The 144,179-nt window shown below is 45.2% G+C and overlaps 1 protein-coding gene and 1 long non-coding RNA gene across 3 annotated transcripts in view; both read left to right on the top strand.

The window, feature by feature from the left end:
• Positions 1-36,114: 36,114 nt before the first annotated feature.
• SRD5A2 (steroid 5 alpha-reductase 2) lies at positions 36,115-115,832 on the top strand. Of its 2 annotated transcripts, none has more exons than XM_045008647.1 (5): positions 36,115-36,192; positions 91,422-91,585; positions 107,034-107,135; positions 111,691-111,841; positions 114,994-115,832. In XM_045008647.1, the coding sequence occupies exons 2-5, from the start codon at positions 91,528-91,530 to the stop codon at positions 115,058-115,060; spliced, it is 378 nt and encodes a 125-aa protein (XP_044864582.1). In that variant the 5' UTR covers positions 36,115-36,192; positions 91,422-91,527; the 3' UTR covers positions 115,061-115,832. The 2 variants fall into 2 exon arrangements, with proteins under 2 accessions (XP_044864582.1, XP_044864581.1); XM_045008646.1 differs by lacking the exon at positions 36,115-36,192 and adding an exon at positions 36,284-36,793.
• A 25,183-nt stretch (positions 115,833-141,015) lies between these two features.
• The window catches only part of LOC123367600, a 4,863-nt gene continuing 1,699 nt past the window's right edge, over positions 141,016-144,179 (top strand). The window contains exons 1-2 of the long non-coding RNA XR_006578548.1: positions 141,016-141,211; positions 144,055-144,179. The exon at positions 144,055-144,179 is cut by the window's right edge and continues 6 nt beyond it. This is a non-coding gene — a long non-coding RNA (uncharacterized LOC123367600). The remainder of the gene's footprint in view (positions 141,212-144,054) is intronic.

The following is a 144,179-nucleotide window of genomic DNA, read 5'->3' as shown; positions in this document are numbered from 1 at the left end:
GGAAACACAAGTTAGCATTCAGATTGGAACCCCAGATATATGTTATGGCCTGACAACTGCAGGATGACCCTCTTGTTTACATAGTGAAACCAGAAGATAGTATTACACCTGAAAGAACACAACATCATGATTTATTGAGGCCATGTGGTTTTATTTTGACTACAGAAAAAGATGAGCTTCAACATGATAACAGTTCTGAAAATAACTTATTGGGAGTGAGCTGATTTGACTCTCAAGGAGATAATCTGTTTGGATCAGAGGAAGCTGAAACAACTTTTGAATTGATTCCTGAAGAATCAGAATTTACATGGGAAGATTCTGTTTTTTCATATGCAGTTGATACATGGCAACCAGATGCCCAAAGCACAATATTAATGAACTCAGATGACACTGTACTATATAAGAAAGAGGATAAATTGCCAAATGTATCCATAGAGCTCCCTTTGTACAATCAAGATGCTATTCTTCCACATATACCTGATGAAGAATCTGATGTTTCTATCAAATTTCAAGTAAAAGAAGCATATACAGAATAAGATGTAACACAGAACTCAAACATATCACCTAAGGAAGTTGTAGCTGAGAATTTGCTTCACAGGGAACAGAGACAAAGCCATTGAAATTTCAAGACTATGTGCATAGCCACTTCTGCACCATACTTAGAATCATGGAAGATTAGGCTTGGAAGAGACCTCAACAGGTCATCTAGTCCAACACCCTGCTCAAAGCAGGACCAACCCCAACTAAAGCATCCCACCCAGGGCTTTGTCAAGCCGGGCCTTAAAAACCTCTAAGAATGGAAATTCCACCACCACCCTAGGTAACCCATTCCAGTGCTTCACCACTCTCCTAGTGAAATAGTTTTCATAATACCGAACTTAGACCTCCCCTACTGCAACTTGAGACCATTGCTTTTTGTTGTCATCTGCCACCACTGAGAACAGTCTAGCTCCATCTTCTTTGGAACTTCCCTTCAGGTAGCTGAAGGCTGTTATCAAATTCCCCCCTCACTCTTCTCTTTTGCAGACTAAATAAGGCCAGTTCCCTCAGCCTTTCCTCATAAGTCATGTGCCCCAGTCCCCTAATCATTTTTGTTGCGCTCCGCTGGACTCTCTCCAATTTGTCCACATCCTTTCTGCAGTGGGGGCCCCAAAACTGGACGCAATACTCCAGATATGGCCTCACCAGTGCTGAATAGAGGAAGATAATCACTTCCCTCGATCTGCTGGCAATGCTCCCACTAATACAGCCCAATATGCTGTTAGCCTTCTTGGCAACAAGGGCATACTGTTGACTCATATCCAGCTTCTCATCCACTGTAAGCCCCAGGTCCTTTTCTGCAGAACTGCCACTTAGCCTGTAGCGGTGCATGGGATTCTTCCTTCCTAAGTGCAGGACTCTGCACTTGTCCTTGTCAGATTTCTCATCAGATTTCTTTTTGCACAATCCTCCAATTTATCTAGGTCACTCTGGACCCTATCCCTACCCTCCAGTGTCATCCATGAACTTGCTGAGGGTGCAATCCATCCCATCATCCAGATAATTAATGAAGATGTTGAACAAAACCGGCCCCAGGACCGACCCCTGGGGCACTACACTTGATACCAGCTGCCAACTAGATATTGAGTCGTTGATCACTACTCATTGAGCCTGACGATCTAGCCAGCTTTTTATCCACCTTATAATCCATTCATCCAGCCCATACTTCTTTAACTTGCTGGCAAGAATAGTGTGGGAGACCTTACCAAAAGCTTTGCTAAAGTCAAGGCATATCATGTCCACCACTTTCCCCATATTCAAAGAGACAGTTATCTCATCATAGAAGGCAATCGGGTTGGTCAGGCATGACTTGCCTTTGGTGAATCCATGTTGACTGTTCCTGATCACCTTCCTCTCCTCCAAGTGCTTCAAAATGGATTCCTTGAGGACCTGCTCCATGATTTTTCTGGGGACAGAGGTGAGGCCGACCGGTCTGTAGTTCCCCGGGTTCTCCTTCTTCCCCTTTTTAAAGATGGGCACTATATTTGCTTTTTTCCAATAATCTGGGACCTCCCCCGATTGATTTCAAAGATAATGGCTCTGCAATCACATCAGCCAACTCCCTCAGCACCCGTGGATGGATTGTACCTGGCCTCATGGACTTGTGCGCGTCCAGATTTTCTAAATAGTCTTTAACCTGTTCTTTCACCACTGAGGGCTTCTCACCTCCTCCCCATAGTGTGCTGCCCAGTGCAGTAGTCTGGGAGCTGACCTTGTTTGTGAAGACCAAAGCAAAAAAAACATTGAGTACTTCACCCTTTTCCACATCATCTGTCACTAGGTTGCCTCCCCCTTCAGTAAGGGTCCCACACTTTCCATGACCTTCTTGTTGTTGCTAACATACCTGTAGAAACCCTTCTTGTTTCTATATCCCTTGCTAGCTGTAACTCCAATTGTGCTTTGGCCTTCCTGATTACACCTCTGCATGCTTGAGCAATATTTTTATACTCCTCCCTACTCATCTGTCCACGTTTCCACTTCTTGCAAGCTTCCTTTTTGTGTTTAAGCTCACCGAAGATTTCTCTGTTAAGTCAAGCTGGTCGCCTGCCATGTTTGCTATTCCTTCCGCACATCGGGATAGTTTGTCCTGTGCCCTCAATAAGGCTTCTTTAAAATACAGAGAGCTTTCCTGGACTCCCTGCCCCCTCATATTAGCTTCCCGCAGGATCCTGCCCATCAGTTCCCTGAGGGAGTCAGTCTGCTTTTCTGAAGCCCAGGGTCCATTTTCTGCTACTCTCCTTTCTTCCTTTTGTCAGGATCCTGAACTTGTACTTATGGCACAATATGGGCACAAATAGTGGATTCATTAGCATTACAACATTTAGAGTATTCACTGACACAGTAGGACCTAACACGATTGGTAAACATTTTAGGTCTTATTGTGTCAGTGAATACTGATAGCTGTCCACTGACTCCAGCTGTCCACTAGCCTACCCTAGCAGGTAAACAAAGGGGGAAAAAGGTCATGAACCATTGGAGCATGCTCAGTAGGTCATCCCTAGGGATGGGGGGCCAATTCAACACCCAAATATAAAGAAAAAAAGATACCAGACTCTTCAGTTAGTTCAGCCAGAGCCAGAGGGAGACAACCATACTAGAGGGGATGTGCAGCAATAAGATAACAACATGGAGAAGGATACCAACCTATGCAAAGAACTGTGCGCTTGCTGCTTGTTCAGCTCCGGACAGTCTGGTGACATTAATGACAAGTCAGTGGTGCATGATTTAAATGAATAGGATTTGTGCCCTGTGCAGCTTTTTGGTACTGAAGAAATCTGTATGTTTGATACTATTATTTTTTTTGTTTGCATAGTATTTGCTGTATTGCTATGTGAAAGTAGAATGAATTATATTGTAAAAATAAGAATGGATTAAAGAAATGTTGTATGTACCTTTAAGCAGAAATAAGAAATGTTGAAATACAGGTGCCAGGAAAAGAAACATTAGGCATAAACAAGGGTGCTAATGGCGAAACATTAACAGAAGATCGGTAATAGTTAGTAAGGAAATAAGAGATGCATGTCTAGCCCAGGTAAACTTATCAGATTTTGCTTCCTTTGTTATCTTGTTAAGTGCTCGCCCTTTTATCTGTATAAATAAGATAGTTTGTGTCTTGCATGGTGCTCACATTATCTGGGTGTTATTAGCAGAGCGCTGTGCTAATAAAACAGAGTGGTCTGACAAACTGTGAGTCCTGAGTCTAACTTTGACAATTTGGAGGTCCCACCAAGATGGCAACCATCTTCACTGGGGCTGTGTGATTCCTGACCATTTTTGTAGAATGACCGTGGCAGCCAGCACCTGGGCATTTGGCCAGAGCGGTTCTCCACCAGAACGGAAAGGCGCACGACCACAGTGAAGTCTACGCCATCGAACCTGTTGGTTCCCACTCTGTTCTGGTAGGGATCCCGGGATCTGACATCAGGAATCTGGTCACGTAATTATTTCTGTGTTTTGTCCGGACTGAGGACTGTCCTGTCTCTGTGTCTATCCGTTCTCCTGTGGAGTGTTTGAGTCTGGGTGCCATCTCCGTCTGGGGATCGGCCGACCAAGGGGTTCCTGTCCCTGCAGTCTGAGTGAGTGGAATCTGCACAATCGCAGCCACACCCACTTTGGGTAAAACCCTTGGTGTGACAGCAAGGGCGATTTAAGGCAGTAGCCTGTGGGCTCCTTTTGTGTGTTGCACTGGGCATCGCTCTGACGAACCCGAATTTCCTTCTTGTGCGATTGGTGTGTGAAGTCCTCCTGTATGGGTAACCAGATGTCTAAGTCGGGACAGTTCCCTAAATGAACACCAGCTCATTTATGTATTTTAGGATGGGTCCGGACTCTTGTAAAAAGGGTCCGGACTCCTGTAAATTTCTGGGAAAATGGTCTAGGCTAACTCAGGGGGATCCCAAAACTCAGTGGCCACTGTTAAAATCTTGGAACAAAGACCGAGTGGATGTCTTAAAGGACAAACTCGGCCAACCTAAAACTAAATTGGCTAAAGGAGAGGTTAACTGTTTCATGCAGTGGTGGGAAGAGGCAAATCGTAGGTGGACAAAATCAAAACTCGCCTCTCTCAAATATTCAAATAAGTTAAAAGCTTTATTAAAAGCCTCCTCTCCCACCACCAGACCGAGCGCTCCCCTTTACCCCGTTCTCCAAACCCCGGATCGATTCAACCCCCTTAATACTCCCATCTCATTGTAAAAAGGAAAAAAGTCCCCTTGTTCTGTTCCCCTTTGTTGTCTGCCTCAGAAACTGATTCTTTAGTGTTCCACTACCAATTCAGCAAGGGGGAGGAGGGGCTCCTCAACTAGCCCCCACCCTTCTTGGTCCCTTTCCTTGAACATTTCTTTCAAAATTGTGAAGTGACCATAATATCACTCACAAACGGTTCATTGGAAAAAGCAGGATCGGGCCCAGAAAAGCAGGCAAGCAACAGATAAAAAAAACTGAAAAACAGGTTGGAAGCCCTAAGGGCATAGTGTCAGGAGTAAAAAAAGCAGTAAGTGCAGGCATATTGGAACAATACTTAAAATGGTGAAATCTGAGGTGATAAAGGTGTCATTTTGGGAGATAAACAAGTGATTTAAGGAAAGAAAGTGAAAAGTTAACTCTACAGAGGCTGAAGAGAATTATGCAGTTAAACTTTGTGAAAATGTTAAAAAGGACCATGTTAAAGAGAGAATTCTTGGTTTCTTTGCAGCCAATCTGAAGGGAAAATGGGCCCTTTTCCAGAAAAATGCCTGTAAATAATCCAAATATATATACAGCTATGTAAAAACAAAGCAGTGTAAAGAAATGTTAAGGAAAAGAAAATGTGTATGTATCTATTTGTCTGTGAAAATATGTAAAGTTCTAAGAATCTAAACCAGCACATCTGGTTTGTAAAACTCCTGTTTTGTAGGTGTAAAATAAATTGGTTTTGTTTTTGTTTTTAATGCCACTAAAAATTCATTTGACTCGTTAATTCAAAGTTGCAAGACACAGGTAATTAGTGTTGTTTGGCTTTGGGATTTAGCATTTAACCCTTAAGGGGTAATTTGATTCTTTACAAAATTTAAAATGTTTTTAAATAAAGACCAAGTCATGGCTGCAATAGGGCAGTCAAAATCAGGAAAATAGGGAGAGATTCTAAAGTCTTTTTGTTTGTTTGTTTGGGTTTTTTTGTAACAATAGCAGATAAGAGCTGTAGTAAAAGAATAAAAAATTAACAGTGACCCTCTGAGGCAACAGCAGAGGTGAGGTGCACAAAACAAAAAGAAGCAATGTTAAAAACACTGAGCCTTAAAATGGCTCTGTGTAATCAGACTGTCACTTTGATAAGGGTACATAAAAACTCTGTAAAAACAAAAGAAACAGTTACACCTTATGTAAAAATTGATATGGCTAATGTTTAAAAAAAAAGTTGTAGTATAGAAGGAATGTGCATTTTCCCTAGGACATGTGCAGTGTACATTGTAAAAAGGGGTAAAAGAAATGCAAATGAAACGTGCTACTGGAATTAAAATCCTATTAGGGCTCCAAAAAGAGCCGCAATAGACTGTGTTTTCTTTTTCAGATCTCTGTGTGTTTTGTAAGCAGGAGTTAAAAGTGAAAAGAAATCAAAACTCTGGTGAAAGTTAATTGTGTCCCTTTTAAGACAAAAGCCTGGTCTACACTAGGCGTTTAAATCAGTTTTAGGAGCGTAAAACCGATTTAACGCCACAACCGTCCACACTAGGAGGCACCTTATATCGATTTTAATGGCTCTTTAAACCGGTTTCTGTACTCCTCCCTAACGAGAGGAGTAGCGCTAGTATCGGTATTACCATATTGGATTAGGGTTAGTGTGGCCGCTGATCGACGGTATTGGCCTCCGGGCGGTATCCCACAGTGCACCACTGACCGCTCTGGACAGCAATCTGAACTCGGATGCAGTGGCCAGGTAGACAGGAAAAGCCCCGCGAACTTTTGAATATTTCCTGTTTGCCCAGCATGGAGCTCCGATCAGCACGTGTGGCAATGCAGTTAAAAATCAAAATAAAGAAAGAGCTCCCGCATGGACGATGCGGACGTGATCGCTGTAAGGGCAGGCAAATCTGTTCTATCAGCGCTCCGTTACAGAAGACGAAATTCAAAATCATTTTTTTAAAATCTCCAGACAGACGCCATAGCAGGGGCTCAGCGCACTGCTGCGTGACAAGCGTAACGGAAAGCCAAAGAATCAAATGGACGCTCGTGGACTGGAGGACTCAAGCTATCCCACAGTTCCTGCAGTCTCCGAAAAGCATTTGCATTCTTGGCTGAGCTCCAAATGCTTCTAGGGTCAAACACCGTGTCCGCGGTGGGTCAGGGCATAGCTCGGCAATTTACGCACCCCCCCACCCACCCCCAGAAGTGAAAGGGAAAACAATTCTCTCTTGACTCTTTTACATGTCACCCTATCTTTACTGAATGCTGCAGATAGACGCGATGCTGCAGCCGTCAACACTAACATCCTCACTCCCCCCCCCGCCATGGGTGGCTGATGGTGCAATACGACTGATACCCGTCCTCGTCATCAGTCTATTGGCACATGGGGCAGTGCAAAAGGGCTGGTAACCATGCCGACTAGCATCAGTGAGGTCAATCAAGGGCGCCTGGCCCTAATTTTTCCTTGTAGATGGTGCAGTATGGCTGGTAACCATCCTCATAATAGCAACAGGGGGCTGAGCTCCATCAGCCCCCACCCTTCATGTGTAAAGAAAAGATTCAATTGCCCCTGGACTAGCAGAGGGATGCTGGGCTCCTCTTCTCACACACTCCTTACTGTCCTGTCTGGACTATCATAGCAGCTGGAAGCTGCCTTCCACTCATTTCTCACTAACAAGTCACTGTGTCTTATTCCTGCATTCTTTATTAATTCATCACACAAGTGGGGGGACAATGCTACGGTAGCCCAGGAAGGCTGGGGGAAGAACGGAATCAACAGGTGGGGTTGTTGCAGGAGCACCCCCTGTGAATAGCATACAGCTCATAATTTCTGTGGGATCTGACACAGAGCAGCTGTGCTCTCTGGCTCTATGATACAGTGGTTCTCTAGTACACTTGCCCATATTCTAGGCAGGACTGATTCTATTTTTAGATACCAAAAAGGAGGGATTGACTCAGGGAGTCATTCGCAATTTTGGCTTTTGCGCCCCTGGATCATCGGCCAGGGGCACTTATGACAGCAGCAAATGGCACAGTGCAAAAGGACTGGTAACCATGACCATCTTATTACCAATTTATGGTATGGTAGATGGTGCAGTATGGCTAGTAACCATCTCTGCTATCATGCAAAAGCAAAAGCATGCTTCTGTGTAGCGCTGCTGAATCGCCTCTGTGAGCGGCATCTATTACACATACGGTGACAGTCACAAAAGGCAAAACAGGCTCAATGATTGCCATGCTATGGCATCTGCCAGGGCAATCCAGGGAAAAAAGCCACGAAATGCTTGTCTGCCGTTGCTTTCCCAGAGGAAGGAGTGACTGACGACATTTACCCAGAACCACCCGCGACAATGATTTTTGCCCCATCAGGCACTGGGATCTCAACCTGGAAGTTCCAAGGGGCGGGGGAGGCTGCGGGAACTATGGGATAGCTACGGAATAGCTACCCACAGTGCAACGCTCCAGAAATCGACACTAGCCTCGAACCGTGGACGCACACCACCGATTTAATGTGTTTAGTGTGGCCGCGCGCACTCGATTTTATAAAATCTGTTTTACAAAACCGGTTTATGCAAATTCGGAATAGTCCCGTAGTGTAGACGTACCAAAAGTCTCTGAGCTCTGCTGATGGCTTTGAATCCAAGCCTGTGTTGATGCAAATTACCTAACTGATAAAGGAAGGTGAAAACTGCCAGCACAAAAAAAATTGCCTAAATAAAAGACATGGTATAACAAAATCTCTTTAAGAGATTTGATGCTAAATGTTATTGTTAATATTAAACATTGAAATAAATTTAATGTTAGTAAGTACCTCTGTAACAACGTATCGTGTGTATGATTTTTGGAAAAATCCTTAAAGGTAATATGGTAATAATGCTTCTCAGCTATTACCTGTAAATAAACTTAAAGCTTAACACAGCAGGAAAAAAATTACAAACTTGGTCTGCTATATAAAAAGAAGAACTTAAAGTACACCACCTCATAAATTTAATAACTAAGCAGTGAAATAATTTCCCCATAACCCTTAAAAAGTAGAACCCATTAAAACCTGGCCTTCCTATAGAACAAAAAACACAGGAAAATATGGGGGTAATTCCTCTGTTTTGCCTGCAATCAGCAAGGGTATTTGTAAAAGAAAGGAATCTTTTAAGCGATAATCAATGCCACCGTGAAAGGGGTAGAAAAATGTTATTTTTGTCTTTCAAAAAATCAGAAAAAGCTAATACCAGCTTCAGAACAACCTATTACAAAAACAAATAAAAGTAAAAAAACATACTGCAATAGCTATAAAATGTACTGAAATGCAAATATTTAAAACATAAGATGTTTTGGGTAATATCAAAAAATATTAAGGTTTTAATGCATCTGTTAAAGCAAAGAAAATATCATTGTTTGATACCTATCAATATAAATAAATGCAGTATGTCTCCAATACTGTGAGACAAAATTTGTTAAGTAAAAAAATTGTTAAAATCGCACACCAACAGGCTCTGGAAGCAAAGATATGAAAGGTTAGCCCACTCCCCAGATTGTACCTGGAATCTTTCTGGCTGTCCTGGACCTCAAGCCAGTGGGCTGGGAAGAAAGGAAAACTATTGAACACCAGAGGTTGTACCAAGTGGACTCCTCAAAAGTGGGTATGCTTATCCATGCCTGTTGCTCCAAAGCTCTGTAGTAAAGACATCTCACTAGAATCCTGTATGTGAAATAAAATTAATAATAAAACCACAGTACTGTATAATGGGCTCTGTGTATGTGTTAATTCTTGGGGAAAAGTGTTTAAAAAGTGTTAGTAACCCACCAGAAGACAAATGTAAATGTAATATAAGTACTGTGTTTATCAATAATCGCATTTACTATTTGCCACAACAACAACAACAACAAAAAAAGAAAGTCTCAGCTTACTGTAAGCCCTAATTTAGCTGAGTTCTCTATCAATCTTGGCACTGAATGGCAAACAGTTACCAATCATCTGTTAAAAGGTAAAAAGGTAACATAGTTCCTAGAAAAAAAAATGTGAAACGGGATCATTCATATTATACACGCAAATGGGAAGATGTTAAAAATTGCCACTGCAGAAAAACATAACAGCTTACCATTGGTATAACATTTTCTGAATGGTCTCCCACATCTACTGGCATACCAATGTTACTACCCCTAATTGTTTTTGGTTTTAAATTGTATGTGTTTAATTGAAATGTTTAAAATGTGCTGGTAAATAAAACAAATGTATGCAAAGCTAAAGTCACAGGCCCAAATCACCTCCCAGTATTTTCTATTATGTGGACTAAATAAGAAGTGACACTGGCGATTAATAATCTTAGTGTCAAAAAGGGGGATATGTAGGAGCAGGATTTTATAATGTCCCATAAGAATTAAAGTATAATTTAATTTCATCCTACTAGCCACCTTTTTTGAATAGCAGAAAGGAATGACCCTCTGGGACTATAAGATTCTGTTTTCCCATATGCATTACAAATTGGGCCCTCTCTAACTCTTTGTTTTAAAATTCAGGTAGTAAAAGACAGGATTCTCTATTGTGTCTATGTTAAGTAAATTAGAGAAACATTGAAGGCCTGGGTCTCAATGTAAATTGTCTTGGTTATTAATTGTAAAACTTAGCAAGGTTTAATTTGCAATGCCTTTTTGCTCGATATAAAATACTACAGTTTGTATTCTCAATCTGTTTGTGTGAATGAGAAATGTATGCATCAGGAAAAGATAAGGTGTTGTGGCAAACCCAGGCAAAATGGCTACAAAGGGAGGGGTAGGAATTAGTCCCAGGGGGGTTAGAAGGCTTCTCCCTACCCATTGAGGAGAGACAGCCATGAGAAATTAGGCTCAGCTGGAACAGGGGTTACCAGGGAACTAATTTGGTTCAGCTGGCCCCAATTGCTGGTGACCTTTTTAAACCCTCCCTGGCAGGGAAACGGGGGGAGTGAGAGAAGCAGAAAAGCTGCCAGCGAATAGGTGCAGCAAGGCTCTGCCCTCTTCCAGCAAGGAAGACTGCACTCTGTCCCCAGAAGGGGAGAAAAACAGCAAGGGACTGACTGAGAGGAGGATCAGCCAGACCCTGCTGTTATATCCTTGGGGGGAGCCGGTTTAGGAAGAAATCAGTTGAGGCCAGAGAGCTGACAGCTAACAAAACCACCATTTTATTTACAGAGACAGAGAGCTCACTCAGCCGGCTGAAGCTGGCTGAGCTAACCCATAATAATCTAACTCAGTTGCCATAGCAACAATAACCATGACAACCAAATACACAACATATTCCTCCCCCCTAATAAGAACATCCCCTAAATAAAACACACACTAGACTAGAGAAGGAGGGTAGACTGCCTCCATTCCCGGCTAAACCCTGGGGATTATTTTGCCCCATAACCTAGCTAAAGATCCAGCCGATGAGGAGGCCTTCTGTCTCTAGGTGGATTACGGCGAACTTCTGGTGTTATTGCACCCGAAAGCACTAGGGGCTCAGGGTCCGCAACACGAATGGGTGAGGAGGTGGTATCAGCTCGTGCTGGGCAAAGGGGTATCTCAGCCGCCGGCAATAATGGAGGAGAACAGTCAGGAACAGGTGACTCGTGATTCGGTGCCTCACCAGAAGAGGTGAAGTCAGACCCCTCAACTGCAGATGGGTCCTGAGGACTGGCATGACCTGGCAACAGCTGATCTACATGTCGCCGCCAGGTAAGATTCTCTGCAGTCCGGACTGTGTAGGAAACAGGTCCTGTTTAAGTGATGACTGTGGCCGGGACCCATTTAGCTCTGGAAGTATAATTCCAAGCCAAAACTGGCTGTCCCGGGCTAAAGGTTCGGTCTTTTGCTCTGGGTGCCCGTCTGATGACTTGATATTGCTGCTGATGTTGCACAATTTGTCGGGGTTCAGAAGGTTTCAGCAGATCAAAGCAAGTGCGCAGCTGTCGTCCCATCATTAGAAAGGCCGGAGATGTGTGGGTCGTAGCATGAGGTGTGTTTCTGTAGGAAAGTAAAAAGGTATCCAGACGCTTTTGAATGGAGTGTTGTCCCCTTGCTGATTTCAAAGCGTTTTTCATTGCACAAATCTTTCAGCTAATCCGTTGGTGGACGGATGATATGGTGCTGATGTGATGTGGTGTATCCCATTTGCCTTCATAAAATTTTGAAACTCCTGAGAAACGAACTGCGGTCCGTTGTCGCTCACAAGTTGTTCTGGCAGACCAAAATGACTAAAGAGTCCTCGTAGTTTTTGGATAGTACTCTCTGCAGAAGTGGACTGCATTATAGAGACTTCTGGCCATTTAGAATGGGCATCTATTGGCACCAAAAACATGCTTCCTTCAAGGGGGCCAGCAAAGTCAACGTGAATACGTTGCCACGGGTTTTCAGGCCAGTCCCATGGGTGTAGGGGTGCCCACTGGGGTGCATTCCTCACACCCTGACATGACATACAAGCTTTTGCCTTCTCTTCAATAGCGCTGTCCAATCCAGGCCACCAAAAATAGCTTCGTGCAATTTCCTTCATGCGCATTATTCCACAGTGACCGGAATGTAGCTGTTCTAACATCTGTGATCTCAGTGGTGGTGGAATAATGACACGTCTCCCCCACAACAAACAACCAGATTGGACCGATAACTCCGTCCGCTTGGACATGTAGGGAACAAGGTCGGATGAGACCGGAGAGGTTTGTCGAGATTTTCCATGCATCACCAGGTCCATAACTTGGGACAATACTGGGTCAACGCGAGTTGCCTTCTTTATCTGAGTAGCAGTGATGGGTGTATTCTCTACCTGTTCAAAGTAGAAGATTTCCTTTTGGGCACTATCTTGGTGTTTGACCGGCAAAGGCAACCTTGAGAGGCCATCTGCATTGCCGTGCAGAGTGGATTTCCGATATTTGATTTCATATGTGTGTGCTGAAAGTAACAATGCCCAACGTTGCATACGACTAGCAGCTAATGGGGGAATGCCTGTGTAGGGTCCGAAAATTGATGTCAGAGGTCGATGGTCTGTGAGAAGAGTAAACTTTCGCCCAAACAGGTACTGATGAAACTTCCGAATTCCAAAAACAATTCCTAATGCCTCACGTTCGATTTGGGCGTAGTTAGTTTCTGCTTTGCTTAGAGTGCGTGAAGCAAAAGCAATAGGTCTCTCTTCTCCTGAAGGCATAATATGTGACATGACTGCTCCCACTCCATACGGGGAGGCGTTGCAGGCCAATTGCAGTGGTAAGGATGGATCAAAGTGCGTTAGAACTTCAGAATTTAGCAATGCATCCTTAGCTTTGTTAAATGCAACATCACAGGCTTCAGTCCACTTCCAGGCCTTGTTCTGCCCAAGGAGCTCATGAAGTGGTTTTAGCAGTGTGGCTAACTGTGAGATGAACTTTCCATAATAGTTCAGGAGTCCTAGAAACGAGCGCAGCTGGCTTACATTTCGAGGTGGGGGAGCCTCCACAATAGCTTTAACTTTTGCAGGGGCTTATGAAGACCTGCAGAATCAATTATGTGTCCCAAATATTCAACAGAGGGCTTGAAGAATTCACACTTGTCTTTGCGAACTCGTAGGCCATACTCTTCCAGTCTTTGTAGGGTAGCCTCTAAATTCTTTAAGTGATCCTCTTCATTTCTTCCAGTGACCAGGATATCATCCAGATAGCACTGAACTCCTGACAAGCCACACAAGATCTGGTCCATAGCCCTCTGGAACAGGGCGGGAGCAGATGTTATTTCGAAGGGTAGGCGACAGTATCGATAAAGCCCCTTATGAGTCGCAATAGTCAACAGCTCTTGGGACTTTTCATCGACGTGCATCTGTAAATATGCTTGACTCAGATCAATCTTACTGAACTTTTGTCCCCCAGCCAGGCCTGCGAAGAGGTCATCGATGCGGGGAAGCGGGTATTGCTCTGCACACAACACTGGGTTGACAGTGACTTTAAAATCACCGCAAATCCGGAGAGAGCCATCTTTCTTCACGATTGGAACGATAGGAGTGGCCCATGAGCTATGGGTAACCGGTATTAGGACTCCGTTGGTGACCAGGCGCTCCAGGTCTGCTTCAACATTTGGCCTGATGGCATATGGCACAGTTCGGGCTTTCAGATATTTTGGTGGACTGTCAGGTTTAATGTTCAATGTCACAGTGATTCCCTTCATACTTCCCAAATCATCTCCAAAAACAGCAGCATGTTTCCTTAGTATAGGGGTTAGACTGGTTTCTTCTTTAGTCATCTGGTGCACTTCTGCCCAGTTCAGTTGAATCTTCCCAAGCCAAGACCTACCCATTAGGGCTGGGTAGTTACCTCTCACCACAAACAGTGGCAATTTAGCAGCCTGTCCATTGAGCTCCACCTTAACATCAATAGTGCCCAACATGGGCACAGCTTCTCCCGTATACGTCTTCAGAACAGTTTTTGTTGCCTTAAGCGGAAGATGCTGTAGCTTTTCTTTATACACAGTCTCTGAGACCAGCGAGACAGCTGCACCGGTGTCCAGTTCCATGCGTATAGGTTTGCCATCCAATAACGGGGTTACCCAGTATTCATGTGAGCCCATTGCCAAAGACAAAACATGCAGTAGCACTTCCTCTTGCGATGAGGTGTCACCTTGATCATCCTGGGTCTGCTCTAGGGTATGCAGGGTTCCTCTTTTTGTCGGCCAGACCACAGGCCTCTTTTTCTTTTGTTTACAGGCACACTCAATGTGTCCCTTTTTGCCACAGTGTTGACACACCAGGTCCTTACACCAGCATTCTGATGCCTGGTGACCCGGCTTACCACAGCGGTAACATTCTTGACTCTGCACAGTTTTGTGGGTCGGTTCTTGTGACACTTTTTGCACCCTAGGGGATGCACCGATGTATTGCGCCTCCCTTGTAGCCAGTTCCATGGAGACAGCAATATCAACAGCCTTCTGTAAGGTAAGCTGAGCCTCTATCAGTAGGCGCTTCCGTATAGCTTCACTGTAGAGGCCACACACTAACCTGTCACGCAGGGCATCATTTAACATTTCTTTAAATTCACAGTGTTCTGCTAGCTTTTTTTAAATGGCTACAAATTGTACAACTGTTTCATCTTCCTTTTGGTCTCTTTTGTGGAACCTATATCTTTCAGCAATTACCAGTGGTTTTGGGGAAAAATGGGACCCCAGGATTTCCACAATGTCACTGTAAGATTTAGTTGCTGGCTTAACAGGGTGTAGTAAGCTGCGTAGCAGGGAGTAGGTTTTAGCCCCTACAACACTTAAGAATATTGGCACCTTCTTCGCTTCTGTAATGTCATTTGCAATAAAAAAAAGCTCAAAACGCTCAGTATACACATGCCACTGCTCTATATTCTCATCAAAAGATTCCAGTGGTCTGGTCAGAGTAGCCATGATTTTAGTTTCACTTTCACAGTCAGTGCAAACAAGCAGCTTTTTTGTTTGTTTGTTCTTTACCTTGACTTCTACTTCCTTCTGTTACTGGAGCAGCACCGGAATCCCATCCTCGTCGCCACTTGTTATATCCTTGGGGGGAGCCGGTTTAGGAAGAAATCAGTTGAGGCCAGAGAGCTGACAGCTAACAAAACCACCATTTTATTTACAGAGACAGAGAGCTCACTCAGCCGGCTGAAGCTGGCTGAGCTAACCCATAATAATCGAACTCAGTTGCCATAGCAACAAAAACCATGACAACCAAATACACAACACCTGTGTGACTGGAAAGGATTTTACTTTGCCCAAGCCTGTCTCTCCAAGGCAAAAAGGGACTGAGTCAGCTGAGGAGAAGCAGGTACTTTGCCACAGTGTGAAGGCCATTGTTATAGCCAGAGTCAAGGAAAAAGTAGTAAAAAGACTTAAAGAACATCAAAGAATCATCAGGCACTGCTTACTAGCCAGATGGCTGTTAAACTGTCTGGCATCGCAGAGTGGATACATGCTTCGCAGTGTAAGAATGCACCACCCCCAGCAAACCAATCATCACCTCAGGACCACGCAGAGTCAATTTTGACTCCAGAAGAAAACGTAGAGGAACAGCCTGCAATACCTTACAATCTACGTTCTCCTAAGGGTTGCCAGAAGCAGACAACAACCTAAAGCAAGGCCCAAGAAGAAGCAGTAGCGAGCCTAGGCCTGCTGCCTGGTGGACGTAAAACCGTGACTGCGGTTTCCTCAGTTGAGGTTGTCAGAACCAGAAGGGCCCTGCCTCCAACATGCGCCTCTGGTGGCGCCTGTTCCTCGGCTGCTGGTGTCTTAAGGTCTGGGAAGTCCACAATGACAATTCTTTTATCCAGCAGCAAGAGTGGATAGCTCAGACCCTTATTATTTCTAAATGCTGGGTCTGCAGCCACATCTCAGCCCACTCGCAAACTGGTGTTCCTGTCCTGGCTATCCCACTCAATTCCCCAGACCTCACTGGAGGACCTTGTCCGTTTAACACAATATGGAACAGTAATAACACCTGGGAAAAGGCTATTGGCAGTTCCTTTATCCCACTTGGGGGAGTAATACACCAGGCAAAAAGGCTCCTGAGGTTACAAGCAGTAGTTAAAATAATGGCAAATAAAACTGGAGAAAGTTTAAGAGTCCTGGCCAAAGAAACAGGGGCAATCCGACAGGTGGCCCTCCAAAACCGTCAGGCATTGGACATAGTGCTAGCGGCCAAAGGAGGGACCCATGCACTAATTGGAAAACAATGTTGTGTGTTTATACCTGACGATACCAATGAGGTAATAGATCGCTCTAGCCACTTAGAACAAATCTCATATCTTCCCCATAAAGAGCCAAGTTCTTTATGAAAGTGGCTAAGTAACCTGTTCAATTTCTCTGGCATAGGAAACTGGTTGTTTCAGGGAGCCCTGACTATCCTGTTTGGAATCCTAATAATTTTTGTATATTTTCAGTTAGGGCATGGCTACATTGGAGAGTTGCAGTGCTGGTGGAAGCTTTACAGCGCTGCAACTTAGTAACTGTCCACACCTGCAAGGCACATCCAGCGCTGCAACTCCCTGGCTGCAGCGCTGGCTGTACACCTGGTCTGCTTGGGGTATAACGAGTGCAGCGCTGGTGATGCAGCGCTGCTCAAGTGTGGCCATACACCAGCGCTGTTGTTGGCTTCCAGGGTATTAGGAGATATCCCAGAATGCTTTTAACTAAATTACTCTCTTTGTTTTGTTATGATGCCTCTCTTTGTTTTGTTGTGAACTTGGGGCTCCGGGAGCTGCTTATCTAAAAAACTGATCACAGCAAACAAGAGCTGTGTTTATCTGTAACTGACTGTGAACAATCAATTGAGATAACCCACTACCTTGCTGTGAATGAGGCAGGCAGGGGGATGAGTGTTTGCTTGAGGAGAGAAACAGTGAGGGGAGCGGGAGAAAGGGAGTCCGTTGGAGCAGCTGCTTATCTGGTCTGCAGGCTATTTGCAGTTAAGAGTAAATGAGGGGTTGAGGAAATTTTCAGATTTTGCAAGGCAGGGAGCTGAAGTGTCGGCTCCAAAAATCCACTGTCTCTCTCTCTCTCTCTCCCCCGCTCCCTGTCACACTCCACCCCACCCCCCTCTTTTGAAAAGCACGTTGCTGCCACTTGAACGCTGGGAGAGCTGCCCATAATGCAACACTCCCAACAGCACTGCAAATGTGGCCACACTGCAGCGCTGGTAGCTGTGAGTGTGGCTACACACCAGCGCTTTCCCTACACAGCTGTACGAACACAGCTGTAACTCCCAGCGCTGCACATCTGCAAGTGTAGCCATACCCTCAGTCTCCTGTTGTATCCAAAATCGTGTAAGGCATGCCACCCAGGTGACTGCCCCAAAACAGAGTGCTAATATAATGATTTTAAATATCGCTGATGAACAAAGAAATAAAAAACGGTTAATATGTAAAACCCAGTAAAATGCTGGTCATGGCGAAAGCTTGACCAAAAAGAGGGATTGTGAAAGTAGAATGAATTATATTGTAAAAATAAGAATGGATTAAAGAAATGTTGTATGTACCTTTAAGCAGAAATAAAAATTGTTGAAATACAGGTGCCAGGAAAAGAAACATTAGGCATAAACAAGGGTGCTAACGGCGAAACATTAACAGAAGATCGGTAATAGTTAGTAAGGAAATAAGATATGCATGTCTAGCCCAGGTAAACTTATCAGATTCTGCTTCCTTTGTTATCTTGTTAAGTGCTCGCCCTTTTATCTGTATAAATAAGATAGTTTGTGTCTTGCATGGTGCTCACGTTATCTGGGTGTTATTAGCAGAGCGCTGTGCTAATAAAACAGAGTGGTCTGACAAACTGAGAGTCCTGAGTCTAACTTTGACAGCTGTCATGATAAGACTGTGTTTAGATTGAATAGTAATTAACCCTCAAATTGTCTTCTTATAAACTTAAAGATCTTTTTAATGTGAGAAGCTTTACTACATTGTGATGTCTTTTTATTCCAAACTGGAGCAACTCAGGGTACAGGCATCCACAACTGTTCAAATCTGCATATTTATTTTGTGTTATTTATCCATAGGTGGGTGTTCTGCTGTCAAACGAGACTGAACCCACTCACTATCCCTGCAGAAAAATTGAATTACTTGTGTAATCAAAATTTTGTCTCTTAAATGTACATTTTGTGTGAATACAAATAGACTATGGAAAAATGTGTTGAGTTTATGTGGCCTATTTTGCTTCCAGTGGGAAACTGGTTCACTGCAAAGCCACGAATCTGTTCCAGCTGCGCAAAGGTGCAATGCTGGTACCAGAGTGGGATAAAATTTCCAAAGAGAGAAACTGATCTGGTATCAGGGGCAGCAAGTTGTATTGGCCCATGGTGCCTGTGCTCCAGGAATATTCAGAGCATGGGGGCCCAGCTCCACCAATGTTTGGTGCCGGGTATCTCCCCCTGCCCTGCCTGCCGCCCCCGTGTGCCTCCCCCAGAGTGTCTCCTCGCCCTGACTGCTGCCCAGGTGATTTAAAAGAGCCTGCCCCCCCCCACACCACCACCGGCAGTGCAGAAGGGTAATGTGGATTCCTGCTCACCCTCGCTCCGCGTGGCACACCATTCCCAGAAGCGGCCGACACATCCCTGTGGTCCCTGGCGGGGGGGTGTGTCTCCACACACTGCACCCGCCCCGAGTGCCAACTCTGCCATTGGAACTGCGGCCAATGGGAGCTGCAGGGGCGGTGCCTGCAGGCAGTGGCGCACGGAGACCCCCTGCCTAGGATCCGCTGCCAGAGGGGTGTGCGGGTCACTTTCAAGAGCCGCCCAAGGTAAGTGCTGCACCCCTCACCCCCTCCTGCACCCCAGCCCTGCCCCAGCCCAGAGCCTTCACCCCACACCCAAACTGCCTCCCAGAGCCCGCCCCCGCACCTCCTCCTGCACCCCAACCCCCTCAGCCCTGAGCCCACACCCACTCTCCCTCCCAGAGCCTGCCCCCGCACCGTTTCCTGCATCCCAACCCTTGCCCCAGCCCAGAGCCCACATCCAAACTCCCTCCCAGAGCCTGCACCCCCTACCACTACCCCACCACTGTCCCTGGACACCTGCAAGGGGGGAGTCTCATGCAACAGGGAGGAGGATTTTGTGAAGGAGGATGAGGAGGAGACTGTGCAGCAGGCAAGCAGTGAATCCGTTTTCCCCGGAAGTCAGTACCTTTTCATCACTCTGGAGCCAATACCCTCCCAAGGCAGGATCCCCGACCCTGAAGCTGGAGAAGGCAGCTTTGGTGAGTGCACATTTGTAACTACAGTACAGGGTTTAAAAGCATTAGTGTTTAATGTTTGATTTGCCCTGAAGACTTGGGATGCATTCGCAGCCAGTACCGCTACTGGAAAAGTATGTTAATGTGTCTGGGGATGGAGCAGGAATCCTTCAGGGACATCTCCATGAAGCTCTCCTGGAGGTACTCTGAAAGCCTTTGCAGAAGTTTCTGGGGAGGGCTGCCTTATTTCATCCTCCATGGCAGGACACTTTACCACACCAAGCCAGTAGCAACTATTCTGGAATCATTGCAGCACAAAGCATGGCAGCGAATGGTCCTGGGTTTTGGTCGCATTCAAGCAACATTCAGTCTATATCTTTCTGTGTTAGCCTCAGGAGAGTGATATCATTCATGGTCACCTGGTTGAAATAGGGGAATTTTTGTAAGGGAACAGTAAAAGGACCCCGTTGATGCGGGGCTGTTTGCACTTGGCTAAAAGGGATCATCCCAGAGAATAGCCATGCAGTGGGATGGGGAGAGGTGTGTGCTGCACATCCACCTGAAAACCGTAGCTCCTCCTTTTAAATGTGAAACCCAACCCATTGCTTGCTATGGGAAAGGAGGGTGCTGCAGTTTGAAACCATTCCCACATGTTATGAAGATGTAAGAAGCCAACCCCACGTACCTTTTGGCTTACCATGGCTGCCTGGAAACCGAATTCTGTTGCCCAGCCGTGTCTGATGTGTCACCATACTGGCAGGCACTCAGTATAAAAGGCAAAATGCAACCTTGTACCTAAAGCACATGTGCTGCCTGCTGTGAATTGCTTGATTCACTGTGAAAGTCTCCCTTTTGTTCTCAGAAATGTATCATCTTAGATTTTACTCTCCCTTTTTATCTCCCCACAGGTGCAAATGTTTCTATGCTCCCCCTATCATCTCCGTCCCTTAGGTTATCGCAGATTAGAAGGCAAAAAAAACGCACTCACAATGACATGTTTTTTGAACTCATGCAGTCCTCCTGCTCTGATAGAGCACAGCTTAATGCATGGAGGCATTCAGTGGAAGAGGCCAGGAAAGCATTAAGTGACCATGAAGAGCAGAGGCAGGGGGGGTGATATTGAGGCTAATGGGGGAGCAAACGGACATGATCAAGTGTCTGTTGGAGCTGCAGGAAAGCCAACAAGAGCACAGACCCCCACTGCATGCATTGTACAACCGCCTGCCCTCCTCCCCAAGTTCCATATCCTCCTCACCCAGACACCCAAGAACGCGGCCGGGGGAGGCTCCAGGCACCCAGACACGCCACTCCAGAGGATGGCCTAAGCAACAGAAGGCTGTCATTCAAACAGTTTTAATTTGTAGTGTGGCTACAATAAGCAATGTGGCCTTGTCCTTCCCTCCTCTCCCACCCCACCCGGGCTACCTAGTCAGTCATCTCACTTTTTTTTTAATTAATAAAGAAAGAATGCATGGTTTCAAAACAATAGTTACTTTATTTCAACGGGGGGGGGGAGGAGGGTGGTTGGCTTACAGGGAATTAAAATCAACAAAGGGGCAGGTTTGCATCAAGGAGAAACACCCACAACTGTCACACCATAGCCTGGCCAGTCATGAAACTGGTTTTCAAAGCCTCTCTGATGTGCAGCGTGCCTAGCTGTGCTCTTCTAACAGCCCTGGTGTCTGGCTGCTCAAAATCGGCCACCAGGCAATTTGCCTCAACCTCCTACCCCGCAATAAACGTCTCCCCCTTACTCTCACAGCTATTATGGAGCACACAGCAAGCAGCAATAACAATGGGAATGTTGGTTGCGCTGAGGTCTAACCTAGTCAGCAAACAGCACCAGCGAGCTTTTAAACATCCAAAGGCACATTCTACCACCATTCTGCACTTGCTCAGCCTATAGTTGAACTGCTCCTTACTACTGTCCAGGCTGCCTGTGTACGGCTTCATAAGCCATGGGAGCAAGGGGTAGGCTGGGTCCCCAAGGATAACTATTGGCATTTCAACATCCCCAACAGTAATTTTCTGGTCCGGGAAGAAAGTCCCTTCTTGCAGCTGCTCGAACAGCCCAGAGTTCCTAAAGATGCGAGCGTCATGCACCTTTCCTGGCCATCCCACGTTGATGTTGGTGAAACGCCCATTGTGATCCACCAGTGCTTGCAGCACCACTGAGAAGTACCCCTTGCGGTTTACGGACTGGTTGGCAAGGTGGTCCATTGCCAAGATAGGGATATGCATTCCGTCTGTTGTCCCACCACAGTTAGGGAACCTCATTGCAGCAAAGCCATCCAGTCTGACCTGCACATTTCCCAGAGTCACTACCCTTGATAACAGAACCTCAGTGATTGCATTGGCTACTTTGATCACAGCAGCCCCCACGGTAGATTTGCCCACTCCAAATTGATTCCCGACTGACCAGTAGCAGTCAGGCATTGCAAGCTTCCACAGGGCTATTGCCACTTGCTTCTCATCTGTCAGGGCAGCTCTCATCTTGGTATTCCTGCACTTCAGGGCAGGGGAAAGCAACTCTCAGAGTTCCAGGAAAGTGGCCTTACGCATGCAAAAGTTTCGCAGCCACTGGGAATCATCCCATACCTGCAACACTATGTGGTCCCATCAGTCTGTGCTTGTTTTCCAGGCCCAGAATCTGTGTTCCACTGTATCAACCAGCCCTATTGCCACCATGATGTCCCAATTGCCACAGCCCATGCTTTCTGGAATGTCTGTGTCCATGTCCTCAGCAAAATCCTCCTCTTCTGGTGTCCCTTTAGCCCGGTTCTGCACATACTCCAGGAAAATGCGCGAGGCGTTTACAATGCTCACAACAGCAGCGGTGAGCTGAGTGGGCTTCATACTTGCCATGCTATGGCATCTGCATGGGTAACCCAGGAAAAAAGGCATGAAACGATTGTCTGCCGTTGCTTTCACGGAGGGAAGAAGGGGCCACTGACGACATGTACCCAGAACCACCCGTGACAATGTTTTTGTCCCATCAGGCATTGAAGCTTAACCCAGAATTCCAATGGGCAGCAGAGACTGTGGGAACTGTGGGATAGCTACCCACAGTGCACTGCTCTGTAAGTTGATGCTTGCCACGGTAGTGAGGACGCACTCCGCCGACTTAATGCGCTTAGTGGGGACATATGCAATCGACTGAATAAAAATCGATTTCTAAAAATTGACTTCTATAAAATTAACCTAATTTCATAGTGTAGACATACCCTAAGTAAATTAGTCACAGTGACTGTATAAGCTTATAAGTGCAGATAGGGCAGATATAACAACTGGGAAGTAAACTTGGTATAAAAGAAAGCAAATACTCAATTTAAAAAAACTATTCTGCTTCTTGTGGCTTTTCGAAGAGATGCATTTCTTTACCAACCTTGGTGTGAAATTCAGCTGGAAACCTTATAAAATATTTGAGCCCTCGCTGCTTGGCAAGTTCCCTTGCTCTTCTAAAGGCTGATCTCTGTTCAAGCACATTTTTTGCAAAATCTTGAGAAATCATTATCTTATTTTGTGGCATCCCTCGTTAAGTTCTTTATTTTTTCTTCCACAAGCTAGCTGCAACATTTTTTCTTTTACAGTAAATCTAAGAACTCTGGCATTTGAGCTGGTCTTAGGAGCCAGGGACCTATGTGCTCTCTCTAAATCAAATTTAAAATCAACCAGCAGGCTGAGCACTTCTGAAAGGACTTGGGGAACAAATTCTAAGGCAGGGGCAGGCAACCTATGGCATGTGTGTCGAAGGTGGCACGTGAGCTGATTTTCAGTGGCACTCGCACTGCCCGGATCCTGGCCACCAGTCCGGGGGGCTCTGCATTGTAATTTAATTTTAAATGAAGCTTCTTAAACATTTTAAAAACCTTATTTGCTTTACATACAACAACAGTTTAGTTATATATAGACTTATAGAAAGAGACCTTCTAAAAACATTAAAATGTATTACTGGCACGTCAAACCTTAAATTAGAGTGAATAAATAAAGATTCGGCACACCACTTCTGAAAGGTTGCCGATCGCTGTTCTAAGGTGTTGTCTTTCTCTGCTCCTTCAGGGACTCCTATCATTCTCAAAGCATTACAGCGAGACCTGCACTGAGGTCTGCCACTTTAGATTTAAGAGAAGATAAGTCTGTGAGGCTTCTCTGCAGCTGGGCGGAGAGTCCTTGTATGTGATCTTCCACCATTCACATTCTCCCTTCTGCTTTTTTCATCCATCCTGTCACAGCTTGCAGAGAGGAGTTAATCATGGTCATGGTCAGATGTATTGTGGCCATTTTGGTCTTGATATCTATTGTGTCTACAGCAACTTTATCCTGCAGGGTCATCATAGACACAGTGTCCTCGGCAGCAGCCATCTTGTTTAGAGTGTGGGGAGCCTCCATTCTCCTTGCTTTTCATCTACATGTAGAGCTCCCAGCAGACAAATCTTTGCTGGCTGACATCCCAGAGATGTGGGGGTACCCATTCCTTTTATCACAAGGGTTGCTCAGTGGCCCGGCATAAAAATTGATATTAGTGGATGCCTCTGGAGCTCAAGGGATCTGCTCTTCCATGCTGCACTGCACTGCACCTCCCAGAGTACCTCCTACTCTCCTATTTAAAAATAACAGCTGGCCACACATTTAGAGAACAAAGCAAGTGACTTTTAATTATTATTTTTGATTATTTTTAAGTACTGCACTGAAATACAATTAGAGAATTAATTATTTGGAATGCATATATAGTTGCCACTTCTCAACTATTACACATTAGGAAATATATTCAAAAAGTTTAATGTAGCAGTCTGAATTACACAATTCACAACAGATCACTGTCCTTGCTGGGACCAAGATGGGGAAAAAAAAGATAAAGATGGCGGAGTTCATTTTCCCTTTGTTTGGCTTGTTGTGCTTAACATAGGAGCCAGAATACTCACCATGCACTTTGTGTATCTGTACAGGGCTGTCCTTTTCATTCTCTTGAACAATGTCAATGACACTTTCAAGGCGATAGTGTTCAGCCCCCTCGCAAATATTTCTAGGGATGATGGCCTTGTTACTTCCCCCATTATAGGAGACATTCCCACACCCCTCTGCCTTGAGTTCTGCTGGCATCATTGCAACAAACAGGCTAGCAGCAGACAGTCCATGGTGGCTTTAGGATATCAGTAGCAGCTGCATTCTCTGGGCTTTTGTCACCCTCAGGAGTAAGATATCAGCCAAAACCACCACTGCCTGTGAAAATAATAGCAACATTCACTGCACTTTTCCTATACTCAATTACAGGCCACTAAGCCTGACTTCAGTACTGGGCAAACTGGTTGAAACTATAGTAAAGAACAGAATTGTCAGACACATAGATGAACATAATTTGTTGAGGAAGTCGACATGGTTTTTGTAAAAGGAAATCATGCCTCGCCAATCTACAGGAATTCTTTGAAGGGGTCAACAAAGATGTGGACAAGGGGGATCCAGTGGATATAGTGCTTATGCTCTGAAAAAGGGGTAAACAGTGAGGTGGCAAAATTTGCAGATGATACAAAACTACTCAAGATAGTTAAGTCCAAAGGAGACTGAAAAGCTTTGAAGGGATCTCACAAAACTGGGTGACTGGGCAACAAAATGGCAGATGAAATTCAATGCTGATAAATGCAAAGTAATGCACATTGGAAAACAAGCCCAACTATAAATGTAAAATGATGGGGTCTAAATTAGCTGTTACCACTCAAAAGAAAGATCTTGGAGTCATTGTGGATAGTTCTCTGAAAGCATTCGCTCAATGTGCAGCGGCAGTTAGAAAAGCTAACAGAATATTGGGAATCATTCGGAAAGGGATAGATAATAAGACAGAAATATCATATTGCCTCTATATAAATCCATGGTACACCCACATCTTGAATACTGCATGCAGCTGTGGTTGCCTCATCTCAAAAAGATATATTGGAATTGGAAAAGGTTCAGAAAAGGGCAACAAAAATGATTAGGGGTATGGAACGGCTTCTGTATGAGGAGAGATTAATAAGACTGGGACTTTACAGCTTGGAAAAGAGACGACTAAGGTGGGATAAAATAGAGGTCTATAAAATGATGATTGGCGTGGAGAAAATAAATAAGGAAATGTTATTTACCCCTTCTCATAACTAGAGCTGTCGATTAATCGCAGTTAACTCACGCGATTAACTCAAAAAATTAACTGCGATAAAAAAAATTAATCGTGATTAATCGCACTGTTAAACAATAGAATACCAATTGAAATGTATTAAATATCTTTGGATGTTTTTCTACATTTTTAAATACACCTCTACCCTGATATAATGTGGTCCAATATAACGCAAATTACGCGGTAAAGCAGCGCTCTAGGGGACGGGGCTGCTTTACCTGGTTATATCCGAATTCGTGTTACCGCAAGTGGTTCCTCTGTGCCCGCCCGTTACTTGCTGCAGCCCTCCCCAGGCCCCCCTCCCCGCCCCAGCCCACCTCCGCTCTGCCTCCTCCCACGAGCGCGCCACAGCTCCGCTTCTCCTCCCTCCCAGGCTTGCCGCACAAATCAGCTGTTTGGTGTGGCAAGCCTGGGAGGGAGGAGAAGCGGAGCTGCGGCACACTCGTGGGAGGAGGTGGAGGTGGAGTGGAAGTGAGCTGGGGTGGGGGGGGTGCAGCAAGTAAGGGGAGGCGCAGAGGAACTGCTCTCCACCCCAGCTCACCTCTGCTCCGCCTCCTCCTCCTCCTCCCATGAGCACGCCGCTCAGCTCCGCTTCTCCTCCCTCCCAGGATTGCCACACCAAACAGCTGCTTGGCGTGACAAGCTTGGGGGGGGAGGGAAGCGGAGTTGCAGTGCACTCATGAGAGAAGGCGGAATGGAGGTGAGCTGGGGTGGGGGGGCCCCAGGGAGGGCCACAGCTAGTAACGGGGGGCGCAGAGGAAAGCTCCTCGCTCCAGCTCATCTCCACCTCCTCCCCTGAGCACGCAGCTGCCGCTCCACTTCTCCCCCCGTCCCCTTCTTGGCTTTCCGGGCCAAACAGCTGATTGGCGTGGCAAGCCTGGAAGGGAGGGAGGGAGAAGCGGAGCAGTGGCGGTGCGCTCAGGGAGGAGGTGGAAGCAGAGCGGAGCTGAGCTGGGGCAGGGAGCGGTTCCTCTCCCTACCCCGATATAACGCGGTCTCACCTATAACACGGTGAGATTTTTTGGCTCCTGAGAACTGCGTTATATCGGGGTAGAAGTGTATATTGATTTATATTACAACACAGAATACAAAGTGCACAGTGCTCACTTTATATTATTTTTAGTACAAATATTTCACTGTAAAAATGATAAACAAAAGAAATTGTATTTTTCAATTCACCTCATACAAGTACTGTAGTGCAATCTCTTTATCGTGAAAGTGTAACTTACAAATGTAGATTTTTTTTGTTACATAGCTGCACTCAAAAACAAAACAATGTAAAACTTTAGAGCCTACAAGTCCACTCAGGCCTACTTCTTGTTCAGCCAATTGGTAAGACAAACAAGTTTGTTTACATTTATGGGAGATACTGCTGATTGCTTCTTATTTACAATGTCACCTGAAAGTGAGAAGAGGCGTTCGCATGATACTTTTGTAGCCAGTGTTGCAAGGTATTTACATGACAGATATGCTAAACATTCATAAGCCCCTTCATGCTTCGGCCACCATTCCAGAGGACATGCTTCCATGCTGATGATCCTTGTTAAAAAACAATGTGTTGATTAAACATGTGACTGAACTCCTGGGGGAGAATTGTGCAATCTCTTGTGTCTCCTGTTCTGTTTTACCCACATTCTGCCATATATTTCATGTTATAGCAGTCTCGGATGATGACCCAACACATGTTCATTTTAAGAACACTTTCACAGCAGAGTTGACAAAACGCAAAGAAGGTACTGATGTGAGATTTCTAAGAATAGATACAGCACTCGACCCAAGGTTTAAGAATCTGAAGTGCCTTCCAAAATCTGAGAGGGATGAGGTGTGGAGAATGCTTTCAGATGTCTTAAAAGAGCAACACTCCAATGTGTAAACTACAGAACCTGAACCACCAAAAATGAAAATCAACCTTCTACTGGTGGCATCTGACTCAGATGATGAAAATGAACATGCATTGGTCTGCTCTGCTTTGGATTGTTATCGAGCAGAACCCATCAGCAGCATGGATGCATGTATTCTGGAATGGTAGTTGAAACATGAAAAGACATATGAATCTTTAGCACATCTGGCACATAAATTTCTTGTGATGCCAGCTACAACAGTGCAATGTGAACACCTGTTCTCACTTTCAGCATTATCTCCTGCAAATTGTAACCAAACTTGTTTTGTCTGAGAGATTGGCTGAAGTAGGACTGAGTGGACTTGTAGGTTTTACATTGTTTTATTTTTGAATGCAGTTAATTTTTTGTACATAATTCTACATTTGTAAGTTCAACTTTCATTATAAAGTGATTGCACTACAGTAATTGTATTAAGTGACTTGAAATATACTATTTATTTTGTTTTTTACAGTGCCAATATTTGTAATAAAAATAAATATAAAGTGAGCACTGTACACTTTGTATTCTGTGTTGTAATTGAAATCAATATATTAGAAAATGTAGAAAACATCAAAATATTTAAATAAATGGTATTCTATTATTGTTTAACAATGTGATTAATCACGATTAATTTTTTAATCACTTGACAGCCCTACTCATAACACAAGAATTAGGGGTCACCAAATAAAATTAATAGGCAGCAGGTTTAAAACAAAAGGAAGTATTTCTTCACACAATGCACAGTCAACCTGTGGAACTCTTTGCCAGAGGATGTTGTGAAGGCCAAGACTATAACAGGGCTCAAAAAAGAACTAGATAAATTCATGGAGTATAAGTCAGGGGTAGGCAACCTATGGCACGTGTGCTGAAGGCAGCAAGTGATCTGATTTTCAGTGGCACTCACACTGCCCAGGTCCTGGCCACTGCTCCGGGGGGCTCTGCATTTTAATTTAATTTTAAATAAAGCTTCTTAAACATTTTTAAAATGTTATTTACTTTTCATAAAACAATAGTTTAGTTATATATTATATACTGTGGCAAAGTTCCTCCTCTCCTCTAGTAGGTCCTGTGCTTATTGGCGGATTTCCTCCCCTCAGTGGTCTTCCCCTTGGATGAAACCCACAGTCTGGATCACCTCCTCCTATGTCTAATTAGGAGTAGCGAGGCTTGGGGGGAACCCGGGCCCGCCCTCTACTCCGGGTTCCAGCCCAGGGCCCTGTGAATTGCAGCTGTCTCTATAGTGCTACTTGTAACCGCTGCTTGACCGCTACTTCCCCATTGCCTCCTTCAAACATCTTTTTATCCTCACCATAGGATCCTCCTGGTGTCTGATACTGCTTGATTGTATGGTGTTTCCTTAATCCTCCAGTAATACACCCTCTCAGGTCTTAGTTCCTTGTGTCTCTGGCTCCCAGCTCCTAATACGCCCTTCCTTCCTTCCTCTGGCTCCTCCTCCTTGACTGGAGTGAGCTCCCCTTTTTATACCAGGTGCCCTGATTAGCCTGCCCTGATTGGCTGCAGGTGCTCCAATCAATGTAGCTCTCTCCGGTGCCTTCTAGAAAGTTCTTAATTGGCCCCAGGTGCCTTAATTACCCTGGAGCAACTGCCATTTTGGTTCCCATGGTACTAGGGATTTGCTTAGCCTGGGGCTAACATACCTGTTCCTGAGTACTTTCCTGTAGCCATCCAGCCTTGCTCCATCACAATACTTATAGAAAGAGACCTTCTAAAAAATGTTAAAATGTATTATTGGCACGCAAAACCTTAAATTAGAGTGAATAAATGAAGACTTGGACACCACTTCTGAAAGGTTGCCGACCCCTGCTATAAGTCCATCAATAGCTATTAGCCAGGATGAGCAGGGATCGTGTCCCTAGCCTCTGTTTACCAGAAGCTGGGAATCGGCGCTGGGATGCAGGGCCGTCCTTAGGATTTATGGTGCCCTACGCGGGATTATTAAACTGGTGCCCCTAGGTCTTGCTCTTAGCAACACAAACATAAGCTTACACTATTGGAAGACTTGCCACATGCATGTTATTAAAACCAGTTTAACTTAATGCTGATGGACTAGCACTAAAGAAGTAGCACTATAGAAAAAATTCTGATTTGACAGAATGAAATGCAAATAATATAATTTTTTTAATTTGTCAACATTTTATTGGAAATTTATATGAAGAGGTATTGAAACAAGGATTTGTTTTTAATTAAAAGCAATCTTTATGGCTTTTTTGGCTGCAAAATCAGTAATAATGTCATCGTATGACAAAGACAAAGTGATGTCTTGTTTGATTGCAAGAATAGCAAGACCAGTCAAGTGTTCCTGACTCCTTGTAGAGCGGAGATAGTTTTTAATGAGCTTTAGTTTTGAGAAACTCCATTCTCCTGATGTTACTGTTACAGGAATTGTCAGTAGAATACGAGTGGCAATGTACACATTAGGATAGATATCAACAAGTTTGCTGGTATGAATAAACTGTGCAATGTCCATCATCGATTTTGCATGTGGCAACATTGATGACAGTGTACTCAATTCTTCATACAGTTCAAGTCCATTTAAAATAAAATGATCGCTGTGCTTCAGGTGGCTCTCTAGGTCAGGGGTCCCCAACGCGGTACCCGCAGGGGCCTCTCAGTGCACCTGCGTACTGGCTGGCGGACAAGCATCTGCCGAAATGCCACCAAAATTCGGTGGCATTTTGGTGGCGATGCCTTTGAATGACGCCGCTTGCCGCCGACAAGCAGCGTCATCCAGAGGCGTCGCCGCTGAAATACCGCCGAATTTCGGCAGCATTTCGGCGGATGCTCGTCCACCGCCACGGTCCTTCGTCTGGCCAGGGCCGGCTCCAGACCCCAGCACGCCAAGCGCGTGCTTGGGGCGGCATGCCGCGGGGGGCACTCTGCCTGTCACCGGGAGGGTGGCAGGCGGCTCCGGTGGACCTCCCGCAGGCGTGCCTGCGGAGGGTCCGCTGGTCCCACGGCTCCGGTGGACCTCCCGCAGGCATGCCTGCGGATGCTCCACCCGAGCCGCGGGACCAGTGGACTCTCCGCAGGCACGTCTGCAGGAGATCCACCGGAGCCACAGGACTGGCGACCGCCAGAGCGCCCCCCGCAGCGTGCCGCTGTGCTTGGGGTGGCTAAATTCCTAGAGCCGCCCCTGCGTCTGGCACCCGCCAGATGAAAAAGGTTGGGGACCACTGCTCTAGGTTCTTGCACTTTGTCATTAGTTGCTCTTGTTTTCGTATTTTGTTGACTTTAGTCCTGCTCAGCTCGCCTACCAGCTGAGTGAATGGAACCCCAGGCCGACAGCGGGTTGAGTGGCTCAGCCAGGGTCTCAGCCACCGGCCTGCTCAGCCCGCTGCTAGCCTGGGGTTCCTTGGGGGTCCCCAGGCCAGCAGTGGGTGCTGAGTGGGGCCGGCGGCCGGGACCATGGGTGACAATGGGGCAGCAGCCGGAACGCCGGAGCAGTGGCGGGCTGAGCCGCTCAGCCCACCGCCGCATGCCATCAAAAATCAGCTCGCTTGCCACAGAAACAACTTACAAAAACAAAAGCTTTTCCAGGTATACATGATCAAAGGATCAAAGCTCAACAACCTTCTCAGCTTCAGCATGGCAGCCATGATGGGCCTAGTGAGAAAGGTGAAAGAACTTGGAGTATTTGGTGATACTGGACTTTTGGAAAGAGACCTAATACAAATAACCTTAAGAGACAATGCTGAACCATATATTGTACATACACTGCGTAAGATTCCTATCCCATTGCTTCATAAAGTGGAAAATGAGTTAAAGAGAATGGAACAGAGTGGTATAATTCAAAAAATCTCTGAAACAACAGCATGGTGTGTCCCAGTGGTACCAATTATAAAGAAAAATGGAAAAATATGAATCTGTGTGGCTCTTAAATGACTCAATGAAGCAGTTGTGAGAGCAAAAGATATCCTCCTCAACACTGGGTGATGTCCTCCTCTAAGTGAAAGGAGCAACAATATTCTCAAAGCTGGATGCCTGGAGTGCCAGCTCATGCTAAGGCCTGAGGCCTCACTGAACACTGACAAATGCATAACCGAAAACAAGTCTGGCTTACCTGTGTGTTAGTGCTGTTAAAATAGGTATTAGAGTTATAAGGCTGCATTTAGTGTTTTGACTTTATGGAATGCTTGTAGGATGCTGCATGTATTTATCCTTCTTATAATATCCGTGTCCCATGTTATAAGTGTGATGCTGGTGAACCAGGTGCCAGCATTTGCCAAGGCTGTAGGTGTCAGCTGAACACTGAGAAATTCATAGATGGAAACCTGACCAGCTCTCCTCTATGTTAATATTGTTCAAGACAGGTGTTAGACATCTAAAGATGTGTTTAGTGTTTAGACTCTATAAAATACATGTAAGTTGCTGCATGCATTAGTGTCTGTATTCCATGCTATAAGGTAATATGTAAGTTTTACTTTATAACTATAAAAATGCCTGCTTTAAATTTGTGAACTCAGGCAGGAGTGGTTCCCCTGCCCATTCAAGGAGGACTATCAAAACTAAGTGGGCCATTGTGATGCATCATGATTAGGACTCTACCAAATTCATGGTCCATTTTGGTCAATTTCATGGTCATAGGATTTTAAAAATCATAAATTTCATGATTTAAGCTATTTAAATCATAGGGAGCTTAACATAGGGAAATAGATTCAATTAGTGTAATGACCCACCCATTCCCAGTCTCTGTTTAAACCTAAGTTAATTGTATCCAATTTGCATATTAATTCGAGTTCAGCAGTCTCTCTTTGGAGTCTGTTTTTGAAGTTTAATTGAATCTATTTCCCTATGTTAAGCTCTCTTCACACCTTCTATGGGTCATCTCAATTATCACTTCAAAGGTTTTTTTCTCCTGCTGACGATAGCTCATCTCAATTGATTGGACTCTTCCAGTTGGTATGCATATTTCCACCTTTTCATGTTCTCTGTATGTATAAATATCTCCTATCTGTGTGTTCCATTCTATTCATCTGAAGAAGTGAGCTGTAGCCCACGAAAGCTTATGCTGAAATAAATTTTGTTAGTCTCTAAGGTGCCACAAGTACTCCCGTTCTTTTTTTAGTAAAAGAACAATTATACTTACAAATTAATAATAATTAATAAATGAAGGCAAGCTACAATGTGTATAGGAACAGTTTGATTTCAGAAACCAAACTTAAATTTGGTGAGGAAACATTTTGTTTCTTACCCAAAAATAAAAGAATGTTTGATTGCTGATGCTTCCTTTTCTACAAATTAAAAGTAAATTATGTAAAGTTGTAAAAAATAAATGTCATACATTTTTAATGGTTGGCAGATGTATTCTGTCAATTCACACATACAGTAGCACTGGCTTGTTGCAGATTTTTACAGGCCACCATTTCTGCGACTGATCAGTTGCTGAGCATAACCAACGGTAGATATTTAAGGTTTGGGGGCACATCAGTTGTGTTGGTCGTGCAGCCAGGATTTGTTTATCATAGGAGAGTAGTATGAGTTAAAGCTTTATTTCTTACATAAGAAGTGAGTAAATGCCTTATTCCCGAAATGAGAAGTGGGTAAACTCCAGTTACCGGTGTTTACTCTCAACTACACTACTGGCACTTGGCACAGAAATGGATGCCCTATGTCAGAGCACAGATCTATGTAGGGAGCTAACCATCAGCACATGTAAGGAGGATTTGCAGGAGAGAGAGAGGGCAGGACGAACTCTGACCAGCCTGTAACTCTGACAAACCCAGAAATTACAGAAGTGTTGAGCTCAGACTTGGGGAAGATGTGTTTCATGACTTGTTCTGTCATTTTCAAAAATCATTAGCTCTTGAGGGCTTTAAGAATAAAGTGTCAGTGGCTAAGAAACTCCTTGGCTAAGGCTATGTTCCTTACTTTCCTACCATGTTCTCCCCAAAGGGTTAAACTAGAATCTCAGGGCGACCACAGCCCAGGTGCAGTTCTGGGGGAGCATGTGTAAGTGACTAGAAGGCTCAGATTCAAACAGTTCTGAAACTGGTATGACTCAAAAGTCATCTAGATTTGCAGAGATTTTGTAACAGGCTTCTCCATATTCGCATAGCTGCTGCTGTTTCATACTCCTAGTTGATTTTTTTTCTGTACTAAGGTGTGTGATGAACCCAAATCACATGTCCTCTTACAACAGCTCCTACATGTCAAGTATTACAGAAACACAGCCCTGGTTGATGTCATTGTTAACCAACCTATATTTCTAGAAGGTTCTGTACTTATGCTAAATTGTATAACTATGAACTCTACACCCAGAATGCCTTGTACTCATGCTAAGCTTTATAGTGGAATTTACTAGTAGGTAAACTTTGCATTTAATCTCTGTTCTTTGTATATGTAGAATCTGTCAGAAACAAGATCTATGTTCAGTTGAGACTTGCCAAATATGAACAGGGGGTAGATACAGCTGGTACAGAGGACTAGGGACAGTTGACACAGATGTCTTTGTATCCAGAAAAATAGGTATGAAACTATATAAGTAAACGTGAGTAAGGTCTGTAATAATACAGTGGAATTTGTGGAATTTTCTATCTGTTTTAAACAAGGGGAATATAAATATGAGCAGAATTGAGCCCACACTTTAGAATAGATTGAAATTGCTGCAGGACTGTTTTCCAAAAGGGTAATGTATGAACTTCTCTGTTTGCACTGATTTATTTATGTTTAATAAACTGATTGAGCCAAGTTATCTGATGTCTCATTAATTGATAATTTAAAGTGAACAACTAACATCATGTTCCAGTTGATAAAATCATGGCTCCTTCCAAGTTGCTACGCCTTCATAAGCTTACCAATCCTTGTAGTCTTTGCCTGAGGACTGGACAATCAGATACTACTAGGACAAGCACTAGTAGATTAGGACCAGCTTTACAAAGGTATTTAAGGTTCGGGGGCATATCAAAGAGCAATCACCCATCCTTCTGAATATCCTCACTTATACAATACCACAATGTCTCAATCTTATTGCCTCTCTTATTGACTATGCAAGTGGAACTACTAAGGGGCATCATGTGGTGCCACGGATTGCACAACATGCTGTACACATCCACCTCTATGTCATTTTCTTGGTATGTGTGGCTGGTAGTCTCCTAAATACCCCAGGCCTAAATTCTGAATTATGTGCAGCCCTTGAGATAAGGAGCTTCCCCACAGGATGTAAGGGCGGCTGAATGGACTTGTACTGCCCCCACTTGCAACCTCCAGTGTAAGAGCATCTTGGAAGTGTGGTCAGAGGAAGAGTGGACATTTCAGGGGACAGCATAATTTTCAAGATCACTTACTCTGACCCCTACTTCAGCTATCTTCCCAGCTCCATAAATTTCTTTTTGCTGCTGTCAAATCTCTTTTCACTCATGTCATTGGTTCTCACACACTCCTAGAAGTGGAAATACCCTTCCCTGCATTCTTCCTGTTAAGACCTAGTGTAAAAAAAGCTGCTAGTGCATAATATTGGTCCCACAGAACCCAGGAATTAAGGTACATATTCTTGAGTACCATCTACAGGCACTTTATCTTATTAAATAACTATTTACATAGAGCTATAGAGCACTCCGATAACACTTCTTTGACCCTCTTGTCACATTTCTTGTCCTGGTACTCAGGAGAAGAAGAGGTACTCAGAAAGGAAGAAGAGGCACTCAGTGTTTAGGGCACTAGCCAAGAATTTAGGAGAGTTGGGTTGAAGCCCCTGCTTCACCACAGACTTCCTATGTGACTTTGCGCAGGTCACTTAGGCGCTCAGTTTCCATCTGTAAAATGGGGATAATGGTGAGGATAAACACATTAAAGATTGTGAGGCGGTAATATACTGAGGTAATGGGGACCATATAAGTACCATAGGGAGGATTCTCTTTAACTGGCTCACAAATGATAGAGTGCATATTTTGCCTACAGCATCTTTCACCCAAAGATCTACAAGTGGTTTACAAATATTAATGAATTAATCCTTACAACAGCCCTGTGAGTCAGAACCGTTATCCCATTGTAGAGACAGAGCCAAAACAAAACAAAACAAAAAACCCTCTTGTACAGTGGTTAAGCGACTTGCTCAGTTACACAGGTAATATGCGAAAGAGCCAGCCAGGAACAGACTACAGACCTCCTGTCATGAGCTCTGTTCCCCGAACCATCCTTCCTCCTGTCACTTCTTCCACTTAGGTCCTTGCCTTTCAACTGGTGGATGAGCTTTTGTGTTTCCTTAGCCTCTTCTCGGTCAGTTCGTTTTCTAAAACCACCCTGTTGAAGAGCAGGTTGGTCCTGTGCTGCGAAGGTGCTTTGTGAAGTAATGTTTTTCTGTTTGAAATTCCTATTTCTCCGCCCTTTATTGCTATAGACTAAGACATTTTAGTATTAACCCTGGCATGAAGCACAGAGCTAAATATCCCTACTGAGCTTCTGACACCTTTATATACTTTCCCATCTCCAGTGGTAACCGGGGTTTTGGTCCAAAGATTGTCTAGGGAAAAGAAAAGATGCTGATATAGGGAGCCTGATCGACAGCCCACTGAAATCAATGGGAATCTTCCCAGTGACTTCAATGGGCTGCGCAGCAAGCCCTAGCCAGCGGCCCAGAGAGGGGCAGATGGTCGGATGCAGGTGAGGGCAGAGCCGTCCTTACCCATACGCAAAGGTGCCCTGCGCCGCTGCCTGCTGCTCCAGCCCCTGCTCCGGGTCTTCCCCATGGGCCCCACCCCTGCTCCGCCCAGCCCCGCCCGCCCCGAGCTCTGCAGCAGCCAGCATGGCCGGGCCTGCACGCCCGGCGGCGGGAAGTGCAGACCCGGCCCCAGCTGCGCCGATGGTGAGTGCTGGGGGGTGGATCCCCGCTGTCCCCCAAGCTCGCCCCCCCCAGGAGAACTGGGGCCCGCTGCCCCCCCCGCGGGGAACTGGGGCCCCACACAGCCCCCGGGGGGAGGGGGCCCAGAATAGCTAGGGACGGCCTGGGTGAGGGGCCAGTCTAGTAGGGCCGCCCCTCCCTGCCCCAGCTCCCCCTCCCTCTAGGAGGGGCTCCGCAGTCCAGTCAGCCCAAGTGGAAGCAGCTCGGCTGGGCGGGGTGACCGCTGCTCTATTAATGCAGGGGCTGGCGGTGGCTTGGGCTGCCCTGTCCCCATCCCTAGCATGCAGTGCTCCCCGAGCCTGGTGCTCGCCCTCAGCTCCCTCCTGGGCGCCCTGGGCTTGCTGCTGCTCTGCCTCAACCTCCGCGCCCCGGCCAGGTACGGGAAACACCAGGAGAAGCCGGGCAAGCCCTGGGCCAGGCTGCCTGCCCGCTGCGCCTGGTTCCTGCAGGAGCTCCCCTCCTTCTTGGTGCCCGCGCTGCTGCTGGCGCTGCGCAGCCCGCCCCGCCTGGAGCCCCTGGGCTGCCGGCTGCTGTGCGGCATGTTCTGCGGCCACTACTTCCACAGGTAACGCGAGCCCGGCCGCCGCAGCGGGGTGGGGCCAAGGGGAGAGCGGGGGTGCGGGCTGTGGCGGGGAGCGGGCGGTGCAGAGGGTGGCGCCCACCCCAGTGGAAGGGGCTGGGTGCCGGCTTTCTACCTTGGCTCCCTCCTGCGACCGGCGAGGTGACGCTCCTGGCCCTGTTCACTGAACGACGGGGCTCGGGTTAAGAGGCTGAAGTCGGTTCTTTACTCCCGGTCCCTTGTTAAGTGCTACCTTATTCAAAGGCCAAACTTATTTCAATGGCCACCTCCCGCTTTGAGACATGCCGACCATGGAATGTGGTCACAACTTTTAATTTCTAAATCGTCTGTCAGTGGCTCAGTAATTATGGATTGATTTAAATAATCCAGAGGCTGGGTCATGTCCGGCTGGCTGTGACAAAATGAGGCTCAGGTCACCCAGCCCCCCTCAGATTGTTCTGAAGGTGCTCGGAGGTTCCACTCGCTTTGCTCCTGTGCAATGTGTGATGTGAGGTCCCCACCTAGGGTGACCAGACAGCAAATGTGAAAAATCAGGATGGGGGTGGGAGGTAATAGGAGACTATATAAGAAAAAGACCCAAAAATCGGGACTGTCCCTATAAAATCAGGACATCTGGTCACCCTATCCCCACCACAGTTGCCAACTTTCACGTGGTAAATAAGCAGCCTGACTGTCACAATAAGCCAAAAATCAAGCAAATCCCATTTCAAAACAAGCCAATCCCTAAGAACCCCAACTCTCTATGTGACTAGACCCCCCCCCCGGCATGCAGTCTGGGACTGGTGGACCCCCTGTGCACCCCGACTCTGTCCCCCACCCCTTACCCCTGCATGCTGGGAGCCGATCAAAAAAAAGAAGCTACAGGCAACAAGCCAAACAAGCAACAAGATACAAGGCAAAAACTAGCCAACAAGCAACTCACAAGCCAATTAAACCAAAAACATGCCCAATTTCTGGGGGTTTTTTTCCGCGGGTTTGGCATGTCTGGGCTTGACCCTGCTTCCATGTTATAAATGGTGCATTAATAAGGAGCTGCATTTTGCCTGACTACATGTGACAAAAATGTCTTGGTCAGTTCAAATGACACATCCCTGTGACCGTCCTACGGTTCTGAAGGAGCTGGGACATGCCACTCTCTGACCTGAAGCTTTGTTTTTGTGCAATATGCTGCCCCATGTCACGCCTCACCCCTCTTCCATATTGTACAAGGCTTGAATAGGGAACTGGGTTTTGACTGACAAATTGTGTCTTCAGTCAATCCCCACAACTGTCAGACTGTTCTGAAGCAGCTGGGACATGTCACTCCCTGACCCACAGGTTTGTTCTTGAGCACTATGGTGTGAGATGTGATTTCCCCCTGACCCTCCCCCCCAATTTCATTTTGTACATGGAGTTTGAATAGGAGCTGGGGTTTGACTGGCTGTACTTGATAAAATAAGTATTGGGTCATCCCAAGTGACTCGTCCCTGTGACTGTTCTTTCATTATGCCGAGATAAGGATATTTCTGGTCTGACAAATTTATTACCCCAATTTTAAATATGTGCTTTCTTTGTTAGTAAACATACAATATGCATGTAAAAATCAACAAAAAGTATTTAGCCAAGTTGTTGCAAATCCAGCTGTAATGTTTTAACAAATTATGCGATAGTTACAAATGAAGAAGTCTATAGGAACTTTTTGTTGTTAGATTAATTAAAAACAGGGAAAATGGCTACAGTTACCAAAAATTGTTTGTTATAGATATAGAAACATTTATGTTTAGTGTTGTCTTTTCCTTGTTACACAACAAAAATAATATGAAGACACTACTCTCAAATAATCTTGTTTATTAGCTGTGTGCAAATTTACAAGACCTCGCTTAATGCACACTTCTGTTCTGAGTGGTTTCTGGTGGCTTCTAAAACAATGAAAACACTGAGCACCACTATAGCACTCAAAAACTACGTAAAGGAATACTATCCTATATCTTTCTTTGAAGGAGCTAGCATCTGTAGTGTTGCTGTGAAACTCATATAATAGTAATGTGGCTTGGTACAGTTTAATTGAATCTGGAGAACTCTTTGTGTGTGGCTGGAATATCTCCATCCTGATTCCTTTTTAATTCCAAAATTCCATCATGAAGTCCTCAGTTTTACCAAGTTTATGGATACATACAAAATGGTTCCCAGTGTTATGTTATCCCAACAACTTTGTACCTATAATAACACCTTGTCTTTAATAAATTCTACTGTTAATACAAATAATTTTGATGACTTTTATTGAACTAATCAATATTTGAAAAAATATTTTAAATAGTAATGTTTTTTTTAAGTTACATGGAAAAGAGCTACAGAGAGGGCTGATGAAATGTTCCTACCCCAGAAAACTGTCTGCATAGTCAGTGAATGGTATTTGAAAATATGCAGGCCACTACTTTGAGATGCATCCATGAAATACATCTTGTTTTCTTTTCGCTTGCTATCATGCACAGAAGTATCTGATGGAAATAGCAGAAAGTCAAATTCTTGAATCTTTCTGTGATCAGACTTAACTGTGAGTGTAATGATAAGCTGAATGGTTCACCATTAATGAAATGATACGTACTTAGTTGATGTAATCCAATTGCCCTTGTTCACTTTGACTCTGAAATTGTAAAAGAAGTAAAATGTTGCTATTTATTATGATAAACATATTTTAATTAACTGAGTAGTTGTTGTTGTTGTTGTTAGTGTTGATCACTGGTTACACCTATATTTGAGCATTCCTGACGATTTGTATTAAAAGGCCCTGTTTTGCATAAAGGGAATTTTTTCTTCATGAATTTCTGCATAGAATTGCTGCATAATTTAGTGCTATCTGCCTCTCCCTAAGGAGGTATTTATGGTCTGTAATCCTGACACCACCATTGACTGCTCCAAACATCCACATGGAGGGGGAAACTGATAAAGGTTTGGGTGCAGAGGGGCTAGTAAAAGAGTTTAATAGATTCAGACATTTTCTGGCCAGAGGAGACTATTAGGTCATTAGTCTGCATCTGACCTCCTGTATATTACCATAGAATTTCATCCAGTTTCTCCTGTATTGAGCTTGGTGTGACGTTGTACCCCATAATGCTTTATAGAAATATGCTTATGAATGTAAATATGACATAACTGGAATATGTTTTATGCTAGATATGCCATGTAACATATCTCTGCAAAGGTTATGATCTACTGGATATATTCATCCTATTTACATGCATGTATCATTTTTGTATTCAAAGTTATGAATATTGGCTATGTACTTGTTTGATTTTAAGTAGCCTCAGTGAAGCAGTTGGTCAGCTTCTTGAGAATAGACTATTCTCAGTAAGTGCCCAATCAAGAAACACTTAAGCTAACAATGAGCTTTGAGAGATGCCAATCCACATCTGAGCTTTCCTGGGACTGTAGCTCAGCCTGTAAAGTTCTGAGTCATACATGGACATGTGACTTGCCCATGTGACTCCAAAACTCCATCTTGGAGCTGGATTCTGCATAGGAGAGGGGAAGGGGTTTCCACCCACAAGAGAGAGTATATTTAAGCCCCTGTGAACCCCTCTATTTTGTCTTCAACTGGCTCAAAAGGTAGCCTCTCCACCCACAAAGGATACCCGAAAGAAATTGGAACAAAGAACAGTAACCACAGGGGTGTGAGTGATTGCTGGACCCAGACTAGAAGGAGGTTAGTCTGTAAAAGAAGCTTACTGGAACATCTCAGGGTGCGATTTCATCTGTAATCACTTTCTTACTGTATTAGGCTTAGAATTGCGTGTTTTATTTTATTTTGCTTGGTAATTCACTTTGTTCTGTCTGTTATTACTTGGAACCACTTAAATCCTACTGTTTGTATTTAATAAAATCACTTTTTACTTATTAATTAACCCAGAGTATGTATTAATACCGGGGGAGGGGCAAACAGCTGTGAATATCTCTCTATCAGTGTTATAGAGGGTGAACAATTTATGAGTTTACCCTGTATAAGCTTTATACAGGGTAAAATGGATTTATTTGGGATTTGGACCCTATTGGGAGTTGGGTATCAGAGTGCTGGAGACAGGAGCACTTCTTAAGCTGTTTTCAGTTAAGCCCGCAGCTTTTGGGGGACATGGTTCAGACCTGGGTCTGTGTTTGTATCAGGCTAGCATGTCTGGCACAACCAGGTAGGGCACTGAAGTCCCAAGCTGCCAGGGAAAATGGGCTTAGAGGTAGTCTCAGCACATTAGGTGGCAGTCCCAAGGGGTTTCTGTGATCCAACCTGTCACACCTGGTAACTATTTTTTTTTAAATTATTTTTTATTGATTTTCATAAAGAAGGAGGCAATGAAAAATACAAGAAGGTAAATAACTTACAATTTGATATTTTTTTCAAATATCAGGGTTGGGACCCACAGCTGAACTCAGACCCAGCTCATTGCTCTCAGCTGACTCAGCTAATGAACCAGGCCTCCTGATTGGCTGAAGACTCCATCAGTCACAGTCTTAAACACTGCGGCAGGCCTGGGTTTCTGGCTGCTCAACAGCATTCCATGCCCACAGCTGTATTTCTATTCCTGCTCTCAGCTCCCTTCATGTTCCTCGCCCTTGCTCTGGCACCTGCTTCTGTATCCTGCTCCCTGACCCTGGTTCCACTTCTGGTTTCCTGTTCCTGGCCCTTGCTCCTGTCCTCACTATGGCTGATAGTCTGGCTCCAACCCCTGGCTCTCAGCTCTGGCTTATTCCCCAGACTTGGCATTCAGTTTCTGGCCACTGCTCTGACAACTGACGCTTGGTCTCTGGCCGTCAGCTCTGGCTCGCTCCCCAGACTTGATAACTCAGCTCCTGACTTGGCCACTAGGCCTGACTACCTCTGTTCCAACCAGTAGGCGAGGCAGCCGCAGCCCAGTCATTATACCAAATCACATGCTTCACTAGATCTACTATATAAGTAAGCAATTATGCAGTTTTGTAACTCATTAAAGCTGCAAGACCAGACAATACAAAACCAGACAACGCTACATAGACATAACATGTTAAGGAGAGCTAACAGTAATACTATAAAAGACATATATGAATAGGGAGAAGAAACAAAGAGGAGATGGGGAGGGGAAAGAAAGAGGAGGGCTTAGGTAGACTGGAGGTTTGGCATTCTTTGAGCCATCTCAACATTTTTTATCCAAATGTATCTAGAAAGAGGATCCAAATTACTTCAAAAATCATATCATTGCTCTATATGGCAATACCAATAAGACATGTTAGTCAAACACAGATTTTCTAGAATGGCATCCACTCTTGATTTGAAGACATCAAGAGATGATGAATCAACCACTTCCCTTGGTAGTTTATTCATTGGTTGATCGCCCTCACTTTTAAAAGTTTGAACATAAACTTCTAATTTGATTTTGTTTGCCTTTTACTTCCAGTCATTGGTTCTTGTTCTGCATTTCTCAGATTAAAAAGCCCTTTATTACCCATGTAATCTAGATATGTCTGTCTTCTTTTTGATTAAACTAAACAAATTGATCTTTTTAAATCTCTCACTGTATGGCATTTTCTCCAGCCTTGAATAGTTTTTTTTGGCTCTTTTCTGTGCTTTTTCTAGGTTTTTCAACATCCTTTTAAAAATGTGGACACCAGAATTGGCTGCAGTATTCTAATATGAGTCTCACAATACCATAAACAGAGGTAAAATCAGTTTCCAGGGATTATATTTGCTCTTTTTACCACATCATTGCACTGGGAACTCATGTTCAGTTGCTTATCCACTTCATTAATGACTTGGATAATGGAGTGGAGACTATGCTTGTAAAATTTGTGGATGATGCCAAGCTTGGAGGGATTGCAAGGACTTTGGATGACAGGGTTAGAATTCAAAATGACCTTGACAAGTAGGAGAATTGGTCTGAAATTAACAAAATGTCATTCAGTAAAGACCTTTTCAAAGAAATACTTTCAGGAAGAAAAAGTCAAATAGACAGCTACAAAATGGGCAATAGCTGGCTACACAATACTTCAGAAAAGGATCGGGGGTTATAGTTAGGGTGACCAGATGTCCTGATTTTATAGGGACATTCCTGATGTTTGGGGCTTTTTCTTATATAAACCCCTATCGCCCCCTCCATCCCCTGTCCTGATTTTGCACATTTGCTATCTGGTCACCCTAGTTATAGTGTGACGAAAAAGGAGTATTGTTGTGTGTAAGACATGGGAGGTAATTGTCCCTCTCTACATGGCACTAGTGAGGCCTCAACTGGAGTATTGTCCAATTCTGGGTGCCATACTTTAGGAAGGATGTGGAGGAACTGAAGAGTGTCTAGAAGACAGCTACAAAATCATAAAGGGCTTAGAAAACCTGACAAATGAGGAAAGTTTTTAAAAAACTGGGCATGTTTAATCTGGAGAAAGAAGATTGAGTGGGGACTTGATAGCCCTTAACATATTTTAAGAATGTTATTACAAAGAGGATGGTTATCAATTGTTCTCTGTGTCCATTGAATGTAGGACAAGAAGTAATAGGCTTAATCTGCAGCAAGGGAGACTTTAGGAAAAACTTTCTAATTGTATGGATAGTTAAACTCTGGAACAGACTTCCAAGGGAGGTTGTGGAATCCCCATCACTGGATGATTTTAAAAACAGTTTGTACAAACACCTGTTAAGGATGGTGTGGGCATACTTCATCCTGGCTCTGTGTGGGGAGAGAGACTTTATGGTTCTTGAGGTCCCTTCCAGCTCTATGATGCTATGACCCCTAAATACTTTTCAGAATCACTGCTTTCAAGGACACAATCCTTCCCCCGCCCCCGTTTGGTAGTTACGGCCTGCATTCCTTGTTGCTACATGTATTCAAACATATTTTGTTTGAATCTTATTGCTCTGTCCTCTTCATTATTTACCACTTTGCTAATCTTTGTGTCATCTACAAACTTCAACAGCAGTGATTTTATATTTACTTCCAGATGTTGATGAAAATGTTGAATAGTATTGATCCCTCCAAAACCCCTCCAGAAACACCCACATTCTATGATGATTCTCTACCATCGTCTACTTTTTGAGTCCTGCCAATTAGCTATTTTGTAATCCATATAAAGTGTGCTTTATTGGTATTGTATAGTGCTAACTTTTTAATCAGAATGTTACAGTACTAAGTATATTGTATCTTTTCTATGGCGGCCCTTATACTGCAGTGATGAGCGTGGTATCAATGCACTGCTGGAAGGTGCTCAAAGCAATGTGACTACACATCTGTTGTATGGTGTTTTTTCTCCCATCCTATCCCAGGGATAGGAACATGTGCAGAGAAGTATATTTGGCAGGGTTTTAGCTTTTTTGTTTGGTTTGTTTTGTTTTTGTTATTTAAATATGTGTTGCTTTGTGTTTGTTAGAGAAGGCAAGATCAAAAAAACGTGCCTTGCAGTTGGAGCAGAAGGTGGTGAGGTTTGTGATGGGTTCATTCCACAGTTTAAGATTGACCCCGAGAAAGTTCATATCTACTGCACAGACAAGCTTTACCCTATTGCAGAGAGTTCCATTGTGACTGAGGAGTGGAGTTGTTGACCATACTCTGTGTCTCTGGAGCTTAGGAAATCTTTTGGATATCCTGGGCCCAGGCCATTGTGCACATTAAAGATAAGGAATGAGACCTTGAACTTGATTCAAAATCCAATAGGAAGCCACTGTAAGGAGAGAGGACAGGTATATGATGTGTGCATGATAGCCTCTGTTGCTGAGGAGGTGCCTTGCAGTGTTCTGTATTAGTTGGAGTTTCCTAAATGCTGACAGCTTTATGCCCAAGTATATCACATTGCTGTAGTCCAGCTGAAAGGTGAGAAAGGCATGAATAACTGAGGCTAGGTCATTGTCTTCTAGAATGGGATGGAGTCTCCTACCCGGTCGGAGATGGCAGAAAGTATATCTCACGCTGCAGCATGGCTACAAATATTTTTACCTTTATCAACCAAACTAGAAATGCCATCAAAAAAGAAATATCAGGTTTGTTTGACAAGACCTATTTTCCATGAAACCATGTTGACTGGAATTAATTGTATTCCTATTCTTTAATTCTTTAGCAATTGAATCCTGTATTAGCTTTTCCATTGTTTTGCCCAAGACTGATGTCAAACTAACCTGCCTACAGTTACCCAGGGCATATTGCTTTCACTTTTTGAATATTGCACAATATTAGTACTCTTTCAGTCTTCTGGAATTTCCCTGGTATTCTAACTTTTATTTAAAATTAAATTGATGGTCCAGACATCTTCCTAGCTCACTTTTTATAACTCTTGGGTACAAGTTATTAGGACATTCTGATGGTCTGGAAAGTAGTTCATCAGTCTCATGTGATACAAATACATCATCCTGTTTCTTTTTAAATACAGACCAGAAATATTTATTGAATACTTTCTGCATCATTATTAACAATTCTACCAACTCTGTCCATAGATGCTCAACCCCCCTCTACCCCCGGCCCCGCCCCGTCTCTATCTCTGCCCTGCCCCTCCTGCCCCTGCCATGCTCCCATTCCATCCCCTTCCCCAAAGTCTCCGCCCCCTCCCTGCCCCTATTCTGACTCCTTCCCCAAATCCACCCCCCCGGCCACACCTCTTCCCCTCCTTCTCCCCTGAGCATGCCATGTTTCCGCTCCTCCCCCCTCCCTCCTGGAGCTTGCTACAGCTGTTTGGCCGCAGCAAGCGCTGGGAGGTACGCGAAGGAGCAGGGATGCCGCACGCTCAGGGGAGGAGGAGGAGGTGAGGTGGGGAGGGGAGGGGAGCTTGGCTGCCAGTGGGTGCAGAGCACCCACTAATTTTTCCCCGTGGGTGCTCCAGCCTTGGCGCACCCACGGAGTTGGTGCCTATGACTTTATCTAGTAATATGTCTATACCCCTATACCATTGCTGGGATTTCCTTAGTTACTAATATTCTCTTAAAAACTCCTCCTTATTGTCATGAGCCCTGCCAGCCATGGATTTTTCCCTGATGTCTTTAACTTCCCATATCAACTTTCTATACTTTTAAACTTCTAATTTATATATATGATTTCTTATTGGTGCCTCCACTTTCTTGATTGTGGAAGCATGGCTTTTTGTTCATCTAATAAACTCTCCTTTAAGAATTCCCAACTTTCATTCATGTTTTCTTGTCTATTTTTTTTTCTTCCAATCAATTTCACTCATAATTTTCCTCAGCTTTGAGAGATTAACCCTCTTGCAGCACCAAGTTTATATATTACTTGTTCGGACTGTCCTCTGTTTGCCCATATTTAATGTAATCAGGTTATGAGCACAGGTCCCTAGGAAACCACCAACATCCAGTCCAGTGATTGATTCTTCTTTATCTGTCCTAATGAGGACCAGAATAGAGCTACCTTATATTGAGTGCAGTACCTTATGTGCTAGAAAATTATTATCTGTAATTTTGAATTACTGGAACGATGTTTAATTACTGGTAGCATGAGTTCTCCAGTATATGTCTCCCAAATTGAACTCCCCCATAACAACATTGTTTCTGTCAACACATTAAGCACCTGTCCGTAAAGAGTAACTCATCCCATTCTCTGGTTTGAGTCAATGGCCTGTAATAGATCCTCACCAGACCCCAAATTGGGCTTTGTTAGTTAGCACATTGATCCATATGCATTCAAAATTCTGTGGTTCTGAGTTACTGATAAATCTAAAACTGGTAAGATGTCTTTAATATCACGTGTCACCCCTCATCCTCTTACCCATTCTCTTCTTCCTAAACAGTCTCGCCAGTCATGTGACTTGTCCCACCAAGTTTTAATAATGCCAGTTATATAATTTTTCTTCATCAATAAGAATTGCTGCTTAATTGTTAGTTGTTACCCAGACTCCTACCATTGATGTATAAACACTTGAAAAATTTCTTCTCTTCGCATTCTTTGTCACATCGGTGCCATTTGTTCATGACATCCTGAGTTTGAGTTTTGTACTGCATTTGCCTCCTTAGCACCCTCCCCTTGTATTGGTAGTTTAATGCCCTCCTAGCTGCTCCAGCTAGTCTCTCCAACAAAGCTGTACCATTGTGTGCCAAAATAATCAGTGAATTCTTGAATCTTTGTGTGAGTCAGAATCCCCAAAGAGATTTTAACAGACCAGGGAATCAATTTAACCTTCCGTATGATGTGGGAAGTCTGCAGCTTTTTGAAGATGAAGACCCTTTGGATATCTGCATACCACCCTCAGACTGATGGGCTGGTTGAGTGGTTTAATCAGACCTTAAAGAAAATGCTCCTGAAGTATTTGCTCAGGACCTTCGACATTGGGATCAGCTACTCACAGCATTACTGTTTGCTATTTGGGAAGTACTACAGACCTCAAAGGGTCACCTGCAATGTGATTACACCATAGTGACATTGTGGGGATCACCGAGATGGGTAAGAAATCCTGTCATCACCTGCCCTGTAACCCTGGGGGCCTTTATGCTGTGCAGCATTGATTCAATTTCCTGACAAGTACAAAGGCTCCCCCTGGTTTCTATTACCCTAGTTACCTTTTTGCAGGATGACACCAACAGCCCTTCCAGTCCTGAGTCTCCCCAAATCCATTCTCTCCGTGATCTTAAGTACCAGGCACTCGGACTGCTCCCCTATGGTTCATCAACCCCCAAGGTGTGACACCAGTTGCCCCCCCCCATTAACAATTTGCTTTGACACACACAAGATTTGCACACCAGACACTATCTTGGGATGAAAATAAACAAAAGGTTTATTTAATAGAAAAACCACAGATTCAAAGATGAAATAGTAAGGGAGAGCAAACATATACTAGTTACATAGAAAATAAACAAAGACACAACCTCAGGCTTTATACTTCCATATTAGATAAAGTCCTTTTTCTAATGCAAGTTACCTAATTCCTTTGAACAATTTCCCAGCATACCTCTTACCTGTGGGGGTGGGAATTCAGCATTTCTATGACCGCTTCCTGCCTAGAGGCTGTCCCTCAGTTTCTGGATGAAAACTTCAATTTCAAGCCTTCTTTTAAAAAGGCTCCCCTCCCCCGGTAACTCATGGTTATTCAGAATGGGGAAAATTCCCTCTTGACTTGGTAGCTGGGATGTATCAATTTTTTTCCATTAACTCTAATACTCCATCATTGTCTTTTCCTGGGCTGGACAATGGATGGTTACTTGGAGCTGGTTTTGTGTAAACATCTGGCTTGGGGGGATGTCCCTCCTGCTATGAGGTGTAGCTGAAGTTGTAGTACAGGTTATGAGTACAGTTTTCTATATACACAAATGCACAGATTCATAACCACAGTCTGTATACGTACATCATAATGACGATCAAGTTCAGAACATTACTAGCTTTCAGAAAAGACCTTACTCAATACACTTATAATACAATGATACAGTGTGCAATCCATTGGTTCAGTTGCTCATTTGGTGGGGGTTTAAACCTTCTGATTTCCTCTTGAGGTGGCTAGACCCCACTTGTCACAGTAGGAAATTTGCTTCAGTGAGAAAAAGCATATTCTATTGTCTAGGTCAAGTGCTGACCCAGGCCGCTCAAACTAGGACTATGTACAAGATAGCGTCCATCACTGCTGACACCACCTTAAGGGGGCAATACTCTCAGCCCCTCTCAAGGATTTGCAGATTTTTCCATGGCAGCTTAGATCACAAGAGCTCGGCACTTTTGCCTAGGATTGGGCTCAGGGTTTCATTTACAAATCATGAGGCTCAAGTAGCAATATTTTGTGTATTTTTAACTTAAATCATCAAAACTCAAAATTATGCTGTTTTAAAAATTATTAGTATTCTAAACCAATTAATTTTACAGCCAAACAACTTCAGGGGGCTGGACACGTTTTTGCTGAATTCAGGCTGAAGTGGCACAGTTGATTTAAGAAAAAGAAATTATATCTGCAAAGTGGACAATCTGGGCAAAATTCACCTCGGCCTAATTGCATTGGACCAGATTCTGATCTCAGCTACACTGGATTAAATCTGGAGTTACACCAGTGACTCCAAAAGGAGTTACTCAAAATTTAAACCAGTGTAGTTGAGATTATTAGAGGAAGGAGTCTCTTATGGTTAAAACATAGAACTGTAGACCAGTACATCTGGATTCTATTTCCAGTTCTAAAATAAAGCATGCAAAGATTGCTGGCTGTGGCTGCTGAGTTTGTACTCCACTGCTGAAAAGAGGGCTGTAGCAAGAAGGAGTGCTGCTGCTGAAGAGGCCAAAGGAAGACTGGATGCTGAAGGCTGCCTAGCGGGTGTAACTGCTGCTGTTGAAAGGTGGTTGCTGAGATCATGGAGCCTAAAATAAACCCAGTAGGACTACATAGAAGCTCAGGAGAAAGGCAGAAGACTTGTTGGACTTTGATACCCCGGATAGAGTTGCCAGTTTTGGTTGGATGTGTTCCTGGAGATTTCATCATGTGACATAATCTTTAATTAAAGATTAATCTTTAATTCTTGGAGACTCCAGGACAAGCCTAGGGGATTAACAATCCTAACCCTGGAAGAGGTAGACTCATGGTTTTTTTTTCTAACTTTTGTGCTTGACTTTACAACCTTAATGTTAACATTTTTTTTGATGTAAAGTTATATATAGACACACTTCTGGGGGGCAAAGGAAGGTTAATATGAGCTATTAAAAATCAGCCCAAGGCAGCCCTCTTTACCTTCTTTAGAAAATAGATTAGTTTTTAAATCTATTATATTTTTAATGGAAGTACACACTTGGCATCTAAACTCATTATTTCAAATTATACTCTCCTTTACACCTATGTAACCCCACCTGCATTTCAGTGCAGTTGGACTACTACCTTTCAAATGTACGTCAGATGATTTAGCAAAGACATAAAAAAGGGTTAATAAGGATTTAGAAACCTAACTTAATTTTTGCTTCTAAATATTTAGGAGCCTAACTTTATTCACCCATTTTTGAACAGGTGCTTGAATTATTAAAGGAGAAGGACCCCTCAAATAAAGTTGGAGAGGCCAATTTTTGAATGGCAGCATTGTTAACTTTTCCCCTGATTGTTTTTACAGAACCATCTTGCTATTGTGCTTATCACACAGTCCCAAACTGCTTCCCATTTTTTGGGGGGGATACTTTACTGGTGATATTATTCATTTTTATGTGTAATTAATAAAAACAATCAGAATTTTAAAAAGTTAAATGAAGCTGTTGCAGAATTTCCAGTCAGCTGTATCAGAGTTCCACCAAATCTCAGGAATGTTGCCACAAAAGTAGATCAAGCCTTCTGCAAAATATACAGGGCCCTGATTATAGGCAGCAGAGGAGCAGTCCCAGTGTTGTGGGATCTGTGTGAATAAGCAGTATCTGCGTGCATGCACCAAACCAAACCAGGGAAAAGATGAGGCTCAAAATGAAATTATCCACTAGGGAAGGAAGAGAGACCGATGTTAAGATGGAAGAACCATAATGTAGAACTATGAGGTAAGGAGAACTAAGAAGAGGAAGAAGCAAAGAAACGCGGGCAAAGGAAAGGGCAATTAATGAAAAGCAAAGAACAACAGGAGCAAGAGTGGGAGGTTAGGGATGAAGGAGACCATAAGAGATGAGAAGTAGGACAGAGTGGAGGAAGCAAGACCAGGGGATTTTAAGGACCATCAGATCTCCTGTCAAGCACAGTTCCACCCCAACCCACTCCCTCCAGGAACTTTCTCAATATTTATAAGGTATAGCATAAGCCAACATGGGTACAATCTGACTGACATTGTGCAGGAAAGTTTAATATCTTTGCTCTCCCTGTGTCATTACATGGCCTCATGTGGGTCACTTATTGAAAGTAATTGTGCTTTCTCTGATAAACGGAATTTGCAGAATAAATGTCTGCTTATCCTTGGAATTTGTACCATTTTTAATGTAGAGGAGAGTGCTTTTGTTCTGTTCTCACTTTGATCCCTCATGAACTCTTTGAACTCTCTGCTCCAATGGAGCAACTAGTTTTTTGAAGTTCATAGTGCTGTGTCTCTCTAAGTTACTGAGACACGTTTTTCATGTTTTTGTTAGACACACTTTTTTAGCAATAGGAACAAAGTGATCTGTCTCCATAAATATCATATGGTTATTTTTGGAGAAGAATAATGTGGGATATATTGTTGAAATATACACTTGTGTCTCCGGGCTGACCATGCCTTTGATGTACTGCTATTTACATAAAGCAATGATCTCGTAATAGTTGGCTAGCGAGCGTGGCTGCACTTCAGATACAGCAAACAGGAGGTAGCAAGGGCAGGCATGAAGCATTGTGGTATCAGTGGGTATGTCTTCACTGCAGAAGTAACTTGGGCTCTTGGGTAAAGGCCTCTAACCCCTTTCCCATCCACATACAAAAATCTCTGACCCTAGTTTAGTGGCGCTTTCAACCCAGGGTTGCTGGGCAATCCTGGAGTATAAGCTAAAGCCTGAGTGGGGCTTTCACACAGGCTGGTAACCCCTCCCTCTGGCGCCCCCCCTCCCCATTTTGTGATGGGCACATGGGCTAAACCATTTGAATACTGATAGTCTTCTAATGTCATCCCACAATTTTTCCCCTCCTCCGTGTCAGAAGAACAGAAAAGTTCTTCCACAATTCACTGGGAAACAATCATAGAGCAGCTGAGCTTACTGCAGCTGTGCCCCCAGAACAAGCAATACACATGGGTGAGTGTAACACCAATGAGGCTTCAGAAACTCAGCTATGGCTTTGCAGTGTGGCTGTACACACCTGGGCTAGTGCTCAGGCTTGTGTGCCAATCTCCTGTGTTAACCCTGGAGTGAAGACATACCCAGTAAAGCTCTGCAAGTTTGAGGGAAGATCAAAGAACACTCTCCTCTTATTTGCAAAAAGCTGGAAGACTGTGAGCATGTAAAAGAGATATTAGAGGAAAACTCTAACTCTCCACAACAACAAAGGTTACTGGAGATGAGAAGGCAACATTTCTCTCCCCTCACAAAACAAGGAACCTTCCTTCTTCCCACCTAGCCCTTCCCCGCCCCATTTATGAATTGATGAATATCAGAAGGTCAATAGATGGTAACTGTACAAAAATGGAGATCTCTACAGGCCTAAGCCTGGTCCCTTTGAGATCAGTGCTATTTTTATCATTAACTTCATATGTAGGATTGGGCCATAATCAAATAGGTTACGCATGATGGAAGAATATGTCCAAGCATATATCAGTGTATTAAAAACAAAGACACCTTCAAAATAATTTTGACTTCCACTTTGAAAAGACCATACTGTTTACAAATTGTGATGGGGTATATAAGTCCCCACTGGTCAACCATGGTTAACAGGAGCCTGAGCTCAATTAGGCTACCAGGTGGCAATTGGAGCAGTATTAGACATAACATGATCAAACCCATCTGGGATGGTTCTGGGTCTTTATAAAGGAGTAGTAGGGAAAAGGCTAGGGAAGAGACTGGTAGTCAGGTGTGTCTGCTCTTAGCTAAAAGCAGAGAGAAGCCTGAGAGGCAGATGTGGAACTAGAACCAGAGGATCCTGAGCTAACAGGAAGCCTGGGGCAGAAGTGGGTTGAACCTGGAGGTAGTGAAGCCCAAGAGGGAATGATCATATAGCCTAAAGGGAATCTGGACTGATGTTTGAGGGGCTGCAGGGAGAGAGTGAAGAAGCCTGCAGTCTCTCTTATGATAGTAGAGAGTGGATGGATCTGTGGGAAACATGCTTCTGCAGAGCAAGGAGGAAACCTGAGGCGGTCCAAAGTTTATTTAATTTTGTACTTTTCATTTGGAATTCTTGTTGAAGGATTCCATCGGACAGCTCTGTGAGTCCTAGCTCTGTACGAAGGATGCATCTAGGGAGGTTGTGGAGAGAAGGCCTGTAGAAAAGCTATAGTTGGAAGAAGTCCTTGAAGGCAGTATCAAGGAGTCTGATAGAGCAGACATTAGCTGCTGGTTATAGGGTCCCTGAGCTGTAAAACTAATTGTAATGGGAGAGCTTGGGTTCCCCTACTGGCGACTGGGGAAGATGAGGTGGAACTAAAATGTGACCCAGTTGGAGACAGCCTGAGTCATGAGAGCAGGCAGACCACTGCTGGACTGAAGCAACCATCAGCAGGGGCCACCAGACTGGAAAAAGCTGCTATGCCATATCCGGGTGTGTCTGTAGTGAGTGCAAATCTACACAAGTAATAAAAATATGTATTATAGTTTTCCATTACATGGTCATATACTTTTTTCCACAGATATTTGCTGACCACAGAGGAATGATGAGATTTGAACCTTGGGATCCAGTCCAGGCTCTGAAGGGGAGAGTGCTCTAGGGGGACAGATTCCTCTGCCCATTCCTTCAAAGTTTGACCCCGTCTGCTTCATCCCTTCCAACCTGTCTCTGTCAGTTCTGTTTTCCCTGGCTTTTCATTCAAATCTCCTCCCCTAGTCTTCACTCCTCAGGTATCTCCTCTCAGTTTCCTGGCCCATTAAGTTCTAGTGACGCCCCTCTGGACTCCATTCTCCATTTTCCAGTTTTCTTCCAGTGCTTGCCTCCCGGGTCCTCAATTGATCTCTCTTTGCCACCCTGGCCTCCAATGTCCATATGCCCCATCCTCATTGGCTGGCAGTTCTAGTCTCCCTCCTTGGGCTCCTTGTCCAATCTCAGTGTTTGTCCCTGTCATAAACAGATAGTTAAGGGTTAATGTCTCTTTTACCTGTAAAGGGTTAAGAAGCTCAGTAAACCTGGCTGACACCTGACCAGAGGACCAATAAGGGGACAAGATACTTTCAAATCTTGGTGGAGGGAAGTCTTTTGTTTGTGCTCTTTGTTTGGGGGTTGTTCACTCTTGGGACTAAGAGGGACCAGACATCAATCCAGGCTCTCCAAATCTTTCTGAATCAGTCTCTCATGTTTCAAACTTGTAAGTAATAGCCAGGCAAGGCGTGTTAGTCTTATTTTTGTTTTCTCAACTTGTAAATGTTCCTTTTTGCTGAGAGGATTTTACCTCTGTTTGCTGTAACTTTGAACCTAAGGCTAGAGGGGGTTCCTCTGGGCTATATGAATCTGATTACCCTGTAAAGTATTTTCCATCCTGATTTTACAGAGATAATTTTTACCTTTCTTTCTTTTAATTAAAAGCTTTCTTTTTAAGAACCTGATTGATTTTTTCCTTGTGTTAAGATCCAAGGGGATTGGATCTGGACTCACCAGGAATTGGTGGGGGAAGGGAGGGGGGATGGTTAAATTCTTCTTGTGTTAAGATCCGAGGGGTTGGATCGGTGTTCACCAGGAACTTGGTGAAAAAGCCTCTCAAGGCTGCCCAGGGAGGGGAAGGTTTTGAGGGGACAGAAAGTGATCCAGACACTGAAATTTCTGGATGGTGGCAGTGTTACCAGATCTAAGCTAGTAATTAAGCTTAGAAGTGTCCATGCAGGTCCCCACATCTGTACCCTAAAGTTCAGAGTGGGGAAGGAACCTTGACAGTCCCCTTCTTCCACGCATGCTTGCCCTAGATTCTTTGTCCGTCCCCCCTCCTCCGGTTCGTGTATCAATCTGCTTTCCGTCCCAGGTCCAGCTCTTGTCCCTTATTCATTTGAATCTGGCAGCTTCCTCCTCCATGTTGCCTGGGCCCAGACAGGGGACATTGAGAGCATAGGAGGCACAGTCTCCCTGCTCTCAGTTCCACTGCCCAACACTGATCCAGCCCACAGCATCCCAGATCTGCAATTGCAGGAAAAATCCTGCTTAGCTCTGGGCTGCATCATGTTCAGTATGGATGGAATCTTCAGGGAATTTAGCTCCAAAGCCGTCTACTGAGCATGTGTGAACTGTGATTTCTTCTGCCCCCCTCCCCCCAGCTTATAACTTGACCAAATTTGGGTGGATTTTCATAGGAACACCAAAAGGCACATGCCAAATTCTGAATCCCCAGTCCAAAAGCATGGGGCGCCCTAGAGCTTCTCAGAGAAAAGGTCACATGGGCAAAAGATATTTTTCCCTAGCCTTGTTCTTGGAAACAGCTGAACCAATTTGGTTTAATTTTTTTCAATGGTTAAAGTTTGGCAAAGTTGTAAACAATTGAAAATAGGGTTGATTTATGGGAAGTGTCAGGCAGCCTTAGAAATAAGTGGTGCTACCAGTGTCGTCTGTCATATGCATCATAGCTGTAAATGCCTCCAGTAACGAAGCCTGTTTCAGGATAAATATCACAAAGCAAAAGATAGAAAAGAGAGAGATCCCATCCTCCTGCAAGTGCAAGATCTATTGTACTTGCAAAAGAGGAGGATGTAGCAAATATTAAAGGGGGGCTGGCCTTCCAAACATCTTGGTTACAGCTGGCAGAGGGCACAAGGAGCGCTTAGAGTTTATGAGAATCCCCTGGTCAAGTATATACATAATTCACTAAAAGGTGGCATGTGAAGTTGTAACAAACACACCTCCTGGGTGTGGTGCTCTGTCCGATCTAGTGGCACCGAGACCACTTAGAGATTAATGAGTTTGCTACAGTCTTAGCTAAGAGCTATGTGGCTTTTAGCTCATGCAGTAAAGACTCATGCATTTAGCTCCAGAGGTCCCAGGTTTGATCCTGCCCACTGACAACAAGGTCTGTCAGTGGTTCTAAAGTCTCTACTGAGAGCCAATGGCAAATCATAATCATGGCAAAATGTATGTTTGGATAATGTTTAAGGAACTGTACATCAGTAATGAAAATGATGTCCATAAGGTATGCGAGTGAAGGCAGGGCAACAGAAGGTGATAAAGGTGCTCCTGTCCAGCAGGCAGGAAGAGATGCTTATCTTTCTCTGGCTGCTTGTGTGCATTGTGCATTTAGCATTGCCAGCCCTCCAGGAATGAAAGCTCAATCTTTAATTAATGAAACCTCCAGGAATACGTCCAACCAAAATTGGCAACCCTATGTGTATTGTCCACTTCACAACAAAGGCCTATCTACAGATTGACCCAAATGCTAATCAGGAAATTGACAAGAAAGCAGTTCAGGAAAAAAAAAAACAACCAGCAGGGGATGTCTTGCTTACCAGTACAGAGAATGGATTGGGGGTATAACTGGGGGTGCAGGAGGGCACCATGAATCTTTTCCACTGAGGAGGCAAGCTGACAGCGTGACTTGTCTCATGCACAGAAGATCATCGTCAAGCCTGCCTGTAATACACTGAAAGGATTGTGCAGGTCTTGCCCTATAAGACATAAAAGTAACTAGTTAAGTAAACCCAGGTTTTAGAATGCATGTTATGTTTTTGTTTTATATGTATATTTGTTTCCAGTACTTCCACTTGCTATCATTTCAATCTATCCTCTTTGTTACTTAAACTTTTGCTTGTTTTCACTACAAGCATATCTAAGTGCTGGGTGTTAAGGAGTGCAGTGATCTGAGGTGTAACTGGTAAACTGGGTTGTACTACTCCTTTGGGAGCAGTGAATCTGTGACTACAGCAAGTGTCCAGTGGAACAGGGGCTGGACACTCCCGAGGGACTTTCAGAGGGTACGGGGGTTGGAGTGTATCTATCACTAACCTGAAGATGGACAGTGGAGCCTGCACAGGCTGAGAATGGAGTGCTTGTGTTGCCTGTAGCCGGTGGAATCAGGAAGTAGACACAGACAAGACTTCCTCATGTTCAGGACAGGTGGTAACAAAGTGCCCCACAACCCTGGGTACTCCTGGGAAGCATGTCAATGATATTCCCATTGTAGAATCTTAAGATCCAGCCCTACAATATGCAGTGTGTGGGGGCTACACAGAACCATGTTGACTGCAGTGGGGGTCTGCAGAGAAGTCGCAATCCTCTTGCTTACTATACATTGTAGGACCAGGGCCTTTAAATTTCATATAGCCTCAATTTATTATCTTTGGCTGTTAAGGACCAAAATATCTTAGGCACAAATCCTAATCTTTTCGAGAAAGTTCTCTCCCCAGTTCAGTTGACCAGTTTGGCAAGGAGTGGTGAGAAAGAGATTAAACAGCCTGTTCTGATATCATATGTTTATTTTTTTAATTATGGGCATTCAGTCCCATTGTTCCTAACTTTTTTTTATCATCAGATTTCATCCAAAACTTTTTTCCAGATTAAGAACAAGGGATAAGACACTAAAAGTTATCTAACATAATGAGAGCAGAGTCTTAAGGGTAAGGGGATTTAAAACCTATATGGTGGTTGTGCCCTAACATGGTAAAATTTTGGAAACAAATATTCAGATAGGCTTATTACCGATCGTAGTTTACTGATTAACCCACTGATTCTATTGTTGGTTTCCCTCTGGATAATCAATATTTGAATTATAGGGCATAATCCTGCACCAGTGAAGTTGGTAGCAAAGCTCCCATTGAGTCAGTAGTGCAAGCCAATAAAGAATTAATAGCACACTTACTGGTTGCAGCTAGGTATCCTGCTGGAAGACACTGGAAGACAATATACGGTAGTTTCAAATGACTATTTGAGAAACACAGGAGTGGATGGGGGGAATCACTGACACCACAATTTTGGAAAGTATTTTTAAATGTGGCTGTTACTCTAATGAATTTCCAGGATCTAAAATGGGTCGGCAACCTCCGGAACGCAGCTTGCCAGGGTAAGCACCCTGGCGGGCTGGGCCAGTTCATTTACCTGCCATGTCCGCAGGTTCGGCCGATCGTGGCTCCCATTGGCCACGGCTTCAGGCCAATAGGGGCAGCGGAAAGCCACAACCAGCACATCCCTCGGCCTGCACCACTTCCCTCAGTCCCCATTGGCCTGGAACTGTGAACCGCGGCCAGTGGGAGCCGCGATCAGCCGAACCTGCAGACGTGGTAGGTAAACAAACTGGCCTGGCCCCCCAGGGTGCTTACCTTGGCGAGCTGCGGGCCAAAGGTTGCCGACCCCTGATCTAAAATAACTATCTAGGAACTGAGTCCACACAGCTGTAGTAATCTTTTGTGTAGTGATTAATAACTATCCATTATTGGATCTTGATGAGTGAATTTCTCTTTTCTTGTTTTCAGTTGTTGTATTTGTTTTTATTGATACAGAAAAGGTAATAACATTTATATAGATGTTTTGCCAAAACTTTTCATGCCAAAACTTTTTGCCCTCCTTATTTTCCTAACAGCTTCCATAAAAATTGTAATAATCACATAAACAATAACAAGGGAAATCATGGCAATTTTGCCCCCTCCTCCTCCTCAGTGCTAAGATAAGATCATTAGTACCTGCCCTGTCCATTCTCCTCCTGCTCAATTTGTATGTAAGGCAGTTATGAGAGATGTGGAGATGTGGATCAGACTAGAGGTCTGTCTAGTCCAGTATTCTGTCTCTGACAGTAGCTAGTACCAGATGTTTCAGAGGAAAGTGCAGTAAACCCTGAGATTACCCTAGAAGTGGTTGCTTCTTAAATCCGTCTGTTAGAGTGACGGCTTATCCCCTGAAGTGTGAGGATTTATGTACATTCCAAATGATTAGATATTCTTCATCTTTATTAATGTAATTCTGGATGTTCTCATTATTTATATAAATGTCTAATCCTTTTTTCAATCCTGCTAAACTCATGGCTGTGATGATATCTTGTAAAAATGAGTTCCATGGGCTAACTGCATGTTGTGATAAAAAGTGTTTTTTCTTCTTCGTATTAAGCTTGCTACCTTCAGATTTATGGAACATTCCCTTTTTGTGTTACAAGAAAGCAGGTGAATAGCAGTGCCCAATATTTTCTCAATACCATTTATTTTCAATGCCTTCATTACACCCCTTCGTCTTAGTCTCCTTTCTAAATTAAACAGTCCCAGCCTTTTCAATCTTTTTTCATATGGTAGTCTCTCCAGGCCTCTGCTCATTTTGTCATCCATCTCTGAACCCCCTCTATTTCTTTTCAGTCCAGGAATGATCTGAGTATTCCAGGTGTGCCAGTGTTTTATATATCTGCTTTATAATTTCTTCAGTATTGTTTTCCTTCCCATGCATTAAGTTAAAATGACCACAGGCTTATTCAAATGCATTTTGAGGAGTGCTGTAGGAGGGAGGTTTCCATGTAACTGTGAAAGGAGAGTTGACTCAAACATTATGTTAGGAATAATTGATCTAGCTATGGAGCTAATAAAATAATAAAGGATGTGTTCCTGCTCCCACCAAAATCATTAGTCAAACTCCTGTCTTACTTCAATAGGAGTTTGCAAGATTGAGCGCTAAAACAGCAAGTATCTACAGGCAATTCGTAAGTTTACACCGTTCCAGTGGTGGGGGTGCTCATTGAAATAGAAATGCAGGATGGCTTGCAATCCAGAAGGGGGAGGCAGCGACATGTTTTTTAGATCATACCTTAGAAATGTTAACTTGTCATCCTATAGGCAGACACCACCAGATGGTGCCCCAAACATTCCTGTTCCCTGTAGAGTGTATGTTGCTTGCAGGTAAAGATCTGAACAGCATACACAAGCATCGCCCCCACCAGTAGTTACTGTACAACTGCAGCATTATAAGTAAGGCCCTGCTTGAACAGCAGAATGATTGTCAAATAATTGCATCTGAGTTGCGGATAAGACATGGAAAATCGTGGAAAAGTAATAATGGAGCCAGAGAAGACCTATTTGTTCAAGAAAAAATTGCTGGAACAATATAAGCACTCAAGTATTATGTTATGCCTGCTAATTTTTTTTTGATAATCAGATATTTTGCTGCAACTATATTACAGTCATTAGTACATGGGGCTGATAGTGAGGGCCCTGGCCGCCAGCCAGGGCTCCTGCCGTCAGCTCCTGATGGTTGACAAAATTACGGTGGAAGCCTAATATTGCGTGAATATATAATATATATATATATAAATAATATATATAATATAAAGCCGTGCACAAGCGACCAGGGGCTGCTAACAGGGAGTTTCGCAAGGGAGTTCTCCAGGTGAAGGAGGAGCTAATACAGCATCTGTGGGGTAAGTGACTGTCTGTAGTGTGTGTTTGTTTGTGTTTGGGGGTTACTTGCTGTGTGCTGAGCTTGTGTTTGTCAGTCTGTTTGTTTGGTTGGTTGTTTGAGGGACCGTGTGCTCTGGCTGGCAGTTGGAGGCAGGTTTGAAAGCTCGAAGCCTCTGGTAATTGGCTGAGCCTTAATCAGTGGGCGGGGCATTCACTCAGGCCAGGGCTTTATAAAGCCGCGCACAACCGACCAGGGAGCTTTCCAAACAGGGGCTGCTAACAGGGAGTTTCGCAAGGGAGTTTGGAAGGGGAGTGGGAAGGGAGTGGGAGTCCCTCGCCAGCCGTAACCCCTTCCCTGTGGCCCCCCCCTAAAACCTGTAAACCGAACCACATTCCAAAACCCCTTTCTGTAAACCACCCTTCCACTAAGTAGGAGACAATGCAGGCAGAAGCCCAGCAGCAGAGTGGGGGCTATCCAGTTTATTGCGCTGAGTGTTGCATGTATGATTACCTGCCCTGTGGGTGGGTGGCGTATGTGTGCAGTCGGTGCAAGGAGCTCCTGGCCCTCAGAGACCATGTACGGACTTTGGAGGCCAGGGTGGCGGAACTGGAGGAGCTAAGAGAGGCAGAGAGTTATGTTGATGGGGCTTCCGGGACACTGTAGAATGGTCCCACCTCCGGTCAGACAGCTCCTGTGCTGTTGAGGAGGAAGAACGGCCCAGGGAAGTAGAGCAGTCGATGGGAGCAGAGGGAAACCTTCCTGTAGTTGGGACTCTCCTTCCAGATGGTGCTGGGGTTGCCTCTCGCACTGAGGTTGCCTCTCCGGGGGAGGGAACTCCAGTTTCTAGGAAAAGGCAGGTGTTAGTAATGGGAGATTCGATTATTAGAAATGTAGATAGCTGGGTCTGTGATGACCGGGAGAACTGTATGGTGACTTGCCTGCCTGGTGCGAAGGTTGCAGATCTCTCGAGGCATCTAGATAGACTTATGTGTAGTGCTGGGGAGGAGCCGTTGGTCGTGGTACATGTAGGTACCAATGACATAGGTAAGGGTAGGAGAGATGTCCTGGAAGCCAAATTTAGGCTGCTAGGGAAGATACTGAAATCCAGGACCTCTATGGTGGCATTTTCAGAAATGCTCCCAGTTCCACGCGCAGGGACAAGTAGGCAGGCAGAGCTTCAGAGTGGGAGGAGCCTATACAGGAGAGATGGGCTCCACCTAAACCAAAGTGGAACCAGACTGCTGGCACTAAACATTTAAAAGGTTGTAGAGCAGTTTTTAAACTAGGAGATGGGGGAAAGCCGACTGCTGCAGAGGAGCGTGTGGATCGGACACAGACTTCTCTTAGGGGAGAGTCTGATGATAGAGAATCTCCAGGTTATAGTCAGGAGCAGAGGACTGAAAAGTATAATGTAAGGGCCGGATCAGATGATAAACAGTCACATAAAAAAGAATCTGGCACATCAGAAAAAGGCCGGCTAATAAACAGGGACAAGTTTTTAAAGTGCTTGTACACAAATGCCAGAAGTCTAAATAATAAGATGGGTGAACTAGAGTGCCTTGTTATAAAGGAGGACATAGATATAATAGGCATCACAGAAACCTGGTGGACTGAGACCAATCAATGGGACACAATCATTCCGGGGTACAAAATATATCGGAAGGACAGAACAGGTCGTGCACAGGTTGTGCAAGTGTAGATTCAAATGAAGTAAAAATCTTAAGCGAATCCACATGTTCCACAGAGTCTCTATGGATAGAAATTTCATGCTCTAGTAAAAATATAACAGTAGGGATCTATTATCGACCACCTGACCAGGACAGTAATAGTGATGATGAAATGCTAAGGGAAATTAGAGAGGCTATCAAAATTAAGAACCCAATAATAGTGGGGGATTTCAATTATCCCCATATTGACTGGGAACATTTCACTTCAGGACGAAATGCAGAGATAAAATTTCTCGATACTTTAAATGACTGCTTCATGGAGCAGCTGGTACGGGAACCCACAAGGGGAGAGGCAACTCTAGATTTAATCCTGAGTGGAGCGCAGGAGCTGGTACAAGAGGTAACTGTAGCAGGACCGCTTGGAAATAGTGACCATAATACAATAGCATTCAACATCCCTGTGTTGGGAAGAACACCTCAAATGCCCAACACTGTGGCATTTAATTTCAAAAGGGGGAACTATACAAAAATGAGGGGGTTAGTTAGACAAAAGTTACAAGGTACAGTGACTAAAGTGAAATCCCTGCAAGTTGCATGGGCCCTTTTTAAAGACACCATAATAGAGGCCCAACTTCAATGTATACCCCAAATTAAGAAAAACAGTAAAAGAACTAAAAAAGAGCCACCGTGGCTTAACAACCATGTAAAAGAAGCAGTGAGAGATAAAAAGACTTCCTTTAAAAGGTGGAAGTCAAATCCTAGTGAGGCAAATAGAAAAGAACACAAACACTGCCAACTTAAGTGCAAGAGTGTAATAAGAAAAGCCAAAGAGGAGTTTGAAGAACAGCTAGCCAAAAACTCCAAAGGTAATAACAAAATGTTTTTTAAGTACATCAGAAGCAGGAAGCCTGCTAAACAACCAGTGGGGCCCCTTGATGATCAAAATACAAAAGGAGCGCTTAAAGACGATAAAGTCATTGCGGAGAAACTAAATGGATTCTTTGCTTCAGTCTTCACGGCTGAGGATGTTAGGGAGATTCCCAAACCTGAGCTGGCTTTTGTAGGTGACAAATCTGAGGAACTGTCACAGATTGAAGTGTCACTAGAGGAGATTTTGGAATTAATTGATAAACTCAACATTAACAAGTCACCGGGACCAGATGGCATTCACCCAAGAGTTCTGAAAGAACTCAAATGTGAAGTTGCGGAACTATTAACTAAGGTTTGTAACCTGTCCTTTAAATCGGCTTCGGTACCCAATGACAGGAAGTTAGCTAATGTAACACCAATATTTAAAAAGGGCTCTAGGGGTGATCCCGGCAATTATAGACCGGTAAGTCTAACGTCGGTACCGGGCAAATTAGTTGAAACAATAGTAAAGAATAAAATTGTCAGACACATAGAAAAACATAAACTCTTGAGCAATAGTCAACATGGTTTCTGTAAAGGGAAATCGTGTCTTATTAATCTATTAGAGTTCTTTGAAGGGGTCAACAAACATGTGGACAAGGGGGATCCGGTGGACATAGTGTACTTAGATTTCCAGAAAGCCTTTGACAAGGTCCCTCACCAAAGGCTCTTATGTAAATTAAGCTGTCATGGGATAAAAGGGAAGGTCCTTTCATGGACTGAGAACTGGTTAAAGGACAGGGAACAAAGGGTAGGAATTAATGGTAAATTCTCAGAATGGAGAGGGGTAACTAGTGGTGTTCCCCAAGGGTCAGTCCTAGGACCAATCCTATTCAATTTATTCATAAATGATCTGGAGAAAGGGGTAAACAGTGAGGTGGCAAAGTTTGCAGATGATACTAAACTGCTCAAGATAGTTAAGACCAAAGCAGATTGTGAAGAACTTCAAAAATCTCACAAAACTAAGTGATTGGGCAACAAAATGGCAAATGATCCTTTTTGCATCTGAAGAAGTGGGTATTCACCCACGAAAGCTCATGCTGCAAAACGTCTGTTAGTCTATAAGGTGCCACAGGATTCTTTGCTGCTTCTACAGAACCAGACTAACACGGCTACCCCTCTGATACATAAAATGGCAAATGAAATTTAATGTGGATAAATGTAAAGTAATGCACATTGGAAAAAATAACCCCAACTATACATACAACATGATGGGGGCTAATTTAGCTACAATGAGTCAGGAAAAAGATCTTGGCGTCATCGTGGATAGTTCTCTGAAGATGTCCACGCAGTGCGCATAGGCGGTCAAAAAAGCAAACAGGATGTTAGGAATCATTAAAAAGGGGATAGAGAATAAGACTGAGAATATATTATTGCCCTTATATAAATCCAAGGTACGCCCACATTTCGAATACTGTGTACAGATGTGGTCTCCTCACCTCAAAAAAGATATTCTAGCACTAGAAAAGGTTCAGAAAAGGGCAACTAAAATGATTAGGGGTTTAGAGAGGGTCCCCTATGAGGAAAGATTAAAGAGGCTAGGACTCTTCAGCTTGGAAAAGAGAAGACTAAGGGGAGACATGATAGAGATATATAAAATCATGAGTGATGTTGAGAAAGTGGATAAGGAAAAGTTATTTACTTATTCCCACAATACAAGAACTAGGGGTCACCAAATGAAATTGGCAGCAGGTTTAAAACAAATAAAAGGAAGTTCTTCTTCACGCAGCGCACAGTCAACTTGTGGAACTCCTTACCTGAGGAGGTTGTGAAGGCTAGGACTATAACAATGTTTAAAAGGGGACTGGATAAATTCATGGTGGCTAAGTCCATAAATGGCTATTAGCCAGGATGGGTAAGAATGGTGTCCCTAGCCTCTGTTCGTCAGAGGATGGAGATGGATGGCAGGAGAGAGATCACTTGATCATTGCCTGTTAGGTTCACTCCCTCAGGGGCACCTGGCATTGGCCACTGTCGGTAGACAGATACTGGGCTAGATGGACCTTTGGTCTGACCCGGTACGGCCTTTCTTATGTTCTTATCCACAATTTCTGCATTATCACAAATTAAGTAGGGCATTCATTATAAGGTAATAAATGAAATGGCCTGACTTCTGTTCTGGGTCTACTTTACACACTGCCAATGCTGTATTGTTCTAGGACCATACATGACTAGCCCTATTCATTTCAGTCCTGCAAGCAGGACTAGAGCCTTAGTCAGTATTTTGTGTTTTGTCTGGACCAAAATATTTATACAGCTAGGGTGACCAGATGTCCCGATTTTATAGGGACAGTCCTGATTTTTGGGTCTTTGTCTTATATAGGCTCCTATTACTCCCCCACCCCCATCCTGATTTTTCGCACTTGCTATCTGGTCACCCTATATACAGCTCAATTCTTATTCCAAGCTTTTTGGGGCAAAGAGTGTGTGTGTGTGTGTGTGTGTGTGTGTGTGTGTGTGTGTGTGTGTAGCATTAAGGGACTCTAGGTACTAACAGTGCAAATAGATGTACTTGCTACCCTGGTGGTTCAAAATACTCCCAATTTGTTGATCTCATGGGTATACCACAAAGCCTGTTTGCTTGAACAGACATTTGGGGAAGGCAGAGGCATTTGGGGCTGGAAATTTGGGGGAAGGAGTAAAAAAGGTGTAGAGATTCTAACTTGCTGTGTGATATATTCTTGCAGACTGGTTGTTGGCATGTTGGCTGAGGGGAATACGTTGCTGTTTTGAAATAACTTTTTGCATTTTTTAACTGATGGCAATAGTATTTAGAGCCTGGGATAGGCATGTTAAATGTTTACTTATAGCCATACATGTATTTCTAGCAGCAACCTTTAGACATTTAAATTACTTAAGTGTGCTCTTAACTCTTAGACACCAAGTTATGCCCACAGTTTTACACCTGCAGAATGTTAGTACAGAAATTTAGACCCAGGAATTGAGACGCTGTCTGTATAACTTTTATCTGGAATCAACAAAATATAACTCAGGTATCATAAAAGTTAAAAGCATTAACTCTGGACCAGATCAATTACTATCACAGAAATACCTGTGGGGGGAAGAGAGGGAGAGGGGGAAGGAGTCTCCTAGGAGAGGATTCTTAACCAGATCCTCTAACAAAGTCCTCTGTTAATTGTTCCAGCTGGAGCATGTGTTTTCAGTATCCCTAACTCCCAGAATAGGGGGAGGTTTTTTCCCCAAACATCACCAATTCCCTAGAAGCCAGTGCTGCTATTTTGGGTGCTCTATATCTTGAAATGAGCTAGAGGCAGCACAGATCCAGTGGAGTTGGAGGCATTCCCAAGATGATAACCATTCTTTAAACGTGGGTTAGCGTAGGCTGAGGCTGCATTACTTTCCTGCCAGATTCTCTGTGGGACTTATGGGAGGAGTGAGAGATGATGTGTATTCTTCCTCTCTTTGGTCACTGATCTTCTTCCCTGTGGTGTCACAGAGATCAAGTAAAATCCAACCCCACTCAAGCCCAAACAGGTCGTTGCAGGTCTCACTGGACCTTTGGTTAGGGTAAAATATGACACCCCTGCACAATAACAGGGCTGGTTGTAGTCAATTTGTTCACTGCTTGATGTACAAGATAAGATGCAAGCTAAACTTATAGCTTTAGGACTGCATATATTTTTTATGTCTTAACTTTTATTTTTTATCAAATTGGTTTCTTTAAGGGAGATTATCTATTAGTAGTGCTCATATACTACAGCAATAAATGGCATAGAGAGCCCAAAGTCAACAATAGAGAATACTAGGAACAATTGTTAAGTGTTAAATCCCATTTCCTTTTCCATAAAAGTTCACCTGCTGAATAGGAAAAGTAATTTGTAACACACCATGGAGTTGTCTGAACAGTGTCTCCACCACTACACTATTCCATTCATGATGTGGGGCTTGCAACTTCTGGGCACAGGAGCCAACTCTGAGCATGCTAGGGGGCTCACTTGCAAATTTGCAGCGCTGCAGCAGGGTGTGAAAACACACCCTCTCCAGCGCTGCAAATTGCGGCGCTGCAAAGCGCCAGTGTGGTCAAAGCCCCAGCACTGGGAGCGCGGCTCCCAGCACTGTACGTTATTCCCCACAGGGAGGTGGAGTACGGACAGCGCTGGGAGAGCTCTCTCCCAGCGCTGGCGCTTTGACTACACTTAGCGCTTCAAAGCGCTGCCGTGGCAGCGCTCTGAAGTGCAAGTGTAGCCATAGCCTCACTTGCTCAGCTGCTATCCCAGAAGCCAAGCCCGGACAGGAGGCAGCCCGCTGCTGCTGCAGCCAGGCATTCTCCCAGTCAGCTGCTGTGCCACACCAGGCAGCGTCCGGGGGTGGCTCTGTCCCGCTCCCTGCCCAGCTCTGCTGCCAGGAAGAGCAGCCGAACATGCCGGGGAGGGAACCAGCGCAGCGGGAGGACAGAGCCTCCCCCCAGGTAACATAATGTTGGGAGGAGGATGGGGAGAGCACGGGGACCCCAGGCTGGGGGTGAGGTGGGGAGGAGACACGTGAGGAGGTCACGTATCTTCCATGCTCCTCAGGGCAGGCTTGCAAATGTGAGACTCTCATATACAGAGACACCAGCTTCTTCAGTCACCACACTTCTCTCCCAAACCAGGGGGCTTCTGCTGCTCATCCTTCTTCCCCAGGAGACTCCTACCGCTCTTGCTCTTCCATTCATCCTCATTATAAAAAGCCCCACCTTGCTCTGCCATCATCCCAGCCTCAGAAATCTGTCCATGAAGGCTGTTCTGCAGGTAAGAGGCACCCCGTATAGCCACACTGCACCAGTGCCTAGGTCTTGTCCTGGCCCTGGAAGGATGATCTGGTGGCTAGGGCACAAGCCTGGCATTCAAGATTCCTCGATTCAATTCCCTGCTCTACCAGACTTGATTTGTGATCACGGGCAAGTCATTTAGGCTCTTGGTGGCGCAGTTCCCCATCTGTAAACTGGGGATAATAGTGCTTCCCTGCCTCACAGGATAATAGTAAGGACAAATACAAAAAAAGTATGAGGCGTTCAGCTACTATGGTAATGGGGGCTATATAAGTACCATAGATAAATGCCATTTCCCCCCCCCACACACACACACACACAATCTTTGTTCCTTCTGGTCATGTAAGTGGATGGAGACATCCATTTCTTAATTATGAAACAGTCTTACGTCAATTTGCTTAGGGCTTTATGTAGCAGAATACATCCACAGCTACCTGTGCCACTCAGACCTTTAAGAAGCAGCAAAGAATCCTGTGGCACCTTATAGACTAACAGACGTTTTGTAGCATGAGCTTTCGTGGGTGAATACCCACTTCTTCGGATGCAAGAAGTGGGTTCTTGCATCCGAAGAAGTGGGTATTCACCCACGAAAGCTCATGCTACAAAACGTCTGTTAGTCTATAAGGTGCCACAGGATTCTTTGCTGCTTCTACAGAACCAGACTAACACGGCTACCCCTCTGATACTTCAGACCTTTAAAACTCATTGATGCTGACTCATCCCCCTGCTTTACACAAGTACTGTCTAGAAGAGATTTTCAATCCATCTCTACACACCCTCTCCCTCCCGCTGCTCTGACAATGGCCACACAAATCACAGGATTTACTAGGGCCCTAGGATTCAAGAAAACCCATTGTGCCATAGTGCAACATAGTATCTAAGGTGTCCACCTTGGACCCTCCCCCACCTCCCACATCAATATGTTGGCTGGCTAACAAAGATAAAATCAATTGGGAGCGAATCAGAGAAAATAGCTGAGGGATGTGATACTCCCTGGGGGTATTCGGGGTTGTGAAGCACCTTGTTACTACCTGCCCTTATCATGAAGAAGCCTCATTTGTGCCTGCCTGGGATCAACTCCCTAATGCCACTGGCAACACAAGCATTTCCCTCCAGACCTACTCAGGCCTCACTCTCTTTACTGGTTAGTGATAGGCACACTCCAACCCCAAGTCCTCCAAGTGTCCCCTGTAATGTCCAGCCCACTGCACTGAACACTCATGGAATTACCAGGCCCACAGTTCCCATAGGAATAAAACACCATAGCTCACTAGTTACACCTCAGAGTACATCTTTGCTTGACACACACCACTTAGATTTGTTTATAGAGAAAACAAGTCTAAGGGCTTGGCTACACTTCAGGGCCACCCGGGGAGGGAGGGGCATGGGGCAATTTGCCCTGGGCTCCGCAGAGGACCCCCATGAGAATTGCTGAGGCTCCCTCCCCGGCCCTAGCCCGACCCTGCCTCCGCCCCTCTCCCAGAGCCTCAGTGCATCCAGGAGTGTCTCTGGACAGCGCTGCAACGTGGCTCTGGCGGGGCCTGAGCTTCTCCCCACTCAGAGCCACGTGGTAAGGGGGCTGGGCTGCGAGCTCCAGGCTGAGCGGAGGGAGGTCAGGCCCCACTGGAGCTCGCAGCCCCGTCCCCTTACCACACGGCTCTGAGTGGGGAGGAGCTCAGGTCCCGCCGGAGCCACGCTGCAGCGCTGTTCAGGGACGCTCCTGGATGTGGTGCGCTGAGGCTCCGGGTGAGGGGGCAGCCGGGAGTAAGGGGTCGGGGCCGAGGGGGGTTGGATAAGGGGCAGGGAGTCCCGGGGACAGGGAGGGGGTAGAGGTTGGGGGGCAGTCAGGGGACAGGGAATGGGGGGGTTGGATTGTGAGCATTCCGGGGGTCTGTCAGGACTCGGGGGGGGGGTGTGGATAGGGGTCAGGGCAGTCAGGGGACAGGGAGCATGGGTGGGGTCCCAAGGTGGTGGTTGGGGGACATCTCTGGAGGACGGTGAGGGGACAAGGAGCAGGATGGGTCAGAGATTCTGAGGGGGGCGGGCAGTCGGGGGGCAGGAAGTGGGTGGGGGTCAGATAGGGGGGCAGGGCCAGGCTGTTTGGGAGGCATAGCCTTCCCTACCCTAAAGCTAATTCAGCAGTTTGAGGCTTGCAGAAGAGCTAAGCTGTTAGCTTTTCCATTAGGGCTACCATCCCTTTCACGTCTCAAATGCCAAATTATAGTCTATATTTAATTTCAGTGCCATAGGGAGATTCATGTCAGGGGAGGGTAGCTTCATTTAAAATTAGCCACTGGGGGAGGGATCACATGAGAAGAGCAATATCCTACACCACCTACCTCCTTCCCAACCCTACCAAGGGAGACCCCCACCCCTCCCCTGCATTCCCTGAGGCTTCAGAGGGGTTAATTCAGTGGTTCTCAAACTTTTGTAATGGTGACCCCTTTCACATAGCAAACCTCTGAGTGCAACCCCCGCTTATAAATTAAAAACACTTTTTTATATATTTAACACTATTATAAATGCTGGAGGCAAAGCGGGGTTTGAGGTGGAGGCTGACAGCTCGCGACCCCCAGTAATAACCTCGTGACCCCCTGAGGGGTCCCGACCCCCAGTTTGAGAACCCCTGGGTTAATTTAATTTTAGCACCCTGTGTCCATTCACATGCATGTGCTATTTTGAGCATTTCAGTTTTCACAACAGAGGCTCATCCTAGATTCTGGAACAAGCTCAAGTGCTCAGTTCATGGAGTATGTACATAAGCTATACTAAAGACAAACCCACAGTAACCGTCTCCAGTTTGTGAGGGACCCCATGGAGCCAGTCTCTAGGAAACAGATAAATTCATGGAGGTTAAGTCCATTAATGGCTATTAGCCAGGATAGGTAAGGAATGGTGTCCCTAGCCTCTGTTTGTCAGAGGGTGGAGATGGATGGCAGGAGAGAGATCACTTGATCATTACCTGTTAGGTTCACTCCCTCTGGGGCACTTGGCATTGGCCATTGTCGGTAGACAGGATACTGGGCTGGATGGACCTTTGGTTTGACCCAGTATGGCTGTTCTTATGTTCTAACCTAAATGAACCCAAAGTTATGGAGACAGATGTGAGTCAAGGAAGCCAGTAGAGTATCAGAAACCTGGAAAAATCTCTGACTGGATGGGCTCAGGCATTTGGTCACAAGCTGACGTGGTTCAAAAGTTTTGGATTTTTTTTAAGCAGAATTTTTTTATTGTTCCTTTAAACAATCACAGCAAGCAGCAAATATTTGGCCACACACTTCTGAAACCCCAAACCATATTCAGGTTTTGGCAGACTAATTTCAGCTTTTCAATTAAAAAAACAACAATAATTTTTGAAGGAAAGCAGACATCTGTGTTTTTTTTCTGCTTTTTAAAAACCCCTAGTTTTTGATCCAAAAAAAGTTTTGACGGAAAATATTTGTCCAACCCTTTTAATGAGCTTTAGTGCCTGTTAGCACTAGCTGATGCTGAGAACCAGGGATACCTTGTAAAGAAGTTTTTTTCAAAACTGGGTTTGTGCCGAGATGCGGAAGGTTTATTTTTCCCAGGGCCGCCCTGGGTGGGGGAGCAAATGGGGCAATTTGCCCTGGGTCCCGCAGGGGCCCCCACAAGAATATAGTATTGTATAGTATTGCCATTTTTTTTATGGAAGGGGCCCCCGAAATTGCTTTGCCCCAGGCCCCCTGAATCCTCTGGGCGGCCCTGCTACACTTGCAAGTTAGAGCTCATTGAAGCAGCTCCGGGCGCCCTAGCTCACTACCCATCCACATTGGCAAGGCACATAGAGTGCTCCGACTCTGCAGCTAGAACGCTCCTGGTACTCCACCTCAGCAAGTGGAATAACGTTTGATGTGCCCCCCCTGGAGTGCTGCAGTGCCAGTGTGAACACCCTGATCTGTTAGTGCGCTCTGATCAGCCTCCAGAAGTGTCCCACAATGCCTGTTCTAGCCACTCTGGTCATCACTTTGAACTCTACTGCCTGCCCTCAGGTCACCAACCATCAGCTCCGCCCTTTACATACTCTGGGAATTTTGAAAATCCCCTTCCTGTTTGCTCAGCCAGGCGTGGAATGCTATCAGTGAATCTTTCCAGGTGACCATGCCTCCACGCAGCAGGTGATCCCCAGTATGGAGCAATGGCGAGGTGCTGGACCTCATCAGTGTTTGGGGGGAGGAAGCTGTCCAGTCCCAGCTGCGCTTCAGCCATAGGAATTACAATACCTTTGGGCAGATATCAAGGGACATGATGGAAAGGGGCTATGACTGGGACGCACTGCAGTGCAGGATTAAAGTGAAGGAGCTGTGGAATGCCTGTCGCAAAGCCCGTGAGGCAAACAGCCGCTCCGGTGCTGCCCCCGCGACCTGCCGTTTCTACAAAGAGCTGGACACAATACTTGGGGGTGACCCCACCTCCGTTCTGAGAACCACCATGGACACTTCAGAGCTCATTGCAACAAGGCAGGAGGAGAAGGAGCAAAGTGGGAGTGAGGATGCTGAGGCAGAGGAAAACACCCTGAAATCCCTAGATGCATGCAGCCAGGAGCTGTTCTTAAGCCAGGAGGAAGGTAGCCAGTCACGGCGGCTGGTGCTTGGGGAAGGATAAACGCCAGAGGAGGTCCCGGTAAGCGGCTTTTATTTTGGGAAGGAAGTTATTTGGTGCAGGCTCTTGAGGCGAGGAGGGTTAGGGCTGCATGCATGCTTAGATGTGGAACAGGGTGTTGATGTGCTCTCTTACATCGTGGTAATCGGCCTCAGTGATCTCTTCAAAGGTCTCAGCCAGAACTTGGGCAATGCGCTTGTGCAGGTTTCTGGGAAAGTCACCGTGGTCCTTGTCCCAGTCAGGCTAACTTGTCCGCACCACTGTGCCGTGAGGGGTGGGGGGACCTTTGCTGCACACAGGCAAGCTGTATATGGGCCAAGGCAGAAGCCACATTGTAATAGAACATCCTCCCTTGCTTCCCAGGTCACCCTCAGCAGCGAGATATCTTCCAGGATGAACTCCTGTGGAAAATTTGGGCATAGTGTTCAGTAGAGGGGACCCCTACCACTGTTGGCTCTCCCCAAGGCACAGAAACCCAGAGGACAGTACAGCTGTGAAACAATCAGTCATGCTTGACCCTGTGCTTACTCTCCATTTTGAGACTGCTGTGAGTTATGTGTGCTTGCTTTGGGACGGGCAAATTATTCTATTGTGTAGACTGTGCTTGCCCTTAAGTATGGAGGAATCATTGCTCTGTCTGGTGTGAACAATGTTGCCTCTGTTAAGTGTTGCATTTTGCCTTTACAGATGCAACGTTGAGATCTCAGCCATCCGTGTTATCACCGGCTGAAAGACTCCAAAAAATCAGGAAGAGGCCACGTAGAAGCAAGGAAGACATTGCATGAAGTAATGCAGCATTCAAGTAATGAAAATCAAAAAGTGCGGGAGAGTGAAAGGAGGATCCGCTAGCAGAATGAGGAGCGCCGGCACAAAAGCGTGGTACTCCAGCAGCAAAGCATGGATCTAGTGATAAACATAATGGAGCGCCAAGCGGACTTTATCCAGGTGCTCATAGCCATGCAGGCGGGGCACTACCATGCTCCCCCCCCCCCGCTTGTTCGAAAACTCTTTCCCTTGTGTCTTCATGTCACCTCCAACCCACTTTCCCCAACATCCGGGTTCTTACCACCACCAGCTGCCTCCAACACTTGTAGCTTCAACACCCAAACCTGAAAACTATGACCCTTACTCACTGCACTCAACCCCCATCACCATGCAGTATAGCCATCCTGAAGTGCAGCACTCATTGCACAGCACTCTGTCCCTGCCAGCAGGTATATGGGATCTTGGGGAACAATTACCACACGGGTGGGGTGCAAAATAAACTTTATTAAGAAAATACAAAACAGGGAAAATTCAATAGTGAGGGGTATGGGGTTGTTAAGGCAGACAATTGGGGAGGGGTTTCTTTTTGGTGAACAGTAAGGGAGTTTCAATAGTGGGGTACAACACAGTAGGATACAATACAGTGGGTAATCAGTTAACACTGAGGTATAAATGTAACAGGTAGCTAGCGATTTCTATGTAAAAAGGTGTGTCACAGCAGCATATAACCAACTAACAGTTATGGATAAAATGTGTTAAATAACAAACAATTCCAGGTTAAAAATGTGTCACAGTGGTGTAAATGTAGAATGTGAGGTGGTACCAGAAAGGAAGAAAGTAACCAATGGGGTTTTATGCTAGAGATTTAAACTTAGTGAGACAGAGCAAAAACAGGTTGCAAGCTTAAGCAGCAGAGGGAGAGTGTAACAAGGTAGAAAGGACACAGAGAAGCTGGGGGGGTGTGTGTTTGCAGTGGGAAGACAGACAATTACAATTTTAAAGAACACAGCAAAAATTTTATTTATGAGCTAACTTAACCAAGACTACACAAATTAAAACACAATGCAACAATTCTCTAAGCCTAACTTACAAAAGGATAAGGCTAAGCTTAACTTAGTGGGGGCACCTTAGGCGAAGGATGGTTACAGAGGGCGGAGTGGTGTGTGTCCAGGACAACAGCTCCAAAGAAGGGGGGGGGGGGTGACTGCAGCAGTGGATACAGCTGAAAACAGTCCAAGGCAAAGCCCACAGGAGCAGAACTTTAGCAGCAGCACCAACTTACTTTCAGTGGCAGAGTGCCACGGGGTTTGAGAGAGAGGTTTAGGACACAGACCAAGGTTTAGCTTGAGTCTGTGTGCTGGGGAGACAGAGCCAGCAGCCAGGATAAGGGGGGTGGTGGTGGTAAGAGAGGCTTTAGGACACAGACCAAGGTTTAGCTTGAGTCTGTGTGCTGGGGAGACAGAGCCAGCAGCTAAAATAATAAAATAAAAGTATAGAAAGTTTCACAGAGGGATTCTTACCATCCCCCAAGGCAGCAACAGAGGCAGAAGCAGCAAGAACATCAGAAGGCTTGGTACAGTCTTGATAATCAGGAGATCTCTCAGGCAGCAATTCGTTCTTCGTGGGGGGGGGGTTCAAAAACGGGGGTACGCTCAAAAATAAAACGAGAGCGGAGAAAGGACCCCCAGAACCCCTGGTTGATCAGACCAGGCAGCAATGCAAGAACCTTTCTGAAGTCTGTTCAAAAGATGTCTGTTTTTAAAGGCAAACCCTGGCAGCTTCCCGCCAGTAACTCTGATTGGTTCCCCTTCTCACAGGGAGGAGAGCAAGCAGGGAAAAACTGCAGGTAGCCACAGAGACATGTTTGGACTAGTCCTGAGCCCAGAGGTATGACTCATGCCCAGGATCTTAAAAACACAATAGTCTTGCAGCTCTGGATAGAGCCTACCCTACACCCAGCCCAGGTTTTAACAAGGTGATAACAGGACTAACCCTTTGAACAGGGCAGTGGTCCCACTTAGCATAAGTGGCCATTCCTTTGAGAAGGGCAATGGCTTTTGTTAAACAACTTAAGGGGCCCTCCCTTTGAGAAGGGCAGAGGCCCTGGTAACAACTTAACAGCCAGGGAAGGGCGGCCACAGAGGAGAACAAGAACAAAATGGAGTAAGGGGACAGCTTTAAGAAACAAAATGGAGCTGTAACAGACACACTCCAGACAGGAAGGCTGAGTATGATAACAGGACATATGCAAATCTGTGATTGTACCATTCCCCACCCCACCCCCTTGCCTTTTCTGGTTCCCAAGCAGTTGTGTTTCTTTTCAATACATGAGTTTTCTTTTCAATAAATGGATTTTTTGGCTTTGAAAACATTCTTTATTATTGCATAAAGTAAAAGATATCTTAGCCCAGGAAAGAAACAGGCACTGCAAGTCAGCGTAGCAAACAGATTCCTACTAACATTGGAACCACTGCACTTCACTCCTGTGCAGGGCACCAGACATTACTGGTGGCTTTCAGCCTCAAATTGCTCCCTCAAGGCATCCCTAAATCCTTGCAGCCCCGCACTGGGCCCCTCTAATAGCCCAGCTCTCTGGCTGTTCAAATTCAGCCTCCAGGTGTTGAATCTCTACGTTCCATGCCTGAGTGAATCTTTCACTCTTCCCTTCACAGCTGTTATGGAGGGTACAGCACGCGGATATAACCGTGGGGATGCTGTCATCGGCCAGGTCCAGCTTCCCAAAGAGAGAGCACCAGCGGCCCTTTAAATGGCCAAAAGCACACTCCACAGTCATTCTGCACTGGCTCAGCCTGTTGTTGAACCACTCGTTGCTGCTGTCAAGGCTCCCTGTGTAGGGTTTTGTGAGCCATGGCATTAAAGGGTTAGCAGGGTCTGTCACGGAGTGTGGGGGAGTCAGGGCCCTGCACCCCCGGGCTCCCTGCGATTCACCAGGACTCTCAGCCAGCCAGTAAAGCAGAAGGTTTATTTAGCCGACAGGAACACAGTCCAACACAGGTCTTGCAGGCACAGATAACAGGATCCCCCCTGTTAGGTCCATCTTGGGGCCCCAGGAGCCCCATAGCCCCCATTGGGGATCAGAGGCCTGTCTGTGCTTCCCTTCTTTCCCCAGCCAGCCCCAGTCTGCCCAACCCCCTCCAGCCCTTCCTCTCTGCTCAGCTTCTCTCCCGGGCCAGGAGGTCACCTGACCCCTTTGTCTCCAACACCTTCTCCTGGCACCTTTGCAGGAGGGGCCCGGGCCATCAGTTGCTAGGAGACAGAGTGTCAGGCATTCGGATGCGCTGGCCTTTTGCTTTGCTAGATATTTAAGATCTGCACACAGTACCCCAGCAAGAACAGTCCCACTTCGTCACAGGGTCTCCAAGGATCACAATGGGTATTTCGACTTCCCCTACGGTGATCATCTGGTCTGGGAAAAAAGTCCCGGCGTGCAGCTTCCTGAACAGGCCACTGTTCCGAAAGATGCGTGCATTATGCACCTTTCTGGGCCAGTCTGCGTTAATGTCAATGAAACACCCATGGTGATCCACAAGCGCCTGGAGAACCATAGAGAAATACCCCTTCCGATTAATGTACTTGGAGGCTAGGTGGGCTGGTGCCAGAATTGGAATATGCGTCCCATCTATCGCCCCTCCACAGTTAGGGAAACCCATTTGTGCAAAGCCATCCACAATGTCCTGCACGTTCCCCAGAGTCATGGTTCTTCTTAGCAGGATGCAATTAATGGCCCTGCAAACTTGCATCAACACGATTCCAACGATAGACTTTCCCACTCCAAACTGGTTCCCGACCGATCGGTAGCTGTCTGGAGTTGCCAGCTTCCAGACTGCAATAGCCACCCGCTTCTCCACCGTCAGGGCAGCTCTCAATCTCATGTCCTTGCACTGCAGGGTGGGGGCAAGCTCCTCACACAGTCCCATGAAAGTGGCTTTTCTCATCTGAAAGTTCTGCAGCCGCTGCTCGTCATCCCAGACTTGCATGATGATGTGATCCCACCACTCAGTGCTTGTTTCCCGAGCCCCAAAACAGCGTTCCACGATGGTGAGCATGTCTGTGAATACCACAAGCAAACTCGTGTTGTATGCATTACTCGAGTTGATATCATCATCGGAGCCCTCACTGTCACTTTGGATCATAAAGAATAACTCAACTGCCAAACGTGACGTGCTGGCGAGACTCATCAGACTCCTCAGCATACTCCTCACCAGTTCGGGCTCCATTCCCACAGACCGAAAGGGAAGACAGAGTGCACAGTACAAAAAAACATTGAAAGATGGTGCCAAATGTGGATGGAAGCACAGAGATTGCTGGGATGCGAACTGATGCATCACGGGGCATTGGGACAGGACCCAGAATCCCCCTTCCCTACAAGCCACAGCGCCAGAATGGGAAGAGGTGCTCTGTCGGATAGCTGCCCATAATGCACCGTTGCCAATGCCGCTGCAAGTGCCGCAAATGTGGCCATGCCAGTGCGCTTGCAGCTGTCAGTGTGGACAGACTGCAGCACTTTCCCTACTGCGCTCTCCGAGGGCTGGTTTAACTCAAAGCACTCTACATCTGCAAGTGTAGCCATGCCCCAAGTTTATTTAACAAAGAGATTTGTATGGTAGCAAACAAAAATATTGGATACAAAGGGTTACCTAGAAAAGAAAAACAAAAGCTTTCTATGGCCCAAACTTAACTAAAACTTTATTCTTCTGTCTAAAAAAGTTTATCTCATCCAAAGTTCTTCCCAGGGTTTTCAGCCAAGTCTGGCTGAGGTCCATTTTTCGTTATGCAAGCCCACTGTCAGTTTACTTTCTCAGGAAAGGATAGCTGGGGATCCCTCTGCACCCCAGATATAGTTTCAAAAGTTCCTTGTCTGTACCTGTAAATAGGATACCCCAGCTGGTTTTGTTTTTGACGTGCAGGACTCACAATCTATTGATTAACATAAGAACATAAGAACATAAGAAAGGCCGTACCGGGTCAGACCAGAGGTCCATCTAGCCCAGTATCTGTCTACCGACAGTGGCCAATGCCAGGTGCCCCTGAGGGAGTGAACCTAACAGGCAATGATCAAGTGATCTCTCTCCTGCCATCCATCTCCATCCTCTGACAAACAGAGGCTAGGGACACCATTCTTACCCATCCTGGCTAATAGCCATTTATGGACTCAGCCACCATGAATTTATCCAGTCCCCTTTTAAACATTGTTATAGTCCTAGCCTTCACAACCTCCTCAGGTAAGGAGTTCCACAAGTTGACTGTGCGCTGCGTGAAGAAGAACTTCCTTTTATTTGTTTTAAACCTGCTGCCTATTAATTTCATTTGGTGACCCCTAGTTCTTGTATTGTGGGAATAAGTAAATAACTTTTCCTTATCCACTTTCTCAACATCACTCATGATTTTATATACCTCTATCATGTCCCCCCTTAGTCTTCTCTTTTCCAAACTGAAGAGTCCTAGCCTCTTTAATCTTTCCTCATATGGGACCCTCTCTAAACCCCTAATCATTTTAGTTGCTCTTTTCTGAACCTTTTCTAGTGCTAGAATATCTTTTTTGAGGTGAGGAGACCACATCTGTACACAGTATTCGAGATGTGGGCGTACCATGGATTTATATGGGCAATAATATATTCTCAGTCTTATTCTCTATCCCCTTTTTAATGATTCCTAACATCCTGTTTGCTTTTTTGACCGCCTCTGCACACTGCGTGGACATCTTCAGAGAACTATCCACGATAACTCCAAGATCTTTTTCCTGACTCGTTGTAGCTAAATTAGCCCCCATCATGTTGTATGTATAGTTGGGGTTATTTTTTCCAATGTGCATTACTTTACATTTATCCACATTAAATTTCATTTGCCATTTTGTTGCCCAATCACTTAGTTTTGTGAGATCTTTTTGAAGTTCTTCACAATCTGCTTTTGTCTTAACTATCTTGAGCAGTTTAGTATCATCTGCAAACTTTGCCACCTCACTGTTTACCCCTTTCTCCAGATCATTTATGAATAAATTGAATAGGATTGGTCCTAGGACTGACCCTTGGGGAACACCACTAGTTACCCCTCTCCATTCTGAGAATTTACCATTAATTCCTACCCTTTGTTCCCTGTCCTTTAACCAGTTCTCAATCCATGAAAGGACCTTTCCTTTTATCCCATGACAGCTTAATTTACGTAAGAGACTTTGGTGAGGGACCTTGTCAAAGGCTTTCTGGAAATCTACGTACACTATGTCCACCGGATCCCCCTTGTCCACATGTTTGTTGACCCCTTCAAAGAACTCTAATAGATTAGTAAGACACGATTTCCCTTTACAGAAACCATGTTGACTATTGCTCAAGAGTTTATGTTTTTCTATGTGTCTGACAATTTTATTCTTTACTATTGTTTCAACTAATTTGCCCGGTACCGACGTTAGACTTACCGGTCTGTAATTGCCGGGATCACCCCTAGAGCCCTTTTTTAAATATTGGCGTTACATTAGCTAACTTCCAGTCATTGGGTACCGAAGCCGATTTAAAGGACAGGTTACAAACCTTAGTTAATAGTTCAGCAACTTCACATTTGAGTTCTTTCAGAACTCTTGGGTGAATGCCATCTGGTCCCGGTGACTTGTTAATGTTGAGTTTATCAATTAATTCCAAAACCTCCTCTAGTGACACTTCAATCTGTGACAGTTCCTCAGATTTGTCACCTACAAAAGCCAGCTCAGGTTTGGGAATCTCCCTAACATCCTCAGCCGTGAAGACTGAAGCAAAGAATCCATTTAGTTTCTCCGCAATGACTTTATCATCTTTAAGCGCTCCTTTTGAATTTTGATCGTCAAGGGGCCCCACTGGTTGTTTAGCAGGCTTCCTGCTTCTGATGTACTTAAAAAACATTTTGTTATTACCTTTGGAGTTTTTGGCTAGCCGTTCTTCAAACTCCTCTTTGGCTTTTCTTATTACACTCTTGCACTTAAGTTGGCAGCGTTTGTGCTCCTTTCTATTTGCCTCACTAGGATTTGACTTCCACTTTTTAAAGGAAGTCTTTTTATCTCTCACTGCTTCTTTTACATGGTTGTTAAGCCACGGTGGCTCTTTTTTAGTTCTTTTACTGTTTTTCTTAATTTGGGGTATACATTGAAGTTGGGCCTCTATTATGGTGTCTTTAAAAAGGGCCCATGCAACTTGCAGGGATTTCACTTTAGTCACTGTACCTTGTAACTTTTGTCTAACTAACCCCCTCATTTTTGTATAGTTCCCCCTTTTGAAATTAAAGGCCACAGTGTTGGGCAGTTGAGATGTTCTTCCCACCACAGGGATGTTGAATGCTATTGTATTATGGTCACTATTTCCAAGTGGTCCTGCTACAGTTACCTCTTGGACCAGCTCCTGCGCTCCACTCAGGATTAAATCTAGAGTCGCCTCTCCCCTTGTGGGTTCCGTACCAGCTGCTCCATGAAGCAGTCATTTAAAGTATCGAAAAATTTTATCTCTGCATTTCGTCCTGAAGTGAAATGTTCCCAGTCAATATGGGGATAATTGAAATCCCCCACTATTATTGGGTTCTTAATTTTGATAGCCTCTCTAATTTCCCTTAGCATTTCATCATCACTATTACTGTCCTGGTCAGGTGGTCGATAATAGATCCCTACTGTTATATTTTTACTAGAGCATGAAATTTCTATCCATAGAGACTCTATGGAACCTGTGGATTCGCTTAAGATTTTTACTTCATTTGAATCTACACTTTCTTTAACATATAGTGCCACTCCTCCCCCTGCACGGCCTGTTCTGTCCTTCCGATATATTTTGTACCCCGGAATGATTGTGTCCCATTGATTGCTCTCAGTCCACCAGGTTTCTGTGATGCCTATTATATCTATATCCTCCTTTATCACAAGGCACTCTAGTTCACCCATCTTATTATTTAGACTTCTGGCATTTGTGTACAAGCACTTTAAAAACTTGTCCCTGTTTATTAGCCTGCCTTTTTCTGATGTGCCAGATTCTTTTTTATGTGACTGTTTATCATCTGATCCGGCCCTTACATTATACTTCTCATTCCTCTGCTCCTGACTATAACCTGGAGATTCTCTATCATCAGACTCTCCCCTAAGAGAAGTCTGTGTCCGATCCACACGCTCCTCTGCAGCAGTCGGCTTTCCCCCATCTCCTAGTTTTAAAAACTGCTCTACAACCTTTTTAATGTTTAGCGCCAGCAGTCTGGTTCCACTTTGGTTTAGGTGGAGGCCATCTCTCCTGTATAGGCTCCTGCCATCCCAGAAGTTTCCCCAGTTCCTAATGAACGTGAACCCCTCCTCTCTACACCATCGTCTCATCCACGCATTGAGACTCTGAAGCTCTGCCTGCCTACCTGGCCCTGTGCGTGGAACTGGGAGCATTTCTGAAAATGCCACCATAGAGGTCCTGGATTTCAGTCTCTTCCCTAGCAGCCTAAATTTGGCTTCCAGGACATCTCTCCTACCCTTCCCTATGTCATTGGTACCTACATGTACCACGACCACCGGCTCCTCCCCAGCACTACACATAAGTCTATCTAGATGCCTCGAGAGATCCACAACCTTCGCACCAGGCAGGCAAGTCACCATACGGTTCTCCCGGTCATCACAGACCCAGCTATCTACATTTCTAATAATCGAATCTCCCATTACTAACACCTGCCTTTTCCTAGAAACTGGAGTTCCCTCCCCCGGAGAGGCAACCTCAGTGCGAGAGGCAACTCCAGCACCATCTGGAAGGAGGGTCCCAACTACGGGAAGGTTTCCCTCTGCTCCCATTGACTGCTCTACTTCCCTGGGCCCTTCTTCCTCCTCAACAGCACAGGAGCTGTCTAAGCGGAGGTGGGACAATTCTACAGTGTCCCGGAAAGCCTCATCAACATACCTCTCTGCCTCTCTCAGCTCCTCCAGTTCCGCCACCCTGGCCTCCAAAGTCCGTACATGGTCTCTGAGGGCCAGGAGCTCCTTGCACCGACTGCACACATACGCCACCCGCCCCCAGGGCAGGTAATCATACATGCGACAGTCAGTGCAATAAACTGGATAGCCCCCACTCTGCTGCTGGGCTTCTGCCTGCATTGTCTCCTACTTAGTGAAAGGGTGGTTTACGGAAAGTAGTCTTGGAATATAATTTGGTTTATAGGTTTTAGGATTTTAGGGGGGGGCCACGGGGAAGGGGTTACGGCCGGCGAGGGACTCCCGCTCCCTTCCCAACTCCCTTGCGAAACTCCCTGTTAGCAGCCCCTGGTCGCAAAGCTCCCTGGTCGCTTGTGCGAGGCTTTATAAAGCCCTGGCCTGAGTGAATGCCCCGCCCACTGATTAAGGCTCAGCCAATTACCAGAGGCTTAGCATTTTGCTTGGACTGTAAAGGGGCATCCGTTGTGAACTGTAGTGGTATTAGGCATCCTTCAGCCTCGAGAGACCATGCATATGCGCCTCTGAGTGGTAAAGAATTTGAATTTACTCAGCTGGTTTTATGGCAACCGCGAACGTGGCTGAAGAGACCCACTCAAGAGAGGCAACCTGCCACATCTGTCACATTTAAAGGTGATGTTTCAACCTTTTGGGCTCTGCCTTCTGCAAGCTCTTTTCTCCTCTGTGAAGCTGTGGACTGCTTCCTCTCGTAACTCCGGAGACCTTTGTAAAGTTCTTGGTTCCAAAAGCTGCGGTCTTGAGTGTGATCTTCCCATTTGTCCACATCCATGTCCATTTCTTCTCACTTGCACACATCCTTGAAATGCAATTTTGGGCGCCCTTTGGGTCTTTTTCCAGATGCCAATTGACCATAGAAGATGTCCTTTGGGATGCACCCATCGTTCATTCGGCACACATGACCAAGCCAGTGGAGGCATCTCTGTTTGAGGAGTGTTTGCATACTGGGTATGCTGGCCTGCTTGAGCATCTCAGGGTTGGTGACTCTGTCCCTCCAGGAGATTCCAAAGATTTCTTGAAGGCAACGCATATGAAGGATGAGCCTCTTTTCATGGTGAATATAAGGTCCATGTCTTGCTCCCATACAAACGTGTGCTGATAACACACGCACGATACGTGCAGATCTTTGAGTGTTCTGTCAGTTTGTTGTTTTGCCATACAACAGGCCAGTCTAGACATTGTTGTGGTGGCTTTTCCAATGCTGATGTTGAGTTCCGTTTCAAGTGAAAGGTTGACTACAATAGTGGATGTGAACTCGTTCACCACTTCAAGTTCATAATTGTTGATCTTGATGGAGGGTGCTTCCTCATCTGCTTGGCATATTATGTTAGTCTTTTTTAGGCTTATAGTAAGCCCAAAGTCTTGGCTGGCTTTGGAAAAACTGTCCTTTAGGCTTTGAAGATGAGCTTTTATGTGGGTTGTCACTTCTGTGTCACCAGCGAAGAGGAGGTGTTGGATAAGGGCATCCCAAGTCTTGGTTTTAGATCTGAGTCTTGCAAGATTGAACAGCTTTCCATCTGATCTTGTGTGCAATTAGATCCCCTCAGGAACCAAAAGCTTGTTTCAGTAGCAGGGAGAAGAAGATCCCAAGCAGAGTTGGGTCAAGTATTCAACCTTGCTTAACTCCACTACGAATCTGGAAGGCCTCAGACACTGAGCCGTCATATTGGACTGTGACGTATCATGCTTAAGAGCTTGTGGGGGGCATCCAATCTTTTCTAGAAGTGCGAATAGTCCACTTCTACTGACAAAGTCAAAAGCCTTTGTGAGATCGATGAAGGCTATGTAGAGGGGCTTTTTTTGTTCTCTGCATTTCTCTTGTTGTTGTCTCAGCAAGAAGGTCATGTCGATGGTAGACCTTTCAGCTCTGAAGCCGCACTGTGATTCAGGATAGACTCTGTCTGCAAGGATCTGAAGTCTGTTCCGGACAACTCGGGCAAAGGCTTTTCCCATAATACTAAGAAGGGAAATGCCACGGTAGTTGTTACAATTGCTCCTATCATCCTTATTTTTATAGAGCAGGGGTAGGCAACCTATGGCACGTGTGCCAAAGGCAGCACACGAGCTGATTTTCAGGGGCACTCACACTGCCTGGGTCCTGGCCACCGGCCAGGGGGGCTCTGCATTTTAATTTAATTTTAAATGAAGCTTCTTAAACATTTTAAAAACCTTATTTACTTTACATACAACAATAGTTTAGTTATATATTACAGACTTATAGAAAGAGACCTTCTAAAAACGTTAAAATGTATTACTGGCACGCGAAACCTTAAATTAGAGTGAATAAATGAAGACTCGGCACAGCACTTCTGAAAGGCTGACAACCTCTGTTGTAGAATGATGATGTTGGCATCTCTCATTTCTTGTGGTACTTCGCCTTCTTTCCAGCATAGGAAGAGCAACTCATGAAGATGTTGCGGTAGAACAGGTTTTCTGCATTTTATGACCTTGGACACTATGCACTCTTTTCCAGGGGCCTTTCCATTGTGAACTATATAATACCCAATTTGCACATGACCAGGCAAGGAGAGAGAAGCATCTCTTAGCCCCTGCCTGGCAGCACAGGTGCCAGAGCAGGGGGAGCCAGGAGGCCAGGCCCATCTACTTTTCACCATGGGCCCCACCCCTGCCCCTCCTCTTCCCCCGAGGCCCCGTCCCCCAGAGCCGGGTCAGGGTAAGAGCCACACAGGCAGCTGTGCAGAGCTGCGGACCCTCCACCTGCTCTGGGCAGGAACACGGGCCAGGGGGTGCTGTCATGCCCCCCTACCCTGGGCAGGTGGAGGGACCCGGGCTCCCTGGCCTCGCTCTGGCTTGAGGTACTTATGATAACTTTTTAAACCCTCTCTGATTCTTACATGTACCTCTACTTATTAGGAACCTGGGGGAAGAGAAGGGGCAGGGGTGGGGCCACAGAAGGGGCAGGGGCCCCTGGCCCCCTCACTTTTGGGAAGGCTCCTCTGCCCCCTGCCTGGCAGGTTTATGTGGCCTGCCTTAACTCATAGACCTACAGAACATAATTTTCAGCATATATACATAACTCCACCTATTTCCCATACATACATCTTGCAATGATTGTGACTACTAGCGTGGTACAGGCTTTCATTAGAGACCTTACATGACATTCTTTGTATGCAGCATTGTTGTAGCCATATTCGTCCCAGGATATTAGAGACACAAGGTGGGTGAGGTAATAGTTTTATTGGACCAACTTCTGTTGGTGAGAGAGAAAAGCTTTTGAGCTTGCACAAAGAGGTATGAGAGAGCTGCAGGGGTGAAAGTAGACATAGGGACTTACCAGTACGGGGCTGGGTTGGGGCCGGCTCTGGCCCCCGGAAGGGGCGGGGCCTCGGGCGGAAGGGGTGCGGATGGGGGGTCAGAGCCAGCTCCAGCCCGCCCTGTACCAGTAAGTACCCTCCCTCTCCCCCACGGGGGTAGCAGCAGCTGCTGGGGGCTCCGTCAGCAGTTTAAAGGGCCCAGGGCTCGGCCACTGCTACGGCCCTGGCCCTTTAAACCGCTGCCGCTGCTACCCCAGGGCTCTGGCAGCAGGGCTCCAGGGGCTATTTAAAGGGCCCAGGGCTCCCCTGCCTCTACTGCCCCAGGCCCTTTAAATAGCTGCCGGAGCCTGCCGGAGCAATGGCCAGGCTCTGGAAGCGGGGCTTCGGCTCCTGGGGCTGTAGAGGCAGTGGGAGCCCCGGGCCCTTTAAATAGCTGCTGGAGCCCCACCGTTACTCCAGGGCACGGGGGGCTATTTAAAAGGCCCAGGACTCCCCTGCTTCTACCACCCCGGCTCTTTAAATAGCCCAGGGCAGTAGAGGCAGTGGGAGCCCTGGTCCTTTAAATAACCCCCGGAGCCCCACTGCCGCCACCCCAGGACTCCAGCAGCGGGGCTCTGGTGGCTGGGAGCCCCAGGCCCTTTAAATTGCCGCCTGGGGAAGCCGGGTGCCCCGGTACACCATACCAGGGCATACCAGCTTACTTTCACCTCTGGATAGCTGGATATAGTGTCAGTTATAATGACTTGTATGTTGTGGACACCTACCTGTCTATCTTAGATTTGTATATGGAGCCCATTGCTATTGTATCTGAGCTCTTCACAATCTTTCATGGATTTATCCTTACCACAGGCCTGTGAGGTAGGAAAGTAGTATCATTTCCACCTGCCGCCTAGGAACTAGATGGAGATGGCTAATTTATTTCACAAAGGGCATCTATACAGCCTGTAACAAAGTTAAAGTTACTACCGACTTGTGTCTGATAACCTAGAGGTTAAATATTCTGTATCTCATTACCAATCTGCAGAGCTACACAGACTTCTGCCCAGTAATTTTCTAAGGAACAAAGTATTTTAAGGCAGTTTACCTGGAATCCTGTTAATGGGAAACGGCAAGTTTCTCTTTCAGTGGTCTTTCAGGTCTTTTGTACTGCAGACAGATTTGTTCTGCCTCTAGCAGCCAGGTCACTGTTGTTCTGGCAGGATCCCTGGTCTCTTGGTCTGGGGACTGATTTATTTTGTCTTTGATGGACTGCCAAGTTGTTTTCCTTGCTGCATATGCTGTTTCCTCCTCTGCAATGTAAGTTGTTAACTTGGCAGTATGTAGGACTGTGATATTGGCTTGGTGCCATCCTTCTCTTAATTCATTCTAATTCATGCCACACTTAGAGATTTTTTTGCTGTGTTTGCATATTGCTTACCCCCTTTTTGGTTCATAGGTTTTCCATTTTTTTAAAGATATCGTTGCCAAAAAGGCCCTGAGACTTGAGACTAGTTCATGTAAGTATAAATCCTTAAATGAAGTTTCTATTGCTCCTGCTGATCCCACTGGAGGATTGAGGCCATAAACTGCTTGAGTTTCCAGTGGTATAGATATTTACCCTACTGCTCACATGGGGTTTGATTACACTGGATTGGCGCAGTTGTATTTACTGATCATTGCCAACCCCAAGCATTCAAAAACCATAAATCAAGCTCCCAAAATCATGAGATTGGCTTAAAATTCATGAGATTTTTTTTAAAAATTGGTTTCTTTTATCTGCCTTCTGGTTTCTGAGCTCTTAGCCTTCACTTGATTCATGTTTTCAAGGTTTCTTCCACAACCACGAGGACTAGAAACTTTGCTTTTGTATTGTTTGTACAGTGCCTAGCACAGGGGTTGGCAACCTACGGCACACGTGCCAAAGGTGGCAGCCCACCGCCGCCCTGGGGTTCCGGCTGCTGCCCCGTTGTCAGCTGGGGTCCCGGCCGCCGGCCCCACTCAGCGCCTGCTGCTGGCCTGGGGTTCCAGCTGCCAGCCCCGCTCAGCCTCCTGCCGGCCTGGCTGAGCAGAACCCCAGGCTGGTAGCAGGCTGAGGGGGGCCGGCGGCTGGGATCCCAGCTGGCAGGAGCTGGTGGAAGGAACCCCAGACTGGCAGCGGGTCTGGGGTCCCGGCCACTGGCCCCGCTCAGCCCAGACTGGCAGCCCAGACTGGCAGCGGGCTGAGCAGGGCCTAGCATCCTTGTCTGGGGTTCCAGCCACCAGCCCTGCTCAGCCCGCTGCCGGTCTGGGGTCCAGCTGCTGGCCCTGCTCAGCCTGCTGCCGGTCTGGGGTTCCATTCACTCAGCCGGCAGCGGGCCAGTGTCAGGCTGAGCGGGGCCGGCAGGGGGCTGAGCAGCTCAGTCTGCTGCTGGTCTGAGGTCCCGGCCACTGGCACCACTCAGCCGGCTGCCAGCCTGGGGTTCCGGCTGCCAGCTCCTGCCAGCCAGGATCCCAGCCGCCAGCCCCCCTCAGCCCGCTGCCAGCCTGGGGTTCTGCTCACTCAGGCCAGCAGGAGGCTGAGGGGACCGGTGGCTGGGATCCCGAATGGCAAGGGGCCAGCAGCTAGAACCCCAGACCGGCAGCAGGCTGAGCCACTCAGCCCCCCGCCGGCCCCGCTCAGCCCGACACCGGCCCGCTGCCGGCTGAGTGAATGGAACCCCAGACAAGGGTCCCAGGGAGGATCACACTAAATTGATACGATCTGCGTTTTAATTTTATTTTAAATGAAGCTTCTTAAATATTTTAAAAACCTTATTTACTTTAAATACAACAATAGTTTATTTATATGGTATTGGCGTAGAGAGAGACCTTCTACAAACGTTAACATGTATTACTGGCACGCGAAACCTTAAATTACAGTGAACTTGGGATACCACTTCTGAAAGGTTGCCGACCCCTGGCCTAGCACAATGGGGTCCTGGTCTATGACTGGGGCGCCTGGTAATAGTACTAAATATTACTGTGTTCAAATTATTTTGATTTAGAAATTGTTACCCACATGCATCCGACGAAGTGGGTATTCACCCACGAAAGCTCATGCTCCAAAACGTCTGTTAGTCTATAAGGTGCCACAGGACTCTTTGCTGCTTTTACAGATCCAGACTAACACGGCTACCCCTCTGATACTTACCTGACTGAGGCACTTATTTCCCACTATATCTGTGCTGTATCCATGCTCTGGTTTGAATGCAGACTGTGGAGTGAAGTTTATATTATTACAAGGTTTGCTCTACTATGCTTTGTCAAAAAACAACAGAAATATTAAATGGTTTTTGTTTCCCAAGAAGTGTGCTGGGTGGAGGGGGGGGGCGGGGGTAGAAAGGATATTCTTGTGGTTCAGCCGTTGGATTGATAGGGATGAGCCTCTCCCACTTCTTTCAGATTAGATTCACTTCAGTGTTGTTCCCTTGCCAGCAATTTAGGGTTCTCCTCCCCACCCCAGTACCATCTGCATCTAAGCCTTGCATACTTTGCAAATTGTGCAGGTCGTAACACGCTCTTTACAAAGCCTGCAGCAAACTGATGTGCGTAATATATCAAACTGAAATCTGCATTAAATATACTTTTAAGCGATACACTAGTATATTTAGGAATGTGTCACATTGTGGTAGTACCGTGGGGTCCCTTTGTATAAAGCACAGTACAAACACATGACAAAAAGATGCTCCCAGTCCCAAAGACCTGTATAATACAGTTTAAAATATGTTTATTATATATATGGTTTTTAAAAGTGGTTATGTCTTTAGTTTTGGGTACTTATGATAACTTTTTAAATCCTCTCTGATTCTTACATGTACCTCTACTTATTAGGAACTTTTTGAGAAGTGATGTTTGAAGCTCTTACAAGAATCTATTTTGCAGATATGACAAACCAAGAAATTGTTAGCAATGTTTTTGAAAAGTTATCATAAAAGTTTCTATACATTTTCTAGTGACTTGTCCATTTCCCATATCTCAAACTCCTTGTGTAATATGGCCCAAACATTCCAGATAAATCCGGACTGGATTGATTTATTTCTAGTGAAGCTGAAAGGATGATGGGTTAGCTGAAAATTGGTCTTATTTCAAGCTAGCTTTACCTTTAACTGTGGAAGGACTGGATCCCTTAATAATATTAGCTTTCTCCTTTGTATAAATTCAATAATAGTGGAAGTCTTGTTACTTTCTTCTATTTTATTAAAAATATATATGACTTAAACATTTGGGAAAACCCTGTTGAGGTCATTTTCGTTACAATGGTGCAGTGAAGACAGGATCTTAAAAGTACTGATAAATTCTGGTAACTTCCATAAAAGCAAATAAGTGTGTTATAGCTAGGGTGACTATATTTCCCAAAGGGAAAACGGAACACCGCATGGAGCTAGCCCGAGCCACTCATCCAAGCCCCCTTTCCCACGCAGGGCTGGTGTTGCTGCTCACCTGAGCCCTGCCTGCCCTCCTGCATGGGGCTGGCATTGTCACTTCCCTCCCTGCCCCCCACATTTTCTTTCACACCCCACTTTTTTTTACAAAAGTGGGCATTTGTCCCATTTGCTCTTGCCAACAGCTCAAGTTGGCAAGAGCAAATGGGACAAATGACCACTTTTGCCAAAAAAAGTCAGGACGGCCAGGACAGGGCTTAAAAAAGAACGTACGGTCACCCTAATTATAGCCCATAAAATTGTAACAAGTGGTTTGTGAGTGTGTGGCTTATCAAAGTGAATTGGTAGCAGTTCTCAAATTTCACTGCTCCTCAACCTCCTTCTGACAACAAAAATTACTGTACAATCCTGAGAAGAGGGACCAAAGCCAGAGCCCAAGCCCACTGCCCTTCAGCCCCGGATGTGTCTGTGTGTGGTGGGGGGGCGAAGCCTGAGCCCTGCCGCCCAGGGCTGAAGCCTTTGGTCTTTGGTTTCAGTCTCGGGTGGTGGGGCTCAGGCTTCAGTTTCAGCCCAGGGCCTGAGCAAGTCTAATGCCAGCCCTGGCGACCCCATTAAAATGGGTTTGCAACCCACTTTAGGGTCCTGACCCACAGTTTGAGAACCGCTTAACCTAATCCCGCAAGTAAAGGTTTAAAACAAATGGTACAGTGGCATTAATCACCCCAACTCCTATACACAATGTATAGTTTAAAGAAAAAAATAAGCAAAGGAGTGAGGACACAAGTGAATACACAGAGAATAAACTTCCCCTTCACTGATGCAGAGTTTCTCTGTAATCCATAACAGCACAAGTAAATTGTCCGTAGTGAATAAATGAGTCTAAGGCATGAGTGAAAGGTTTTAATTACATGAATTTTGCAAAAAAAATAATCAGACTAGGAGTCTTTCCAGGGCTCTAAATATTATTTGTATCCTAGCATAAAGATTTCTCCCTACAAAAAAATAGTTCTGCACAAGAATTATGTCAAGGCACAGATACCACATTTTTAAGGTAGTCTTGAATCCCAGAACAAGGGTACTGTCACAACAATAATTGGAATAAAACTATTTCCTATGATGGTTCTGTGGGTGTTTAAAAGAAAGCTTTCTGTTGTAGGTAGGAGACCTTGGGAAGTGGCTTTGGGGCATTTTTTAGCAGTACTTTGATGTACTGTATGTATGTAGATGCTTGGTTTTTGAGGAAGACCCTACAGATATGGCTAGATCAGACCTCAGAGGGTGCCATCCAAATGGGTAATAATGAGGACATAAAACTATCATAAGCTGATCCTTTCTAGTGGAAGAAGATAATACTGCTGTGACAGGCATCCATCAGGTGCTGCTGTTACAGTCTCACACATCATTTTTCATAGTTTGTGAGTACGTTTTTGGTCTTGGAAGAAATGTTTATGGTAGTTTTTTAGTTTACAAGGTTCTGTGTAGATTAGAAAGTGCTGTGTGAACAACAGGGGAGTTTGGTCTCTGCCTTGGTTTCTGACTAGAGTCAACTCTTGAGGCAGAGTTACTCCCTGTGTGCTGTTTAACCATCTGGTTTCAGGACTTTGTAAATTAAGTAAGTTATATGTAGAATATGCCCAGATTCTGTGTCACTCATTTTTCATCCACTGAGGCGCCAACTTGGAAGGCCCTGAAATTCTGCTACCGCTTGGGAGAGAGGGGACACTGACACTGGTGTCAGAATGAGACACTAGTGTCAGAAGTCAACAATGCTTAGCATTCATATAGTGCACTATAAACACCAATCAATTTTCAAACCACTTCTATGAAGGCGGATAGAAAGCATGGTCTCCATTTTATAAAAACGGAAACCAAGGCAGAGAGGTCAATTGACTTTCTCAAGACCACAATGTGGATAAATGAGGTGCGCTTAGCTCCCAGTCCTCTGCTCAGACAACTAGGGAATGTTCCATTTTATAGATGAGTATACATTTCTGTAATGCTTCCTGTTCTCATTGGTAGTTATTTGTATTACTTATGCTAATGTAGTCTTACTTATTTTGATCATCCAGTACATTTAGTAAAGTTTGTTTCTCTACAATACAGAAACTGTTAGTAGACATGTCATGAATAGTGTAAAGATGCTCACACTGTAACACGGTAACATCCTGTTAAATAGAGAGATCCATTGATTATATCACTGTATAGTGTTTCTCTAAACAAAAGCTCACTGTTGAAATGATCATTGTATTGTCACTAATGTTTACATGGTTAGGATTTGTAAACCTGTTGTAAACTTCCTAAATAAAGTGAAAAAAATAGTGAAAAAAAATAGTAAAAGAATTATGTTAGCGTAGTGTCAGCCCACATAAGCTGAAAATGTTGTTGTTGTTTTTTTAAACCCAGCAGTTTACCAAGATCTATTTATGTATGTGTTTATATGTGGTGTTTACTTCTGGTTTGACTGTGTTTTTTATCTACCTTAGGACGTTTATTTACTCATTCTTCACGAGAGGCAGACCTTTCCCACTGCAGATACTTCTCTTTGGCGTGCTATTCTGTATCTATAATGGTTTCCTTCAAGGGTACTACATGATTTACTGCGCTCAATACCCAAAAGATTGGTTCACTGACTTCAGATTTACATCAGGTAATTACAGACTACAGGATTTCCAGTATCTACTCTCTAAGCAGTTTGGAAGCATTTTGAATTGTGTTCTAAACTTTATTGCAGCTGCGAGTCAAAGTCAGTGGTGATGGGAATCCGCACAACACCTGCCTGCTGGACTCGGTACTCCGGGGCTGAAGCACCCACAGGGAAAAAATGGTGGGTGCTGCTGAGCACCCACCGGCAGCCCCCTATTAGCTCCCCCCACCCCTCCAGTGCCTCCCGTCTGCCAGCAGGCCCCGCGGATCAGTGCCTCTCCATGCCTCCTGCCTGCCGCAATCAGCTGTTCTGCAGCGTGCAGGCAGGAGACTGGGGGGAGGGGGAGGAGCAAGGACGGGGAGCGCTCAGGGGAAGGGGTGGAACTGGGCGGGAAGAGGCGGGGCAGGGGTGGAGTGGGGTGGGAAGAGGTGGGGCATGGGTGAGGGCTGGGGAAAGGGGTGGAGTGGAGACAGGGCTTGGGACAGAGCCGGAAGTCTAGCACCCCACGGCATTTTGAAAAGTTGGCGCCGGTTCCTGCTGGCCCAGATGTAAAGAACTTTTACAATGCAAATAGAGGAGTTAAATGTAGTAGCTTTTTCCCGAGCAGCCACCTTTGAAAACACCAGCTATTAAAGCACAGACTCAGATCATTAGCCTTGCTATAGCCTTCTTGGCACCACATTAGACCACTGCTTTGTTAAGGCCTGAGGAGTTGCAAATTCCACATGAACTTCTCAGGCCTTGTCTACACTAGGGATTCCCCCTAATTCCAGCCGTCGATGGCCATTCATCAGTGAAGTTGCACTGCTGCGGACAAGACAAAGCCACAAGCTCCGTCTGTGCAAATTGTGGCTTTCCTTGCCCATATAAGGGGCTTGCACTGATGCAGCTATACTGATGGCTGGTGACTGATGGATGAAGTCAGGGCAAATCCCCTATGTAAACAAGGCCTCATAGACTAACTTCCTTCTCCACCTGAGGCACATGCAAAGACTAAAGAACAAATTTGGTCCTGGTGTAAGTAGGTTCAACTCCACTGACTTCAGTGATGTAATATGCAGGCTGAATTTGGCTCTGGAAATTCACTGAGAGTGAGTTATTGAGCAAGGGAAGCCAGCTGATGTGCTCAGTTCAAGGAAAATTTTTTTAAAATGTGCATACAAGAAATGATGATAAATGGGCGGGGGGAATCTTCTTTTGGGCTTTTTTTTGCCTTATGTAAAATGCCCTTACTTATAACTACAGCCCTATATATTCTGCAATATGCTGGGGGTCTGTGTTCTGCAGAAAGATCTCATGACTTATTATTTGAATTGCAGTAATGCCTGGAGGCTTCAACTGAGGTCAGAGTCCCATTGTGCTAGACCAGGGGTCGGCAACCTTTCAGAAGTGGTGCCCTGAGTCTTCATTCATTCACTCTAATTTAAGGTTTCGCGTGCCAGTAATGCATTTTAACGTTTTTAGAAGGTCTCTCTCTATATGTCTATATTATATAACTAAACTATTGTTGTATGTAAAGTAAACAAGGTTTTAAAAATGTTTAAGAAGCTTCATTTAAATTTAAATTAAAATGCAGATCTTATCAGTTTAGTGCAGTGGTTCTTAACCTGGGGTGCACGCACCCCTTGGGGGTGCGAGATGCCCTTTCTGGGGGTGCGAGACATGCGAGATTTTTTTAGAAGGTAAATCATAGAAAACACAAATTAAGCACAGGCACATAAGTACTTTGTTTCATCAAACCTATGTATTTATTAACATTATACATGTTTTAACAATTACTGTAATATACAAACAAAGTTTTTAAGTTTTCAAATTTTTAAGCTAATTGTAGTGTAATTTTTATAAGGGCTGCGGAGCACTGGGACCAAGCCAGGAGCAGAGCCCTGGGCTGGCTGCTGGTACCCCAGGCTGGCAGGAGGGCCGGCGGATGGAACGCCAGACCATCAGCGGGCTGAGCGGAGCTGGTGGACAGAACCCCCGACCGGCAGCAGGCTGAACGGCTCCTGCCAGCTGGGGTCCCAGCCACTGGCCCCACTCAGCCGCTGCCGGCCGGGGGTTCCGTTCACGCAGGCCGGCAGCGGGTTGAGCAGGGCCGGTGGCTGGGACCCCGGCTGGCAGCAGCGTGCCAGTAAAAATCGGCATACGTGCCGCCAGTTGCCAACCCCTGTGCTAGACACTCAGAACAAACCTAGCAAAAGTTTGCCCCTGCTTACAGTCTAAATAGACAAGACAGAGTGAGGAGGCCAGAGAGGTGAAAAGACTTGCCCCAGGTCACCAGAAGTCAGCAGTAGAGCCAACATAGAGCAAGGTCAGGGTGGATTATATACAGTTAGTATTACACTCCACTTTCTTGCACCTCAGTTTAACCCTTTCCTAAAAGCAAGCCCAGAGTTCTGTCTTTTCAGAAAGTATTACACAGCATAAAACCCCTGAATTTTGGTGTAACAGCTTCCAGTCACTTTCAGGAAAAGAAAGTACCACGCAATTTGCCTGATAAACAAATATTTATATATATGCAAACAAAGACAACCAGTGTAAAGAGTAGTTGAAGTATTAAATAACTTGTAAACAAAAAGCTATTGGCTAGTAAATCTATGTGTGTGTGTCCTTCCAAACAGACTTTCACAAACTTGCTGCTGCTATTAAAAATGCAAGGCTTTAGCATAACACCTACACTCTACTTTCACACACAAATAAACAGTCTTGTTTTCCTCCTGATCACCTTCAGAGATGATTTTCTCAGTCTATAGTGTGGTCCAAAAGGTAGCACATGCCACCTGAATTTGTTGGGCCTGGAATGACGCTCCAGAGGCTCTCCATCCCCAAATCAAACAGATATGGTCAATGGATTCTTCTAGCTAGCAGTTCTCAGTACTCTGTTAATAGAAGATTGGCTCTCCTAAGCTTGTGCATCAGACAGGAAGATTGTGTTTATAGCCAAGATGTTAGAGATGCTCAGGGGCGGCTCTAGGTATTTTGCCACCCCAAGCATGGCAGGCAGGCTGCCTTCAGCGGCTTGCCTGTGGGAGGTACCCGGTCCCGCGGATTCGGTGGCACACCTGCGAGAGGTCCGCTGAAGCCGCGGGACCAGCGGACTTTCCACAGGCATGCCGCCGAAGGCAACCTGCCTGCCGCCCTCGCAGTGACTGGCAGAGCGCCCCCGCATGGCTTGGCGTCCTGGTGCCTGGAGCCGCCCCTGGAGGTGCTCATGACCCAGCCCTGACAACCATAATGTATCTCACATGACACTCATGCACTTAGCAACCCAGTACACTTTCCTGCAGGCCCGCTTAGGCCTGGTCTACACTGCGGGGGGTGGGGGGATCAACCTAAGATACGCAACTTCAGCTACGAGAATAGCGTAGCTGAAGTTGATGTATCTTAGTTCAACTTACCTCGCATCCTCACGGCGCAGGGTTGATTGCTGCGGCTCCCCCATCAACTTTGCTTCCGCCTCTCGCCGAGCTGGAGTTCAGCAGTTGACGGGAGAGCGATCGGGGATCAATTTATCACGTCTACACTACACACGATAAATCAATCCCCGATAGATCAATCGCTACCCGCCGATCCGGCGGGTAGTGTCAGATGTACCCTTAGATGTGGCTTATTCAGCTGAGCAGCAGTAATGTCTGTAATTGTGTCCAGCAGCCAGTAGGAGACGCTGTGATACACAATCTGCCACATACTCTGTTTCTCCTGATGAATTACAGTGGGAGAAGCAGCAATGGGAGGAGGAGCGGGCAGCAGACTCCAGGGAAAAGACACCAGTTCCCCTGCCAGGCTCCCCCAGCTTCTGACAGACAGATAGCACTCTCTTGCCTCCAGCTAACCCTTCCAGATGCCCAGCCCTGCCAGACTCTTGGTTGTCCCTGTCCCCCCCAAAATACACCCCCTCAATTTTCCATCCAGTTACCCTCAGGCAACTGTCAGCAATTCCAGACTCACCAGCGCTCATCCAGTATCACCTTCGAACACTCATTCACCACCTTCCCCCAGACTCCTAGCACTGCCCAGCACCCACCTCTGTACATCCCAGATTCCCTCCAGCACTCGCCCACCCATATACCTTCTGTGACCTATCCCAACTACGGCAGTCAAGTTCTGCACAGCCCCATATCCTGCCCCTGTCACTGCTCAGGGCACGGTCTGTTGATCATAAGATGAATTTTATAATCCTATGTAAATAATTTGCAAATAGGAATGGCCATACTGGATCTGACCCAAGATCTATCTGGTCCAGTGACCTGTCTCTAATAGTGGCCAGTACTAAATGCTTTAGATGAAAGTGTAAGAGCCCTGCAATAAGCAGATGGATGATTTCCTCCCCACATTAGGTCTCATCTTGATCTCTGATCGTTAAGAGATTGGCCTAAGCCCTGAACATGAGGTTTAATATCCATTCCAATATTTCATTATTATTATTATTATATTTATTATGATAACTGGATATTCTTGTTAACCATATAAATACCCAATCCCTTTGTAAATCTTGTTACATTATGGATCCTGTGGAACAAATTGCCACAACCTAACTACACATTGTGTAAAAAGTATTTACTTTAATCGATTTTGAATTTGTCATCTTTTAATTTAATTGAATGTCCCCTTGTCCTTGTGTTACGGGACAGAAAGAATAAAAAACTCCTGATCTACCTTCGCTAAACCATTCATTATTTTATAGACTTCTATCATGTGCCCTCTTATTCAATCCCAATATTAAATCTTTCTTGATACAAGAGTTTTTCCAGGCCCTTAATAATCTCTTTGCCCTTTTCTGGGTCCCTTCTAGTTCAGCAATATATCCTTTTTGAGGTGGGGTGACCATTTCTACACACAGCATTCCAGATGAGGCCAAACCACTGATTTATATGAAGGCATTATAATGTTCTCCATATTATTCACCATCCCATTCTTTATACATCTTAACATTTAGTTTGCTTGTTTGACCATAGCTGCACATTGAGCAGAGGTCTTCACTGAACTGTTGACGGTGATACCAAGTCCCTGTCCTGAGTTGATGGAGTTAATTTAGAATCCTTTAAGGTGTATTAATAATTTATTTTTTTTCCTCCAATATGCATTATTTTGCATTTATCAGATCATCTGCCATCGTGTTATTCATTCACCTAAGTTACTCAGATCTCTTTGAAATTTCTCACAGTACTCTCTCTGGTCCTGACCAGCCTAAATAACTTTGTGTCATATGCAAATTTTGTTACCTCACTACCTATCCTCCTTTTCCAATCACTAACAAACGTATGAAACAATACAGGACTTAATACAGAACCATGAGTCACATCACTGTTAAATTTTAGTCATGATGAAAAATGACCATTTAATACTACTCTTTGCTTTGTTTCCTAGCTAGTATTTGATCTATGATATAATGCTTGCCTCTTATCCCATGACCTGGCTTCTTCAGTAGTCTCGTCTCTTCTCTGTTGTCAAAACCCTTTGGAAGCCTAACTACATTGTCAGGTAGTTCTCTTTTATCTGCTGTTTCAGTGAGGCATTCAAAAATACTAAGAGATTAGTGAATCATGATTTTCCTTTGTAGAAACCATGCTAATTAGACCCTATCATATGATCTCCAGATGTGCTATTATTCTGGTTTTAATTATCATTTCAACCAATTTGCCAGGTGCAGATGTAATGCTACTGGTCTATAATTCCCCTTATCATCCCTAGAGCCTTTTTAAAATATAGGAACAACGTATGCTACGGTCCAGTCCTCTGGACAGTGACTATTTTTAATGAATGCTTTTTGTTAGCATTTCATATCTGAGCTCCTTCAGAACTCTTGAGTCTACACCATATGGGTTTGGTGACTTATTGCTTCTTTAATTTTCAGTTTGCTTCAGCACCTCCTCTTCTGATATCAGAGGCCTTGGCTACACTGGCACTTTACAGCGCCGCAACTTTCTCGCTCAGGGGTGTGAAAAAACACCCCCCCGAGCGCAGCAAGTTACAGCGCTGCAAAGCGCCAGTGTAAACACTGCCCCAGCGCTGTAAGCGCAGCTCCCAGCGCTGTAAGCTAATCCCCACAGGGAGGTGGAGTACCTGCAGCGCTGGGAGAGAGCTCTCCCAGCGCTGGCGCCGCAACCACACTCGCACTTCAAAGCGCTGCCTAACTCTCTAGCAACATCTCATATTTATTACCAGAAAAGAGCAGATCTGGGGTAGGAATCTCCCCAATGGTTTCACCAGTGACGACTGATGCAAAGAAATCATTTAGCTTATCAGCAATGTCCTTTTCAACCTTAACTTCTCCCTTTAACCTCTGGTGCTGCACTGATTTTTTTCACAGGGTTCATACTACTGATGTATATGAAGACTCTCATATTGTTTGTTTGTTTTCACACCTTCAGCTATTTGCTCTTCAAAATCTATTTTGTCTCTTCTAATTTCCCTCCAATTGAATGCCTACTTTAATCTGTGCCTCTGTTTATTGGCTTCATTGGGGCAGATTTTCAAATGTTGAAGGATTCCTGTTCGGGCTTGAATAGCTTCTCGAACCATGCCATTTGGTTAATCCATTGCCTTCCTGGTTCCCTTTTTGTTTAGCTGTACATGTGTCTTCGGAGACTTTTTTTCCTCCCCCAGTAGCACACATGCCACCTCTAAGGATTTTACTTCTTTACTTTTAACTTTAGGGTATTAGTTCAGAATTTGCAAGGGTTCTGAATAACTCCTATATTTATAGAATTTTCACCTTGAGCTCTGATTGGCTCTGCTCTCAGGCTGAAGATGTGTAGGATAGACAGAACAGTTTGCCCATAATGGAAACTTTGTTTATGGCTTCAAGAAACTTATTGAGCTATCTCAGTAATTACAACACCCTTCTGGATGTTACTTGGCACTTCCAGCTGAGTCCCTAATTCTATTCCCTGCACAGAGACTTCAAACAAATCCATTCTGCCTTCCTGTTGCTCCTTCTCCTCTTTTTGGACTTAAACGGCTACAGTGTTGTGACAGGGGGTACCAGGCATTATTGCCCCCTGCCGAAAATCCTGTTGCCTTGGTGCACCCCGCCCTAGAGAAGCGGCACTGTAACAAGAGAATGGCAGCAAGTTTGGGATCTCTGTAGTTGTCTAGAAAGGCCTGCCTGGGGCAGCTGCTGGTGGAACCAGTGAGATTTGGTCCGCTAGTGGCTAAACGCACTGAAGCAGGCAGCAGCCAATCGGGGCCCAGCAGGCCAAATGAAAAGGGATGGGTGTTTCTATCAAATCAAATGGCAGTTCCTGGGAGAAGCCAGGGTAGGGAGGGAGGATGGAAAAAGGAAGGATCAATTGAACTTCCCTCTACCATAACCCAAGAGGCCAGGCCAGGCCAGGGCCTATTGTTGACCACACTTTGCAGTTAGGTCATGGAGAGACCTTATTACTGAAATTAGGTGAGCTGACTTCATGAGACACCACCTGACTCAGGCAATAAGTATATGGCATGGTTACGTTAGAAGAAAACTGAAGTCTCCTGAGTCCTACTCCAGTGTTGTATTTACTGCCTCTCACATGCACTGTTGGATTTTGTAGCAGCCCGCAGTGCATGGGAAAACATTCAAATCTAAACATTTGAATTGAATTAATACTGTGTTATTCATTGTGAACTCAGTGTGCTGAGTGATTCCTGTGAGGTGCCAAATGCCCTCAATTCCCACTGCAATCGGAATCAGGTCCAAAATGAACAACATGGCCAATGTTTAATTCAATACAAACGTTAGTGAATATTTCCTCAAGTATTTTAATTGGCTGTAACAATGCTTGCTTCTGATGCATGCACAAGATTGGGCTCTGCTGCAGAATGTCAGTAGTGGCACATAGCAGCGGTTGAGCAGGGGCTGATGAGTCAAAACAGGAGTATCTGCTCCTAGGGGAGGCTGGGATTTTAGACATTTTGCGCTGGCTGCTAAGCACTCTGTCTTTCCCCGCTCCCTTCTGCTTGATAAGAAGGGCATGAGGGCTCAATCTATGCACTTCACTCTAGGCTGCTGGGCGCAAGAGGAGAATTCTCTCCTCTTCTTATGACTGTTGGGAGGGGGCTGTCCCTCCCCGCTCCACGATGTCTAGAAAGGGCCAGGGAGCTTTGGACAGTTTTTTCTGTATCCTGACTTGTAGACACCGAGAATGAGACGATCTGGTCACTCCTGTTCACCCCAATCTGCTCGGGCACTGAGAGGGGGAAAAGGCGTGGGTCACCCAGAAGTGAAAAGAATCGGTCTGAGGGTCTCCTTAGGGACATAGACAAGGACATGACTAGGAAATGAGGTGCAAGCTACTTCCTGGTTTGAAGGAAATATCACAAAACCAGGTGCTCTTATGATATTTCTGACCCCATCTGAAGTGGAGCCAGATATTATTTTCTGGGGGTTCGGTTCTGCACTGGGATGAAAATAATAGTCACTAGCTTGGATCAGGGTCCTTGAATGTGACCTCTCCTTCTTCCCAGTTCCCACCACCCTATTCCTCCTCCCTCTGCCAAAAGGCATCTGGCTTTGATCCATTTCTGTTAATTATTAGAGCTGGTCATCACTTCTCCAGACCCACCTCTGCCACAATGCCTATGAGACATTCACCAAGGTGTATTGGCAAGGCTGAAGGGCAGGTGGGGAAAGGAAGTATTATTCATATACATAATTGCTAAATTTGTTGTATAAAAGCAAATTGACATGGACACAAATAGTGACTATGTTGATTGTATCCCTCCACTCTTCCACATGCTTCTGGGGATAATTAGTTGTCTTATTGTGTAAGCTCTTCAGGGTAGGGAGCTTGTGCTATACAAACCTCTGTTTATACAGCCCCTAGCACGATGGGACTCAAACCAAAATATAAATATTTAATAATGAAAGACTGGAATTTTCTAAAGCTACAATTATCAGTTTATAATGTTATCACCATACATTTGTTAGGAAAAGCTAAATGCACATTTAATGAAACTGTCACATACTACTGCATTAATAATAAACGCTTTAAAAATGTAATGTACGTATTGATATAAGAGCAGCTAATGGATGTGGAAGAGCTGATAAGCTTTATTGTATCAACTCTTCTTATACTTCTTGGGTCTCATTCTGCTCTCTACCTCAGTAAAACTTAATTGGTCTTACTCCTGGTTTACACAGGTGGGAGAGGGGAATTTGGCCCAAAATACCAAAAAAGTTATCATATTGCACAACACTGAGTTAAATTGACAGATCCAGGGAATTCAAAGATAAGAATATTGGGCCTTAAAATCATCTCTAGCATAAATGTAATAATCAGTAGAGTTACATCAGGGCTGAATTTGGCCTTCCATTCCGAAGTTGCATTATTTTTCCTCCCAGTGTATTTCTTGCTTCCCCCAGTATTCATGAACAGAGTTGTTAAATATTAGTCACAATAACAGCAACTGTACAATTAGCATTAAAATGTCAGAGAGACAATGTGAGTATGACATTGCGGGATGCAATCCAGACTAGTGAGGGGCTGTGTCACCCCTGCCCTGAAACGCTGGGGTGCCTCACAATGCTTTGCTGCTGTAGCTCCCAACCTGGGCTCCTCACAAACAGCCAGACATCATGCAGGTCACAGCCTGAGTCTCTATGTATAGCCACAGCCCTGGTCCAGCAGCTCTGGGTCCAGCAGCTCTGGGCCCAGCAGCCTGTTAGCAAACACCAGCTACTCTCTGGCTTCTAGCAGCCTTGGTTACTACTTGCAGAGTGACTCCGACACAACTCCCAGTCATGGACTTCCCTCAAAAAACATGTGTTCTGCACAGGGGCGGCTCTAGGGATTTTGCCCCCCCAAGCATGGCAGGCAGGCTGCCTCTGGTGGTTTGCCTGTGGAGGGTCCGCTGGTCCAGCAGACCCTCCGCAGGCAAGCTGCCGGAAGCAGCCTGCCTGCCGCCCTCACGGCACCGGCAGAGCGCCCCCGCGGCTTGCCGCCCCAAGCACGCGCTTGGTGTGCTGGGGCCTGGAGCCACCCCTGGTTCTGCACTGTCCAGCCCTCTGCTGGATAATCCAGATATATTAGGTCAGTTGCCCCTTTAAGGGGATCAATATACAACAGTCTGCTACCTTAAATGGAGTTACCCAAACAATTCACAAGACAGGATCAGTTTTAATTAAAGAATAAAACAAGTTCATTTACCTGCAAAGCGGTAGATTTTAAGTGTGTACAAGTATAACGCTTTAAAGTCAGAAATAATCTCAAGAAGAAGAAAGATAAAACACTTTCTAGCACCAAACTTAACAAACTAGACTTGGATCAAGCTGAAGTCTTTTAACACGTGTTTAAAGTAACATTGCTGACCAAACTCCCAGGCCAGTATTTGCTCCCAAAATCAATGGCTGTTTCTTTTGTCTTAGGTGAAAAAGAAAGAGATGGATAGAAAAAGAGAACTTGGGCTGTTTTTGCCCATCACTTTTATTGTTCAGTCACCCTTTGAAATGAATTTTCCTGAGGATTACCCCTAGATAAAGTTCATTCCCACTGGGAGGTTGAAGTCAAGGAGTCTGGGGATGAAAGAGGTTCCTCGCAGTTAGTGGTAGTATATACATAGTCTCAGATGCAGATCTGTTTGTTTCTGCCCCACTTCCTTGCCAAAGAATTACTGTTTGATAGATGATAGCCCATCAGCTTTGATGACACCTGGCTAGAGGTGTGAGCTTGTCCTTTGTCTTTGAGGGTATGGCTACACTGGCGATTTGCAGCGCTGGAAAGCCTCCACCAGCGCTGCAATTAGTAAGTGGCCACACCTGCAGGGCACTTCCAGCGCTGCAACTCCCTGGCTGCAGCGCTGGCCGTATACCTCACTCAGCATGGGGAATAAGGATTCCAGCGCTGGTGCTGCAGCGCTGGTCATCAAGTGTGGCCACACACCAGCGCTGTGATTGGCCTCCAGGGTATAAGGTGTATCCCAGAATGCTTTTATAAATTACTCTCTTTGTTTTATTATGCAGCCTCTCTTTGTTTTGTTGTGAACGAGCTCTGTGGAGCTCCATTGCTGCTTATCTAAAAAACAAACAGAGCTCCTGTTTGCTGTGATCATCTGTACCTGGCTGTAAACAATCAAATGAGAGGCAGGCAGGGAGCGAATGAAACAGCGGGGAGTCGTGTTGGCTGCAGGCTGTTTGCAATTAAGAGTTAAGACTAAGGGGTCGGAAAAATGTTCTGATTTTTCAAGGCAGGAAGCTAAACACACAGTGTTGGCTCCAAAAATCCCCTCTCTCTCTCTCCCCCCGCTCCCTGTCACACTAGACCCCACTCCACCCCCCTCTTTTGAAAAGCACGCTGCGGCCACTTGAATGCTGGGATAGCTGCCCATAATGCATCACTCCCAACAGCGCTGCTAATGCTGCAAATGTGGTCACACACCAGCGCTGGTAGCTGTGAGTGTGGCCACACACCAGCGCTGCAAACTACCAGCGCTGCAAACCGTAAGTGTAGCCACACCCTCAGAAACAGATTTACCCACTCCCTAGACTTGTCTGGTAAACACACTTCAATCATGATTTCAGCTTATGTTCATAACTTGATATATAATTGTCTCTCTCACCAACAGAAGCTGGTCAATAAAAGATATTACCTCATTCACCTTGTCCCTCTAATATCCTGGGACTAACATGTCTCTAACAACACTGCAATTAATCCTGATTTTCCTTTCACTTGCCCTAATTTCACACTGGTCCAACTCCACTGATTTCTCTAGACTTACTCTCAATTTACCCTGATGTGAGAAGAGTCAGGCCCAACAAGTATACTGCTGCCTGAATTAACATAGAGAGAGAAGGTGGGTGAGGTAGTATCTTTGACTGGACCAACTTCTGTTGGTGAGAGAGACAAGCTTTCGAGCTTACACAGAGCTCTTCTTCAGGTCCTATGTAAGATCAAAAGCTTGTCTCTGTCACAAATGGAAGTTGGTCCAATACAAGATATTAATCACTCACCTTGTCTCTCTAGCATCTTGGACCAACACAGCTACAACAACACTGCATACAACAATAAGGGTAATCATAGTCAGTTTGAAATCTATGAGACACGTTCTGTTTTCAGACATATGTATGCTTGAAAATCGGCAGCCAGGAATGGAAGCTTTGAGCACCCTGATTTGGTTTCTTTCAGATTACCGAGGTTAACAATCTTCCGATGCAGTCTACGTTCCAGATTGAGGCTTAGGGTTAGCGTATAGTCCATGTGTTTTAGCACATACCCTACTGACCCATCCAGGGACACTATGCCTTCAACCTTGTTCAGATTTCTTCTGCTCCTGGAACACATCATCTATACTAGCAGCTGTGCTGAGGTTACATTATGATCCCATAACTAACATAAAATAATGCTGTTTTGTAATAATTCATTTATATGTATTGGGTCCAATGGTAGAAATCATTTAATTGGGTAGCTTTCTCATTAGGATACCAAAAAGCATAAATTTTGAATTGACAGCATGGCTCCAGTTCAGGTCAAGTGTAAAAGGATGAATTCAATGGAAAGATAAATTTGCCCTAATGAATACACTTAGGATATTAGAGTAGTTATAATAGAAAATCTAAGGGATAAAGAGAGCTGGCAATTTCTCCAGGAGACAGTATTAAATGCACAACTGCCAACTATTCCAATGTGGTGTAAAGATAGTAAGAGGCCAATATGGTTCCATCAGGAGCTTTTAAAGCTGAAAATCAAACAGGAATCCTACAAAAAATGGAAACATGGTCACATTGATAAGGAGAACTATGAAAGAAGAGCATGAGCATGTAGGGACAAAATCAGAAAGTCTAACGCAGGGGTTCTCAAACTGGGAGTCGGGACCCCCCAGGGGGTCGTGAGGTTATTACATGGCAGGTCACGAGCTGTCAGCCTCCACCCCAAACTCCACTTTGCCTCCAGCATTTATAATGGTGTTAAATATATTAAAAGGTGGTTTTATAAGGGGAGGACACACTCAGAGGCTTGCTATGTGAAAGGGGTCACCAGTACAAAGTTTGAGAACCACTGGTCTAAGGTACAAAATGAATTATACCTAGCAAGGAGCATAAAAGGCAATAAGAGGTTCTTTAAATACACCAGGAGCAAGAGAAAGATGAAGGAAAGTGTAGATCCTCTACTTAGTGAGGAAGGAGAGCTGATGACTGATGTCATCCAGAAAATTGGGGTGCTTAATACCTATTTTGCTTCAGTCTTCACTAAGAAGCTAAATGGTGACCAGATATTCAACACAATATTAACAAGGGGGAAGGGAATGCAAGCCAAAATAGGAAAAGAAAAGGTTAAAGAATATTCAGATAAGCTAGATGTGTTCAAGTCATAGAGTTTAAGGCCAAAAGGGACAACCAGATCATCTAGTCTGACTTCCAGTATACCACGGGCCACCAACCTCACCCAGCATCCCCACACTAAGCACAACAACTGAAATTAGACCAAAGTATTACAGTCCACAGGAGACTGGACTGTTATGTGCCACATGCAGAGAATAGGAGGGATCAAGGTGCACCAGGGCCTGAGGCCCCTGCAATCACAGGGAAATGATTAAGTGAGATATACTCAGATAAGCTTGGCACGTGACCCACACCCACGGTCCCTGCCAATCTGACCTGGGGGAAAATTCCTTTCCAATCCCACTTATGGCAATCAAGGTACCTGCACCATAAGCTTCCTGAAACTTTGTGAGCAGCATCTATTGGGGCTACTCACCTCTGTAGGGCCTGATGAAATTCACCCTAGGTTACTTAAGGAACTATCTGAAGCAATCTCAGAACTGTTAGCAATTATCTTTGAGAACTCATGGAGGACGGCAAGGTCCCAGAGGACTGGAGCAGGGCAAACATACTACCTATTTTAAAAAAGGGAACAAAGAGAACCTAGGGAATTGTGGTCTAGTCATTCTAACTTGGATACCTGGAAAGATACTGAAACAAATTGTTAAACAATCACTTTGTATGCACCTAGAGAATAATAGGGTTATAAATAATAGCCAGTATGGATTTGTCAAGAATAAATCATGCCAAACTAACCTAATTTCCTTCTTTGACAGGGTTACTGGCCTAGTGGATAGGTGGAAGATGTGATATACCTTGATTTTAGTAAGGCTTTTAACACAGTTCCACATGACATTCTCACAAGCAAATTAGGGAAGTGTGGTCTAGATGAAATTACTGTATATTGGTTGCACAAATGGTTGAAAAACCATATGCAAAGAGTAGTTATCAATCATTCACTGTCAAATTGGGAGGACATATCTAGTAGGGCCCCACAGGGGTCAGTCCTGGGTCCAGTACTATTCAATATTTTCATTAGTGACTTTGATAATGGAGTGGAGTGTGTGCTTATAAAATTTGCAGATGACTTCAAGCTAAGAGGGCTTGTAAGCACTTGGAGGACACGGTTAGAATTTAAAATGACCTTGACAAATTGGAGAAATTGGTCTGAAATCGGCAAGATGAATTTCAACAAAGATAAGTGCAAAGTAGTGCACTTAGGAAGGAAAACTCAAATGCACAACTACAAAATGGGGAATAACTGGGTAGGCAGTAGTACTGTAGAAGAGAATCTGGGGGCTGTAGAGGAGCTCAAATTGGCTATGATGCAGCTGTGGAAAAGGTTAATATCATTCTAGGGTGTATTAACAGGAGTGTCCTATGTAAGCATGGGAGGTAATTGTCTTGCTCTACTTGGCACTGGTGAGACCTCAGTTAGAGTACTCTTTAGGAAAGATGTGGGTAAATTGCAGAGTCCAGCAGAGAGCACAAAAAAAAGTTTAAATAACCTATTAAGGAAGGTTTAGAAACTGGGCATGTTTAATCTTCAGAAAAGAAAACTGAGGGGGGACTTGATAACAGACTTCAAATATGTTAAAGATTGTTTTAAAGAGGACAGCGATGAATTGTTCTCCACATCAACTGAAGGTAGGACAAGAAGTAATGGACTTAATCTGCAGCAAGGGAGATTTAGGTTAGATAGTAGGAAAACTTTCTAAGGGTATTTAAGCCCAGGAATAGTCTTCCAAGGGAGGTTGTGGAATCCTCATCATTGAAGGATTTTAAAAAAGCTTGGACAAACACCTGACAGGGATGGTCTAGGTCTACTTAGTGTGATGAATGTTCTGAGCCTCATGAGTCATCTGAAGTAATTTTCTGCGAATAGTAAGGCTCCAGCCAATCCACAAGCAAGGGTCTAACCAAGTGACCCCAAAGCAGAAATATAGACTTCCAATGAAAGCACTCTGCTCAATGTCACTATCTTGTCAGGGTTACTTCCAACAGCATAGTGGTTCTGACAGACTGTTCCTACTCCAGCCTGTTCCTGCTCCAAACAAGGCTGGTTGCCCAGCTGACCTGACGCTTGGTCCAGCTTCAGTTTAGACGGCTGGACTTGATGACCCCCTGAGGTCCCTTCCAGTCGTACATTTCTATGATTCTATAATTAGCCAAACCAGGAGCTATCACACCAATCAATATCTCATTTTCATTCTGTAGGTGTTCTGTTGTTTTTGTTTGGCATGGGGATCAATATTCACAGTGACATCCTGCTACGCCAGCTAAGGAAACCTGGAGACCATACTTACAAGATTCCACAAGGTACATTCTCCTTATGCCCCTCACCCAAAAAGAGTAGCACAACTGGATAAATAGGGGGGGGAGGGGCCTAGCAAAAGTAAAATATACATCAACACACAAAGCTCTTAAAGTTATTTGGAGCCATTAGTTTCACATGGATACTTGGGCCAGATGTTCCCCCCTACAGCATGAATTAATTGCAGAGGCATGGTAATCATACATCTTTGGCCTGAATTTTGCAGATGATGGGGAGAGTTCAGCAGGCCACTCCTACCTTCTGAGCCCTGAAGAACACTTTCTATGTGAAGTTTGCACAACTTGGGTTTTTGGGGGGTGCCCAGCTGCGGGATAGGAAGTGTCGTAGGCTATACCTCTCTAGCACCCCCTTAAGGGGAGGGCAGATGCTGCTCCTGTCTTGGAGTTCAGGGCATCTGCCCCCTGGCAGGGGAGTTAAAGTAGTACAAATAAAAACTCAGTCTGCTTCCACAGCCCATAAAAAGCAGAGTCCTAGGCCTTCAAGAAGCCAAAGAGCAAAGTACCAGCCCTCCTTCTTTCTGAGAGGGCCTGAGCAGCCAAGACTTTCAAGCCTGGGTCAGTAACCTCTGCTTCCGGGGGCCGGGAGTTCTGAGTTGCCGTCCTGCTCCTTCAGAGTGCTGCCCTGCATTGAGCAGGGAACCTCCAGATTAAGAACTTGACAATTTCCAGGCTTGACAAATCTCATGAGGTGCACTGTGTCGAGTGTGATTGTGCCCAGAGGATCTGCCCCAGCACATACCCGACCCCTTAAGATGGAGATCAGAATCCCATCATCAAAGCCTGAATCCCCCACTTCCCACAAAAGAAGTCTACATTGCTGTGTTTCTTTCCTGCATGATGATGTACTCTAAAAATATTGGGTTGGAGAGACAAGTAGCATAGCATATACTCCTGGGGGAATTCTGCACTATTGTGTGCATGCAGAATTCATGTCCCTCTGCAGAATTTCTATGCTTCCCTGCAGAAAATGATGGGGATGCAACAAGAAGCCACGTGGTGGTGGATGCGGGGTTGGGAGTGCCTATGGGTGTAGTGCCACTGTCCCTGAACATTTCAGCAAGCGTAGATCTGTCCAGCTGAATGAGGATGCAGCTTGGCTCCGCTGACTCTGCAGCTGGATGCTGGGCCCTAATGATGGTCATGCTCCCCTTCTGTGTGCTAGAGCCATCCTGTTTTCTGTACAACAATGAGTGCCTGTGGTACTAACGGCAATCCCCCAGTTACCTCTCCTGTCTGCAACCTGAATGGCAGTCACATGGATCTTGAACCAGGTGCCAGGACTAGGTCAGAGGTCACAATCTCCAGTTTTCCTACCTTGTGAATAATTTCCCAAAAATATTGCCAGTCCTGACCAGTAATGACAGGGTAGTGCCAGAGTTGAGGAAGGAGCTACCAGGAGGGAATCCATATGCTGACCAACAGTTAACTATAGTCATCTGCTGGGGCAGGCCTTCACATCTCCATGAATGCACTGGAGGAAGATTATCTCACTTGCGACCCCTTCTACCGCAGCCTGGGGAGACTGGACCAAGGTGTGGCTACATCTGGAGTCCAACAGACGATGCACTTTTGTCCCATTAATCAATCCAAGTGCTGTTATTTTGGTGGGCTCTTTCTCCCTTGCTCTGCTTTCTGTTGTCCACATCTGGGCATACTCGCACTCCATCATGGGGCATTCTCTTCAGATGTGTCCCAGTTGCCTACATAAGAAAAAGATCACCATGTTGTGGTCTGAGCCCATCTTCTTGTTCAGCGATGACCCTGCTTGTTGTAGGGGTCTGGCATCTAAGTCGTAGTAACCCCCACTCATTAGCAGGGCTGTGGATCAACTGTCCGGGTTAGATTTTTGTCTGGGCCCTTCCTGGCCTGTTGCTGTGACTCACTGAGAGACTGAAGACAAGGGTATTTGTCCCTGATCAGCATGGGGTGCCTTCACCTGACCTGGCTTCACATCAGGCTGGGTCAGCTTCTAAGCCCTAGGTTGTCCCCTTCCATCTGTCTCTGGAGGTTCCATAGCAGCCAAAAAGTTTTTCCTCAATTGCACCACCATTGTTAATGCCGTTGGTTGATTGCCTCAGTACCCACTCCCATACCTGAGTGAGGAATATTTGTATGAACTGCTTTACAATTACTAACTTGGCAACTTGAGCTCCAGTTGTCTCCTCTAACTGTAACCGCTACCAGCAATGGTCCTTCAGTTTTTGGGCTACCACCTGTGGCTGGACTCCTTGGGGACACGTTTGCATACAGAATTGGTGGAAGGGCACCTCTTTGCTGATATAGAGAAAGTCCAGTATGGCAGACTTAATCACCGTGTAATCCCAAGCCAGAGCCGTCCCTTGGGTATGGCAAATCGGAGCGACCGCCCCAGGCCCGTGCTTTGGTAGGACCTGCAGGAGGTGGGTGGGGACGTGAGGTGGGAGGCAGGTGGGCGAGCGGGGTGAGAAGGCGAATGGGGAGGCGAGCAGCAGGTGGGCAGGCAGGCAGGGGGGAGCGAGGAGGAGCTCACCTACGAGAAACTCCCTCTCCCCCCAGCGCCTCCTGCCCACCAGCGGCCCCGCTGATCAGTGCCTCCCCCTCCCTCCCACTCCGCCTACTGCAGATCAGATGTTTCGCTGAATCAGGAGGCGGTGGTGGGGAGGGGAGAGAAGTGAGGGTGCAGCACGCTCAGGGGTGGGGTGGGGGGGAGGGGCAGGAAGAGGCGGGGTGGGGGTAGGAAGTAACAAGGTGGGGGTGGGGCCTTGGGGGAAGGGGTGGAGTGGGGGCAGGGCCTGGGCAGAGCTGGTGGGGAGCACCCCCTGGCATATTAGAAACTCGGGGCCTATGTCCCAGGCTCTGGACCCCGCTATGGATGGCCCTGTCCTAACCAGCCACAGGGTCGAGCCCTCAGCAGGCTGTCAGTCAGGTAGGGGGTGAGCACAAGGGCCAAGTGCTCTGGAGGCCTGCTCCTGGACCTGCTCGAAAGTGGTCAAGAAAACCTCAGGGTCATATTTTAAAACACAAATCAGACAAAGAATTCAGATTTAAGTCATAATTCTAACATTATAATAAGGTTTTACTTTAAATGTTACTTTAGTGTAAATCTTTTAAAACACGAATCAGGCCCCATCTTAGTCAGCTTTACTGGCCGCTGGATCCCTGGCTGCCCTGGCCACCTGTTGCTCCACAAGTAACGGTTGTACCAGGTTTTGTTGCAGGTCTTTCTGCTGGGTCACCATCTCGAACAGCAGCTGCTGCTGTTGGGTTGTCTGGAGCTGTTGTTGAGTGGCCTGTTGCAACAGTTGCTGCTGAAACTCCCGTTGCTGGGTTGACTGCTGTGGCTGGCTCCCTGTCAACCAGCCACTTGCACCATTGCTCTGGATCTATGCTACTTGGGTTCTTCGTCTCTCATGTGCACAGGATTCAAATCTCCCTCTAATTTACCCTTACGTCAGGGTTGGGACATAAGCATTCTCTACTGCTATACCGCTCTCACTACACCTAGGCCTTCAGGAAAACAAAGAGAAAAAAAGAAGATAGAAGAAGTACTGACACTCCTCCTTTCTGAGAGGCCCTCGGTAGCCTAGACTCTCAGCTGTATTCTTGGTCAGAGCCCCCTGCTTCCAAGGAGGGGAACTCTGAGTTGCAGTCAGCACTGAGTAGAAATCAAGCCTCACAGGTGTGCTGGGTTGATGCTGAGTGTGCCCAGACGAGTGCTTTAATTCCTTTCTGACTGGCAGGTGGAAATGACCCAACACAGGGCAAAAGAGCTGAAGACTTCTTCTGTGTCATGCTCCCCTGTCTATGGCATGTTCCCCTGATGAATCTATGGCCTATTGTGTAAAAATTGCCCTGAACAATATTCTGGATCTATGTTTTGCCATTGCCAAACCTGCTAATCAACCCCTTTCCTGCTCCATCTTCTGTCCCCTTTGGAGAGAAGTGATTTGGGAATGTCTTGTCCTTGAGAGAGAAGTGGTCTGAGCTCAAGATGGGGATCTAGGATCTTTCTGGTTCTAATTCTGATCTTGACTCTGACTCCTTCTGTTGGCTTGTTGCCTCTGGTAACCTCTTTCTGCATCAGTTACTAATTTACCCTAACATGGGTTTGGTGAGTAGCAAAGGACTCTAGCTCCAAAATATAGATCCAGAATTTGATCTCCCCGAAGTTCATAGATTCATAGATTTTTAAGGCCAGAACGGACCATTCAATCATTTAGATTGACCATCTGCATAACAAAGGCCCTATTCCACCCAAGTTTGATCTGGGAAATAGGTTCAGGCCTGTCTCTAGCTGTGAGAATTGATGTTTGTAAAGTGGTTTGACGTCTGTGGACTTATTTCTCCTCTCACTTGTGCCAGTTTTACTTTAGTATAATTCTACTGGCTTCAACGGAATTATTCATTGATTGACATGGGTTCAGTGGGAGGAAAATCAAGCTTTCTAAATGTGAAAAGTGTGACTTACAGTCTCCACCGTGCAAAGTTTGTTGTTGACTTGAAATGAGAGTAATTAGTTTTCACTCTTCTTATTTGCACTTGTGACTTTTTTTGAATGCAGGGGGACTGTTCACATATGTATCTGGAGCTAATTTCTTTGGTGAGATAGTGGAATGGTTTGGCTATGCCATAGCAACCTGGTCCATACCAGCCTTTGCATTTGCACTTTTTACACTGTGCTTCATTGGGCCACGTGCTTATCACCATCACAGGTATCAAAACCAAGATTGCTTCATGCTCACCTACACTTGCATAATCCCAGGGATGGGGGTGGAATTCAGGATAAAGTTGAAATGCTCAGTACTGTATATTGAAGCAGAAATGCCTCATTATTTAATGTAAAGAACATTTAATGTGGGGACATCAGGAAAAAGCATGATGCGGTGGTGTTTAGCAAGTGGAGTTTTCAGTTGATTCCCTCATTACATTTTCTAGAACCTCCATTTCTGAAAGTGACTTATGGTTTTGGGTACATTGATTTTTGGGGGGCCCAACTTGAAGCACCTTAACGGGGCCTGGTTTTTAGAAAGTATTCATAGAATCATAGAATCATAGAATTCAAGATCAGAAGGGACCATTATGATCATCTAGTCTGACCTCCTGCAAGATGCAGGCCACATAAGCCGATCCACCCACTCCTGAACTAATTCTCTCCCTTGACTCTGCTGTTGAATGCTCCAAATCATGATTTAAAGACTTCTAGTAGCAGATAATCCACCAGCAAGCGACCCCTGCCCCATGCTTCGGAGGAAGGCGAAAAACCTCCAGGGCCACTGCCAATCTGCCCTGGAGGAAAATTCCTTCCCGACCCCAAATATGGCGATCAGCTGAACCCCGAGCATGCGGGCAAGACTCTCCAGCCAGACCCTCTGGAAAAAGGCTAACAATATCCTATCATTGACCCTTTGTACTAATTACCATTGTGGCATGTTATTGACCTATTGACTAAACCCGTTATCCTATCATACCATCCCCTCCATAAACTTATCTAGCTTAATCTTAAAGTCATGGAGGTCCTTCGGCCCCACTGTTTCCCTCGGTAGGCTGTTCCAGAATTGCACTCCTCTGATGGTTAGAAACCTTCGTCTAATTTCAAGCCTAAATTTCCTGACTGACAATTTATATCCGTTTGTCCTCGTGTCCACATTAGCACTGAGCTGAAATAATTCCTCTCCTTCCCTGGTATTTATCCCTCTGATATATTGAAAGAGTGCAATCATATCTCCTCTTATCCTTCTTTTGGTTAAGGAAAACAAACCGAGCTCCTCAAGTCTCCTTTCATACGACAGGCTTTCCATTCCTCGGATCATTCTAGTGGCCCTTCTTTGTACCCGTTCCAGTTTGAATTCATCCTTCTTAAACATGGGAGACCAAAACTGCACACAATACTCCAAATGAGGTCTCACCAACGCCTTATATAACGGGACTAGCACCTCCTTATCTCTACTAGAAATACCTCGCCTAATGCATCCCAAGACCGCATTAGCTTTTTTAGTGGCCACATCACATTGCCTACTCATAGTCATCCTACGATCAACCAGGACTCCTAGGTCCTTCTCCTCCTCCGTTACTTCCAACTGGTGCGTCCCCAGCTTATAACTAAAATTCTTTTTAGTCATCCCTAAATGCATAACCTTACACTTTTCACTATTGTATTTCATCCTGTTACTAATACTCCAGTTTACAAGGTCATCCAAATCTCCCTGGAGGATATCCCGATCCTTTTCCGAATTGGCAATACCTCCCAACTTTGTGTCATCCGCAAACTTTATCAGCCCACTCCTACTTTTGGTTCCGAGGTCAGCGATAAGTAGATTGAATAAAATCGGACCCAAAACCGAACCTTGAGGAACTCCACTGGTAACCCCCCTCCAACCCGACAGATCACCCTTCAATACGACCCTCTGCAGTCTCCCCTTTAACCAGCTCCTTATCCACCTCTGGATTTTCATTTCGATCCCCATCTTTTCCAATTTAACCAGTAATTCCTCATGCGGTACCGTATCAAACGCCTTACTGAAATCAAGATATATTAGATCCACCGCATTTCCCTTGTCTAAAAAATCTGTTACTTTCTCAAAGAAGGAGATCAGGTTGGTTTGGCACGATCTACCTTTCGTAAAACCATGCTGTAATTTGTCCCAGTTGCCATCGGCCTCAAGGTCCGTAACCACTCTCTCCTTTAAAAATTTTTCCATGACTTTGCATACTACAGATGTTAAACTAACAGGCCTGTAGTTACCCGGGTCACTTTTTTTCCCCTTCTTGAATATAGGAACTATATTAGCTAATCTCCAGTCAAACGGTACAACCCCTGAGTTTAGAGATTTATTAAAAATCATCGCTAACGGGCTTGCAATTTCACTCACCAATTCCCTTAATATTCTAGGATAAAGATTATCCAGGCCCCCCGATTTACTTCTGTTAAGCTGTTCAAGTTTGGCTTCCACCTCAGATACCGTAATGTCTACCCCCATATCTTCATTCCCATCAGTCCCTCTATCACTATTCCTTAGCCCTTCATTAGCCTCATTAAAGACCGAGGCAAAATATTCGTTCAAATATTGAGCCATGCCAAGATTATCCCTAATCTCCACTCCGTTTAAAGTTTTAAGCGGTCCCACTTCTTCCTTCTTGGTTTTGGTATTGACCATCCATCCTCTGAAAATCAGACCCCATTAATGTGAATTATAGAGTCAACACTGAAATGGAAGAAAGTGTTCCATCAGCAAAGGTAACAGCCTCTATTGCTGAGCATTCCTACAAGCCTCTACAGCTTCCATGAGGCAGCAGTCAAGGAAAGTGCTTTAGTCCAGGCCAGGAGCAGTTCTTAGTGATCCATACCTGGACATTTTGGGGTGAAATAAACACAGCAGTAAACTGTAACTCCAAAAAAGTCAATGGGTCTGACTGTCATTTACATTAAACCCCTTTACACAGCTCTGGCAATGTAAAGGGGCTTAAAGTGACTGTAAGCTACATTACATCTCCGCCCATGTTAAAGGCCCCTTTTGACTGCCACAGCAGTGTAAAGGGGCTATAATGTAAATGTGAATCAGATCCTAGCAATTTACTTTGGATTTACATTGTTGTGAATAAGAGTGGGATTTTGCCCTTAGAGCTACAAAAGATACTGCAAGAATTCAGATTTAAGTCATAACTTTAACATTATATTAAGTTTTGATATTTAATGTTACTTTTCTGTAAATCTTTTAAAACGTCTCTTTTGTGCAGTTACTGAAATTGGTTACAAAGTGAGGCATTTTGGGAGGATTGCAGGATGGAGGAAGATTAAGCTTTGTTAAAGCAATAAGTGAAGTTTTCAGGGATACATGCAGTTTCACTCTCATTTATTGTCTTTCAGGTACTATCTCAGGATGTTTACAGACTATCCAAAATCAAGGAAAGCCCTGATTCCTTTCGTTTTTTAAAGTCTGAAAATGAGGACTCCTTTGTTTTTTAGGGGGGGTTACATAGCCCAATTGTAAACTGAGGTTTCACTGTAAAAAACTTGTGCAAAACAATATTGTTGGTTTAAATGATCAGTAATGCAATTCTGAACTAACACTCTTGTGTTTAACCACAGTAGGTACCACAGATAACTTTACTTGGAGACACTGAGGTAGCTGAATGTGCAAAGGGAGCCCTGCCAAACAATGGGCATGATTGTTAATGGAGTTACACCAATGTAAAACTGATGTAACCCTACTGATGTCAATGGAGTTACATTGGTTTAACACCAGTGTATCAGAGTAGAAAATCAGGCACAATATCTGTGTTACCTCTTTAAACAATAACTTTTCTACGGCTAGACTACTGCTATTTCACCATCAGGGATCATTATGTTGTTCGTTAAAGCATTCACAGCTACCTCAGGATTTTTGTCTTGCAAATCCAGATTCTTTTCAGACATGTAAAAGTTGTCCACCCTCTATTGCTATTCTTACAAAGACCAGAGGTGCTGAAAGTAGGACAAAAATAAAAACCACATAAGACATCTTCTAGTGATTGAAGATGTTCTCTGTTGCCAGTACTTAATTTTGTCCGAGAAGAACATTGTCAGATATTCTCCATCTTCTGAACTGACATAGGAATATTGTTGAATTTCCACAGAAGCCGGTGTGTCTCCTGCTAACAGGGCCGGCTTCAGGCACCAGCCCAACAAGCAGGTGCTTGGGGTGGCCAACGGTGAGGGGCGGCAGGTCTGGCTCTTTGGCGGCAATTCGGCGGCAGGTCCCTCACTCCCTCTCAGAGCGAAGGACTAGCCGCCGAATTGCCGCCGAAGACTGAAGCGGCAGCAGTAGAGCTGCCGCCGAAGTCCCGCAGATCGCGATCATGGCTTTTTTTTTTTCCCTGCTTGGGGCGGCAAAAACCCTGGAACCGGCCCTGCCTGCCAACGTTTCACCAATTCCAATAGGAACACAGTTCCCAAAAAGGTACTGATATTGTTAGTTACTTATTAGAGCATAATATAGATCACAGTAATTATCCCAGTAGATGGGGAAGACGAAGGTCAGACTCCCACAAACTAAACACATTATGTGCCTCTGAAAATTGCCTTTGAATTGATTGTATGCAATTTTATATACAGTACAATAAAGTTTATGTAAAACAGTGAGCTATCTCAGTCTGTAACTGTTTTTCATAGGAATAGTGTTGGGGGTGCCACACACAATTTCCAGTTTGCTCTCAGTTTCTTTTCCATGGCAGTCTCCCACTGTTTTGATATTATTATTTATTATGTTTACGATGATAGTGCACAGGGCCAACTGAGAATGGGTACCCATTGTGCTAGGTACTATAAATACATATGAGAGACAGTCCCAGTCCCAAAGAGCTTACAATCTAAATAGACAAAACAGACAGAAGGTTTGGGGGAGGGGGGAATGGGATAGCTACAACACACAAGCAGAGTGATCAATGCAGTGGTGACAAATGTCATACAAATGCCACAAATTTATTTTTGCTTTTGTTAAACTATTTTAATCCTTTCAATGGGGTTATTTAGGAGGTGATTCGCTAGGTGAACTAGACTCACTATTGGTGGGATCCAGTATAATGTTTTGTGAATGACACTGAAATTAGAGATAGAAAAGGCCTATTAGCTCATCTAAACTACCCTCTTTTGCCAGTGCAGGATTATTCCCTTGAGTATGTTTTCTCTGGCTCTGTCTAGTCAGCTTAAAATGTCTCAGAGCTTCCATAGGGAGACTATTACATGATCTTAGATACCATCAATAGAGATTTCTTTTCATCCCAGCATGATAGTAAGCCTAAATTTTACATGTGTTTAGTTTCATTGCATTTTGTCACCTTAGTTATGCCACCACATCCCATGGAAAACAGTTCTAGGTAGATAGATCTTTGTCCATTGCCTCAAAAGTATTAGCCAACAATATCAGCTGGATTCCTCCTGCTGCCACTGTCATACCGAGGTCTGAAAATCTGCTAGTGGGAATTGATGGAGAAAAGAAAAAGAAGCGGTGAGATGCTACTGGCGTTGACCTTTCCATAACCTTTCCCAAGAATGGAAGTTTAATCAGTGGGCAATTCTTGGTCAGGCTGTTCTTATCAAGCAATGATGCCCTGAATGAAGGGCACACCACAGCATATTTAAAGTTGACTAGCAGCTTCAGGGAAAGAGGACCAGGGTCTGGGGAGGGAATTTGTCTCTATTCTCTCCTCCCTCACCAGTGATATTTGGGAATTAAAAGGGCAGGGACACCACTGTCTATTTCCCTACACCCACACTCAAGCTTCGTCTAATTCTGCTGCCCTGGGCTACTTCCTATGTGCTCCTTCAGTTTGGGGAATGGCCCCTTGTGGCAAGGTAGACTAGATCTGGAGGCTCCCTGTTGGAGGCCTCACAGTCCTGCCTCACCCCGCCCCAGAAAAGAGCAAAGAGAAGTCCTCAAGGCAGCCTAGAGTGGCTGCAAGGGAGTAGCCAATCAGAGGGGTTGCTGGAGTGACCAATCAAGGGCCAGAAGGGCCATATAAAAGGAAGCAGCCAAGGCAGAGTAGTCAGTTGTTGCCTGGAGCTTGAAGAGGGCTGGGCAGCAGGACTGAGCCCAAGGAAGACTGCCAAAGAGCAGGTGCCTGACTGGCTGGAAGAGCAGCAGGTCAGTGCAGGCAGACTGAGCCCAGAACCTAGCCAGACCAGATGAGGGTACCATGATGGGCCCTGCTGGTCTGGTTGAAGACTGAGCCCAGGGAGGGCTGCTGAAAGGATGCCAGCTGAGGGTGCCAAGATGGGCCCCTGTTGGGCTGTTAAAGAAGGCAGTGTCTCCAGGAAGGAAGCCTTGGTGCTATGGCCCCATACCAGGGCTGTGAGAAAGAACTAGAGACTGTATACCCCAGAAAGGGGAGGGTAGTGTGTGTGACCCGGTTGGAGGGCTAAGTCACTGAAGACCTGCTGAAAGAACCATCAGCCAGGTTGGGGGGGGGTGCTTTTGAGAGGCGGGTGCCACTCTGTTGTAAGAACTGAAAGAAAAGCAGCTCACACCTACCCAGAAAGGAGGTGCTCGTGAGAGGTGGGTGCCACCCTGTTAAAAACTGAGTGACTGCAGGCATGTATTAGCCAGAGAGTGGGTGCTCATGAGAGGTAGGAACTGACACTATTACGACCCTATATCCAAAACACTCAACAGCTTCACAAAAAGTCCAAATGATTAGGGCCCTGGAGGTCCTGCTGGTTCTCAAAGGGGATGGTGGCTTGAGAAGGACCTGCCTATGGGCCTTACCCACTCTGTGGTTCCCGCTCAGGCTCCACCTGCTGTATGGCTTGCCAAAGAAGGATTCTTCTCTCCTGAAACCTTCCCATCACCCCTTGCTTGGGCTTCTGAGCTCCTTTTAACCCACTCCTCCAGCTGGAGCATGTTTGACAGGCCCAGAGGAGTAGGGCTGCCTTTTAACCCCTTTGGCCCAGTGTGGCATTTATATGTGTACAGATGTGGTCGTCCATCTCAAAAAAGACACATTTGAATTGGAATTGGTTCCAAAAAGGGCAACAAAAATTATTAGGGGGTATGGAACCGCTTCCGTATGAGGAGAGATTAATAAGATTGGAACTTTTCAGCTTGGAAAAGAGAGAACTAAAGGGCAATATAATAGAGGTCTATAAAAATCATGATTGGTTTAGAGAAAGTAAATACGGAAGTGTTATTTACTCCTTCTCATAACACGAGAACTAGGGGCCACCAAATGAAATTAATAGGCAGCAAGTTTAAAACAAACAAAAGGAAGCATTTCTTCACACAATCAGCCTGTGGAACTTTTTACCAGAGGATGTTGTGAAGGCCAAGACTATAACAGGGTTCAAAAAAGAACTAGATAAATTCATGGAGGATAGGTCCATCAATGGCTATTAATGCCAGGATGGGCAGGGATGGTGTCCCTAGCCTCTGTTTGCCAGAGGCTGGGAATAGGCAACAGGGGATGTATCACTTGATGCTTATCTGTTTTGTTCATTCCCTCTGGGGCACCTAGCATTGGCCACTGTCAGAAGACAGGATACTGGGCTAGATGGACCTTTGGTCTGACCTAGTATGGCCGTTGTTATATTCTTAACAAGGGCTCTGTGTGAGAAAAACACGGAAGAGCATCTCAGTACCACAACCTCCCCTCCCCTCAAGCTTTTACAGGTGGCATGTGTACATATTATGGTTGCAGACTATCCCTAAACAACCATAAAGATTTGAAACCAAACACCCTTCTCTCTTTGTTTTAACTCCTTTTGTTCTACCAGCTTTATTTGTAGATAGAACTAACACAAATGTCTTTTTCTGGTAAGCGATTTTAATAATTATTTTGGGGAGCCCATTGTTTTCTTCCTCTTTTTCAATAAATGTTTTATTTTGGGTTCTTCCCAACATTCACATTTTTTGCCTTCATTTATGGTTTTGGGAGGTCTGACATGCAAAGACTGAGAGATATTGGGTGAGAGGAAATGGTCCTGGGAATAATTTAGCATTTGGGAGGAATTCTGTTACTGTCCCTTTAAGGGTCGGGGGCCAGGCACCTTGCAGAGTAGGTGGGACAAGGTTCCTATCTCTCCCCAGCCAACTGAAATAAGCTTTAGGAAGGGAATCAGTATATATGCTGCTTTCTCCCTTGTAGTAATGCAGATGTGAAGCAGCAGAAGCCTATGCTGTTGATGCTGAGCCTTCTGGGGACTAAGTGGGAAACGGGGTCAGCTAAATGGGAAGGTGGGGGCTAAAGCCCTGCAGCTGGCCCAGGTTACATGTTCAGCTTCCAGGAGCAGAGCTGGGTCATTCCTGTCTAATGGAAAGAATCAGAGGTACTGTCTAAAATACAATCCCAGTTCCAGCAGGAGGGCTAAGGTGACTCATCCCTTAAGGAGGGAAAACCATAAGGGTGGTTTGAAATACAGCCTAGGAAGTGCCAGAAAGGCTGAGGAGTCACTGAGAACAGGGGCCATAGGTGATGCCTAGAGGGGGGCATGTGGGGTCAAGAAAGTGTCCCTCCCCAGATTTCTGTCTGGCCTGCTGAGGGGGGGCGGGCCTCCCTTCTCCTGCTGCACCTGCCCCCAAGCATACTCAGCCCCTGTCCCTGGAGGCTGGGCCCAGGTGGGAAACAGAAGGGGCTGGACCAGCCACTTCTCAGGCCAGCCACTTTGGGTCACTGCTCTGTGCAGCACAGAGGCTGCCTGAGAGAGCACGGCTGGGGCAGGGGCCTGGGCCCGGCTGCCCAGGACAGGGGCCAAGCAAGACAGAAATGTGCAGGTGGGAGAGGGGGAGCTCTGGCTCACTGGCCCCTGTCCTGGGTCAGGAGCAGAGTGGGCCGCCGCCCCAGCCAGGCTCTCTCTTAGGCGTGCTGCACAGTGTTAGTGACCCAGAGCAGCCAGCTTCAGCTGGCATGAGAAGTGGCTCCATCCATTGCTGTCCAGTCCCAGACTCCCAGCATCTGGCAGTCAGAAGCTTAGGGACACCCAGAGCAGGGGGTTGCATTCCTGACCATCTATTCTTCATGAACTTATCTGGGAGAGTTGCGGCAGCCACAGTAGATATCAAGGCCAAAATACAAGTGACTGTTACCTCAATTATCTCTTTCCTACAAGTGCTGAAAGCCACTTCACAAGTGGGTGAAGTGGGTCAGAAGGGAGAATGTCATTGGTGGAAGATCAGGTACAAAGGCTCTCTGGCCAAGTGCAGAAAAGCCTTAGACTTATCTTTTAAATCTGAAGTGGAAGACCTTGAGGGAAGGTTTCACTGCAATAATTTGAGAATTATAGGAGTATCTGAAGGAGCAGAAAAAGGCAACCCTGTGGAATTTGTTCCCTGGCTCCTTTCAGAAGTACTCAGCTGGGTGGATGATTTTAAATTTGATTTAGAGAGAGCATATAGGGTCCTGGCTCCTAAACCAGCCTCGAATACTAAACCTTGCGCACTGATTATCAAATTTCTCAGATTTGCTTTTCAAAATAATTAATAATATTGCAGCTAGCTTGTGCGGGGGGATTATTTTTCAAGATTTTGCAACAGATGTGGTTGAACAACAGAGGTCAACCTGTTGGGAATTGGTCCTGCTTTGAGCAAGGGGTTGGACTAGATGACCTCCTGAGGTCCCTTCCAACCCTGACATTCTATGAACCTTTAGAAGAGTAAGGGTACTTGCCAAGCAGCGAGGGCTCAAATATTTTATAAAGTTTTCAACTCAGTTTCACACCAAGGTGGGTGAGGTGCATCTGTTCTAAAAGCAACAAGAAAGGGAATGTTTTTTAAATAGTCCGCAATGAATTGAGTAGCTCTTCTGTTTTATATCAAGTTTACTTCCCAGTTGTTATGTCTGCCCTACCTGCACTTATGAGCTTATTCAGTTACAGTACTGTGAGTGACTAACTCACATATTTGAGTTACCTCTTCTGCTTCAAGCTTATACTGAGATATACATGTCCCAAAAGTTAATAATTCTCATCCAACGGCTAAATGTGAAGTGCCCCAGTAGGGGCGTTAAGGAAACACCTCATCTCAAGCTGATCTCATGGGTGTGAACCGACTGTGAAAAGGATTTATTTTTGGGCTGTCAAATGATTTTTAAAAATCGCAATTAATCTTGAGATTAAAAAAAAGTCACTATTCATCAGTTTTATTCATCATGCACTGTTAAATAATACTAGAATACTAATTTAAATGTACTATAAATATTTTTGGAAGTTTTTTCTACATTTTCAAATGTATTTATTTCAATTGCAACACAAAATACAAAGCATATAGTGCTCACTTTGTATTTTTGATTACAAGTTTTTGCACTATAAAATGGATAAACAAAAGAAATAATATTTTTCAATTCACTTCATACAAGTACTGTAGTGCAATCTCTTTATCGTGAAAGTGCAACTTACAACATTATTTTTTTTACATTACTGCACTCAAAACCGAACCAATGTAAAACTGTAGAGCTACAAGTCCACTCAGTCATACCTTTTTTCAGCCAATCACTAAGACAATCATTGGGTACAATATTTATGGGAGATAATGCTGCCCACTTATTATTTACAATGTCACCTGAAAGTGAGAATGGGCATTCACACGGCACTGTTGTAGCTGGCGTTGCAAGGTACAGTATTTATGTGCCAGAAATGCTAAACATTCATATGCCCCTTCATGCTTTGAATTGTGGGCTCTAAAGTTTTACATTGTTTTGGTTTTGAGTGCAGTAATGTTAAAAAAAAAACACCTTATATTTGTAAGTTGTACTTTCACACTAAAGAGACTGCACTACAGTACTTGTATGAGGTGAATTGAAAAATTAAATGTGATGTAAGTAGTTCCATTGATTGGGTGGTCGGAGGGGGGGAAGAAGGGACGGTGCGGGCTGTAGCCCATGCTAACACAACAGGGATCTTTGTCTCCTTCTCCTAGCTAGACCATGTATAGAGGTTTATATGTCTGCTATTGCTATTGAGCTAGCAAACCTGGTCCTTTAGGTTAAGCACTAGTGGCTAATGCGTTTAGATCCAGAGGTCCTGCATTCAGTCTCCACAGATGACTTAACAAGGGATATCATAACTTCAGTGCAGTTATTTGTGCTTAAGTACCTTGCTTAATTGGGTCTAAAGGGAAGTGAAGACTCCTCACAGCCACATAAACACCATAGTAAAGTACCAGTCTATTCTGCCTAGGAGGTATTTTAATAAAAGTTACACAGCTTGCTGTAACAGAAGGCTTATCTTTGTATCTGCATAATACATGAGAGAACAATTAAGAGCTTTGACAGTGTTTAGCAAGTTAAATACATATAACAAAGAGGATGTTCACAGCACGTTTCTAGAGAATTGGAAAGCAGATTTGATTAGAAGGTAGCAAAAGAATGTCACAACAAAGTTGCAGTGTATTAAAAAAACAAAACTCCTCTCAAAAGATTAGTTTAAAAAAAAAAACTATTAATAGCAACAGGCTAGGGTCTGACCTGAGTTCTTTGTTCTCCCACTCAGGGATTTAGAACTAGGGTTCCTGAAATAAATTTCTGAAGTGTGTATGTCAACACTATGGGTATGTCTACACAGCAATTAAACACCCACAGATGGCCTGGCTCAATTGACGTGGGGTAATGGGCCTCAGGTTGCAGTGTAGATGCTTGAGCTGGAGCCCGAGCTCTGGGACCCCACAAGGCTGAGTCAGCTGACCTAGACCAGGCGTGGGTGTTTAATTGCTGTGTAGACATACGCATACCCATAGCCATAGTGTTGACATACACACTTTATCAGAGGGGTAGCCGTGTTAGTCTGTATCCATGAAAACAATGGGGAGTCCGGTGGCACCTTAAAGATTAACATTTATTTGGGCATAAGCTTTCATAGGTTAAAAAACCCACTTCAGATGCATGGATGCACCTTTAAGGTGCCACCAGATTCCTCGTTGTTTTTATACACACTTTAGAAATGTACTCTGACTGGGACTTCCAGGGTGCCCACATCATATACAGAGGTGAGGAAACCTATGGACTTCTTGTCAGCTTACTTCAATGCCAGAAGGACCCAGTTTTGGAGGGCAGCAGTCTCACCTTCACTAAGGATGGTTGAATCAATTAGCAAGGGACTCCTTTCCTCTTTGGATTATACTACAGCCTCCCATTCCACTTTCAAAAAATCTCCTAAAATCTGAAGTACTCAAGAAATATTTTATCCATTTGTTACAGATAGAGGTGAAAGTAAGCCAGTACGGGCCAGTACGGAAGACCGGTAAGAAAAGGAGACTGCCTGAGGGAGGGAGAAGCCTGCCCCTGCATAAGAATAGTTTAAACTCAGCTGTTCCCTAAGTGGTTCAGCCCCCCCCCCCCTGGGGGTTAGGAGTGTTTCTGGCATCCTTGTTAATTTCACTCACAGTACCTGGGGGAAGGGGGGAGAGTGTGTTTGACCATGGCAGGGGCAGTTCTTTTCTGCTTCCGGGATGAGGGGAATCTCTTCAATACTAATATACACAACAAATACAAGCATTTGGCTGCAGAGCTTAAATCCAGTGCTAATAAAAGCAGGTGGAAGGGGAAAACTCACTGTCACATTGGTTTCTCGTCTCCTCCCTCCCCCTCCTCCAGCCAGGCTGCAGAAAAGGCTCTGCATTCCTCCCCCCACACCCCCAGCAGGGGTTCTCCTCTAGGATCTAGCTTACAGTAGGGAGACTGGCTGAAATGCCGCCTGCTGCTGCCTGCATAAGAACAGTTTAAACTCAGCTGTTCCCTGCGCAGTTCAATCCCCAGGGTTAGGAGTCATTTCTGGCATCCTTGTTAATTTCATTCCCAGTTGTTGTGTGGGGGGGTGACCATGGCAGAAGCAGTTCTTTTCTACCCCCCGGGATGAGGGGATCTCCTATATACAAAAAACACAATCAAAATCAGGAACCATTTCCAAGTTCAAATCTATCCCATTCCCTCCCCAGCAGAGGATCATCATTGTGATGTCCAAACTGCTTGCAGATCCTCTTTGAAATGTTACTGAACTGCACAGGGAACAGCTGAGTTTAAACTGTTCTTATGCAGGAGGCAGGCTTCTCCCTCCCTTAGCCAGTCTCCCTGCTGCAAGCTAGAGGGAAGCCCCTGCAGCTGCTGAGTGCCAGGCAGGGAGAAAACACAGACCCTAGTGTCTGCAGCCTGGCTGGAGGAGGAGGGAAGACAAGGAGAAAAATGTGACCGTGAGTTTTCACTTTTTCAGGCTTATTCCAATAGTAAAGTTTTATTACATACAGTACTGGTAGCAGTAATAGTAGCTTTATTTTCTCTATTTATGTCATGCAATGGGAGGGATCCATGAAGTACATAGGAGAGGTGGGTTGCTTGCGATTGGACCATATGGGTAAGAAATGTAAATTACTTTTGCCCCTGCCCAAACCCAGGGCTCCCAGCCGCCTCTGCAGCTGGTAGCTCTGGGGGTGATTTAAAGGGCCCGGCTCCTAGCTTCAGCCGAATCCCGGAGCCCTTTAAATCCTGATTTAAAAGCCCCGGGATTTAAAGGCCCCACCTATTCCGATAGAGGCCATGCCTCTTCCGGTTGAGGCCCCTCCCCCTCCGCAGGACTCTGGAGTACCGGTAAGTCCTTTAAGTTACTTTCACCCCTGGTTACAGATCACAACGAGTGCTCCTTCCTGGCCACCTAATAGATGGCTGTGAGGGGAATCCAGGCCCCCAGCCAGAGCCCTCACCCCTCTGCACCCCAACCCTTTGCCCCATCCCTGAGCCCCTCATCCCTGGCTCCACCCCAGAGCCCATATCCCCAGTCAGAGCCCTTGCCCCCCCACACACCCCAACCCTCCGCCCCAGCCCTGAGCCCCCTCCCACACTCTGAACCCCTTGGCCCCATACATCACCTCCATATTGGTGCACATAACAAAATTCATTCTGCACATGGGTGGGAAAAATTAGAGGGAACACTGCTCAGGACTCCTGGTTTCAAGAGGGTGAGACCACTGGGATTATAATTGAACTCCAGGAAGGAGGCCTGGGGACTCCTGACCTTAGGAGAGAGTACAGTCTGAACTGTGGAACTAGTGACCAGCTGGGTAGAGCCATCATGAAGTATTAATGTGTGTATGGACTAAATAAACTGGATCCCACTCCAGAAGGGGAATGTTTTTAAATAATACGGATTGAATGAGTTCTTGAGAAGCCTAATGAGAGAGGGAAACTGAGATAGGGTTCTATAGACCTATCGCTGGCCACAAGAGCTGCTTAGGAGGTGGCTGACTCTGTTACACATATATGCAGTTGCCAGATGTGTGAAGGGAGCTAACAAGCTCCCAGACAATGTCACTAGATTCTGCCAAATCACTGGGAATCATTGGCTCTCTCTGCAGCAGGTACTGGAAAAATTGTACAAATAACAGCATGGCTCTACAGACATGTTATGGGACTGACCTTTATAAAGGCTGTTAAACTGGAGATATACAGGAGAAATGCTACACAAATGTCCTGTGAACCTCATCAGAGATGCATCTATACTTACGTTCTATGTATGGGCGTACACTTCCATAAATCTCCCCACCGTACACTTCCATAAATCTCCCCAGGAGGTGATGTGAGAGATCTGATCCTCTACAGCTTATCAAAGCTAGATTGATGGCTGCTTATAGCCTTTGTGTTTTGATGGTAGTGGAGGAAGTAGAACAGGAAGAAGAAGAACCTGTCCCTGCCCATCACTGTGTAAAAACAATGTGGGAGAGTGCACTGGGATCATGGACCAATAATGAGAAACTTTTGCTTTCTGATTATTTCCAAAAGAAGCTGGAGACCCCAAAATCTCCTTATTTCAGGTATACACATTGGGACCCAGTTCTGCACCTATGAATGGATGGTAAATTGTAGGTGTGAATTGGCATATACATTGGCCTTAGTAACAAAGAGACAAAATTCTCACTTCCAAATAGATCAAAATAATCAATGGGCATGAAGTCAACAGTGTCCACCCTGGATACCTGCCCACCAGTGATAGGTATTTGTGGCAGCTGGGAATTGTGAGGTTCAGTACAGACTGGTGAATCATATATGTGCTCAGCTTCTGGATTCCATCCATGGGAGAGCCTTCCCCAAGAGCCATTGTACAGACAAAAGTGTCACAGGAAAAGTGTTGTCATGGTTAGGAACACTCTGTACATTTCTATCTGTCTTCTATGGAGCAAGTGATCTTCATGAAGCTGCAGCTGCTGCTTATCTGAGATAAACCCTCTGTATGCTTACATGCCTTCCGCAGGTGACCCAATAGCAGGATTTTGCTACAGCTAAGGCATACTGGATACACAGTGGCATGTTCAAGAGGTAAAACAGAGTCGTCCCCCCCCCCTCCACAAAATATTTTCATTAAGTAACAAGCTTTAGCACAGTGGTTCTCAACCCATGGGCCACATGCGGCCCAATTAGCATACAGTTGCAGTCCAGCTGTGTGCTAAAAAATAATTCAAAATTTGCTGCTCTGGTCTGGCTGGGGCTGAGGCCAGGCTGGCTGAGAGGGGTACAGAGTCCAGCAGTCCTGCTGGAGTGCTCCTGTCATAGAATCATAGAATATCAGGGTTGGAAGGGACCTCAGGAGGTCATCTAGTCCAATCCCCTGCTCAAAGCAGAACCAATACCAACTAAATGATCCCAGCCAGGGCTTTGTCAAGCCGGGCCGTAAAAACCTCTAAGGATGGAGATTCCACCACTGCCTTAGGTAACCCCTTCCAGTGCTTCACCACCCTCCTAGTGAAATAGTGTTTCCTAATATCCAACCTAGACCTCCCCCACTGCAACTTGAGACGTTTGCTTCTTGTGCTGTCAGCAGCAGGCCGGTGAATACCGCAGGCGGGTAGGGTGCAGGAGAGTGGGCCTCTGAGGAGGTTTATGGGTGGGCTCTGGGCAGTGAGGGTGTTGGGGGAGCTGAACAGCCTAGGTGTGGGAACTAGGGGTTTGTGGGAGTATTGCAGCACTCCCAGGTTTTACATGGGGCTCCGCTCCTGGCCCCATGCCTGAAGTCCTGGCTGCCAGCCCACAGTGGGGCTCAGGTCCTGGCTGTCCGGCACAGCAGAGTCTGGGATTGTTTTTGTTTTTTCCTTCAGAGGAGTTCTTTCAGAGGGCTCAAAGAAAGGGCAAAGACTTTTTGCCCATCTAAACCAAGGGAGGAGTCAGAGTTTACTTCCCCACAAGCTGAAATTTTGGAAAAGTGAGGAAAGCTTTTGCCTGGGTCAGGGTGTTGTAAATCTCTTTTAGACTGTGATAAAAAGCCTTTAACCTCTCATTCCCAAGGATTTGATGAAAACACATTAGCTGTTTGTTTGCTAGCCACCACTGGCACAGACGTATTTAAGTAAATGTTGCGTGGGTTGGAGTATTTCTTTTTTTTATGTCAGTATAGTTACTATAGCTAAACTAATTTTTCATGTGTCTTCACACAGAATGGGGAATTAAATATTTTTGTGTATAAACATGCGCTGTTACTAAAGGCTGATATTGTGACTTGAACAAACATTTGTTATAACAAGCATGAAATGCAAGATGGAATGGAGAACGTGGCCATACCAGCAGCTGTTTCACCCTTTCCAGAGAGAATGGAGACACTGTTAAAGAGCAATTGGTACAAGAAGATTTTCCACCTCATAGAGCACAACTATAACAGCTGTTGTCTCTGGCAAGGATAATTAATGCCTTATTAGTGCTCATCTTTAAAGATTTTTTTTAAAAAGTGGGCAAAAGCCAGGAAATGGTTGTTTATACATTCTTGCTGAGTCATTTTAACTGGAAATTATATTTTTTTGTAATACTAATTGGATCAAACACATTTCACGTGTATAAAAAAGCCAAGTAAGAAAAAAAACAGTTCAGTAAATTGGGGAGTGACAAGAAAGAGGCAAAGGTTTATTTAAATGTAAATATTTAATGTCTATAAAAACAGACATGTTTGCTTTATGAATGGGGCCAAAATGACAATAAAATGTCAATGCTTGTTATTTCTTAGGGCACAAACCCAAACTGCTGATCATGTTCAGGCCTGTAAACTTATTACAAGTCATGCTCTTTTTGTGTCTGTGCCTGTTCCATCGAAATGAATACATGTCTACAGTGATCCGTGTCCCTGGTACCTTAAGTCTGGACTACTGCTATACTCTCTGCTGCTAGCTGACAGTGAAGGCCACATACAATTTGCAATTGGTCCAAAATGCATCAGCCCCTCTCCCAAACTGAAGATTTAGACAAGAACACATCACATTAGTGGGCTACAGAGGGTGTGTCTAAACTAGACTTAAAAAAAAAAAAAAATACAGTTCCAGCAGTGATAGTGCAGGCAAGAGTGCTAGTGTAGACCGGCTATCAGTGACCATCTGAGCTATAGACGCCATGTCAACTAGACCTGCTCTGAGCAAACCCAATCCCCATTGAAACATATTACAATACAAAGCCACATACCTGGTATTAGGAGCCCTTCAGTCTTCTATTTCTCTTCTTCCTCCTGCCAAGCTGCTCATTCATCATCTCTGGATCCTGGTTTTCCTCAGCAGATTATAGGATCCTGGCAATGTGTGTGGCATGTCTCAATTCAGGTCCTTGTCCCCTGCCTCTTCCTGGTTCATGGACCTGGTAACCTTTGCCTCTTCCTCGTCACTCCCCAATGCAATGCATTGAGCCTCTATGCTGTCCAGAAGCACCTCGGTCTGTTTGGCGGGGATAAGTCCCAATTATTTGAACCAGCTCACGGCAAAAGGGGTAGTCATAAACCAGACTGACTGTGATAGTTCTAGGCCTTATTATACAGGACCTTTATTCTTTCACAACACTGCTTGCTGATCTGAGTGATAACCATTTTGACTAGTTGATCAGCCATTTGATCAGTTATTGAAATATCAAAAATTGAGTTCAGCTGGTCCTGGATCTCCTCCTTTCCTCTGATGCATTCCAGAGCCTAAATGTCAGTCTCAGACCAATTGGCAGCACATCTGCAAGATGGCCTCCTCTGAGATGTGCTGGCAATAATCAGAATGAGGCCAACAAGTCAAAGAAGCTAGTCATTGTGACAAGACCATGCAGTTGAGCTCAGTGTTGTGTGAATAAAATGATCTGTCCAGGTAAGCATCTTCATCTTGACCTTTGTTTTGTGGAGTACCATCTAAACAGTGACTGATGCACTATGCAATAGCAGTTAGAGAAGTATTTGCACTTATTATATCAGGAATTTCCATCAGCAGTGCCACTGCGCTGGTGGAGATTGGCACCATGCTTAACCTTTCTTTAAGACAGTTTAATCCAAATGGTGGTTCTAAGGTTTGGATCACGGGGAATGCTTACAGACACCTTTGCTCCACAGCCTGCTGGACTGTACCTGAGAGACACAGTGCACAATCTAGTCCATAATATTTTAATGGTTTTTATAACCCAACAAGAATAGGTTCAGCCTACAGTACAACTAAGTTTTATTGTATCTCTTCCCAACCGAGGCTGTATCTACATTAGACTTTCCAGCTGCTTTTGGCAATGAGGGGTTGACTATGACTTAATAAAACAGATGTTGAACTTGCTTGACCAGGTCCACACCAGAGACAACTGAATTCAACATCGGTTGCATGGTGCTTGAGACAGCTGTATCCTATACCTATTGACAAACACAGATGAAAATAGTAATATAGACCCAACCTGAAAGTTCTCTGAATGGAATTACACTGGGTAATTCTTTCTTGCCCTGCATACATTTATTTAAAATAGTCTATAGCAGGGATTGGCAACCTTTGGCACGCAGCCCGCCAGGGTAAGCACCCTGGCTGGCCGGGCCAGTTTGTTTACCTGCCGCGTCCGCAGGTTCTGCCGATTGCGGCTCCCACTGGCTGTGGTTCGCCGTCCCAGGCCAATGGGGGCTGCAGGACGAGGGATGTGCTGGCCGCCACTTCCCCCATAGGCCTGGAGCAGCGAACCATGGCCAGTGGGAGCCGCAATCGGCCAAACCTGCTGATGTGGCAGGTAAACAAACCAGCCCAACCCACCAGGATGCTTACCCTGGCGAGCCGCGTGCCAAAGGTTGCCAATCCCTGGTCTATAGATTCTACATGAATAACTATATGTTATAAATTGCTATGAAATAATTTTAAAGCATTACTAAAATATGTTTATAAGCTACTGCATACTCTGGTTATTTACCTAAATAATTCATATTTGTAGTTAAACTGACTTTATGGATAACCACTAGTGGAGTAGCTAACAACTTAATAAGGATAGATTGGTTCTATGGAGTGATCTGGATTGCCTGGTAAGATGGGCTGATTTGAAAATGTTTTAATGCAGTCAGATGCAAGGTCATACATTAAGGAACCAAGAATATAGATCACACCTATAGGATACCAGACTGTATTTTGGAAAGCAATGATTCAGTAAAAGACTTACGAAGTCACAGTGGATGATCAGCTGAACGTGAGCTCACAGTGCCATGCAGTGGCTAAAAGAACAAATGCAATCCTTGGAGGGGAATATCAAGTAGAAGTAGAGAGGTATTCTTCAGCATTAGAGAGACCATCACTGGAATAACCCTAAAAGCTGAAGCTAGACAAATGCAGACTAGAAATAAGGTACAATTTTTTTAAACAGTGTGTAATTCATTATTGGAACAAATTACCTAGGGATGTGGTGGACTCTCCACTACTCAACTTAAATCAAGAATGGATATCTTTCTAAAAGATCTATTCTAGCTCATCCAGAAATCACGGGCTTGAAGCAGGAATCACTTTGGGTAATTCTCTATGGCCTGTGTTATGCAGGAGATCAGCTAGATGATCATAATGGTCCCTTCTGGCCTTGGAACCTAGGCATTAACTATTAATATTATCGGTTATAGCACTGTGATACATTCAGTGTGGTTTTGTGATTAGGCCGTGGATTCAAGTGACCTGGGTTCTAATCCTGCCTCTTCTGCTGCTTTGCTATATGACCTTAGGGAAGTCACTTCTCTTTTCTAGCTGAGTCTGCAGTGGTAATATTCAGCTCCATAATTCTCCACTGGTGGCAGCGATGTTAGAATAGCTGGGTGGGTCCATCAGACAGCCTAGTTCCCCCAGCCAGAGTTCCCAAGTTTTGTTAGCTCCATGTCCTCCCCTGTCACTGCTTAGCACAGGGTGTGTTACTCATTAGTTTAATTTATTATATATAATATTATATATATAAAATTTATTTGCAGATTAGTTCATTAAATACTTTGCATAAAATGTCCCACATGGAGCTGCGCAGAACTTGATAGTTATGGAGAAGATGAGGTGGAGTTATGTTACTCATAGAAGCATAGTTTTGGAAGGGACCACAAGGGTCATCTAGATTAAACCCCTGCCAAGATGCAGGATTTGTTGTGTCTAAACTATCTAAGACAGATGGCTCCAGCCTCCTTTTGAAAACCCAGCGAAGAAGTTTCCACAACCTCCCGAGGCGTCTGTTCCACTGTCCTACTGTTCTTACAGTTAGGAAGTTTTTCCTGAGATTTAATCTAAATCTGCTATGTTGTAATTTGAACCCATTGCCGCTTGTCCTGCCGTCTGTGGCAAAAGAGCAACTTTTCTCCATCTATTTTATGGCAGCCTTTCAAGTATCTGAAGACCACTATCATCCCACCTTAATCTCCTATTTTCCAAACTAAACTTACCCAGTTCCTTCAGCCTTTGCTCATATGTCTTGCATTCCATCACTTTGATCATCTTTGTCACTCGCCTCTGGATCCTTTCTAGTTTCTCTACATCCTTGCTGTACATTGGTGACCAAAATTGGACACAGAACTCCAGCTTAGGCCTAACCCGCGCCGAGTAGAGCAGTACCATCACCTCCCGTGCAGGGGCGGATTACCGTATTGGCCCATGGGGCTCATGCCCAAGGGCCCTGACTAATTGGAGGGACCTGCAGGATCACCAGAACTCTGGTCCTGTTCCCTGCTCCTCCTCTCCCTCCCCCTGGGGCCGCGCGTCCGGCCTGGCCAGGGGGCAGGGCTTCAGGGGGAAGAAGATGGAGAGGCAGGGCAAGAGCTGTAGGGTGAGTATATTTCCACCTCTCCTGCAGAGCTTCCCCCCTGCGCCCCTCTCCTTCCTCCCATGCAGAGCTGCCTGTCCCCTCTCCTTCCCTCTCTCTCTCTGGTGCAGAGCTGCCCCCCAGCCCCTCTCCTTTTCTCTCCTGCCCACGCTGAGCTATCCCCCTTCCCCCCCCCCGAGTTCCTCTCGTTCCCTCCTCCCTCACAGAGCTGCTGCCTCCACCCCTTCTCTCCCCCTCCACCATTTCACACATGGGTATAGTGAAACACAGAGAGGTTAAGTGAACTCCCTACAGTCAAGCACAAAGTGAATCAAGTATCACTGCTAGTTAGAGAACTCAAGAGTCCTGACTGCCAGTCTCCAACACTCAGGGCCGGCTCCAGGCACCAGCTTAGCAAGCAGGTGCTTGGGGCGGCCACTCCGGAGAGGGGTGGCAGGTCCAGGTATTCGGCGGCAATTCGGTGGAGGGTCCCTCACTCCCGGTCGGAGCGAAGGACCTCCTGCTGAATTGCCGCAGATCGTGATCTCAGCTTTTTTTTTTTTTTTTTTTTTTGCGCTGCTTGGGGCGGCAAAACCCCTGGAGCCGGCCCTGCCAACACTTACCAATGGACAATGCTATTTTAATAAAAACTCTCATGTCTCAGCTATTACAATATTTGGCACTTAGGCAGAGTTCTCTGGCATATATTGGAATTGGAAAAGGTTCCGAAAAGGGCAAAAAAAATTATTAGGGGTATGGAACGGCTGCCATATGAGGAGAGATTAATAAGACCGGGACTTTTCAGCTTGGAAATGAGACGGCTAAGGGGGGGATATGATAGAGGTCTATAAAATCGTGAGTAGTGTGGAGAAAGTAAATATGAGGAGTAAATAACACTTCCTTAACACAAGAACTAGGGGTCACCAAACCAACTTAATAGGCAGCAGATTTAAAATAAACAACGCACAGTAAACTTGTGGTACTCATCAGAGGATGTTGTGAAGGTCAAGACTACAACTGGGTTAAAAAAAGAACTAGATAAGTTCATGGAGGATAGGTCCATCAATGGCTATTAGCCAGGATGGGCAGAGATGGTGTCCCTAGCCTCTGTTTGCCAGAAGCTGGGAATGAGAGACAGGGAAACACTTGATGATTATCTGTTCTGTTCACTCCCTCTGGGGCACCTGGCATTTGGCCACTGTCGGAAGACAGGATACTGGGCTAGATGGACCTTTGGTCTGACCCAGTATGGCCGTTCTTATGTTCTTAATGCTGTATTATGTGTACAGACAACTGCAGCTGTCCACACTCACTCACCTGAAACTACAGGCTCCAAAACTACTGTCACAAAAGTATCACCACAAAAGGGTTATTAATTCAAAACCAAACAATGTATTGGCAAGATGACAACTTTAAGATAGTCACATTTTTAGTGCATTGAACCATTTATTTTCATCCATATTTATTTCTGTGCTGACTATTTTATATTAGTGTTTGATTCTTTGACATGTAAAGAGACAAGGCTCTCGTCTTGAGCAGCTTACAATCTAGGATTTTCCAATGAATATGTAACTTATATTTAGAGTTTTAAACTTCAAGCTGCTTTATAAAAGCTAAATAATTAATCCTCACTCCCTTCTGGGAGGTAAGTAAAAATCATTTTATGATGTAGAAACTCAGACAATGGAAAGTTATGCAATAAGAAAAGATCACCTAGTGAGGAAGAGAACTCATTTTTCTGGCTCCACAGTCTGTGTTCAGATGCTCTGACTACATCAGCTTCTCAGCCCACTTAAAAAGGAAAATGCACATATTGTATCTAAGTTAAACAGGAATAATTGAAGTATTTTAAATCATAACATTTTTTTTTGTTAAACCCGTAGCAATAAGATAGGCAGTTCTAACCTATTTAAAACAATAAAGGCAGTAAAATAAAGTGCAGCAACTGTACATGGTTCCTTTGTTGTCTTCAATAAATAGCTGGTTTCTCCCCATAGCTGTTTTTTTTTAAAAAGACTTTTCCAGCCAGCCCAGTACATTACATATAAGCTATCTAGGCTTTTCTCTGCTCCCCTCTCACCCTCACTCAGATTCATTCCTTCCCTGTTTGAATGGGCCTTTTAGACAACCAAAATTTCCCCCCTCTTTTAAATATATTTACACACTGCTCCTTTGCTCCCTCTATTTGTAAACAGACCTTCCCTTCTAAGGGCCCCCCGAGGCCCTTTTTGGCAAAACTGGGCATTTGTCCTATTTGTTCTTGCTAACTGATGAGGGACAAATGCCTAGTTTTGCCAAAAATGTCAGAATGTCTGGGGCAGGGCTTAAAAAGGCGACTGTCCTGGCCAAAACAGGATGTATGGTCACCCTAGACGGTAGTAAGACCCGGCCAGGCGGCTGTGGGGAGACCTGAAACCTCCACCTGTCCTGGGCGAGGAACCAGGGTGCCCGAGAGCAGCCACTGGCCTGTGTTCCTGCCCCACAGGGCACGCCATCCAGGACAGGTGGAGGGCCCAGGGCTCCCCACAGTAGCCCAGGCTCCCTGGGAAGCTCTTACCACATCCTGGCTTCTGGCCAGGCCAGGAGGCAGGGCCACAGGGGGAAGGGGAGGAACAGGGGGCGGGACAATGTTCTTTGTGCCCAGGCCCCCAATCAATCTTAATGTACCTCTGCTCCCATGACTTGCATGCTATGCCTCTGTTAATACAACCTAAAATTGCATTTGCTTTTTATGTAACAGCATTGCATTGTTGACAAGGGGCTTCATGTGGGTCAAATACATGGCAGTTGGGGGACAGAATCTACCCTGTAACACAAGTGTAGGGCATGGAGTAGTTATGCAGCAGCTATTACTCCATATTCTGGGTTGGAATAGGAGCCACAACCTCTGATCATGCCCTAGGTTGGGGCTTGTAGCTCCACATGACCCCCGACCTGAGGTGCATGGGGGGGGAAGGGGTGTGTGCTGCAGCACCCCCAGACTTGAAGTGGTTTCCATTATATACAGGTTTACAGTTTGGTTCAGTGGCTCTCAGCACCCACACTAGAAAAATTCCTCCAGCACCTCTGCCCCAGACTGAGCCCTAGGGTAAACTACAAATACTTGTAGAATGTGTAGAGTCACATTTGCAACCATGTTAACTAACTAGAGCGAGCACAGAAGTAAAACACTTAGCTAGACCAGTCCCTAAGGGCTTGTCTGCACAGGAAATTTCAACTGGTATAACATGCATCAGAGTAGTTAAATGGATGTATTTTACACTAATTATGTATGTTTAGACTGTAGCTGTTGCACTGGTATAAACCTCTTAACAGTTGTGTTCTGCACTGTGCTGCATTGACTGTAGTGCATTGCCATAGCATAGGTATTCCAGGGTTCCTGGCACTCCTCTAAGGTTCACTGCATTCTGGAGAATTTTCACTTTTTGTGGAATACCTCTAGGAGGCCAGGGGTGTGTGTGTGTGTGTGTGTGTGTGTGTGAAATGGATTCAAGTCCCATAATTCCAATGGAAATGGAGGTGAGTTTTGCTGGATGAAGGACTGCAGGACCAGGCTTTCTATATAATCTATAACTCAAACAAAAATTGTGGGCTTAATTCAGAAACCATTTGGTGAAATTCTATGGCTTGCAGGAAGTCAGACTATACATGATCATACACATAGTACACAAGCAAAATTATGACTTAATTGGCATCACAGAGACTTGGTAGGGTAAGCCTCATGATGGGAGTATTGGTACAGACAGGTATAGCTTGTTCAGGAAGCACAGTCAGGAAAAAAGGGAGAAGTTGCATTGTACATCAAGAATATATACACTTGTTCAGGGGTCCAGGAGGAGGTGAGAGGCAAATGAGCTGCAAATCTCTGGGTGGTGATAAAGGCAGGTGGGGAAGGGGGAATAAAAAACAGGGGGGAAAGTCACTGTAGGGAATACTAGACTGCCAAATCAGGAAGAGTAGGTGGTTGAGGCATTTCTAGAATAAATATTAACAACAAGGGGGAAGAAACACAGGCCAGAAGAGGGAAATAACAGATTAAAGAATATTTAGATATAAGATTCATCCTAGGGTACTTAAGGAATTGGCTGAAGCAATCTCAGAATCATTAGCAATTACCTTTGAGAACTCAGGGAGGTTGGGTGAGGTTCTAGAGGACCAGAGAAAGGCAAACATAGTAGCTATCTTCTTATTTCATATGACTTTAAAAAGAGCAATGTTAGATTCCAAGTCTAGATTTGCAATCCAATTGATTGCTTCACATGATTCAGAGTGGATAGCAGAGATACGATCGTTTGGGACAATGATTGGTGAAATGTTCCATAGCTTGAAGTCAGTTTCCACAGTCACAAATAGGTCCTGTTTATGGAGAAAGTAGGCCATGTGAGGTTTGGATGCAATTCAAAGTGGACTATATTTTATGTGAGAGTGAAAAGCCACTGGATTCGTCAGTTGGGTCCTTGACGAGGTGTTTATTTGGGATGCTGGCATCCTTCCACCTTGATCACCATTGATCTTTGGGGTCAGGGGTACCCCTGAGTCTTTGAGCTTTTGTGCTGCAAGCCAAAATGGTTTTCTGGATTTCAGCATATTATTTAGGTCTTCAAGGATCTTCCAATATATGTTTCTTCCAATCTGATGGAACTCCTGAAGAATTCTCATGTTGTGATGAATTTGAGGTGATTGGATCTGTGCCAGTACAGGAAGCCATGGTTGTAGCATTGATTTTACTGTACACATAATAATCCACATGCCACATGAGACTCACCAAGTGACATGTGGGAGATATGGTGAGCAGTAGTCTGCTATAGAGTAGACAAGAGCCAGTGAGGAGGTCAGTAGAGTTTCTGTATCAGCTCTGCAGGTCATTCCTGGATGAGATTTTACATGCAACTTTATTTTGTTATGAATATTTTTCAGGTAGTGGTCCTATCCGAGGCTTCACTCTAATGTCACACTGAGATATTTCAGGGTTGGATTGTGTATTATCTGCTGGCCATAGAAATGCACATGCAGCTCTGCCCTAGCCTTTTGATTTTTTAGGTGAAATGCTGACAAGACAGTCTTAGTGGGGTTTGGTTTTAGCCACCTAGTGAAATATTCTTCCATGATTTTAAGGTTCTAAGTTACGATTTGTCCTATGATAGGTAAATCCCATGCCTGTGTAGTCTCAGAACAATGTGATCAGCATAAACACATTTCTGTGATGATGTTCAGGGAAGGTTGCTGATGTAGATATTAAACAGAAGTGACACTAGGACCAATCCCTGTGGTAGGATATCATTAACAGTGCATGGTCTGTTGACCTGGTCACCAAGGAAAATACAAAAGCTACAGCTGGTCAGAACTTCTCGTAAGAATTTTATTGTTGCATTACATGGGATAATTTTTCTGGCTTTCAGAAAGAGGCCGTTCCTCTGCACGGTGTTGTAGGCAGCAGATCTGGTTACAAAAGCTGCCCCAGATTTTGCTGGAATCCCACCTCAGTGTGTGTTCCCAAAGCTAATACTTGGTCAGTGAAGCTGCAGCCTGGCTGGAAACTCACTTGTTCATTTGGTAAAGAGTAGCATAATCCTTGCCAGTCATAGTCTCTCCATAAGCCTGTACAGATCTGCAGAGGCATGATTCCGGCCAGTACAATGAGGATTACTGGTTGGCTTCCCAAGCTTGGCAATGGTGATAACCATAGCCTCATACCAGATCCTTGGGACAAGCCTAGAGGCATGGATATTGGAGAAAGGTATTGCCAGCCATTTCTGTCCCTTGACTCCAAGGTTTTTAACAAATTCTGAAAAGATATCATCAGGTCCTGCAGCTTTAAAAAGGGGAACAAAGAGGACCTAGGGAATTATAAATGAGTCAGCCTAACTTTGATACCTGGAAAGATACTGGAGCAAGTTATGAAATAATCAGTTTGTAAGGCCCTGAATAACAACAGGTAATAAGAAATAGCCAAGATTTGTCAAGAACAAATCATGCCAAACTAACCTAATTTTTTTCTTTGACAAGGTTACTGGCTTAGTGGATGGAAGCAGGGGGAAGCAGTAGATGTGATTATATCTTGATTTTTAGTAAAATTTTTGACATAATCCCATATGACAGTCTCACAAGCAAACTAGGAAAATGTGGTTTAGACGAAACTACTACTAAGGTTGGTGCACAACTGGTTGAAAAATAGTATTCAAAGAGCAGTTGTCAATGGTTCAATCTCAAACTGAGAGGGTATAGCTAGTGAGGTCCCACAGGTGTCAGTCCTGGGTCTGATTTTCATTAATGACTTGGATAATAGACTGGAGAGTATGCTTACAAAATTTGCAGATGATACCAAGCTGGAATGAGAGGCTAACACTTGGGAGGACAGGATTAGAATTCCAAACCACTTTTACAAATTGGAGAATTGGTCTGAAATCAACATGATTAAATTCAATAAAGACAAGTGCAAAGTACTACACTCAGGCAGGAAAAATCAAATGCACAACTACAAAATGGAGAATAATTGGATAGGTAGTAGTACTGCAGGAAAGGATCCGGTATCACAAATTGAATATGAGCCAACAATGTGTTGCTGTTGCAAAAAAGCTAGCCTAAGGACTTCCAATGCTGTGTTCCAGTTGTCTAATAAACCCTGCATTGTATTGAAAATGCTGCTCACTGTTATTGCAGATACCTGCTGTGGTGCATTAGTCCCCGAAGAGCAAACAAGTCTCTGACCATGAGTCTATCTCAGTGGGAACTCAAAGGACAGAGCTCACAGCTGTAGCCCAGAAGCTCAGTCTCAGAGGTGGTCAGGCTGCATCACCAACCACAAAGAAAGAATGAGACCCAATGGGCATACTGAAGGGGTTCTTCCAAGAGACTGTTTAAAAGCTGGGGCTTAGCACTGATTCTGTGGATCTGTGACACAGGTGAGACCATCCTGTTAGAGATGGGCAAGGTATACTTAGTCCTTCATCAGTACAGAAGGCAGAACTAGATGACCTCTCCAGGTCCCTTCCAACCCTTTATTTCTATGATGCTATAATGGTCTATTATAGCTTCAATATCTATTAATCTATATAATAGAAAGTCAGGATCATATCATTACACCTTTTCACTTTAAGTCCCTGTTGAAATCAATGGGGAATTCTGCTTAAAAGTCAATGGTAGCATATGGCCCTCAGTTAGGTTCTTGTATGCTATTATGGCTGCAAAAGTAGAGGGGGATAATGTTGATTGTCCCAAAAGAGCAGCAGTTGCTGGAGTTGTTCCTTGAGTGAAGTGCTAGACTGCAGGAAGCTAACAATTTCCCTACTGTGCTACTTATTTAATGGTACAGTCTTTTGAGCCTATTTCTCTGGAGATGGCAGTAAAACTGTCAACCATTCTTATGAGTTAATTCGCAGATCCACCCACTGATCCTGAATACTTGAACAAATGATAGTTGGCTAGATTCTGCCACCTTTATTCATGTTGAGTAATGCCTTACTCCATGAGCATCCATTAACTCAGTGGGACTATTCGTAAAGTATGGTGCTGGTAAGTATGGCAGAATCTGGCCAACACACACACAATGTGAAAGTTTTGTTAAAAGTTTAACTTAAACTGATGAGGACATAAATATTCAAGTTTGAGATGACTATTCCATCCTTAGCTAATCTAGGTAGTCTAAAAGTCTGGGGTCAGTGCATACACCACACCTTATTAAGGCAGCAGTAGGATCCAGTGGATAGGGTACTGTCCTGAGAGTCAGCTATTTCTCCTCCTTCTATTGAAGTTGCAAGTTCTTTGGGACAGGGATTGTCTCTAACTATGTGTTTGTATGGTGTCTAGTTCAAGAGGGCTCTGATTTCATTTGAGGAATCTAGACACCACTGTCATATGAAAAAAAACAAGATACAATATCTGGTATGTATCACATGTATGAGTTCAATACAACTACAATATCTGGTGTGAATCAAAGGCAGAATAGAGACAACAGTAACTTGGGTGTAGTTAGAGCAGGAAGCAATTAGGTAGTCTTATTGGATTTGGAAGTTCAGTGGGGATCACTTGCACCTGTAGGGATTCTGATGCACTAATGAGGTAATTAGCTTACCAGCTGGATAGCAGAGAAGAAAGCAAGCAGTGTAAAAGGCTGAGCCAAGAACTAGGAAGGAGGCTCCTTTTATCTGCTACTATTTTGCAGTGTGCATGAAACAAGAGGCAAGAAATAATAATAATAAAGACCCTGGTGAATATACCTTGGTAGACTGTGTGTGCTGCTTAATCACCAAGTGGGCTTACTAGCCAGAGTTTCCAGGGCTGGAGGGGAAACTGCTTACTCTTACGCCAGACCTGTAATTATAGTAGGATGGTAGCAATGCTATAATTAAGGTTGAAACTAGCTTTACTATTTAACAGATTATTTTTCTAAGAGCTCTAAAATCCATGTGAAAATTTCTGTACCTCATAGGGTTCTGGGGTAGGTTTAGTCATGCAAATTTGGGGTCATTTGGTCAAAGTTTTCCACAGGATACTGCACTCCCAAAAATGCCTTTTTGCACAGGTCTGTGGAATATGCTAGGGGAAGTAGCCATGTGAAACTGACATCAGTGGAGTCACCCTCAGATAAGCTAAAGCCTGTTGCCAAGAACAAGCATCAAAACTCAAGAGCCACAGAGGAGGTAAGAGGGAATCTGGAGCGAGAATCTGAGCTGTGAAATGAGTAGGGGTGCTCTAGCTTTGCTCCTGCTGCAGCCTCCTCCCCACCCTCTAGCTCTGGGCTCTTCCTTAGATACTTCCTGTTACCTGGGTCTCCCCTTCCTTTTGGCTGGCCTAGTTGCCCATCACCTCTCACTGGGATGGCCAGAGGGATGCCAGGGCAGCTAGTGGAGCAGAGGAATCATCTCTCAAGTTGGAGGCACTCCTGGGTCTTGACCCCCCCCCATGGGTTGTAGGATGCTCCTGCAGCCCACAAGAATGTCAACACAGCCAGGAGTGGTTGCAGCAGAAGGGTTCCTGCCTGTGCTCCACAAGTTACCTCTTATCACTGCCCCCCCACCATACTAAGGTCAGGGAGAGGGGCATAAGGGCAAAAGCAGGAACGGCTGTTACAGTTCTCCCTCCCCCTTCACACTGCTGTCCCTCCAACTCTGTCTCCTCTTGTCCTCCTCCATGCCAGTTCAAAACCCCATCGCTCCAACTGTAATGTCACTCCTTCTCCAGCTCAAGCTTCCCCTTGTGTCTCAAACCCCAACTCAAAAACTTCAGTTCTGCCCCCCTCTGACTTCAACCCAGCTGTGACCATTTATTCCCTTTCTCCCCTTGCCCATCTCTGTCCCAGGTTCTTGTCTCCATTCTCCCAGGCACCCTCCACAGGACGCCATCTTGGAGTCATCTGAGGAGCCTTGTGGGTGATTCCCTTCTCTGCTCCCATGGGCTTGTGAGGGTGCCAGACTGGGCCACCCCAGCTTCTCTTTCCCTGGCTCCCCCTAATCCCAGGTAGATGTTGAGGTAGCAAGAAAGGCCCTCTCTCCACATCCCCAATTCATAGAGGAGGCTCTGTTTTACAGCCACCAAGGGGAAGCGAATGTGTGGGGAGGGCTAGAGGGGGATGAGGACAGGGGATGGGGGGGAAGTGATTGCAGGAGGGATTTGGGGCAATTGGAAGATGTGGTGGTGGTTCTTAAGTGGAAATGGGAGACTTTGGAGAAGGAGCTGAGCTGAGAGGGGTAAGGTGATGTAGGAGCCTGGATCTGGGGGTAGAGCTGATCTGTGAGAGGTGGAGGGAGTGGATCTCAGGCTGGAGGGAGGGATGGGGGTGCTGAGCTAAATTGGGAGGGGTAGTAGGTTTGTGGGGAGAGGACTGAGCTGATTAGAGTACTGAGGGGACTATAGGGTCATCAGATGTGAGGTACGAGGGGAAGGCGATTGGAGCTGAGATGCAGGGGATTTGGAGTTCTGGAGAAATGCTGTTGATTGTTGGGGAGAGAAGCAGCTCATGTATCTGAACTTCCCAGGTTCATAGGACAATGTATAACTGTTTCTGCTACAGTACTCCTTTTTTCATTAAAGCAAATGTCATGTTTAAGTCAGGCTTAGTGAGCACCTCAGCTACAATGAACCACTTCACCTACTCAACACAAACCGCCCCCTACTTTGTTACTACTCCTTCACCCTTGTACTTAGGATTTTCTCTGGGACTCTTCCTTCATCATACTGTCATGTATGCTACCAGAATGCTAAAAATCCCCATGGCAAGAATAGACAGACAATTGTGCTCCTCTACTGTGACAACCTACATTACTCAGTGTAGAAATGAGGAATCCCTGACAGCAGTACTGGAATGGGGGGTGGCAAGGGACCATGACCCTTCCACTCTTTGCCATGGCTCAGCCCCCCGCCCCTCCTCTTTCCCCCAAGACCCCGCCCCCCAGCCAGGCTGGAAGCAGAGCCTGGCCTGGGGAGCCCAGGCAGCTGTGAGGAGCCATGGACCCTCCACCTGCCCGGGGTGGGGGATCCCAAGAGCAGCCCCTAATATAACTGTAACATTGCATGGATGTGCTAGTAATTTGCTGATGGATGATTGTCAATGGGGAAAACACTCAGAAGATAGGAATTCCTGGACTGGATCAGACCGCAGCCATCTACTTAAGTGGCCAGCATCAGGTACTTCAGAGGGAGGTGCAAGAAACTTTTCAGTAGGCAAAGGTAGGATTACTCAGGCAGGTCTCATCCTGACTTCTAATGGTCAGAGACAGGTTTAAATCTTCAAGCCCACGAAGCCTATGGCTGTGACAAACTCCTCACCCCCATCACTATCATACACAAATAAATGCCACAGTAATTAGGTCGGGGAACCAGAATCATAAAGGAGAATCTCAACTGTCTGCTTAAGCATGTGGGCTTGACTCTCCACTGCCCTGCACCTCATGTTGTCATTTGCACCTATGCAGGTATATAAACTGCTCCCTTTCAGAGATCTACATAGACTGAAGTGCCTACAGCCACACAGCATGTCAGTGGAAAAGCCAGGGCTGGGACACAAGTTTCCTGACTCCCAGTCCAGTGGCCTATCCACTGGACCTTGCTGGCTCCCATTAAATTTTACTTTAACTGAAATATATCCAATGTTGCTTCATACCAAATCCATGCTGTACATCAGTATCAGCTAAGGCATACTTTGTTTCTTTGCTTCCATATAGCTAACTCACATTATGCAAATTGTTCAGCTTAGAATGCAAAGAGTAATGGAAGCATGAGCTGAGTCAGTCAAAATGTGTTTTTAAAAGTTGTAACAAACATGATGTGTGTGTTCCCTGGCTCCTCCAACAGTCACTTTGCCGGATGGCCTTGAGGAACAGAATCAGATTAACAACCGGAAATCTGTCCCCAAACATAATGCCCCCTTTTTTTTTTAATTGTTCACACATTAAGTCATAATGGCTCCTTCGAGGTCATTTTCTGTTGTGGTACTGAAGTTCAGTAACTGAACTATGGGTAACAGGATCACATTTGTGTTGTACAGCACATTGCAAGGTGCCATCTGCCCATTGGTAATTGAGGGTGCTCAGCACATCACAGGAGATGATCAGCGTCTTGCAAAATTGGATCCTTAATGCCTGAAGTGTCCAGACTGTCTACAAGGCAATA

This window comes from Mauremys mutica, chromosome 3 (assembly GCF_020497125.1).
Source record: "Mauremys mutica isolate MM-2020 ecotype Southern chromosome 3, ASM2049712v1, whole genome shotgun sequence".
Classification (NCBI taxonomy): domain Eukaryota; kingdom Metazoa; phylum Chordata; order Testudines; family Geoemydidae; genus Mauremys; species Mauremys mutica.
Note: the sequence above shows the minus strand (reverse complement) of the source record. Positions and strands in the feature narration are given on the sequence as shown.

What these genes read in the sequence shown, in the direction of transcription:
- SRD5A2 (XM_045008646.1), top strand. Translation starts at nt 36,510, where the DNA reads ATGCAGTGCTCCCCGAGCCTGGTGCTCGCCCTCAGCTCCCTCCTGGGC. An exon ending in TGACTTCAGATTTACATCAG is followed by an intron (nt 91,586 to 107,033) that starts GTAATTACAGAC and finishes TTCATTCTGTAG; the next exon opens with GTGTTCTGTTGTTTTTGTTT. An exon ending in TACTTACAAGATTCCACAAG is followed by an intron (nt 107,136 to 111,690) that starts GTACATTCTCCT and finishes TTTTGAATGCAG; the next exon opens with GGGGACTGTTCACATATGTA.